We start from the raw sequence: 144,179 nt of genomic DNA, 5'->3' as shown, positions 1-144,179 counted from the left end.
GGCAATGTTAGATGCGTTACCATCTCATTACAGGTAATTTTGATTAATCTGTCATGTGAGAGAGAGCATAAAGTTCTTTGTACTCGCACGTTAAGAGAGTGCAGAATGGGTGAAAATTTGAAAACGTATGTACGGAAGGTGATGGAGAGGAGTGTGAGACAAATATTGAAACAGTTCCATGTTCACTTACCATCTGAATCTCATGATTATGTAATTTGATATATCAACACTTCAAGTAGCCTTTTGCAAAGACAGCTTGCTATAATTTGAGGACACGCACACAGAGAGCAGTGGAGTCGCACACACGGTGCGCGAGCGGCAAGCTCTGATCCGATCGCTGTGTGCTTGCGAGTCCATTGCGAGCTGCCTTTACAAAAGGCTACACTTCAAGTGACTTTTCATGCACCCGATTTCAACTTTGCACCAATTTTGCACTCTGTAAAGTGTAAAAGTAAAAACAGTTTGCATGGTCTTTGTGTTGTAAGAATTTTAGAAAGAATTTTACTGCTCAGACTGTGCGGTTTAGGATTTCATGTCTTTCCTTCTCACTCCCCACTTCACTTCATATGAACCAATCATCAAACCATTTTAGACACACTTCTTTTCTGCACAGGTGCTATATACTAACCTGATGCATGCATACTGTAAGCATTTCACTTGTCTTTCCCTGTCTGTTTGATCTCTTGAGGTTCAAATCATAAACTGCATGCTTTGCACATGCTACATACATGTATGTGATACATTATACACTTGTATCACTTGACATAACACAACTCGTAATTCTTCTCAGAAACGATGTGGCACAGGGAGCAATTTCACTGAAATGTAAAATCTTCGCCCACAAGGAGACACTGTAAATTTTTGTTTTACCATGTAATTTCGTGAGCAATTGGCATTATGTTATAATGGAGCATATTGTGTTTTTCTTTATAGTACTAGGAAATGACTTCCATGTAACAAGAATTTTGCTAAAACCATGTTCTTTGTGAACAAATTATACACCATAGACTTAACTAATAATTTGGGACCTGAATTTCTACTTATTTATGTCGATGTAGGGCAATTTGTCAATCAGTTGCAATTTCTACTTTGTTATAAACATGTTCATTATTTGTGGTAACTGGAGTGCCCCGTATGTATATATGGGGTGTTAAATGAAACATGCACTTTTGTACTCCTTAGAAGGCAGCAGAAATAAGTACATGTACAAATTGAGAACTAGAGTTAAAAAAAAAAAAATCAATTTTTCAGTAGGCACGTAAGTGCGTTGGATTGTCACTCTGAAAGTTAATATTTTTTTGGAAAATTCTTTCTAAAGTAGCGATGTGTGATACAATTACACAAACCTCTTGGTTGCTTCATTTTATTCCAACAGACTATGCTTTCATGTTATGTGCCTTAAACTGTTAATGCCACCATTGCATCTAATTATTCATTTGATTTAAGCTTGAAAAACTTCAAGCATACTCCAGAAAAATAACGGACGGGGAAAATGTCTTTACTGTTCTGAACTTCATTCGTAACTGCCATTTCATTTCTAAGAGAGAGAAAACTGTGGTGTTAATTATCTACAGGAGTAGTAGAAAAATAAAATATATGTAAGTCTTTCATTGTAGTGATCCATGTGTGTTGATTTGAAATGATAATGCATTGTACCTGGCTTAGCATTCTGTATGGCTACTTTATGTGCACATTCTTTTTTTTTTTTTTTTTTAAAGGTTTGAAAGAAACTTTTGACATGGTATGATTGTTTTAATGGCATTTGCCATTTTGATATGAAATTTCATGAAAATCTCGGAATTGCAATGGCTTACTGTTATGTGCCAGTACACACCCATGTACTCATGTGGAGTAGATGTAGAAAGAAATATAGAAAATGGTTTAAAGTCAATAACAGGGATACCTACATTCATGTGCAATTTTTGTGGTTAAAAATGAACTCATACTTGGGACTGATGTTGCAATGAAACCATTCTCTGTTAAAACTGCTCGATAATGCCTTTGAGAGCGACTTAAAAAAAAAAAAAGAAATCTATCTGGGCTTCTCATTATCCCTTGGTTGTTGCATACAAAGTGGGGTGGGGGAGCAAACCTGTGCTCATGCTGGGTCTTCTTTATGGAACTCACCTCCTCAATTGATTACTACATGTAACCCACTGAAGATTAGTCCCGAGTATACTCAAGTAGGTGTCTGTGGGAAATGTGTGTTATAGCATAATCAGCTTGTCCTCAGTGGGTTAGCAGTTTTGTTGTACGTGTATAATTTCAAGAAGTACTTCTGTTTAACCAGTCTACAATAATTGATTACCATTATATTCATAATATATGTACTGAACTGTTTCCCTTTGTCCTTTCTTTTGTGCATGTAATTCATATTTTGCACAAGTTGCGCCTTCAGCATTTAATGATTATGGATTTGGTGCCTTACTAATTCCATTATTGTTATTATCATTACATGTGTATTAGAATTTCTATCAATGCTGATGGTAGCACTGTGTTTGAATGTGGAGTTATTGTGCTCAAAATCTGTGTATACTTCTTGATACGCTATTCCATGTTTCTGAAAGTTTGCCCTTCGACATTTTCATGCTTTTAAATCACTAAAAAAAAACAAAAACAAAAACAAAAACAAAACAAAAATGAAAGAAAACAAAACTTGCCTGTACCTATTGCTGCCAACATGCCTGTGTACAAATTACCAATAGTTTGTTTTGCATTGAAGCGAATAGTATATTAATAACCCCAAGAAAAATAATAATATGCAACATTTTATGAGGCCAAAACAGTACGTGACATGCTGAAATTACTACTAAGTACTAAATTTTTCAAATAGTTTGCAGCTCCATGTACCCCTGTGCTGGAAAAGTTTCAGTTTATTTTAAGATTCCAATGAACAGTACCATTTCTACACTTTGATAAGACCACCCTGAGAATCATCTGTGATCAATCATTCAAAAATAAAACTAGGCCTTGGATGTGTTGCAAAAATGATATATGGTAGGGGAATGAGTCCCTGAGTATAATGTGAAGACCAATCACCAATTTTATTGTTTTTCAAGCAAAGTTGCCCTCTTTTTGAACATGTTAAACTGGTGTCCTTTCAGGGACACATTGTCATTTACATCTGATACACAAGTGTAGTTAGCTCTTGTTGAAGAGCAATTAATTCTCTCCCCCCCCCCAAGTGCTTCTCTGTTTTCCCTAATCATCTAAAACATGTACTTTTTTTTAGTAATCCTCTTCAGAAAGACTTCCCAGGGCATCACACTTGTAGGTTTTACCTCTATCCAGATGCCCAACTATCTTTGATATATTACACATGAGAGCCCAGGCCAAAGGATATGTTGTAGAGGCAAATGAATACACAACAGTGACAAGAAACAACTTGCCGTTTCATTCACAATTGCCTTTTTATAGGCAGGACTTTTTACATGTATAAAGGTACACATTTCTAGTTTGAATCTAGTCTATGAATTATGTAAATTTTGAGTGCATAAATAGGTGTGACATGTTTGCCCACAGACACCTGATGATAAATGCACCATCGAGAATGTGTAAGCAATGCTTAATTTGCACTTGTTTAATAGTCCATGCACTGAATGATAACAGTGGATTTGATGCTCACTTCCTTTGTGAACTCGGGCCGTCTTATTTATATGAACCATTTATATACATAAATATTTTTGACATGAAATACAACGTATACTTCATATTTAGACGGTAAATGTATATTCACCTCAATATGTATACATTGTACTTACTGAATATTATAAATAATAAACTTTTGATGAATATAAGTAAAAAGAAAAGGCAATGTGTGTTTTGCTCTACCAGATGCCGTCCGAGTAAAAATGCTTGATCTCCCTTTATGTACATGTATAATGTGTACTAAATTTGATTTGATTTTTACTTATGTTTTACATTAGACACTGAAGGACCGAGCAGTTTCTTGCCACGTTAACATCTGTTCACCAAAGGAAGCGTGAAATATCACATGGATGTACATGTTTGAGATTAAACTGTCAAACATGGTACTGCTGGGGATGATAGAGACTAGGCAAAGTAACATAGAAATACTGTAGTTGACAGCTACCATAAGCAGTTAATTTTTTAGAGGGATAGTTTTACACTAAAATGCTAAAGGTTAAATATTTTGGGCATTAGTGCACTCCCGTTATATCATACGGTTACATGTACATTTGTACAATAACATTTTGGATACAACAAAGTAGAATTCAGGGCCCAAAATTACCATCAAGATATCTTTATACATACACTTTATTTGATGGATATACAGCGGACTCCCGTCATAACGAAATCCTCGGAACCAGCAGTTTTTGTTCGTTATATCGAACTTTTGTTCTAAACGAACAAATAAACAACAAAAAACAGAGTGTATAATGATGTGGCCTGAATTTTACTTTGTTGTAACCGGGATTTCATTATAACCGTGTTCGTTATAATGGGAGTGCGCTGCATAACAAAATTTGTTTTAATGAAAGAAAACTGCCGGTCCTGAGGACCTTGTTACTATAACGGGCAACTTTGGACAGAACATCCCTTACAAGATGATGCACAGTTACATTGTGGCAATTGAAGAGGTCACTATTTTATCGAAACCTTGGGGTTTTTTTGCCCCTGTTTTGTTTGTGCACAAAGAGATTGTTTCATTGAAGTACATGTATAACTGACTTTAATAAGGTAAAAAACATGAATGTTTCGAGCACTGAGAGTCTTGCTCATGTATGTTTGTCTTAGGATATGTTTTGTAAATAAGCCGCAATCTTTCATGGACTCCCGATACATGTACATGCATTCTCAACATCCAGACTGAAAATAGCACACAGAACAAAACTAGTCTCTAGCTCTAATGCAATTTTATTGAAGCAAATGGCTGAATCTTATCGAGACCAAGCAAACGATTCTTCAATAAATCATCAATAAGGAATACAGTTTCACAAAACTGGAGTAAGACATAAACACAGACCTTGTCCATTTACTTAATTTTACCTTATTTTATTTCAACCTGTTGAGGATGGGCTAATTTTGCTACAACACACATTTCCCATAGACACTTGCCCGAGTATACACGGGACTCATCCTCAATGGGTTAATTATTATTATTATTATTATTATTCATATCCCAAGTTAGTATCCTATACATTTCTGCTTTAATGGCAAAATATTATCATAATATACTTACGCAAGTTTTCTCTCACACTTTGGTTAGAATATCAGCTACAAGACCAGACTGATTTTAGTAATGAACTCGGTACATTTCCTGATAACAGCATGCCTTACTTGTTCCTGAAGGTGATTCCTCAAGTGTGTTACTTTCGATAAACCAAACATCATAGAAAATGGGTGATGAAACTATCCCTTTTTGGTTTGGCCTAAATGACCTTTAATTGTCAGCGAACAGTACTAACTACGCATACTGTGGCCTGAAGAAGTAGAAGAATGAGAAAAAGACTGAAATGGGTATCTCATTGAGCTGGAGACTAGTTGGGGACACGTTGGCAACTCGAGCTTCCATAGTCGCAGAGATGTCTCGGCAACGTCTCCTGGAATGTAGCCGAGTCCCAGGAGAGTCACAAGAGAATATGACATGTTCAATTTCTTTCAAGTCTCCCGCAGAGACTGGAAAGAGTGTCGCAGAGACATCGCATAGTGATGTATCCTACCAGTAGTGGCCAAGTCACAGAGAGTAATTTAATTCGCGAGGTCTCCGAGACTTCTCCGCGACTTTGCGGGGACCTACTGGCAAACTACCAGAGACATTGCTGAGACATCTCTGTGACTGAGAAGACGTCTTGGAGACGTTGCGGTGACATCTCTGCAACTTCCAGACGGATAAATCATCACCTTATTTGTAGATGTCTCTGAAGTAGCTGTGAAGTTGCCTTCGCAGTGAGAGTGATTTCATTTTTTGTCTTTCAAGTCACAAGAGTCAGGCCGTTGCGACAAAGTTTCCTCCAATGAGATATTCCCTGCATGTGACAACGCAGAGGCAAAGGGGATGCATGGCATGAAAATGACCCCCTTCAACCCCCCTATGCCATTCTTGGTACTACAAATATCTAAGCTGTCACAGAGGTTTTTTGAGAGCTTTCGATGAAGGCGGTCCAAAGACCAGCTGTGCATGATTTTGATCTCGAGGGTGGGCTCTCCTCGCAAAAGATCCAGACATACTCGTGGTGTTTCCTGTCGGATGTACGCTAAGCCTAAAGTCTCATCAGCACTGCCTGCTGTTCAAGTCACATTATCTTTCCTCTGCTATCAGCCACCTTGGCACAAAAGAAGTATGCTTGCAATGTCTGCAAATGTTTTGTAATCCAAGCACTTGAGAGATGATGGTGAGTGAGTATTGCAGGAGAAACGTCATCAGTGCCTGAGAAAACTTTGTACCACTGGTACATGCTTCCACAGCATCTCCCACCATAACTTGCTTGACCAGTCATTTAGCATCTCGGGAGCATGCTCATTTCTTCCGGTTCTTGGAGCTGCCTGACAGAACATCCAAGAATTTTCCTCTTGTCATCTCTCTCGCTGCAAGGTTGACACATACAAAAGAAAGTATCATTATGAACGTTGTTACTTGAATCACACAATGACTGCCTTTGCTTGTGAATAATTCACAACATAAATGAGTACTGGGTGCCAGACCACAGGGCCTTTCACAGATGCAGTTAATGTCAATATATATGTTTACAACCACATCCATCCCTTAATGAAAGAAAGGTACACTAAACTGGGCGGACTTTTCAATTGATTATCTTCTTGAATAATGCCAGAATTGTTCATTCAATAAATAAAAAGATATACATAAAGAGTGATAAATGATGCAATATTTGGTACCCTGGGGTACCAAATAAAAATTCGCCATTTTGTGGAATTAATTTTTTTTTTTTTTTCAGCGCTGTACCCTGGCTTACCAAAAAATGTGTCAAAATATTTTTTAGTATTATTATGCACAAAAATGTTTTCTTATTTGTGATTATGCAACAATTAATGCATGCAACTGATAATTATTTTCTGCTCTGTTATAATCTTAACTGTTCGATATTATTGTACATATTATTGTTAGTACTGGCATTCTCTAGTGTACCTCTTCTATCGAGTTTCTTGTGTTTTTTGCGAGATTTGAGTAGGTCCTTGTATCCGCTGCTAGCACGGCCATCACTGCACGCAGACGCCAGGACTATGGCCGTTGCGCTGGCGTAATGCTAGCATTCGTGCTTATAACGTAGCGCAGTGTACGTGTAATAATCAATTGCAAACGAAGTTGCCAGTCTACTACCCCGTAAATTAATGAATACAAAATGAAATAAGAAAATCATTTAAATGAAATATTTTTAATGATAACATTAGAAATCCACGTAAATATTTTATTAATGTAAGAAATAAATTCCAATTATTTAATTTGAACCTTTTTCTTTCGCATTTCATCTCTTATTATCGACCATTCGCACAAGTGTAGAAGATTATAAAGATGGCAGTCCCCATGATCAAATTTTGAAGAAATACAGTTGATTTTGGGGTGAATTTTCTGGGCTTTCGGTGATTATTTTTTTTCTTCTGAAAATAAAAGTTACGGTAGATGATGTTTACAAAACGGTGTGGTGCTAGAAATTACTTCAAAAAACACCTATGGTGCTAGTTCATTGCGACGACTTTGCCGTATCCGAATTCGGAATCGGCGTATCTGAATTCGGATATGCATTATAAATAATGGGCATGAGATGGCGCTATACAACGCAGTACCCCGGTGTACGGCGTGCCGAATCAAATATTTATTACTTTCAGTTGTCTAAGTACCTGTTTAATATTTAATTCAATTTAACAAACACCAGAGCCAGATACAAATTGTCGAATGCTTTGAATTCTGTAAAAGTTCTGCTACATAGGCTCTGTCAATAACATAAGTGGTATCGCTGACATTGCTCAAGCAATCCTGCAGAACTTCATACCATAATTGTGATTTTGATAAATTTTGTCAGGCCCAGTAATGGCTTGTAGTCTGAATCTCTATCCACTAGTAGTTCCAGTTCAAATTCTGTGCTTCAGTGAAACGAAAACCAAACATGGATTCTGTAATGTCTGTGATCTCAGTAAAAAAAAAATTAAGATTTCGGTCTATGTGAATCTTTGGATTTATTACAATACAAAAATGCAACAAAAAACAATATCAACTCCTGGCAATGCAACATACCTTCATCCAATCCTAGCTGGTATGCTAGATTTTGTAGACCTTTTACTTTCTCCATCAGGTTAGCTGTTGTGAGGCTTCCCAATTCTAGTACAAGATAATAAAATTACACGAGAACGAAATAATCACAAAACCGGATGCGTCAGAGGGATTACTAACAATATAGTACAACACACAATCAACCTTCTTCACATTGCCCTACAACATTACAGATGTACATTTGAATGACAAAAATACATGTATGTACTGGTAGGCCTTGCTGAAGCGTATAAAAAGTATGTAGTATGTCACCGTGGGATTGGTGCTCTCATAATGTAAGGTTAAAAACTTATTGTATCACACAGAATACAGGTAACTCCCCTTTACAACAAATTCCTTGGGACCGGCAGTTTTCTTTCATTATATCCAAATTTTGTTACAGACGAACAATAAAGTACCAGCATATGAAGATATACATTATTATTTTGGAACCCAAATTTTTACTCTGTTGTCACAAACTTTTTGTCATAGCCGTATTTGTCATAACAGGAGTGCACTATATAGTACGCTAACAAACAGCTATGTCCATAATTTCCCACAAGCACTTTCTTTTTCAATTACATTGATGACATATAAGAAATGGCTCTCTTTAGAGTTCCTTCATCTAGGCGATGATGCAAATCTCAACCGTTATCTCAATGGAAGAGGCCAAAATCACTGTATCTGGGAATGTTAACTTGGACACAGTTAGCTGCTGTACATAGCAAAAACAAATTTATTAACACATTCAGCCAGTATTGAAGAGTATGACTTTATCATGCAATTATTCTCTCTTCAGAGTGCTTACCATTTAGCATGTCAATATCATTCTGTTCAAGATCGGCTTCCCATGGTGGAGAATTGGCATTATTAAAGGGCTGAAAGAAGAACAGAAGTTAATCATGATGAATGCCACATTCTTCACTAACCAGCAAATTCATTTCTCACTTTTAACTGCTTTACCTACTTATATGTTTTCGAGCAGCATCCTCCATTTGCAAGACTGTTAGGGGGTTTTGATCAGGATTGGACTGATTTATCGTAGCTTGAAGAGGTGACTCAAATTTGATCACATGTTACATTAAAAAAATTACATTATTGTAAGTAAATAATTGGGTGCAGTTCAATGCAAGATATGTGAGGTAATGACATCGTCAAATCTGCTAATCTGAGTATATGGTTGAGACTAAATATCAGCGATTTGTGAAAAAAAACAAAGCAAAATGGAAAATTGCATAATAACCTTATTTCGGGCTCAGTTTTGAATGAAGCATCTTACACATTTATCGCGACATACAATAAAATGTCTCACAGTAGCAAGAATTCAAAGGAATATATCACTGCACATGCATCACATAATTCCCCATTAAGCAGACATGATTACACAATAGAAAAGCTATACTTACACTCTTGATGTCTGCAAAGTTTGAAACACCGGGAACTGAAAATTAAGATGGAAAAAGTGACAAATTTTTATTTGACTACTAAGTGTCCAAATATAAAATGTTATAACCAGTCAAAAAGACAAAGAAAGAAAAAAGGCAATGTAAAATTCTTGCACATGTTAGTGTTACAGTACTGTTGCAGTTCTATGTCATAATATTGAGCACTCCTAGACTTGAATGATTATACATTGTACCTATAGAATTTTGCACAGAAAGCATAGCATGTATTGAAAAGGAGTGATATATTCCCTGTTTACTTCTTCACAACCTCTTATTCCTTTACCCTCCCCTATTACCCCTACCCGCCCCCCCCCCCCAAAAAAAAAAATCCAAATACACTTACCCATACATTTTGTACACACACAAGGATGAATACTAGTTACTACTGTATACTAGTACATCTGTATTACTACTTGTACTGGTATTTACAGCTATCTTGACTACCTGGATGTGGATAAATTTAACTGCTACAGTGTATCACATAAAACAGGCCAAGAGAATGGCACTGACAATAATAGAAATTGATTTGATAAAAAGATAGTGAAATGACATACATATTAAAAACAGAGAAAACAACACAAAACATGACTAAGACTCAAGTTTTATCACAGTTAGAAGCCAAACAATCACTTGGTGGATCAAGCAACCAGTTTCCACACTTACTCTGCTCTGGCCAAAGCTCTGGAGAAGTTCGGTCTAGCCTTTCAAAGCTCAGCAGCGTAGCCTCAAAGTCTGTTGTAACAGGGAATTAAAATTTTCATATTCATTAGGCCTATATCAATTGGAGTATTTGCCCAACTGAAGAATGGAGAAGTATCAGTAATGTCAATGTCATTACATAAACTAGGGTCGGGCAAATGAAAACTATCAGTATTTTTTTTAAGGTTTTATTTATTTATTTCTTTTAATTGCAGGTGGCAATGGCACAATGCATCATCACCTCACATGCTGCAAGTGTCACATAAAGGATCTGGCCTATAATGCTCCACATTACTGGTTATACCAACACCAATGGGGAAGATTACACTTACAGACTAGTACTAAATTTAGGTAGAAACGGGTTGAAATACATTACAAGTGTCCTCAAAACCGAGTACATAGATATTCAGTTGACCCCCTCTTTAATCCTTTTTATGTTCTAGTCATGTCCCTGTAGATCTATGTGCTAGAATGTCAGTGGTCAGGTCTCTGTTGAAACTGAAAGGTAGACAATGCTCCTGATAAAAACAAAACAAACCTCCCCCCCCCAAAAAAAAAAAAAAAAACAACAACAACAACAACCCAAAACCTTGTTGCGCTTCAGTGGTTCAATATGGATACCCTTCATCATTGACATGCTGGTACTCTTAAGCTTAGCGAGTCTCGACTCTAGTGCCAATAACATGATAATAGTTGTGACTGGTGGTAGTCTGTCTGTTTTCCATCAAGTTTCATGCTCTGTTACCTGTCTGCTGAAACAAGATTTGAGTTTGTATACAACTTACATGTACACAGTGTAGTACAACCAGAACCTGGCTTCTAATTGTTACATAATGACTGTATGATGGGTGCCATTCCCCGATTCCTTTTTGTTCACTCTGTAAATTTACTCTAAAATTTTGCTTACGTGTAGGATATTAGGAATGATTGTGTAGACACTATTGACAGTATTGTATTGACTAGATCTAGCTAGATCCAGATCCAGACTACCAGTACTATAAAAGCAGAGACTCCAACCCCAAGCACCTTCTGATCTGGAGATTTCCCACCCGAAACTCCCAGCAAACGGGAGACTCCAAGTTGATGTATGCGAAGCGCGAAGTTCCTAGGGTTCTATATGTTCTCTGGTGCTATCTAAGGCTTTTTTTTTTCAACATACGATAGCAATAAGTAAGAAATCCTTTCCAACGGGAGACACAGAGCCAGGGCGGGAGAAATCAAATCTCCAGCGGGAGAACGGGAGATTTTGCAAAAATGGGTTTTCGGCGGGAGATCTCCCGTCGAGAAAGGGAGAGTTGGAGTCTCTGTAAAAGTGAATATTTTCGCGCAACTAATTTTTCGCGCTCGGCGAAGTAAGAAGAGTTTCGCATGTTTTTGATTTCGCCGAATCAAGACAACAACAACTGGAACATACGGCAAGCAAAAATATTTGCGTGCTTTTATTTTCGCGCTAGTTTCGGGTTGCGTGAAAATTTCAACACCGTGAAAATTTCCACTTTTACAGTATTGTTTTTTCCCACTTTATATCATATTATCATAAAGTAGGAAAAACACAAAAGTCTATACAACATATAATATATTGTAGCACGGCATTATCGTGATATAGTCCCCACCATAGGCCCCAACACAGAGCGCGTGCACCCGCGGACTAGGGTTAGGGTATAGGGTTAGGTAGGGTTGTACCGTACGGACACGCAGCATGTGGGGACTATATCACGATTATGCCTGTAGCACAGTGTCATTACAAGATTAAACGTTACACGTGAACGTACAGTTTACTCAAAGTCAAACCAGAAGAAAGGAATGCGAATGGCACCCATGAAATAGATCCTACCACAGTAGAGTAAATACTAGATTCTATAGTAATAAATTTGCTGAATATCATGACATGCTGCAGTGCTAGCAGAAGTCACCATCCTTCTGTTCTACATAGATAGGTCTACATGTAATCAGGCAGGTGAGGGATCCAGATCTCACAGTAGTCACACCTCCCTGGCCCTGCTTCCACCATGATACAGTATTTTCACACTAGCAGAGAATAACAACGTTTTCAACAGGCAGAAAAGGGAGCGGAGGTGAAAGCTTTTAATTTTGAGGAAAGTCATCTCCATTTCGGTATACAATCAGCGCCCTCTCTCAGTCTCATCACACGGCCACGGTGCTCGAGTATTGGTCTACACTAGTAAAGTTTACATTTATTCCACTCCCCGTGTAAAATGCCGAAATGGTAACAAGTTAAATGGGTTAATTTACACGATGTTTTACAATGAAACTTCAACTCTGTCTAATCTCTGACATACCAGCAATCACTTAAAATATGACAACTTATAACAAGGGAAATTCGTTAGCTCCTTGCGATACATATATGGTGCGAAATGAAACATGAAAGATCTACTCAAACTCAAATTTACCCGCACTGGGCGACGCCATCGCCATCTTTCTGAAGGATATTTTGTAGGAAGGCTCCCTCTCTTGTCGACTGTCTACACAACTTTACGGTCCAGTGATTACGATGCCGCGCTAGTGAGTACGGCGGTTTTCCAAGCGGCGGAAGTTATGTAGAGTTCTTATGTACCTCTAGCATCGCATACATCACACACTGTACATATACACCACCGACGCAACACGCGAGACGGCAGCGAGCGCAGCGGCTGTAACTGGAGGCTGTTTGAGTGTTTACTGCCTTGACGAGGCTTTCTACGACGACTTGTAGAATGGAGTCGAAGAATGATTGTCACCGATTAATGGCAGGTCGAGTTGAAGATGCCAATGAGGACACCTTCCAATCATTTCATCATAACGTTACAGACGCAGGAAATGAAGAAACTGCACTTCTCTCTGCTTCCGTACAGGTATGACATGCAACAGTCCCACTTGTTCTTATCCGTGTTGCGTCTGGCCTTTCTGTATGTAGCGACTACAAAGAATTCATTCACACGAACAGTAACAGCCCAACCAGACACCGTGCGAAATAAGCGTTGTGTACATGAGCGACAGGGCTGTGTGTATAGTTACCTACAAGTACACCAACAGTAAACTAGACTGGAAAGGCAAGTTGATCTTGAGTTAACATGGTTAATGAGACGCTAAATTAAAGTCACAATCACTCACAAACTGGACTGAACTGTTGATAATGATATTTTTTAAAGCAATTTTTCGCATCGATGTGTCTTCAGATCCTGGCTCTGTCTTCATACATAACAACATATTTTCATCATGGTCATGGCATGGCATGATGATATAAATTTCATGATTTTTGTTGGCCTATGCTGTAACAGTGGCAGTTTATTGGTAAATTAAATTAATGTTTGTGCAATGAGCTTGCGCTTAGCTAAGTTAGGAGTGCAACTCAGTTCGGGAAACCCACTCACAAGGGGGGCCCCTCCTTATAAGTAACCCGTCCCCCTTATAAGTAACCCCGTCCCCCTTATAAGTAACCCCCGGGGCACCCCTTATAAGGAGTCTCCACGCTTTTTTGCAATGCAACGCGAAAATGAAAGGACTGCGGCAATTCGCTTGATTATGTCCATAACGCTTCACAAGTTTCCTAGTTACGAAATTTGAGCAAAATCGGTTTGAGGCATCATATCTAAAATCATGGATTTAAATGCGATGTCAAACGACCCATGCGAATGCTGAAATGCGATTACTGGCGTGAGTGTCGCCAGGCGCGGCGGCGCGGCAATGCTTGAGTGCAGACGTGGCGACTGAGTCTCAGTCGCCACGTCTGCACTCAAGCATTGCCGCGCCGCCGCGCCTGGCGACACTCACGCCAGTAATCGCTCGCATTTCAGCATTCGCATGGGTCGTTTGACATCGCATTTAAATCCATGATTTTAGATATGATGCCTCAAACCGATTTTGCTCAAATTTCGTGAGTAACTAGGAAACTTGTGAAGCTTTATGGACATAATCAAGCGAATTGCCGCAGTCCTTTCATTTTCGCGTTGCATTGCAAAAAAGCATGGAGACTCCTTATAAGGGGTGCCCCGGGGGTTACTTATAAGGGGGACGGGGTTACTTATAAGGGGGACGGGTTACTTATAAGGAGGGGCCCCCCTTGTGAGTGGGTTTCCCGAACTGAACTTGAATACTTGAAATTGAACTTGTGTGAATACTATACTGTCTATGATCATCATCATCATGACATCATCATTCATTGCGAATCATGACATGATGTTGATTTGATATCTACTGTAAAAGTGGATATTTTCACGCAAGTAATATTTTGCGCTCGGCCGGGTAAGATGGATTTTGTGTGTTTTTAATTCCACGGAATCGGGAACATAATATGGCATGCTTTTATTTTCGCGCTAGCGTGTTGGTTACGCGAAATGCATGAAAATTTCCACACCGCAAAAATTTCCACTTTTATCAGTTTTACAGTACACATCAATGGCAATGCTGATTTATTGACTATTAATCAGCATTCAGTGTTACTTTTATTTTCAATAAACCGTCTGAGAGGCTGAACATGAAAGCCAAGTGTAATCCCCTGTAAAACTATCTTGTTGGATAGAGGCTACTGGATTAATTCAAATTTTATGAATTAGACCTATAATACAAATATCTTGCTGGATCAGTAAATCCACTTCTTAAAGGGGCTGTACAGAACTGGTTGAGGTGGGGATTCATGGTTTCTATATTCCTAAATGAGATAATGAGAAACCTCTTATGAAATATGAAAGAGCATGATATTTAATGAAGGATTCAACGTTTATTTGATGAAAATTGGTTTTCAAATGGCTGAGATATCCAAGAAAGTGATAATTATAAAAGACTACATGCCCCAACTTTATTAGGATATCTTTGTTTCACCTTGTTTTTGGATATCTCGGCCACTTCAAAACCGATTGTCATCAAATAAACTTTTGATACCCCTTGGAATTGCATGGCATGCTCTATGACATCTCATAGAGTGGTTTCTGCATATCTCGCAAAATGTTAAAAGCTAAATCCTCACCTCGACCAGAACTGTACCCACCCTTTAAGCAGTAAAATCATTTGATGCTAAACCAAGATTAGTAAACATTATTCCTTATTTTGTGATGTTGATATTTAATGACCATCATGGCAATAATACAGGTTGGTACTTGGATCATAATCATTGTTTTGCTGACACCAAATATAATTTGCATTTATAATCAAATGATGAGCCTATTTGACCCGTTGAGGACAAGTCCCGAGTAAACCTACTCGGGCAGGTGTTGTAGCAAAATCATTCCTTCCTCAACAGGTTAAAAAAACCCCTACAAGTTAGTTTCATTTACCTTTGAAGGTATAAAATTACACTCAAATAAAGTTTGAGAGGGCATACCTACCCAGAAACATTCGTGGCATGAAACTTTCACAAGTTGGAGCTTACGGCCTTTTTGGCGGTATGAAGCTTCCACAAATTGCCACTGGCATTCAGTATATCGTGTAGGAAAAAAACAAACAAACTTTTGCATGCATTTTACAACTGTACTTTTGTGGACCTTGGCTCCTCGCAAAATTTGCAAAAGTTTCATGCTGGCAAAAATGTCTGGTTTTACAGTATGTATTGTCAAGTGCGATTCATCATAATTTCAATGATATGTCTGGCTCCAGACCTTGAATTAGCCCTTAATTTGTGCAATTTCTTCCTGATGACAGGAAATCGGTTTGGAGAGGGTGAAACGTCCTGTTGCAGGCAACACTTCATTTGGCCTCTCTGTCTTCAATCTCATGAATGCCATCCTGGGCAGTGGTATTCTAGGATTGCCCTATGCCATGGCACAATCTGGGATCATTCTCTTCAGGTATGACATTTTTGTTCATAATTCTTTCTTATTTGGAGTCACTATTATGACCATTTAACAATTTCCTTCTTTGATTTGGCCTACATTTTCTATGTGCAAGTAGTAATGCAGGCAGTGCTTTTACAGGGTAGTCATGATTTGCACTTCAGGCTATGTGTACAAATTTCTTTATTTATTTAAAATGATGATCAGCAAAGCTACATTGTATGTTGCAGTGCAGATTCCTTAGAGAATCGGTATGTGACTCACAAGCTTGGAGGCTATTTATGTTTACCTTTGAAACTTTTGCAAACATCAGATAACATTCAAGGTATGAAATGTGTGTGCCAAAAAAGAGGCAAGAAATATGTTGAATATATTTTCTGTTAATGGACTGGGGATAATTTACCTGCAGTTAGATGAAATGTTATATAAAAAAATGTTCCAGATAAAAAGGGTAACTTGAAATGTTCATGAAGCAAAAGTGTCCATGCTTTAATATTCATATACTACAAAATAATTGTTATCATTTTGCCCTAAATATAATCCAAATATAGTCATCCACATTTGATAAACAAACCCAACCTGTAGTGCATCTAACTCAGCTTGTCACTTTTTTCAGGATTTAATATGAGTTAATGTTGTACAGAGGTCTGCTGCAGCTTCCAGGTTCAAACCCTCAAATCAAGGAAACAAATCAGCAAACAAAAGCAGTCTCACACATAGTCTTGTCACGTCTTTGTATTGCATACTGTGAATAATTTTTTTAAAAACATTTTTCCTGACACTGCTGCCTTACCTGATAAAGGTATATTGCCATAAGTCCCAATTGTTGTTGCTGGGTCCATGCTGCTTATAAATCTACATGTAGAGCAGGAACTATCCATGATGCTGCACATGGTCATTTTTACATTGTACATGGTGGTGATAGAGTAGGACTTCATTTTCAAAGCCCAGACCAAAGTCATTCATTGTACGATACACAAAGAGCTCTCATGAAGTGGGATCCAGATCGTCCTTTGACAGGTTTCCACCACAAGTTTGTGTAGTCAATTGCCATAGAAGTCAGAGTTACAATAGGATTTTATTTTTTTATTTTTTATAGTTGTGCAAGAAAGCAGCCATGGAGTAATTGAGGGATTTTGTAGATAAAGGAACACAGAACAAAGGCAGGTTTTAGAGACCAGGCTTTTTGCATTATCTATTCACTGTATTGCCCACCTTTTCTCTAAACCAGGCTATGAAGGTTTGCTCTCCAAGTCCAATGTCTGAATGGCTGCTTGAGTACATTGTATTTGATTATCATGCTGTGTCGTACCAATTCAAGGGTGTTTCATCCCATGAGATGAACAATTTCTTGCACCTGCCTCTGTGCCAATTCAATGTCTTACAAAGTCTGATCTTGGCCGTGCTTATCCTAGATAAATATTGTTGTGTTGTTAATGCCATGTCAAAACACATTGGAATACCTCAGACAAAATTGCGTACAGTGCAAAGTTCATCCTGTGTACCTGCACAAACTGTTCTTTACTCCTGACAGAAAAGAAAGTGCTCTCTGATTACATCTCTAACAGTACAATAACCAGAGAATTCAGTGAACTTAATCAAATTAAAGATACGAAAGTGGAATGACCTTCTCTGTGTCAGAGTATCAGCTGATGTTATGGCTTATGAGCTTCTCAAAACAACCAATCTGAAATCTCTTTCACAGTATGCCCCATTTACTGGTTGCACATAAAATGTATGCAATTTTGCCATTTGAATTTGTATTGTGGTGGCAAGAGGGAAGGAAATGATTTTCTCAGTAAATAGATATCTATGCACAGCTTGTGATCCATGGATGGGAGGAATGCAAGTCCAGCCGCATTTTGTGAGCAAAAAGATTTATCAAATTTGAAAGACTCTGTCATTTTTAACCTGAATGTGATTCCAATGTATCAGCTGGCCAAGGCACATACAGTATGTCATCATTGTTGAAAGGTTTTGTAAACAGATTATTTTGTAGTGCAGATTTGTTCTACCCTCCCCCACCCCCTCCCCATTTCATGGAGTACTGTGAATCGTGAAGAATGTGTTATGTTATAGTCTGAAACAATGTGAAACCAAATGCCAGCTACTTTGCCAACTGCATGCTACATTGTATGGTGCAAACCATTATATAAAAGCAAGGTTTCTGATATCACTTGGTTTGCTGTAATGAAAATACAGATGGACAACTATCAACCCTCTATATTATCCTATAAGTATATGATGTGGATAGTTCAACATTTGTGTACATTGTTCTCTCTCTCTACCTCCCTCCTCTTACAAGTTGTTTTTACCATTCGTACACAGGTAATGCACAACTTGTATTCAATCATGCTGCAAACAGACCTTCAAATTGATTAAACATAAACTGTGATAAGGACTGCTGTTATCGGACCGGAGTTGGGTATGACCAGGGAGGTGACACAGGTGGCTGTGATCTCAGCCTTGCACTCATTCTTGAACTCCCTGGTTGTTTCATGCTATCACTGTGTAACTTTTTGTCACCTCATGCAGCTAAACATCAGCCCTGCCATACATGTAAATGGCATTATAATCTGTACTACTGGTGTTTATGATTCCCATTTTGATAAGTACTGCAGTGTCTATTTAAAAAATGCTCTATACCGGTACTTGAAGGTGGGGCAGATCCAGGAATTCCGTATGGGGGGCGCCTTTACAAAATTAAATAATAATAAAGTGGGGCACACCTTGTGCGTCCCCGCCTGGATCCACCACTGTGTAGGTATGGGGGATATGAAATATGTTATTATGATTATTTAATTTTCATGATGATGTCACTGATAAGAATGACATGATAATCTTGATTGTGGAAATGATTATGATAGATTTGTGATCATCATTGTCATTACAATAACAGCAAAAATTCTGGTGTGTTTAGAGTAATATTTTGCACACATTTTTTCACCATTGATTTATAACAATTTGTTATCAATCAATATACCGCATGAAATTCGCTGCTCTGGAATATAGCAAATTCCACTTCAGCTGAAGCTCTGACGTACATTATACCAGGGAGGTGGGCCCACCTCCCTGATTATACAAAGTTTATTCAAAGGAACCAATGTCTCAATTTTCAAACTCTACTCATGCAAAACAAACATTTACAATACATGTTGAACATCTAATAACTTTAAGATTCAGGCATGATTTTTATTGTGTGTGTGTTAACCTATAGAATAGTACTCACATTAAAAAAATAATAATATCACATTCAATGACTTTGGAAAAATGGCATAAGGATAGAAGCACTTTTTTTTTTGTTACTGTGAAAACAAAATGGATAAGTATGTGAGGTGTGAAGTAAGATAAGTCATCTAGCTTCTTCCTTCACATTAACCATTGTTTTTCAGCTATTTACAGTTTTCTTTCTTTTCTTTTCTTTTCTTTTTTACAGTTTTATGTTGACGTTTGTGGCAGTGACAGCCAACTACTCTATCCACCTCTTGCTCAAGATGTGTGATCTCACAGGTCACAAGTCATATGAAGATATAGGTCACAGAGCTCTTGGTGTTCCAGGCAAGGTTAGCTCTATTTACTTCTCAAGATGCTTTATCACTATTCTCAGTATGATGGAGTCAATGGGGGCCTGAGCTTTTGAGTCTGGCAGAATTTGTCAGAGGCAAAATGACAAACAAGTTGGGAAAGCAATCACACAATAAATTGTGAGGACTGTACACAACAAGTACAGTGAGGGGAGGGCTAGGGACACACAACAAAGAAAACAAAACAATGGGGTGGGTTAGAAGTCAAAGGCAGAGAGCCCAACAGGGTGGGGAGCCCAACAGGTACCGGTAAGGAAGGGGATTAAACGAGGGGATTGGCAGACAAAGTCAGAGATGGACCAATGATGATTCCAAGGATCATACAATGTAGGGGCAATCTTTGACTTCTAACCCACCACTTTTGTTTTCTTTTTTTCTGTGTCCCTAGCCCTCCCCTCATTGTACTTGTTGTGTGTCATCCTTATACATGATTGCTTTCCATACTTGTTCAGTCAGACCGCGGCACGTATGCTAATGAGCCGTTCCAGCAAGATTTATTCAGCACTCTCGTTGACGATCTTTGCGTTCGAAAGGTGTCTCGTACGTGCGAGAGTTTGACATGGCTGTGGTTTTCACAGTGTAGCAACTTGTACATACATTCACCATGGCTACAAGTCATGGTAAATTGTTCTCCAGACTTTGATCTTTATTTTGATACCAAATTTGCGTATAATATCGGTTCTTATCATGACGATATAATGAGTTGAATTTGTGTAAATTTTACCTGCTTTTCACGGAAGATTTTGTTGTCTAAAGTTCATTTTTGGTTCCTGACCGGATTAAGAAACTGTTGTTTCTGATTTTGGCTTTTTCGTGGAGAGGAAACTTTGATGTTCATCATATATTTGAGTCAAAGAGACGCAAGCATGATTTATACTAGTTTTTCCGTTTTGAAATGTCTGTAAAATTCACTCTTAACCCTAACTAGGCCGGGCTATTTAGGTAGTTGATAGAGCCGGGGGGGGGCCTCCCAGGCCCCCCCTCCAGATCTCGGCTGTCTGCTGCGCGATCGCGACGAAAATTGGCACACACATTGCCTATGATGTAATCTAAAATAACTTGAAGTTAATTTTTCAAAAAATTATTATTTATGCTAAATTATGCTAATTTATGCATAATGATGCATGAAATCAGACTATTTGGTATAAATCACAAAATAAAGCTCAAAACAGGCACATTTTTTATGTAAATATTCTTTTTAGTGTCCTTAGCATATGTAATAAAAAAAATTGGAAGTATTTTATTGTTTTTTTTAATTTCTTATGTATTTGATTGTTTTTTCGACTTTATGTTTTTCATTGTTTTTTCGGTGAAATTTGTCCACAACATCGCTCCGAACAAGAAAATATGTTATTCATTGATTTTAATCAATAAAACACCAAAATAATCATGCTTTTATGAAATTTGCCTGTAAGCACAGTTTGCATTGAAATTGTACACGAATTCACGTTTTTGAGCAATTTTTGGTCTGACATGCATGTACACATTTATGCGTAACTTCGGAACCACGCGCCCGGGCGTCGCAAATTTGGTGTCAAAAGATGCGGGAGACTCGAAAGAAAAAAGTCATGAAACATCGCGGCGATAGCTTTTTGCGATTGCGATACATCGCGCGGAACGTTGAGGGGGGGGCCTCGGAGGCCCCCCCCCCCACCCGGCCTAGTTAGGGTTAAGCCGGAAGTATGCTCCACACAAAGTGTACAGTGACGCAAAAGAGCTCTGTCATTGGACATTGCTTGCATTCAGCACTTGAACTTGGTTTGAACTACACGCGTGCCTGTATGTAAGCATGCGCTATGCACGCACGTGGCATGAAACCGTAGCCGCGTAATGACGTAATGCAAGCGCTGAATGCAAGCGCTGTCCAATGAGAGAGCTTACTCTTGAGATTGCAAGGTTTCAAGCTGACCAGCACTGACATCGATGTATATTTTACTGGTTCCTGACCGGATTAAGCAACAAATTGTCAAGATATCTACATAGATACAAAGATTAAGAGATGGACTACCAAATAATGCATTTTCATTGAGACGCAAGGTGAATTTGGTATTCTTTTGACATCTTGAACGTGTATTACACGAATGACTTTTTTCATCATTTTTCAAGTTCAAATTACGCTATGATATTTTTCATTTACAATAATTTGAGTAACATGCGACAATAACTTACATATTTTCCTTGAATTTGATACCAAATTTGTGAATATAAGGTGTATTTTTGTTCCCGAAAGCCCAAGGACAAAATCCCCTTCCGCAGCTCATTACGTATGCAAGCCTCGAGCGGGCTTGCATACGAGTTGAAAAAATACGAGCGAATTATCGGGTGCTGCGGTCTGACTGTGTTTGTCACTTTGCCTCTGACAAAAATTCTGCTAGCATCAAAAGCTCGGGCTGCTTTTGACTCCATTTTACTCCACTTGCTCGCACTATTGGATAAGCAGTTTTCAGCAGCTTTTTTGCTTTGTTTATTTCCAGTATAGTTCAATTAGTCCATGAGCCAAGACCCCAAAAATGGGTTATTGGTACCACCTGAGGTGGCAAAACCTTTTTGGTGTCATTTTGTTTGTCGGACATAGATATGCTTATTAAGCTATGATAGCATTTCCAAATGAGTAGCTTAGTCATAATAAATGAATTTTTAACCGTTTTTGGTCTCGTTTTTATATCCCTATACTTCTGAATGGAAACTAACCGCTATACAAAGAAGAGCACTGCCTTCTTTATGTCCACAGGTGTTCTGTTGTAAACGCAGTGCGCTTAGTCTTTATTCAAGGCAGCGAAGGGAATATCCAAAGGGTTATGATGTCCACAGCTGTCACGCGATGCGCTTAGTCTTTATCTAGAACAATGTATCGTTATCATATCTAAAGTTCCTAATAAAAGGGATTATCTATACTGTTTTTATACTACCCTCTCAACAAATACATCAGTTTTAGACAAAAATCACTCTGTGCATTTACAATTTTATTTATCATAATGGATTGTAGTGTACCGGTACATTGTTTTTGCATTATCTTTCATTGTTGGATGGAGATAAAGCGACATTGGCGTGGTATTAGTGTTTTCACTGTAGCGTTTTCACCGGAAATTGATAAATAATTTAAAAATACGGTAAAATTCACGAGGAATAGCTTTTGTTGTTGTTGCTGTTTTTAGATAAAGGGATATACACTGTATTATAAGCTTTGGATATTCCCTTCGCCGTCTTGAATACAGACAAAGCGCTGTGGACATCATAACCTTTGGATATTCCCTTCGCTGCCTTGAATAAAGACTAAGCACACCGCGTTTACAACAGAACACCTGTGAACATACAGAAGACAGTGCTCTTCTTTGTATAGCGGTTGGTCTCGATTCAGAAGTATAGGGATAAAACAACGAAACTAAATTGGTTAAAAATTCATTTATTATGACTAAGCTACTCATTTGGAAATGCTATCATAGCTTGATAAGCATATCTATGCCCGACAAACAAAATGATACCAAAAAGGTTTTGCCACCTCAGATGGTACCAATATCTGGCCTGGCCCATGGACTAAATCTTGTAGCAGTAAGATGAGTTAACATTCTACATTGGAAGACAGTAGGTGAATTGTTACCATTGTATGTCATACTGACTACTGTACATGAACAGAAGGCAGTGAGGGTTTGTCCAATTAAGGAAAGATTGATTAATATGACAAGTGCTGACATGCCTTGTAATAATTCAGCTACTCACATCAATATTTAGAAAGTTCAATCATGAATGAGCATACTTTGAGATTCCACCTGTAGCATTATTATTTTCATTGGAAAAAGATGTCAACTTCACTGCCATTTCCCCCTCCTTTCTTTTTGTTTTTATTCAATTCAGCTAATGGCAGCCTGCTCGATTCTTCTTCAGAATACTGGAGGTTTGTTTTATTGTCTGTTTGTTCTTGTGTTACTCCATTGTGCAGAACAGTTGCATTCTGATTCCAAACACAAAGACCCACTAAAAGCAGGGGAAATTACATTTGAGAGTTTAACAAGTACTTGAAGCATGTGTCAAACTTGATCTGCCTTACAGTTAATAATTTCTTTTTTGCCATCCCTTATACAAGTTATAAAAGATGACCAGTGGTACATAATGGTAAAGATATTGGAATGCACAATTAGAAATTGCACAAAGATTAATGAAGTCAAAATCAAAATTACACATTGTACTCGCCTTGACACATCCAGATACGAATTTGACATCTTGATTTATATTATAAAAAGAGCTATGCTTCGAAATATTATACCATATTAATATTATTGGCATAAATCAATTGGAAAAGTGATAAAATTGGCTTTCCAGGCAGGTACAGTTTCAAACATTTTCACAACATCACATCTCTGATACACTTTTGTACATATTTCTGGATTGGATTGACTGAAATTGTTTTATGTGTTTCATCAGTAGATGGCATTTCATTTCATTTAAGGAATAAACAAATGAAATATACCAGACATTATGTTCGAGTTCAAAATTAGTCTTCAGATTTCCCCAAAAGATGATGGCATCAAACTCCAATCATCAAAGGCTCAAATTCACCTGTTGAATACTTTTGTGCATCCCTAGAAAAACTGACAGCTATTTGAATTATCATAGCCAATTGAAACCCCGGCTCTTGAATCTCCTTTGTAGTAAAGTGTACCATGCTGACATTGATTTTCAACATGGGGGCATTTTTAAGGTACAATGTATGAATTCTGTGGTCCTAAAGCTGTTAATGTGACTTTGCTACTAAAGTACATTAAGCCCTCAAATTGGCAAGAGCACAGCTTCTTTATAGATTCTAACATTACATGGTCATATTGTTGATATTGTGTCTTTTCTTCTTGTTCATGTCACAGCAATGTCCAGTTATCTCTTCATAGTGAAAAATGAAATGCCGGCGGTCATTGAGGCATTCACACATGAACATTTTGACCGAAGGTGAGTGAAAGTTCAGCGTACATTAGCTTGATAGGCAAGTCAGATTATTAAAATTTAGCAGTGACAGATTGTCCCGTTATCCTACTATTTGTGCATTTTCCTTTGACATATGTGTCTGTAGTCCTTTTGTTTTTACCTTGATGGTGAGCAGTTGTATCAAAGACATAATCAACTCTGCCAGAAGCACAAGTATCAAAAGAAATTCATCATTAATGCATTTTGATTGTCACTATAATAGTATTCATGTCTGTACCTTTATGGTAAGTGCTATCCTTAAGCATTACGTAGAATGTGTGGGATGGATCTTCTATTAAAAGTAATAAGTAAAGGTAATGTTGACTTGACAGAAGCCCACTTCAAAGTGCAGACTAGAGAGCACTCTATTTAAGAGTGAATGATAAATCTTAAATATCTTTGATCATAGTATTTTGTCAGAAATGTTTAAAAAAGCAGATAGTACCAACAGCACTTGTCCAAAACAATCAGTCTCCATGCAGAATGGTAACAGTCACTGCTTTTAAGTTCATTTGTTTTATTTTGTTTTTGTTTTTGTTTTTACTTAAGATTGTTTGTTTGTCTGTGTCTACATGTAGTGCCTGGTATCTGAATGGCACCTACCTGGTCCTCCTCATCGTCGTAGTCGTCATCCTCCCCCTGGCTTGTCTGCCCAAGATTGGTTTCCTCGGCTACACTAGTGCCTTCTCCATCCTCTGTATGGTCTTCTTCACAGCAGTCGTAAGTGTTGTACCCATCATGCAGCTAGCTTCTCCAGAGTTATAAATGATCATGATGAAGACAATTGGGGGGGGGGGGGCACAATGTGCAAACGTAACAGACTGTGATTGCTGTAGATACCCTGTCAGATTTTAAAGCTGTCAAAAAATCTGCCAAGGCATTCTGGGCGCTAATGAGAAACCTGGTGGGCCGTAATAAAATGTTAAAGGCTGTAACAAAACTTGGAGGCTGTCTGTAGTGGAACGTGACAGGAAATATGGCATGGTCTTGCTTGACCAGATGCCTGTCAGGATGGCATCTGGTAGCTACATGTCCACTGGAGCGAGGACTGGAAAGAGCAAGACAGGCATTCAAAGAAGGAAAAACAGGAGAATATCTCTCCTACTGACGGCGCACTACGTTTCAGGCAAACTGGGTTGCAGTGGAACATGGTGTAAAATGTAGTGTTTATTAGCAATTTGCCAGTTGGATGGAGGATCTCAAACATCATTACATGCTGCTATGATACTACAAGTAGGAATGGCTAAGGGTGAGTGGAAAATACTTTGATTCAGGGAAGGATAGCAGGCAAACTAATCTTTATTCAGTGGAATATTCAAACTAGGAAGGGAATGCTGACATAAACTTGTTTTGCAGAGCTAAAATGACTTTGTATGTGTTTGTGAATATCATGTTTGTAACGATAAAATCGATAAAATAGTACGGCCACCATGACAACTGGTAAGATTTCAACTGTATGGGACCTACTTTTTGCCAAGATCCAATGTACACGCTAATATTGTGATCTTCCAGATCATCTTCAAGAAGTTTGGTTTTCCGTGCCCCATCCCGGTGTACCCGGGACACAATTCCACTGGGATGGACTCAGGAGCGATGCGGGAGGGGTACAGTGTGGCCAGAGAATTTGCAGTCCAAGCCTACCAGGATCACGCGAATGCCTCAGAGTGTAGGGCGAAGCTCTTCACAATCACCCTGCAGGTAATACTGCATTGTCATTTAGTTTTGTCTCTTTGGATAGTCATATATAATGGCCATCATGATGATTATGGCTGCATAGTAAGCATCCAGTTTTGATGTCTGACATGCATCATGTGGACAGTCAAATCAGGACTGCCATATTCGAACAAGAACTGTCAAATCTTTAATCACAAATCTGCTGACAAATCTTTATCCTTTCTGAGTTCAGGTTTTTACTTTGATGTCCATATAATTCTGATTTGCCACTCCATAAGATTCTTACTCATGGAAAGAATGCCTCCTACTCTATCTCATTTGATTTGACAACATTCTTGTGTAGCAATACATCTCCAAAGAAGCCTTGTAGTTGTATACCTTGTAATTGATATCCATTATAACTATGGCATCTACTCATAGAATGAGTAGATTTTATGCCTTTGTTGGATCTAACGATTGATCCTGATGATGACAGAGTGACATTCGAAATTTCTTCATGGAAGGTAAAAATAGTTTCCACATGACTGCAGAAACTGTTGATTTCTGCTCAAAAATGGAGACCTACGTCTAAGAAATGTGTGAAGTAATGCTTTGACAACACAATTTCATTTGGGTAAGGACAAAAATGTGAAATATCACCTAAAAAAGATAATAAAAGTAATTGCAATCTCAGAGCATTTCCACTTGTGGTTGCTACATAATGGTTTATAATAAATTACATCGATTTCAATGTATTGGACCATAGCAGTATCCATCGAGCAAGGGTGAATCATATGCAGCTTGTTAATATACTGTATACGCTATATATTTCGCGGGGGTTTTATTTTCGCGAATTTCGCGAGTCGGGAGCTATTCGCGAAATTAACAACACGCGAAAATATTACCTTCCAAAATGAATCCCTTGCCTTGATGATACGAACATTTCAGTACTAGTATACCATGTCATGGCTTACCGAACAGACCATACTGGCTAAGCTTGTTTACGTACATATAGCACGTCCACGTCTACTTACGAATACTGTAGAGAGCCAATCCATTATCGCAAGGGGACCACTCGTCAGAAATCTAGCGCGATGGACTTAACCACTTCAAAGATGTTGAATTCTAACTTACTAGTTCGCAGAGTTTGGTAAGTTTTTTTCGTGCAGTGTATAACTAGTATCATTCTCATTTGCTGGTAAGTTGAAAATTCACACTTTCTTTGCCACTTCATATTTTCTCTGGTCCCCCAATCGCGAATTTAACCACTCACGAAAATGTGTGACAGCGGCAATTCGCGAAAATTTATGTACGCGAAAATTATAGCGTATACAGTAACTGTATGCAATTCAGTACTACTGCTAGGGCACGTTTTGATCATCATGTACTAATATAAGGCTCTACCTACCCACTGCTGAATGAGGATGGCGCTTCAGGAACAGAAGTCGGGTACACCAGCTTTTATTATCTCACACTTTTGATCTCTAAATACTTCACAACAACTCATTGTCCTGGCAAGTGGCTTCAGCCTGACGAGTTTCTTGGTAGAGCCTTTCAATGTACTGCAAGCAAATTCCAAATGGTGGAAGATGAATTTTTATACCTTCTGAGAACTACACTGTATGTTTTGTCAATTAATGAACATAGTTAGGCTGTTCCATCTTCCATCTTCCTGTGGCACATTTGTACACAATTTTTTCCTTTTTGTTTTTGTTTTTGTTTTTGTTTTTTGCAGACGGCATACACCATACCCACAATGGCATTCTCCTTTGTGTGTCACACTGCAGTTCTACCGATCTATGCAGAGCTGTCCAAGTAAGTTTGTATTTCCTTACAGCCAACTTTGTAAGTGGAGCTCTCTCTTGAGAAGCAGTATGGCTAGTTTTGTGCTTGCTATTTGGTTAACAAGCATTGCATTGTCATTTGTAACACAATCAGCTGAAAGTAAAATTTAGTAGGATGTAAAAAAAACCCTGACAGATTGTCCTGTGATGTCCTAGATGAAGCTGAACAGTGAGATTTAGCTTACAGTTGAGTTTAATATAAGACAGATGTTAATTGATAATGGCTGTTTTGACTGACTTCATTGTTTTATTTACACAGGCCAAGCAAACAGAGAATGCAGAATGTAGCCATAACATCCATCGGTATCTGCTTTTCCCTGTACATGATAGCGTCGCTGTTTGGCTATCTAACATTCTACGGTGAGACCTGCTTCCAGTATTTTCTAGTACAGTCGAAGATGTGTAGGGCAACCACTGAATGGAAAGTGTAGGGCAGGCTTATAGACAAAATGCCACTGTACTGTTGAAATGCAGGTTGACAGGCAGACTGATTTTTATCACACAGTGTCAGGGATGATGTCCATGACATGCATGTCTGCTGTATACATATGAATATGAAATTTTCTTTATGTTACTAACTGTCATATCTCGGATGTTCAGTGGATGCTAGGTGCTAGCTAGATGTGTTTTAGTGTCAGTTTCTTATAGTTGTTAGGCTACAGGTTTGACATCCCATGTATGAAAAAAAAAAGGGCGGTAGCATGAGAGTCAGAAATGCCAGCAGATTAAGAAGTAACTCAGTATCTGGCATACTAACACTGAATGTTGAATCTTTGGCTGCTGTACACTGTGACAGTGTAGACCTGAGATAACTGTGTAAGCCATATATTTTGTTTCTAGTGCAAAATTCACACATTGAGTCTTGCGAGACAGTGTCATTAGGGATTGAATTTGCAATACAGTGACAACAGGAGACTGAGATTTCAGCATCATTCCTTTTCAAGAAAAAAGTAGTGATTTCCCCCAGTTATTGTATAGTTATTGTACTTTTCTTGTGGATGATAATATTTTTTATGAGTTGTTAACCTCACTAATATAAGTCGACTTGCAAAATTACAAACAAACAAACAAACAAACAGACCCCCCCCCCCCCACACACACACACGCACACATCGTGAAATACAGGAAGTGTACTGTAATAGGCAATCAAAAATGCAACAAGGTTAATACTGTCCAGGCCCTTTTTAAACTATGTCCCGAACCTGACAGTGAAGGGGGAACTGTTTGTACCTTGACCACTCATGACATTCAAGGGCCAAAGCTCCTGGGAATATTAGTTGCAGATAGGCAGCTGAGGCAAGACCTAACCAGATATCGCAACACTCGCTATCACAGCAAACTGAACTTTTCGTTGCAACTGTGGTCCTTATGATAGAAAAGGTGTATTTTTCCCTGCATGCACAGATGACCCTTAGTACTGGTTGATCATAGCACTTAGAATCCAGCACTCAGAATATACACTGTAGATTTCTGATTTATTACGTACATGTATGTATCTGGACTGTTTCAGCTAATGGTATGCAGTTGAATGCCAGAAGAGACTCTATTGCACAACAATCTTGGCATGACCATAACATGTTCTACATTGTCAAAAGTATACAAACAAACAAACTGCAACTAAGGGTGAAAGCCAAAAAGCTCCTTTAATGCTCCCATATGGACTCAGTGATGATGCTGATATTGTTCATTGTCAAGGATATTCTAGTTAACAAACAAAAAACCAGAAAAACAAAAACCCCAAAGAGCTCATGGAATACTACCTTGAGGAGTCTAATGATGCTCATGTTGGGCATTTTGTGGTGTTTTCAGATGCCATCAACAGTGAGGTCCTCTATGGATACAGCATGTATAATCCAGATGACATGCTCATCCTCATTGTGAGAATAGCTGTCGTCATAGCAATCGTCTTCACTGTGCCCATCATCCATTATCCGGTAAGAGGTCAATCATTTCTCCTCCATGGTTTTGTGAAGCAAGTGTCAGAAGCCTTTTCTTTTGAGAGTTTCTTACCCTGTTTTCATCATAATGGAAGGGAAATAGCTCCCTCTCCTTGTTTACTTTGTGGAAGATTTTTTGTTTAAAAAAAAAGATAATTGGTGTCACAGGGTATTACAAGTGCCATGTCAATTAGTTAGACTTTATCTCTGGTCTGGTGATAACATGATGATGACATTGCTTGGATTCCTTTTTCGATTCTTGAATCCATTTTTGCAGATAGTAATTAGTGTTCATTTCTCAATAATGAGTATAAAACAATGTTATTTCTTGTGCAAATGTGACATTTGTGTGACTAGTACTGACTTTCGAATGTGACAAAAAGTCAATTAGTTAGACTTCACCTCTGGTCTGGCGATACATGATGGTGACAATGCTGAGATTCCTTTTTTGTTATCCTTGGATCCATTCCTGCTGATAGTAAGTGTTAATTTCTCAATAATGAGCATAAAACAATGTCAATTTCTTGTGCAAATGTGACATTCATGTGACCATCATTGACTTTTGAATGCAACAAATTCTCCTAAGATGAATTGCAGCAAGCAATCGTGCAGGTAAGAAATTAAATTGGAATAACTTCACCCACCCCACAGGGAAGGATCGCCCTGCTCATGATCTTCGGTACGGCCTTTCCGTCATACTCAAGGTTCTCATGGATACGTCACTTCCTCTCCACATTCTTTCTCCTGTCGGTTGTCTGCACACTGGCCCTGTGTGTACCAACTATCACGCAAATATTTGGCATTACAGGTAGTTGTTGTCATTTTTCCATACATTACCCGACAGTCAGCTCGAATAACTCCTTTTTTTTTTATACAAAAGAATCTTTCTCTGGTTGGGTGGGTGATCAGTCTGTTGCAGATGTTTTCAAACTGCCTTCTCCAGTTTTTAAGCGAATCAAATGAAATCTGGCACGCATGTTGAGCTCAATGTAAAATTGTACGAGGCACACAAGCAATTCAGAAGAAATTTGGCACGTATGGTGATTTTGATGTTAATTTTTGCAAGACATATTTTTCAGAAGTATTGGAAATTATGATGCCATTGTAGTAGCACATTAGTTGCTGTTTATTATTCATGCTAGCATACCAGTAGAGAGATGTTACTGCATATACAATGTAAGTGGGCTATTAATTACCTTCAGTGACATTTCTATATTTTTCCCCAATAAGCCCTCTGCATGTGTGATTCACAGGGTTTACCTGTTATACCTAGTATGTTTGTAAAGACCACTGTTCAATGTTTGGTGAATAGAAATTGGACATTCAGGTCATGATCAGAATGTTATTGTAAAAATTTGTTATGACAGCAGAGAATGGTCTGCATGCTGTCTTATATTTGTATACCACATGGTAGTCTTCATGTGCAAACGTAATGGGATGTTGACCTAACCCATTGAGGATAGTCTGATTTTGCTATAACATCCATTTCCCATGGATAACTGAATGAGGTTCAAGTGATCATTTATTCCATACTGTCCGTATTTCCCTTCTGTGTGTGTGTGTGTGTGTGTGTGTGTGTGTGTGTGTGTGTGTGTGTGTGTGTGTGTGTGTATGTGTATGTGTGTGTGTGCGTGTGTGTCTGTATGTCACTACAGAATAGCTGTCTCATCTGGAGTGAATTCTCTCCTATAAAACCTAGTTCATGATGAAAATCTGATTTTTGTGGCTAATGTGTTAACCTGTGTTCTAGAACTGCCTTCCTTGTGCATTTCATTGTCTATCATCAATAACTATGACAAGAAGCTCCGCCTCTTTGTAATGGTCACAGCGTTGTAGCACCACTCAGATAATATCAAATGAGGAGTCATTGGTATGTAGTGTGCCTACCAAAAGATTCAAAGCGTATTTCTTGTGATACATAATATGTACAAATTTGGACTTTTCCCATGATGCAGGATATTGGACAGCAATAGATAAAAGATATTACAAGCAGAATCAATAGGATTTTTTTTTTTCAGATGTGTCACCTGATCAAGGTGTCAATTTCAAAGTGCTCATGGGATTTCATTTTGATATAGGTTGACTATCAATAAGTCATGATTTGCCTTTAGGAATTCACTCAAAATGGCACAAAGCTGCTGCTGTACCAGGTCCTTGCTTTTCTGCATTCACTCACGGTTTCCTTAACCCGTTGAGGACGAGTCCCGAGTATACTCGGGCAGTTTTCTATGGGAAATATGTGTTGTAGCAAAATCAGTCCGTCCTCAACGGCTTAATTTAATGTTGTATGTGCACCTATTGCCATGCCACTAGATCTCATCTTTCAATCAACAAATCATTAGTTTTGTCATCACTTGTTTTATTTTGCTGTAGGTGCCACTGCCTCAACAAGCTTGGTGTTCTTCCTGCCATCCCTATTCTACCTCAAACTGGGACGTGAACCTTTCAACTCCAGACCAAAGATCCTGGTGAGAGAGGCTAGCAACGCCTAATGCCTGTTTACAGAATTCGTATGAATAGGCTTAAGCACTTATCTAGCTTCAAAGAGGTTCCAACTTTCTTTTTAAAAATTTGTAATGCATTTACATGTGTACACACTTTGTTGTTTGTTGTTTTATTTTTTGTGTTCTGTGTACTTCCTATTAATGGTGTGTATAATGTAGTTTTTTGTTAATTTTATTTCATTTTCATTCATTTTTGTTTTTTATGCTGAATAAATTAAACTGAATTGAAATTGAATGAAAATGTGTCATGTACTTCAAGAATGCATCTTAAATGCAGTCAGTGTTCAAGTAACGTGTGTACACATTTACATTCCCCTAAATGTTTTAGGAATGGTAAATGTTGCCAACTTCAGCACTTTGCCTGCATGGGTTCAGGGGCGGATCCAGGAATTCCGTAAAGGGGAGACGCCTTTACAATATTAAAGAGGGGGGGGGGGGGTGGGTTTAATTTATTTTGTTTTGACGGAAAAAAAAAGAGGGGGCACGCACCCGATGCACCCCCCCCCCCCCTTTACTGTGGGTTCCTTGCACACTGAGACCTTGTGCTTCTATTAAATGAGACAGGTATTATGTCATGAACTGAAGGGCTGAAAAGGCACACACAAATGTGATAATCTCTTCAAAGGAACATAATGTGCTCTGGCAGTGGCACAGATGTTAAGGAATTGTTGTAGCTTAGAGAGGATGGGGGGGGGGGTGGAGTGGATGGCTGATGATGAATGATGTGTCAAATATCAAATTCTGTTCCAATAAACTGCAATCAAAACTGTCCTCTATCACCTCTGACCACAGATTGAGATTGAAGTATTGGATGAAATGAATGATTGAAGATGTACATAATTCTCTTGTCGAAGTATTCTGACAACTAGCTCTTATTGTTATCTTTCGATCTTCTGTCTTTCAGTCCTAGCAATTTATCCATTAGATTATATGTGGAGTAATATATGTACCCATCTCTCTACTCACATCTGTGTTTCACATTACATCTATGATTATATCTAAGTCTGTCTATCAACCTATTCATCTGTTCATCTGTATATCTTTTCATCCATTTGCCTATCTATCCACAATCTATTTTTCTGTCTATCTATCTATCTATCTATCTATCTATCTATCTATCTATCTATCTATCTAAGACTATCTATTTATCTATCTATATATCTATCTGTCCGTCTATATATTTATCTATCTATCTATCTATCTATCTAGTAGCCTTTCTATCTGTCTATCTATCTATATGTTTCCTGGGAATTACAAATCACTCTCTCTCTAAAAGAAGAAATAAAAAGAAGTGGAAAGATTTCATTTTAAACATTTCATCTTAGAATATGCAGTGTCAGATGATTATAGGTATTTGGTCAGATTAGTTTAATGTCTTTTTCTGTCTTTCTCGTTGCCAGGCAACATGTCTCCTTGTGGCAAGCATCATCTTCCTCGTCCTCAGCCTGTCTACCATCATCTATGGGATGGTCTCCGCTGATACCTCAACATGAACTCCACCCACCCTCTTCTCTGGGAATCAGCGGTTGCCATGGTGCTGTGAGATGCAAAGTGGTTTTGGTGATCGCTACATTCAAAGCTCGTCTTTTTGTCATATGTAGAACAAGTTACAGATACCATGAATTATATATGGTTTCCATGGATACCACAGAAGAAACTTGTCTTTTGGCACAATTTCTGTGGATGATTTAATGTTGGCCCCTCTCCTAACATCTGCAGAGTATTAACCAGTGTATGTCAGACACCTGTGCCTGGTTTCATTATCCTAGCAGCCAGTGTATTTTTTTTTCTTTTTTGGTGGTCACATTGCAATGTGCCGTGTTCTGCAGGGTCCTCTTGTGCATTTGAACAGCAATTTGTAATATTCTATTCACCTGTTGTTTGAATCAAAGAGTATCAGGGTATGTCTTGGTTCTGCTCTGTATAAATCATATTTTGGGTGTTATTCTTTGTGGTAATATAATCTAAACTTCATCACTGAATTTCATCAATTTGAATGTAATCAAAACTAATATCTGCCATTATCATCAGGGTGCCTTAAGTACTGAATAAATTGAGTAGCCTGTTATACAGCATCATAGTAACCTACGGGAATTCAACACCTCTTGCAATAGTACAACTGATATTTCTCATGTATTTGAGGTATTGACGTAATTTCCTCTCTAATATAAACTACTGAAATATTTGCATAAGGTTATGTATTGCTCAAGGATTTTGCTATTTCATATTGTATTCTACATTGTGTGCTTGTGTCTCCTTTACCTGAAAAAAAAAACTACCTTTGGTTTGTAAATTCTTGAGACTTTTAGTAGATTAATATTTGTGGATAAGCTAAATATATACTTGGTTTCATGAATATGCAGGCTTTATTCTTTTCCTTGTCATTTCTGTTGCAGTAGTTGCCAAGTGTATGAATATGCACGTACTGACACTTTTGTGCCAGAGTCTATGACAAATCTATAATTATCATTGATTGTTTGTTTGTTTGTTTGTTTTTTTTTTCCTGGCAAGAAAGTGTGTTAGAATCTTTTATTTAGAAATTGCATTGTTCATGTGATGCCAGACATTAACTATGCATGTCTGTAAATGCAATAATCTGCCTTTGCATATTGCCTTCTTTATCCTGATTGAATCTTGTACCATGACAATTTCATTTAGCATCTTTAATGTCAAGTAAGGTATATGTAATGCACACTGTATCAAAGTATGTACTCCTCCCACACATAGGCAGTTACTCATTAAGGCACCTGTTTTCGTAAATGTAGAGCCACAATGCATCCAGAACACTTCCTTGCCTAACTTTTAGGTAACCTGTTTTCATGATAGATGTAGACCCACAATGCATCCAGAACATTTCCTTGCCTAACTTTTAGGTAAACTTTTTTTTTTTTTTTCCATAATAACTGTAGACCCACAATGCATCCAGAACATGTCCTTGCCGAACTTTTAGGTAACCTGTTTTCATAATAAATGTAGACCCACAATGCATCCGGAACATTTCCTTGCCTAACTTTCAGACTATCAAATGTCATCCACAAACCAGTTAGAATATGATCATAAGTTCCCATTATCTTTCATCCTATAAATGCAAATGAGCTATGTTTTGTTTAACTTGCCACTAGAAAAAGCTTGCACTTCACAAGTTTTCTTTTGCGTCACTTTCGGTCTGTTGAATGTAGAGAGTTTATCCATGGCATATTTCACAATTGACAAAATTCACACTGAATGTGCCCTACACAAGTGTGACATTTAAAGGTGCATGGTCCCGGTGTTTTAGTCAAATGCGTACACGGGCGCACGGTGCAAGTTTCCTATAGAGACCTACGCTATCGACTCCTCTTTGGCGCTTACGCTTTGGCCCACTTTCCCCGAGTCCGAAGAAGTCCGATTCACTGTAGTCAGTGGTCCGATCACAGTTTGGCTCATGATTCGGCTGAGGGGGATGACAGCTTTAGCAAACTTCTTTTGTGATGTCATAATAAGAAGCACATATGCACGCACCCTGGCATTACTACAAGACTGCGCGATGCGCAGAGGAGACAACGAAGACAATGTTACTTAGCAACACCTACGCACTTTACTCTTGATGACAGCTCAACTTTGGTAATCTTCGTATCAATGCTAACGGTGATCGGCAGTATCATCAACAGTGCCCTCTACACAACCGGGACTATGCCCCTTTAAGATGTAATCACGAATTATTATTTTTTTCTGGAAACTTATATACATTGTATTTTGATGTTATTTAGATAACCTCACTTTAAGCAGTTGGGCATATTTTTTGGTAAGTCAGACTCATGTGGTGTATACATTACCAATTTTTTTTTTTTCTGCCACATATTGTGACGATTCACTTGTGACTAGATATGGCTTAAAGGAGAGGTTTGTTCATGTACTACAAAGACTGTAGATTTGGAAGAACCTCAAGAACATGTGACCAACTTGCTGCAGTTATAGTGAAGAATGTATAAATCATGTTTAGTACAGCAAAAGTCAAGCAAAGAGAGAGAAAGAGGGGGGGGGGGGACAGAGGGATATTGGAACAGTGGGAATGAAATCATATTCTGTCAAATTGCTATCAGAGGGTTATTCAAATCTGAGTCACAAAAAGTGCTAGTTTAGAACAGTAAGCTTATGATAGAACTGAGATACAATGTAATTATGGTATAGTTGATACTGTACTTGTATATGTAGTACCTTGTGCATTGATTTATTTACAGAACAGTACTTTTGCAAATATTAATACTACTACTAATCCTATGAAGTCTATTTTTTCATGTTTAAGTGCCCAATTATGCATGTTCTATTCTATTTCATCTCCATAAATGTATTCTTCAGATGTTTTTGGATTCATCAGAGATATTCCTTGGATTGAGATTATTGAATAAAAGTTGCTTTTATATTTGTACCCGTGTCATAATTATGAATCCTAGCCATTTGTATCAGGTAATGAAGGTGAAAATGTGCATTGAAGCATGTGCTCATCAGTAATGACCCAATCCGGTTTAAGATTCTTCCTCTTTGTGTGTAGATACATAGAGATCAGCGATACAGCTCTGCACAATTCGTCAAGAAGATTCTCGAATATAAGTGAGCTGCACCATGGTATCCCCATGGTACTGGAGTTTTTAAGCTTTTACACTATCGTGAAACTGCATTTGCAGGACAAGTTCACCTTCACAGACATGTGTATTAAGTAAATGGAGCAATATTAGTTGAGCACATCAGTGAAAGTTTGAGGAAAATCGGACAATCCGTTCAAGAATTATGAATTTTTGAGATTTCTGCTCAGTGGCTGCTGGATGAGAAGAATACTACAGCCTGTAATGTCACATGTGCAGAATGATATAAAGAAAATATAAAGAAAATTCAACATATTTTCACTTTTCTCACATAATAAAAGAATACTTGACTTGCCTCTTTCAGAAGGCAGAGGGAATAATACATGTATTACCCTTAACATAAGTGACAAGTCGAGGAAATTTGCACTTCTTTCAAGAAATAAAATTTTGTGAAATTCTATTAATATATTCCTTGTATCGTTCTACACATCTGACATCATACACTGTAGTAGTCTTCTCATCCAGCGGTGACTGCTCAGATACTTAATAAAAATTTTGAACGGATTGTCCGATTTTCCCCAAACTTTCACTGACATGTTCTACTAATATTACTGCATTCACTCAATCCATATGTATATGAAGGTGGACTTGTCCTTTAACTTACTCACACCTATCATCCCTCTTGGGATATAGGCCACCTACAAGATTTCTCTCACCACGCCAGGCCTAAGCCAGTCTCTCTACTCCACTCCAGGTATGGCCCAACCTCCTGATATCAAGGCCGCCCTCCTTGCTTTTACCAATTCTTACTCTTATTCTGTGCCTGTTGTTACTTGGGTTGTGTTTGTTGCATTCATTTGGGGTACCTTTGTCTTTGTTCTTTGCAAGTTAAGGCTAAATCATGTTGTGTTGTAGATTACCATATGTAGCTTAGGCCAAAAAAAAAAAAAAATCGTTGTATTGGCGTAACTCGCCGACACTAAAAAAACCCCCGACCCTGAACTTATCAACAAAAAAAAGAGGAAATACATTGTTTTTACCGAGAGAGGGTGCAATACGGGTTTGCGAATTATAAAAAAAAACCAACAACAACAACAGCTGATGTCGGAAAATGGCTGCGCAGTACAGCGTGTCGGCGACCGGCAAGTCCGGTTCGAAGATTTTATTTAATATTATTCGGAGAATCGATTTGTCTGTGGCGCTGGGTGATTTAGCCCAGGAATTTGTTCGTTCGTATTCTGACCGGTATGTCGTGACGGCTTTTAAACCGGTGATATAACAAACTTTGGATGCAACAGACCCTCTCTATCGAATGGGGTTTTGTTAAATATGAGTTTTACACGTAAAATACAAGTAGCAAAAAAAAAAAAAAAAAAAAAAATCCGCCCGCCCGACCCTATTTGAAAATCTCATGTTAGGCCAATACAACATTTTTTTTTTTTTGCCTTACCGTACCCCTTTCATACACATTTTCACCACTCCACCTAGATTAATGTTGCAGGCAATGTTGATATGTTAGATGCAGTTTCTTTGTTCTTTGGTTAAAAAAGTTGACTCTCCTCAGTTAGAGTGTAAAGTCACATTCAGAAAAAAAAAATCAGCGTACTTCACACTGTGTTTTTCTTCAAAATGTTAATTGCCAGAACAAGATTGGCCGAAGTGTAGATATAGTGAAGTTTTCTGCTGGATAAACTAGAAATTGATGAGTAGTGTACAAAACAATAGGCCGACGTAGCTTCGCACACACAGCTGCTATAAATCTCAGACACATAGTCACCATTAATAAGAGGGGCACAAGGTTATTAATCTAAAATGTCATTTTTATTTACAATATATAAATTTTCTACAAGTTTCCTGCTATCTGTAGTTGGTCCTGTGCCGCTGCAGAGTGATGGCACCCATATATTTTCCTACAGGGTATTGATGGCTATGTAGGAAGTGTTAAATTGAGCTTAAAAGCCTGGGCATTCACTCAAGAATACTGACAGCCATTTGACAGAAAAATTTTGAAAAATGTATGATATAGCCAGTCAATTACAATACACAAGAAAATGAGGTTGGAAATTATACTGTAAATATTTATATGCATTAGTTCGTGCTTTGAGGAACAAGTACAGGTGTACTGCGAAGTGAAAAAAAAAATTCCACACTAGCAATCATACACTACAATAATCAGCTGAGTATTAGAAAGGTGTTAATGCAGCTTCAACACCATTCTTGAATCGAATTAGCATCTTTTTAGTTCCCAGTTGATTACATGATCATAAACTACACACAGTTTGGGGTCTCACTTGTACAGTACACTTCCCCTCCCACTCCCAAAAAGAAGAAGAAAAAAACATAACCAAATCGAGAAAAGAACGTAGGTAAGGATTTTCCTCTAGCTCAGGATCACCAGTCTAAATCTGCTTTCCAAGATATGGCTGAATATTGCCTGCCAAAGGTCAACCTGAGCCACAATAATCTCGGTCATCCAGGATAACCACATCCGACGCAATCTCATTGCTTTTACAACATCAGTATGGCATACAATGTAGCACAAGAAAACCCCATTATAAGAAGGTTGCCGAGACCACTAACTTTACCGTGTTATATCCAGTACTTCATTGTAAACATACTAAAAGAGAGATCAGCTAAATGCAGTTAACAGAAAGTAAGGACCACCAAAGTCACCTTGTTAAAAGCAATACCTCATTGTAAGCTAGCTTGTTATCGACAGGGTTTTTCAGTATTAAGTTGTTATTTACACCATATTTTTTTCCTATGAGGTATGCTGTTTTACAAATATTCTGTATGGCATACAATGTAGCAATGCGCGATAAGTTGACATCAGGTTGGCTAGTTAATGATCCTCTCATAAACTTCAGTGACTGTTACTGATTTTCACCAGGGGGAAAACTTCTGAAAGCATTTGTACATCAAAACATTGCAAATCAGAAAGAAACCATTTTTGACATGTCTCAGCAACAAGAAACACAGATTCTCTCATGAATTCACAGTAAAATGAACTCAAACACACATGTGAATTTAAAAATACGGCCGCATTAGATATAAAAAACTACTCATTCAAGTAAACTATCAAATCATAATAAAATCATGTTGCTGTAATGCACATCAGCAAACATTCATACAGTCAAACTCCTGAGTAATCCACCATATTTCACGCTGGTCCCTGAAAATTCCACGATAAATGGCTACAGCCAGAATCGTCAGAAACGGTTGAAAATCACCGCTCTAAGGCAAACTGGCTAATGATATGTCAGTGGAAATCTGAATAGCAACAGCCAGAATTGTCAGACATGGTTGAAAATGACTGTTCTTAGGCAAACTGGCTCAAGATATGTCAGGGATAATCTGAAGTCCATCAGAAGTGTCGAAACACGCTATTCTGAGTAAACTGGCTTTGACTTCTCTCTATCCGTGGTCTCTTGGCATCTGGGCCAGTGTGCTTGCTTGATGGACCAGAAACGCTAGCTGACCGCTTCACCTGCAGCAGGGTCAGTGAAAAAAAGGGATTCGTAGATAGAGGTCATTTCATTTGTAAATCATCAACACATCACAGTCACCACTGTACTGTCAATTCACTGCTCCTGAAGAGAGGTACTGTCTTTTAAAAAAGAAAAAAAAAAAGAATGTCTGCTACAGTTTGGTTAAATACTGTACCAGATTACGGCATACCTTTTAACCCGTCGAGGATGGGCTGATTTTGCTACGACACGCATTTCCCATAGACCCCTGCCCGAGTATACTCGGGACTCGTCCTCGTCCTCAACGGGTTAATAGGTACCTTCTATATACATGCAAATGGTAATTATATGCATATGGGCCAACCGTTTACTTCTTTGAATGCTAGGAAGAATGATTCCAGAACACACAGACAATGAATGTGTTTCTAACAAGTCAAAGATTGCCAAAAAGGTGTATCTCTATTAACTGCTTGTGAGAAAGAAGTAAAAAAAAAAATACAAATAATAAAAAAAAAAGAAGATACACACTGGCTCACACAGTTGACTTGGGTCCAGACAACATCAGAAACTGAACTCAAATCTAGCATTATCAAAAAAAAAAAAAATCAATCTTTGATTGCTTATCCGGGTGCAATGGCGCCAACCTAGCGAATACCTGTAATGTTACTGGTGTATAAACCATTTTTTTTTCTTTACTGTGCTTCTATAAAATGATCCCACTGTGTTGTATTCCACTCACCTTGGGTGGCTCACTAGCTGTGTTGCTGTCCTCGTTCATGACTGCCTCTGCTGACTGGAATACAAAATTGCGGTTGTTCCTGGGCCCCTTGGGGTTTGCGAGAGGTTTCAGCATGGATGCCATCTTCTCCAGGTCATTCTTGCTCCTATTGAGGAAAGAGCCCCTCTTGGTCTGCAACACAGAAAGAAAAAATACTGTAAACACGATATTTTCGCGGCATGAAATTTTTGCGAATCGGAGCCGACGGCCTTTTTTTCGGCATGAAATTTTTGCGAGTTGCTTTTTACATTCAATGCATATAGTGTGGACAAGAACTTTCGCGTGCATTTTAATTTCACGAATCTTGGCTCTCGCAAAATTCGCGAAATTAAAGTGCACACGAATATTCCTCGTTTTACAGTATACACATACATATATGTATATACATTCTCAAGAATTCACCGTGATGTGTCCTTGTTTAGATCTCAAGGCACACTTCTATTATGAAACGTATGAAATCTCAGAATGGCAGTTAGAACACGCAAGGAATTCATACTGAATTCACAATTTTGGACACACAAAAAAAAAACCCACAACCTGACATATTACTTTGTACTTGGACTGTACCACTGTTTTATGCTTATAAAATGATGTAACAAAGGATAGATCAAGCAATTTTTACCTTTTTTTCGCGCTAGTGATTACTGCCTGCTTCTAGTCAATCATTTCAATATTGCATCACATGTCAACATATTTATCATTCTTCATCACTCTGTTGTAAGTAATAGGTCTGAAACAAAATTTCAAGACAGTGTTCACAGACGTAGAAGTTTGATCTTTCAACTATATACTGAGAGTATTCATCATTATCACTACCTTTTTTAGCATTAAATATTTCTACACAATAATTATATCAGACAAAATAATATCAATAGCATCTCTTGGGGCTGAGGAATAAAACTAGCATAAGGAAACTAGAAATGTCGCTATGGCGACTGGTATGCCTCCGCCATAATGCATGATTCTCCTAATAGGTCTATAGTACATGTGGACAATGTGTGATTACATTTTCACAAAATTGGCAAAATATTAAAATGACATGTTTGTCACAAATGTATTGAATGTTTACCTTCCTTGACCTATGTTTAATTGGATGAATAGGAGAGCATGTATTTTGGGGATTTAAGAACTTTAACTTGACATTGACCATTTCATAAGTTTATGCACTGAGTAATTTTCAAGGTATGGAGAAAAAGCGCAATTTCTGTATTGAACAGTAAATTGTTATCATTTTCATCTGGCCTTTGATTTATAAGAGAATCACTGTCAGGCAGAACATACATAAATTCAGCATGTACTAGGTTTCAAGATAACTTGAGCCACTTCCGAGATATGGAGAAAGAAGTAAGTTCAGCACTTTCACTTGATCTTTGACCTTTTGACCTTTGACGTTCTTGGCAAAAAAAAAAAATCCCAGAGAATCTCTATTGGGTTATACATGCATACATCGAGTTAAAAAAAAAAATCCTGCTGGCATTGCATAAATATAAGGAAAATAGTAAAATTTTGAAGTATTGCCCTTGACCTTTGACCCCTGACCTTTGACCCCATGAACCCTAAATTCCCTAGATAACCACTGCCAGTCAGTAGATGCATATATACTATGTTCCATGGAAAAAAGTGAAATTTTAACATTTTGCTTGACCTTTTGACCTTTGACCTTTTGACCTCATGACCCCAAACTTTCACCAGAGAATCTTAATTGGGTAGTACATGTATACACTAAGTTTCAAGAAAATATCTTCAGGCATTGCATAGATATGGGGTAAATAGTAAAATTTTAAGCATTTGACCTTGACCTTTTGACCTTTGACCTTGAGCATGTGCACCCAAAAGTTGATAGGCACAACTTCACCCCCTAATACACATACATGCCAAGTTTCATTAGGATACCTCAAAAGGTTTTGGTAGTTACCCTGTCCACAAAATTCATTACGGACGGACGGAAGGACGGACGGACGGACGGAAGGACGGACGGACGGACGGAAAGACGGACGGACGGACGGACGGACGGACGGACGGACAACCCGAAAACATAATGCCTCCGGCACCACTTCGTGGCGGAGGCATAAAAATTATAATTTGTGGCATAGAAAGAATAAAATAGCAGGACAGTACAACAATCACTGAGTAATCACACATACCATTATCTTTAGTGGCTTAGGAGTACCAACTTTCTTTTCTTTCTCCTTTTCCTTTTCCTGGACTTCCTGTGTGGGCGTCTCAGCTGCAAAACAAAAGCAATATGCCACTTCACCCATGAATTCTCAGAAACCACATTCCCGTAATTTGGCCCTGTACCTCTCTATTAGAATCCTTTCTTATTTGTACTCTGAAGTTTTTCATGAAAAGTATAGTAAAATAACAAAAAATCATTGCACATTCTATTGTTGATACGTAATTGTATATGCTATAGAATTGTAATGGCTCTTGATTGCTACATTTTAAGGTAGCTGACTCTTATACTAGCTACACATACAGTTAACTCTTCATAAGTCAAACTTTGCCCAAGTCGAATCAATCATATCTGACCAGACTATGCAAAACATGTACTATTTACATTTCCTACGTCAAATTGTGCATAATTATGTCAAACTATTTTTCATGGTCCCTACAGATTTGACTTACGCAGATCAAATTACCTAGACTAGAAGAGCAATGCTCTAAAATTCTTTTGCAAATTTTTCTGCTTTTGAGCACATTTTATTTATCAACTTTAACCTGTTCCCATTAACTTTCTCCAATTTAAGACAGGCAGTAGAATTCAGAAGACCCAATATGGTGATGACAAGGGCTTCATTTCTATCCGGTAGAATTCCTGCCAAGACTTGAAGGCTTAGTCAAAGTTACATATATGTTACTAATGTGATACTAACATCAGGTCAAATCATTCGGGTTACTCAATGAAATGACTGCAGAATTTACACTGAAAAAAAATATAATGAGGGTTGACACATTCACTAAAGTGACTTTACTGACATTTTGTTTGACATGCCAGGTGATCATGCTGGATGCATCAGAAAAATTTGAGCAATTCTGCACAAAATCTTTCCCATCCATCATCCCTGGTGGACTTCAATATTATTTCTGTTTTTCCTGTTGGGCCACTGGCTGGAGCTCTCAGAGGTTCTATCAAATCCAAATGCAAAGTTTGACCTCTGTACTCACCTCTTGGTTTCCTGCAGGTGGCTGTCCGCAGACATTTGGCAAACTGACTGTGCTCATCAACGGTCAAGATGTCATTAGGGGTCACTTCTGTCGGCTTCTCTGTACCCTGCATCAAACAGCAATGACAACATTGTTTGCTGTAACGCTAACGTTTTGAACAATGCATGTCATGTCATATCATGTACATATATATATATATATATATTTTTTTTTTTTTTTTTGGGGGGGGGGGGAAGAGCATACAAGCTAACACAAAGACTGAGTTGTAGTGAATTCAGTGGTCATAACAATATCTATTCATGTCTTAATATCTTACAGTCAACCTTGCCCAAGTCGAATCTATTTGGACTGAAGAAATAGCTTCGACTTAGAGAAAATTCGACTTATGAGGGATTAAAATCAATAGAATATAAAGAGAAAAGGACTTGAAAAGACCTTCAACTTTAGCAATTATTCGAATTATGTAAGGTCGACCTAAGCAAGGTCGACTGTATTTAAACTATCAATATCAAAGTGGATAAGTAGCATGAATCTTTGACATAAAGGAGAAAAGGTATGGCAGATTTATTGAAAAAAAGATGAACACTTGTTTTCATTTATCATAGTTCAAACTGAAATACAGAGTAGCAATTGTTTCCTAAGCTTAGTAGGTGAAAGCAATGCTCAAAAGAAGTGGAGGGGGTGGATGTGTGTTTAATCCTGTGGAATCAAAATAGAAATAGTATTACATATAACTGCCTTCTTTGTTCAAGTGCCAGTTTCATGTCGAGCGAAATGAGTGAACTTTCAAAACATAAAGGAGTTGCACAGCGAGAATTTATATGAACCAGCGAATGTGATTCTGAGTGGCTTGGCACAAAAATGTTAACCGTGCAAAAATAATAATGTCAGCATTACCTCCTTCTCCTTGAGCCACTGTTCCCGCTGGTATCTCTGCAGTCTCCACTGTGAATCCTGGTCCTGTTGGACGTCCTCCTCCTCCTCCTCCCCATCCGAGGCTGGCTGGAACATGTCCATCTGGGAGTCTGGGGAGCCACAATCAGAGCAACATCTCATTGAGAAGGGAGAGGCACCATTGCACACTGTGCACTACTTGCTTACTCGCCGCATGCATGACAAGATATCTTCTCGACCATTATTCTGAATTACTTTTTAATCGCTACTTTGTGAATTCGACTTTATATTCCTATAGCAGCACTGTAGGGGGTCATATGGCATATTGACAATGATTTTGTGGAATTAAGACCTACTTCTATGACTGCAAACACAAAGTGAATGTTCTGAAGATGTTCTCTTGAGAAAAAATAAAACAACAAACATACAAACTCTTTGTGCATCATATTCGCACATGCCCAACAGCTTGCCTTGCAGCTCATGCATTTTGTAACCACAAACAGAACCATTGAGTAATTGTAATAATATGCCACCATAACATATATTAAAAGCTTGTTAGATAAAATTGACATCACAGCAAAGCTTGCAATTATCTCTACAACTTTGCTGTACTGCACATCTAGCATGACGGCTTTGATAAAAAGCCACAGGCTTTGAGAAACAGAATGTTTTCAAAAGCGCTAGCCTCATGCGTTGCAGTCTCAGAATAATGTGACACACAGGGGCATCTCCACTGTGGAACGCTTAGAGCTAAACAAGGAAAAATTATCATACATTTCCCTAAAACAGATATTCAATAGCAGTATTTGACACTGCTACATTTTACATTTCTCAATTTGACATAATTGACTTGACACCTATTGATAAAATATGATGTACATACATGGGAATAGTTTGACTTTTGGCTAAGTTTATGACATCATTCCCACATACAGTGTAGTTTGGTTTCCGCTCTTGAATGATACCAAACAAAACATTGCTCTGTGTAATACCTCACACGTATTTCACATGCCCAGTAATATGAACTTTCATAATGCACAATCTCCTGCAGCAATATGAAGAGTTTTCCATAACAATCGGAAGATTAGATCCTCAATAGAGATAAAATTATTTCACTTTGCAGGCATGTGACATGGATGGATATAAGAAGGAAATATCTGAAGAGTTTCCATACCTAGATGTTTCCACCTGAATCGTCTGGTCCTCCCTTTGTTTTCTGAATACAGGTCTCCATCGGGAAGGTACATCTCCTTATAGATCCTCAACCGCCGTGCATCGTCGTCGTCCATCGTTTTCCTGCCGCAATAAAACATAGGAGCTTGGTATGATTGGGAAAAGGAAATGGGGACACTCTCGCCCCCAGGGGCGGAGATGACAGGGGGAATACACAGGATTAAGTCTTGAGTAGAGGCCAAAGCCTTTTGTCAAGTAATTATTTCACATTTGACTCTTAATTGAGATCACTGTGTACTGTGCACGATTCACAGTGCTGCGTATCATCATCATCATCATCATCATTATCATCATCATCATCATCATCGTCGTCATCACTCTTCAGGGCCTATCTATTTCTTGCAAACTCTCATGAGTTAGGTTACAATCACTCGTCATTATGATTAAGCTTCCACATAATGGATAGATGAGACCTGCTCAAAGATACATATATAGCTGATACAGAATTTCTAGCAATTCCTCCCCCCCCCCCCTTGTGAAAGATGTTCTCCCTCTTGCCACTACATACTGCCACACATGCATAATTCATTTTTTGTACTATCTTGTGAACAAGTTAATGAAACTGCCAACAGTGTCAACCATATCTAGTCATTTACAGTGTCTACTTCGCTCACTTGTGAATGCATAGACACAACATAATATGTCACACTGAAGTTTCAGTAGATGCTTGTGAACAAGGTAGCATAATATATGCTTATCCCACCCTCTTTCCCACTTCTCTCAAAATATAAAAAGAGCAGTGAGGATAAATGATCACATCATGAATGCTCAATCTGCTGGCACATTCCCGCATACTGAGGAATCTGAACTCACATGTGAACTTTGTTGACCTGGTTCCTGAGTTCGTCCTCGTCGCCCATCTCCTCATTGATGATGCCTTCCAGTTCTTCATCGTCGGGTTCGTCCTCGGCATCATAGTCCTCGTCGCTCCCCATCTCACTGCCAGATAATTCTGCCTCCTCATCTACGAAGTTGGCCAGCTTGAGCGGTCTGTTTTAAACAACAGTAATGTAACACACAATGCAAATCCTTGAGTATCAATCACACATTGGCATATTCATACACATAATATAGATCTATCTACACACATGATTACATGAACACACGCACACATACACAGCTAGTATCATGTGCATACTTACACACTCGTGTACCTAACCATGTGCAGGGCTCCACACTGACTTTTATTTTCGGTGGCCCAAAGGCAAACATCCGACCTTTTTTTGGTGGCCTGATCAGGCAACCACATTCTTCATTTCTGAAATTTTGGTGGCCCGACGTGTGTTTTTGATGGCCCCGGGCCACCGCACCACCGTTAGTGTCGAGCCCTGCCATGTGTATGAAGTTTTGGCAGACCAAACACTTTTCAGATCATGTGCAGCATGATTTATACATCAACTCCTTTATACAGGACAAGATGATTAGTAGGAGATAATTTCATTTTCGTAAGTCATGAATAAACAATATGTATGACAAGTCAGGAAAAGTCTTGACATATCATGGCTATTGGATCACACAGCTCTGTGAGGAATGTGGTCAATGTAAACTTCTCACATTGACCGCCTGAACTCTTGACGAGTGGCACAAAGAAATAATAATATCCATACAAAGATCTATCGCTAGCTGCAGACGAGCAGCAAAAGCATGGCTGTGTGCAATTTCTCTCATACCTTCACACTATTCTATGTTCTTCTCTTCTTCTTTTTTTTTGTTCTTCTGAGAAGTCTGTGTATTTGACATCATGTGTAACATGATTACTCACTTGCCATAGGTGTGCCCTTTGAATCGCCCGCTCTTGGCCTCAAAAGCAAACTCGCTGTCGACATCAGAATTCTCTCCATCTTCATCATCCTTGGCGTCAGCTTCTTTCTCTCCCCCCTTCTCCACTTCGCCATCATCATCGTCCTCCTCCTCCTCACTATCATCATCATCATCATCGCCACATTTGCTCTTCCTTGGAGAGTCTTCATCACTGCTGAATCCCCTCTCATTCTCGTCATCATCGTCGCTGTCGCTGCCTTCCGGGTCGGATGCGATATGGAAAGAGACGGTGCTAGAAGCCTCATCTGCATCAGCCTCATCATCGTCTTCCTTTTTCAATGCAGGATCTTTGACGTGCAGGGATGGTATATTCTGTGACCGGGATTCCACTCTATTACATAAAGAAAGAAAAGAGAAGAAGAAAAAAATGAAGTGAAATGACAGCATATTGGCATAACATCATATTGCATTTTATGACAATTTTGTGTGTTATATTGAGTGAAATGTTATGTTTTATGTTATGCCATTCTGTAATGATACAATATATTACATTGTCATGTTATATATGTAACAACAAAAAGCAGAATAGAATGTCATTAGACTATAGAAACACTGACTGAAATGAGGCAAGCAAACTAAGATCCCAATTAGGAAGAACACAGTGAGGAGAAGCTAAAATGTGGCAAACATAGGCCTACGTGAGGTCTTGAAAAGTGATGAAAACAGCATGTTGAGGTAGACGAAAAGTGTAGTGAATAAAAACATATCCAAATGCTCAACAAATTAATTTGAAATCATTCTTATGACTTCCATGGCTGTGTGAATGCATCTGAAGTCCAGACTATAAATAATAACATAATTTCATAACCCCTTGAAAAGATTTGAAGAAAAGTAGATGTTTTATAGTCTGGTAATAAAACAATACCAGCAAATCTTGACTTATGGAGCATCAAAATTTGTGCTGAAGAACATGATTTAAAAATATACTGCTACACCTAGGTAAGGCATGCTATAACTTAAATCAATAACTTGAGAATCAGGTTAAGCCTCTGAGTTGGTAGCTTATAATTATTCAAAACTTACGAAACACAAAACAAGCACACAAGGGGGTGATGCGCACTGATGGACACACTAGAATAAGACAAAGCAGAACAATGCCTCCGAATCCCATGCTACTGCGCAATACAGCAATATCAAATTTAAATCTAAACAAATCACCTAACATATGGTTTTCTGCATCTGTGCTGATCATTGGGAAGAATTTATCTATCAGAGTTAGCACTGGTGATGTTCTTACCCCGTGAAAGTCCCTGAACAAAGGTCTAAGAGCTCGTCCATGTTGGCCTGGGTTCCCTTTCCCTGGGACACCTGAGAGAAGGGGCCGGGTTTGTCATCATCCGACTCATCCTTGGCTGCTCCATGGAGATACAGAAATCATCATATTTATTTTTTGCATAAAACTTTACAGTGAGATTGCATGGGGCGAGAAAACAAGAGCAACTATGTGAGGTCCATCCCTGATAGTTTTCTAGATAGGCTTCTAAAGAAGACGGAATTACTCAATACTGAAGTCCCATGAAATTGATTGAAAACAAGCGTAACAAAATATACTGACACAATTTTCCAAGAATTGAATCATTAAACAAACTTCAAAGATCTTGAAAAGATTAAAGCTGTCACAGAAACCAAATGCCTCACAAAATCATGTTTCTAAAATTTTGCAAAAACACTTTTATTCCACTGAAATCCAGAGAACGTGAGTACGGAGGATTCTTTAAAATATTTCAATATGATGTCAATCTAGGCAAACTATGAAAATGAATCATTAACACAAAATCAACAATATACAGGTAATGAAAATCTGGTTTATTCCAAGCTTTGCTTCCAAATGGTAACCAAGTGTTAAAGTCACTCTGTAGGCACTCTTGTGATTTGAAGGTGCAAAATAAAGTAGTTCTGTGGATGTACATGCATCCACTAACACCAAGCATCACAGAGTGGTGAGTGTGAAAAAGGAAGAAAATTTCCTAATTAGAGGCTGACCTTGTGTCTCTGTGAACTGTCCAGAGCAGAGGCCCAAGAGTTCCTCCATGCCAGGCTGGCTCTCACTGGAGTGGGCCTGGGTACTGCTGAACAGGGTCGCTGGCTTGGAGGATTGGCTCTTCCTACTGGACGGCTTCAGGTTCAGCAGACTGTGACGAATAAAAGATGCATGGTGCCCCATTATTACGACGGAGGAGGGCAACAAAAACCATCCCCTGAGCACTTTAGATTCACACAGTGATTAAATCACATTAAAACTTCACTTCAGATTCGATCAACTAAGCTAGCCCTACTAACTGTCAATGAAACATGACAAGACATTTTTAGAGATGATAATTGAGGGCATTTACATTGCTTTGGCAATGACTGTAACCTGATGTGTATGATCTAAAAATACTAACTAGCCATCCCTGTCATGATTGCCTACCCGACCATAAAAAGGAATTTGGAATGCATTTGAAGATAATCACATAGAGTGGAGGAAAAGACATCACATGCAGTTAACTCTGATTGCTGGCAAAGGCCGCACTTGCATCAAAACTACCTTTGTGATCAAGGCTTGCTCAAGGCAACTGGGGGTGAATATTCCTGGAAAAGTATCAGGCAGCAATGACTTCCTGAAACTTTCTCACTCTTAGAGAGTGAGAAAGACAAGATGTAAGCCTGCAGGATGCCATCAAACAGCATGAGGAATTCAAAATGCAACACTAAAAGGACCACAGATGTGCACATCTATCAAACACAGTAACACAGTATGTGCGTGTTTGTGTGCATGGACTTGGCGAGAATTGCATAAAGCCTGTTATGCAACTACACTACAATGGAACACACAAAATCATAATAAAATGGTCATGACTCACTTGTTTGTTTAAAGGAGAATTATTTGAACATTCAACGTATGCATAGTCTTAATCCCATCCTATTATCAAACTGTCTGGATTGCAACGAAATATGTATACATTGTATATGTACATTCTAAATGCAGTGTGATGGAAGATGCACACAGAATGAGCCCTCACCCATTTTCATCAAGGAATTGAGTCTGTGTCTCGTCCTCGAAGGAAAAGTGGAAGCTCTGCGACTCGCCCACTTGCTGAGAATCGGTGATGGTTGGAAGGCGGGGCGAGTCTTCGCGGAATAGATCCTGGGAGTCTTCCACCGGCAGACTGAGATCGGTCCTCGTCATGCTCTGTAGGGAGAGATGTGGAAGCATTGGGTAGCAACAATTCATGGCAATCTTTGGTGGCATTGTGGTCTAGAGCCATGCTTCTCAACCTTTTTTCAATGCAAGGCCCACTTTGGCTTTTTTAAATGTTTTTGAGGTCCATGCACAGTGAGATGAAATATGAATCCTTTTATTTCATTTTTGGCCGACATCGTGGCCCAACTGCAAGAGCTTCGCAGCCCACTGGTTGACAAGCACGGGGGATTGTGCATTGTGCTTTAAGAAAGGAGGTGTAGGGTTCAAGCTCTGCTAAGACATTTGTATCTTTGAGGAAGACATTCTATCTGTAAGCTAAATCCTCTTTGTCCAGGCACATAGATGGGTGTACTTCATAGCCAGTGGAAAGTTATGAATGTTGGATTTAGCATGTACTGCTGTGTGCCGTAAAATGGCAGGCACGTAGCTCCTGGCAAGCATGTTCCAAAAGGATTGGCATGAATGTACCATATGAGCTAATTTGATGTCCGCGACTGTATAATCACGACGTTGTCAAATTCAACTTCTGTATTGCGATATAAACCCTTTTGCCTATAGTCAATCAGAAAATGCTCTCGAACAGAACTGCAAAGCAAATGGAACAAAGTTCAATAAATGGACTCCTTGATTTTGACTGAAATCACTCCTGGGTATTTTGAACAATCACAGACCACCAACTTTCCCTATACAGTGCACTCCCGTTATAACGAAATGCTCCGGACCAGCAGTTTTCTTTCGTTATAACGAAATTTCGTTATAACCGAACAGATACAATATATAACGATAAACAAGGAAACAAATATATTTTACATATATATATATATATATATATATATATATATATATATTATGTTTGCTGAATACTCATCATACACTGAAAAGCTATGTGAAGTGGAATGGAATTATTACAATATTAAACGTAAGTTCCCCTCAGAAACTGTGCGTGACAAAAGGAGGGAACACACAGTGATGTGAAGCGTTCGCCCGTGCAGAGACGCTATCATGCTTGTTCCGCTACGTATTTTCGAAAGCAATTCGCATTTCGTTATAACGGAGCACATTTCTTTTGTTTTTCTTTGTCAGTGGCGCCCGGAAAAGACTTCGTTATAACGAGAATTTCGCTATAACCGTGTTCGTTATAAGCGAATTTTGTACCATAGACTTTAATGGTGTTAATTTTGGGACCAGAAGTTTTACTTCGTTATAACGAAATTTCGTTATAACCGTGTTCGTTGTAACGGGAGTGCACTGTATCAATTGATGGACACTTCAGTGGCTAGTGAAAGACAGCTTCACCTAGCATCACCTTCTTATTGTTAGGGTAACTATAGCACTGGAAAACTAACCTGAGGAAAAAAAAAATCCAATCAATTGCATGTGACTACACATAATTTGGTAGTATTTGGTGAGGTACTACTAAAAGTCTAGAAGTTAGTTTGGAAGTTGTTAGTGTAACTTCCATTGGAAAACTAACCAGAAAAAAAAAAAGAAAAAAAAATATAGTCAATTGGCTGTGCCTACACATAATCTGGTAGTAATTGGTAATGCATCACTAAAAATTTGTAACTTAGAATATAGACCCTCTAGTCATGAGTAATGAAGAGCTACAAGATTTTGACATAACAAATATAGACACCCAAGGGATATGAATGATTGCCTTGGAGACACCATACCTTGGACAGGTCCCCGAGGAAGGATTGATGCTTGGAGAAAGGGATGAAGCCCTCTTTGGTGGAGTCCACGCTGGCTCTTCCAGACTTCCTCATCCCTCCCTCAGGCTGGTGGGCTGGGATGAGGGAGGTGATGGCCTCAAAGCTGGTGTCCATGCTGTTTGAGCTGCTGTCCTGGCGGACGGGGATGGGCAGGGCGAATCCAGTGCTGTCCTTGCTGGAGTCTGGTACAAACCATCGTTGGGGAGCAAAGAGAATGTGATACACCTGTCCAGTCATGTGTACTTTATTTACCCAATGCCAAAAGCATGATTTGCATTCAATGTAGCATAAGATTGTTGTTCAGGGGAATGAAGACAAAATTTCAACTAAAGTATGATTCCCCATGTAAGTAAAAGCTTAGTCGGGATGATGAATAGAGCCTTGACTGTACCATGCATCCCACTGATGTGAGGCTGATTATGTTTTGATCTGATTTCATGAAGTAAACATTCTTCCTCCCCCACTCATATACAACATACATATTTGAATCCTTGTCATTTCTCTGCCAATCAAATTAATTGGCAGATTGCGTCATTGATCATTTGCTGCATAAAGGGAACTAACACCCAAAGAATAAAATTTTTGTAAGTGTCTAATTTCATGACCAATAAGAAGATTCGCTAATTAGAAAATGAAACACCTCTTTCTTGTTTGCCTGCCCATTCAATATACAAGAAAGGGGCGCTTTCAGAACTGGCCAGTTTAGTTCTGTAAGCACTAGCAATAAGTATTTTTGTTTCTAGTTTCGAGTGGTGGAGTTATAATATGGAAGGAATATATGACTGGCAGTTTCGAAAACACTGAGAGTATATGTTATTCATTGGGTATTGGATGGATCCATTTGAGGACCTTGTGGCTGCCTGTTCAATAACAGATTCAATATTACTTAACCTAATTGTGTCAACAGCCAGAAATGCGAGGGGTGTAAGTGCAACTGTTATGGGTGGAAAACTGTCTTGTCCTTGAGTACACGCTGCAGGTTAAGGAAAACTTGTGTCTGTGAAGAGGACACTGCATCTTCATTTTCATCAGCAGGGGAGGTTAGAACAAAACCAGAACAATGTGGAAAGGAGGAAATGCTCACTGAAAAGGCCCTAACACTGATTTTAAACCCAACCCCATACTCTCTTCCAAGTTGAGTCTGACTTGTGGATGCGTTTTATTAGTATTGTTTTTTTCTTTACGAGCTATGTCAAAAATCAAATCAAAGCAACGTCTTACATACCTGTGTCTTTGCCAGCATTCCAGGAGACTCTCTTTGAGCTGGAGTCCACCTTTCTCGGCACCTGGAAGTCGCTGGTCACTGTAGAGTTGGTGCCACTATCAAACATTTCCATCGTCTTACTGCTGTGATCGAGGGCAGTACCAGGGGTGCGCACAAGACTCCCAGACATAAATTTTCCTGAATCTGCGAGCAAAATCAGTACGGAGAGATTAATAATTGTTTCCCTCTTGTCACAGGTTCACTGTAATCTTAAGAGTTGAAGATAAAGTTAATTCAACTGATAGGAACTTGAATATTAGTATTAAACAAGCAAGACCTAATGATGGACCTTTTATCATAGACTCAACATTATGACTGATTGTACACTCCCTTTGAAACAAAATTGTAAGCTGATTTCTGTTCTACAATGTGTCATCAAACAGGGCACATCTACACATTCCTTATCAGCTTCCTCTCAATGCAGCTGTATGTGCACAGGAACTTGAACATGTTTGCTTGATTAATTCTCACCTTGCAAGCAGTCTGTGAGTTCAGCATCAGTATCATCTGTATCAATGGACTCCAGACGCAGTGTCATCGGCTTGTCCTCAGGTACATTTCCATCGCAATTATCGTCTTCATCCTCATCTTCCACCACCATTGCCCTCTTCTTGGTCCTCCCCTTTCTACTTGGTGATATCTCCTCATCACTCTCGAATGCCGAATCCTTCTCAGATTTCCTTGCTTTCTGCTTGGATTTCGTACGAGGCAAATTGTCGTCTTCTTCGCCTTCTTCATCTTCATTCCCTTCCTCCTCCTCATCGTCGTCATCATCACTCTCTGCTTCATCATCAACAAACTCATTCTCGACCTGTGAGAAAGTGAAGATTGACAAAGACCATTGGAGGAAAAAAAAATATTGCATAGGTTCAACTGGTTTTGCAATCATCCAAATGAATTGTGTTGGGTGTTTCGGAAAATGTGTTTCAATAATTGTTAAATGGAACAACAGAATTTAGTGCTCAGACTTTACATTTTTCCTTTCAACCCTGAAAGTGTGATGGCACATCATTTGGCAGCATATACCGTAACCTATTATTTGTCCTGCACTTATGCCAACAAGAAACTGAAAAACTGGACAATCTCCTTTCTCAAAGGCTATTGTTCTCTTGTTTAAGCCTTTCCAACAGCTATTACTGCCAAATCATGTGCAGATGGTATGAAGCATAGAGAGCGCGCTTAATCACAGCTTGCACTTTCAACACGTTTGACAAGAAAGTCAAACTGGATAATTTACATGCCATGGTCAATTCTTTAAATCTTCAACGGTCTTGATCAAATTGTTTTTTTATTACTGCTCTCTTTGATTAAATATGTTTTGTAGACACCTTGTAATCCTCATCTTCCTCGTCATCATCGACATTTCCCATGTTCATCACACCGTCATCCTCGTCCGCTTCCTCCTCCTCTGTATCGCTTCCCTCCGTAAGTTCGGCATCATCCTCGTCGTCTCCGGCGAACCCTTCCTCGTTGTCCAGCTGGAACATCTCTTGCCGCTTCTGCCTCTCCGATTCTCTCCTAACTTTCATCTGAGCCTGCAGGTTTTCCTTGAGGTGGACCAGCTTCGCACCTGCCAGTGGGGCAATAAAAAAAATCCCACACCATTTATGGGTTTGATCTTCATCCTATCATCAATGACCCTCTTGACAGGCAAACTCTGAGTGCAGCTTGCATATTGAACGCAGATTGCTACCAAGCGGTATGCACAGTACAACAATTACTATTGCATGCATGGAATTACCAGTCCTGTGTGTGTAATCATCTCACTCTACAAATGTCACTCCAGTCAATTATATATTGACATAAATACTTCCAGTTTGTTTCCTACACTAGTTGTCACTTTTCTGTGCACATACATGTATATAATGTGATCCATTTCTTAGATTCAATGTTCCTTGCCCACAGTAGCCCTATGCATGCCCTTAAATGTCACACTCGCAATTGGCTATAAGACTTTCCCTACATAAGGACACAGCTTTTCCAGGCAAATGAAAACATGTTGAAAAATATTTGTTTCACAAAAACTAACAAAAGAGCAGACCAAAACTTATTTGTATATGTTTGAATATATAAATATTTGGTACCTACAGATTTGAATAAATTTAAAGCCTGTGATTTATCACTCAGGTATACATGTACCCTCACTGTATTGAAGGAAAAAACTACAATGAACAGATTGCTATTACAAGTCGGGGTACTAGGGAGGATAAATAGTTGTGTATATGCACTCTGTCACATACCATGAGACATAATTATTTTCTGCTTTGAGAAAAATTCACAGTTGGTATGTGGATATTTCAGTAGTGTGCTCTGCCGTCACAACAATTGTGCTAGAAAGCTAGTCTGCAGATGTGCTGATTGGCAGACATGCACAGGAGGGTCAGACTCAAAAGCTCTTTCGTAGGCATACGTATGCACTGGGGACACACCTGGTATCTTGAGAGCTGGGTCCAACTCCTCCTGTGTGGGGTCCAGGCCGACACAGATGGAGTGATGCTTCAAATCCTCCTTGCCATCCTCACCCTTCTCTTTGGTGACAACACTGGTGGCAGAAATGAAGGGAACCAGAGAAACCATACAGGATACATTGCATATATCAAAAAGAATTTTAATAAAAGTGAAATCAGCTTTTCCTCACTTTGTGTTTTTCAGCGAGCCATTCAGAACAATATCAATGAAACAATACCCAGCCAAAAAAGTTGAAGAATATACAGGTGACTCCTGTTATGATGAAGTCCTCGGGATTGGCAGTTTTCCCTTGTTATATTGAAATATCATTACAGCCAAACAGCCAAAGTATATAAAGATATATAGATGATAAACTTAGGACATGAATTTTGACTTCATTGTAACAAGAATTTAGTTGTCGCCATGTTCACTGTAATGGGAGTGCACTGTATGTTGAAATATCACTTTTACAGTGTAAAAAAAAAAGAAGAACAATGTACATTCTCTTACTTAATTTGGACTTCCTTGACTTGTGTGGGTTTGACGTGTGCTGTGTGCTTCACAAATCTCTTCATCAGCTTGGCCACACCTTTCTCCTCAGCTGTGGGCTCCGCCCCCTCGTCCAGATCGATGGTGGCCTGGGGCCCACCACTCAGCTTGGGCTTCAGCCCCTTCAGCTTCTTCAGGGACTCCTGGAGGAGCTGCATTCTCCGGGACTGGGAGGAGGAGGGGGTTGGTGGTAGGGAAGGGGAGGCGGTGGAGGGCACCTTGAAAGTTGGCGCATCCTCTGCTCCAGCATCATCTCGCGAGAGAGCAGATTCAGCTGGTCTCGGAGGCGGCGGTGTGGTTTTTGGTTTTTCCTGGCTTCCTGGTGAGCTGCAGTCCATCCTGTCATTCTCAACATCAGTCGTAGCAGGGGTGAGCATCTTCTCCTCAGCACACTCCTCTGATTTTTTTGTCCCATCCTCCCTTGCTGGTGAAGATGATGCAGCTGCACACTCTTCACCTGCAACTTTGTCTCCATTTTCACAGCTTGGTTGCTGTGAGTCTTTTGATAGAGTCTCTGCTCCAGAGTCTTTCAGAGTGTCCTTGGTTTCTTCTGCAATCTTTTGAACATGCCCAGAGAGCATATCAGGTAATTCATCATCTGATTCTTGCTTCTTCTGCTCTTTGGTTGGTTTCTCTTGCTGCATTGCAGCCATGGTCTTGGACATTGCCTTTAGTCTGAAGTGTAAAACAGTGACAATGATGTATCAGCCACATGACAAATACTGACTTATAACCTATGACAACTTGTACTACAAAAACCTGCAGCAAGAAATGGAGAACTTCAGTTGGGGACTGTATGGCTAAACAATCAATCTGATATGCACTTGACATGCTCCTCAAAATAATAATGATCACATGTAAATTCATATTAAGGAGCATCAATATCAATTCCTTTCAATTTTGGGGTTTTTTATACTTCAGACATATCAAATACAGTTAAACTCGCATAAGTCGATCTTCTCGGGACTGAGCAAAACACATCGACTTAGGCGAGTTTTGACTTGTGCGTAAGTCGAAAAAAATCGACTTACAGTTACACCTCGCGTACACTAATGTACATGTATGTTGTCTACTCTGGAGCCGAGAGCTGGAGCGGTGTGCCTGATATTTGCCCTTCAGCAAGACACTTTATCCACATTGAATATTACCGTTATTCATTTCCAAAATTAAGAGCAAACATATGACATTTATTCTAGCATCTTATGGAGCCGATTGTTACCGCTGTTCATTTCCAAAACTGAAGGCAAACATCCGGCTTCTTTTTTTGGTGGCCCGGCGTGCGTCTTTGGTGACCCTGGCCGCATATTAACCTTTCGCGAAATCGTGATTCGATTCGCGAAAAGACTCCGCTAAGTACATAAGGCATAGATCGCTACACTCGGCAGGGGCGATACATCGTCCTTTCACTAGGTCTGGGTAACGGAAACCAAAATCTCGCGTGAGTTCTTGCGTTACCTATCGTTAATGTCAACGAAACATCGTTAATTTGCGCTTGGGATCGTTACTCATCGTTACTACAAACGTTAATTTTCCCGATCGTTAGTTTGCGTTAATAACGATTCAGGTGAAACCGCTTGCGTTAATGAAACGTTAATGTTTATTAACGCAAAGTTTCTTTTGGTATATACTGTATATAAACAAAAACTGGCGTCTCGTGATTTTGACGGTGATTTATTACACAATAAAATCTTATTCGACTTAGGCACAGTGAATTCAATGGTTTTTCCGTGAAAGTGTTCTCGGAATTTCATCGACTTAGGCGAGTATTCGACTTAAAAAAATCGACTTGTGAGTGAATTAATACACGTAAGTCAATGGTGAAAAATCGGGACTTTTTAAAATCTTCGACTTGCGCGATTATTCGACATATAATGCGACGTCGACTTAGGCGAGTTTAACTGTACAAACCTGGGCACCCTTCCTCTGATTGGCTTGAGTTTTGATGGGGATGGTTTCTTGTTGAACAGCTCATCAAGACTGAGAGGTTTGGGTTTGTGGTATGGAATGCTGATTGATGACTCTGCAGGAGACAGGAGGAAAGAGATGGCTTTACTAGGCATTTCATTGCAAAATTTGAAAATTTGCAACTTTGCTCCTTTTTTCCTTGATATCACCAGTAATTACATATAAATACAGTATGACTGTCATGTGTTAGAGGATAAGTTATCAACCATTTTCTATGAATGGGGCAAAAAAAAGGTATTGGGATATTGTTCACAATTGAAACACAACAACAAAATCTGGAGATTACACCACCACATTACTCTTACACATAGAGAGAGAAAAAAAGAAGAATGAAGATGCCTCCTGATATTCAAAGAAAAATAATGTTTCAGACAAAGTGTAAGTATGTGAAGAGAACGATCGTCCATAATCTCAGAAAGGTACTCCATTTGGAGCAATACTATCGTCCAACAAGGAAACGTCCCTAGAAGTAAAACTTATGGTATCTGACCATTGAATCTAATTGCTGTGATATCAAACTGGCAAGTCAATGTTGAAATGCACTGGAGACAGATACACTAGTAAAGCAAAAGACAAAGACAAAACAAGCATACCTCTGACAATGCGCTGAGATTCACTGTGTATTTGTTGAAGGTCTGCTTTACGAACTCTTCTCCTTCTCATGGACTGCAAGACATAAATTAGAGCCATATGTACAAATTCATCATTTGTTGGTAAATCTCCTAAACATACAGGGAGACTTTAAAGCTTTGAATCACTCCTATCAAAACCATTGTAATCATATTTGACTTCACTGCAAACAATATTCTTTACAGGGTACAGCCAGGCAAAATTTTTGCCTTTGCCACATAGCATGTACATGTATGTGACAAATGCACCATTCATAAACATAGAGTATTTCACAATTTCTGTCCTGGAAGCAAAAGTTCTCTTGACAGTATGATTTCAGTGGACCCCATAATTTAGAAGCAATAAGCATTGAACATATGCATTTCACGGAAATGCACATCGTGAAATGCATATGCAAAACGAAAGTCATGCACAGATATTCAAAGGTCCCATTTGAATCTGAGATCAGTCCATCAGAAACCACTAATGTTTTCCAGGACTCAAAACGAAGGTAACTTTCACTCTAAGGAAAAGTGTGAAATGAGTGCAATATCATGTATAAAATTTGGAGGCTATACTGAAAAGATATACAGAGATTCTCTGTATAATAAGAGTGATAATGGATTATTCAAAATGCAACTACATTGGGGACCTTCAAAACACTTCTTGATCATGTACTATGAAAATATGCTGTAGTGTAGACACAATATTTGTATTTATTTTGCACGCTAAAAGAAAAATCAAGCTTATTTTTCTTGAAGGTGCGAAGAATTAACTTCCGGCAATCCTTGATACATCTGGAGCCAAGTCTTTTCTGAAAATTGAGACATTCCAAATGAAATGAAAAATCTGGAAACAGCAGGGGGAACCTCACCCTTTCATCACTGTTTCCACCTTCCACTTGCTCAGCTTCTGGAAATGGCGAGAGCTGGAATGCAATTTCCTCCTCTTCATCGATCCCATCGTCGCTGTCACTGCTGTCGCTGTTGTTGTCGTCCTCCTTTCCATCATCGCTGTCAGGAATGCTGTCATCCTCTTCCCCCTCTTCCTCACCACCCCCATGGCCTCTTGGTGGTTCTGTGCGAATTTCTTTCCTCTCGTCACCAGGGGTGGCAGAAGGGGTGGTTCTGGAATCTTCATCATTCCTGGTCTCCTCTGAGCTTTGCTCCACTGTGGAGAAGATTTTTTTTTTCAAATAAAAGCACAATTACCCAAAATTTGAGCAACTAGCTGTCTCTCAATAGTCAGCAAGTGAAATCCTTAGAATTTCACCTGCCCCTCCTAATTTGAGGAGTTGGGTGGTATAGCCTCATGCATTCTGATAAATTACATTAAAAACAGTGAGCATGAGCATATAGCTATATCTGGCCAATGCAGGACATCTCTAGCAACTTGAAGATATTTTGGTCACCTAAAGTAAAACAGTGCTATCATGTCACACTTTACACAGTCAACATGCAGTATGGCAAAAGATTACTTTGGTTTTCATTACTTTTAATCCCGGTGAGGACAAGCTGACTTTGCTAAAACACACGTTTCCTGTAGACATCTGCACAAAAATACTAGGTTGTAGGAACTAGTCTTCAACAGGTTAAGAGAATGAGTTAAGTACCTGCATCAGACAAACTGTGCAATCCATCGCTGTCGCTCTCGTCGTCATCATCACTCATGATTAGTCGAAGTGACTTTGTGGCTTTGGACTGCTTGGGCTTCAGAGTCCTGACTATCTGATCCTCCTCATCACTGTCATCATCGGCATCAAATACGTCACTGTTGAAGAGAGATCCAGTCTCCTGTAGGTTGGATGATAATGAGTAGATAAAAGGACATAAACAAATGTGAAATCAGAGATAGGTGTCCAGATCTATAGGTGTTTTTTCTACCAATTTAATAACCTCTCCTGATACTCCAGTGATAGTTGAGGGATGTTCATCCAAACCTAGCTAAGGACATCTTTTTGTAGAACATTGTCTCAACCCAAACAGAAACGGGATCATGACATACAGCAACTCTGGAGTAACAAGTGATAGATCTACTGATAGTTCTTGAGGTAAATAAACTCGTAGTCGTAGGCCTATCCCCCTATACTGGTAGGCCTAGAGTTACTATAAAAGAATTATGCATGTTGCCATGCATAAATAGAACTAGACGATAGAAAGCTAGGCCTGATGTTACTATTACTAGCAAGACTCTATTCGACAGTCGCATTAGAAATTCTTCTTCATTTTACTGTCAAACACCCCTGTAACATGTGTAGGCATTGGTAGCTGGGCCAACCGGATAAGGGGTGCGCTGATTGATCGATGTTGGCAGCATGGAGAGAGAAGCTAGGAACTATGGGGGAATATTAAATCTTTAGTGATCATAGATCAGATGTGTATGTAATTGTGTATTGTTCGTATTGCACAGCGGCAAGTATACACTCCACAGCAACAGCTACTCACTAATTAAAGTCGAATGTAGAAAAACGAGACATCAGGCACTCCGGGCGTACATTGTAGTTAGAAGGTTTTATTAGAGGCTCTGCTCCGCGGCAAGTTGTCGGAGCAAGTACTGATGATGAAATTGTGACACACTGTCTATCTTCACACAAAGAGCAGTCAGTTTTTATACATGTAGAGTTCTATATCAGCAGAGAGGTGACTCATCTCTCTGGTATCAGTGAAACAAGGGGGTTAAAGAAGGTTCCAAAGTAGTGGTCAGTGTTGACAAGCGATTACCTTGTTTTGAGATTATTTATGGGGGGCCTTATTTATGCACATTTAGATACAGCGGCAACCTAAGTAAGAAGACGAGTGGACGTCGGCATCAGGTGGGAGAGAATATGTTCCGCTTAGAATACTAGGAATTGAGTCCATCATTACATTGTGCCTCTTTGTGGACAGACACACGGGCGAGCAGAGGCTCGCAAATCATCATTAGATAGTTTGTAGGAATAATACATGACTCATGAGAGAAACTGATTAAAACCTATTTGAGAACCAGCGGAGAGGAGCAATGACCCACAGAAACAGAGAGAGGAGGAGAGAGAGTGGGAAAGACGGAGAGATTGGAGCAGAGGCTGAGAGAGAGAGAGATTTCGATTGTGGAGGAGCAGAGAAAAATTGAGCTGCTGTAGTGCTAGACAATTACAGATCTATCAGTATCATCTAACGTTAGTTGCTTTGCTCTCGAGTTTTGGATGTAGGCACTACCCTAGATTTTTATATCCTCATATGAAGCCACATTCAGATATTGGAGGGATGGATGTAACAAATGTTAGAATTTAACAAAGACCGCTCTATGACTATACTATGACTACAACTATGTCTTGTGACCAGGCAGTTGTGCGTTTACGGATGTTTACGGATGTGTTTATGGATGGTTGCAGTTTTGAAAGAATCCTTGTTTAAATTGTGATTAAAATTTTATTTGGGCCCTAATGTTAAATTTATCATTAATTTTATCAAGACTCAACTGTTGTTATTGTTAATATTACAAAAGGAAATAGGGCCTAACCCCTGTTAACGGCTACAAGTACAAAATTATCACAGCTCTTTAAGGCCAAGGCAAGGGTCTTACCTAGCTCTTCTTTGACTCTTTATGAAGTCTAACGTTAGATGTGGTCTATCCTTTAGAACTAGAATAGACTCTGGATTCTAAATAAATTTATTAAGATCTATGAGTATGCAGGGGTGTATCCAGGATTTTTTCTGGGGGGGTCGTAACCAAAATTTTTGGACCTTTACCTTTGCGAGGGAGCGGAGCGACCGAGCGGGGGGAGGGTGTGGGAGGGGGGTGTCCCCCCTTCCACGGTAGGGAGTTTTTGAATTCTATATCTTAAAATGGGGCAATTTGGTGCATACAAAAGTGACTTTTTCGGCATGGCAGTGCAGCTTAGAAATAAGGTAAATTATGGCATACTAAAACTAAGTTACGAAATTTACGAGGTTTTTGACAATTTGCTGGAACACCACCTGGTCACTTTTTTTTCCTGTTGTAGGCCTACCGGTATATAGAGTAAAAAGCCCTCAAAAAAAAAAAGTCTTTTACAAAAAGTGGACCTCTTAAAAATTTGGGGGGGTCGTACGACCCTCCCGCCCCCCCCCCCCCCCCCCCCCCTTTGCATACACCCATGGTATGACCGTCGTTACTCACCATTATGTGAGGGGCTGCTTCGACTCCCAGCATGTCGGGTTTTGCTGACTGCACTGCAGCTAGGTACCAATTCAAGGCCAAGGGCCAAGGTCCAATCCAAGGTCGAGGATGTAATCACAATAAATACGACATTTACCGTTGCTTCAGCTTGGTAAAGACTTGGTTGACGTTGGGACCACTGGCGGGCAGTTAGCTAGGTGTACACTTGGACATTGTATCATGGATTCGTATGCTAAGCAGAGAATTAGAACACAATAACAGCTAGATTAACTAGCTTGATCACGATGGAATACTGCAGAAGGCCAGCCTTCACACACAATGCAATGCCCAATATACCCAATGCTGCAATACAATGCACAGTTCATATTTTCGCGGGTTCAGTACGATCCTACACAGCTTGTTTTAGCACGCATCAGCTCAATACATACAGCGAGCGGTTATCGCAGACAGGAATAGCAACACCCATACATACGGGTACGATCGGCGCGGCACCGGAATCGCGGAGGACATTTATTTTGCGCGCGCACGATCAGCTGGGGCTAGTGCTAGCTAGCTACCTGTGCAGACATAATTATATAGCGCCTCTTACGGCCGCCGCCTAGCACTAAACAAAGCGACCAACGAAGTGAGCAGTTGTATGAACGTGTTTGTTTTTGTGTTTGCTCGATTCTGCTTTTGCAATACATGTACCGTTCTACTTTCTGGCAGTATAGTAAAGTTGTTATAGTTAATCTTTACTGAATGGGAAAATACCGCACGAGCATCGTTTTTCAAACTGTTCAGGGAACTGAACATTGCATAAACGTTGAGATCAAACAGATTCAGAAAATCATAATCTTCCAAGAATCAAATAATATACACATAGGCCCTACACTTAAACATGAGAAAAGGTATTTTGCTGTCGAATATACTACTTTTTTGTTTTGTTCACTTGTTACTTACTTATTTGTAACCTGTTGTATCCCAATCGCAGCTCCCTGGAAGCGATACCAGGATGTAGATCATTCATGTGCCAATGAAAGGGTCAGTTTGTAAAGTTTGTGCTATCTCTCTATAAATGTCACATTTTCTCATGTAAAACAAAAGAGAGGAAAGTGTTTACGCAGTAAGTGTCCCCTTTTCTGCATTCCAATTATCTAATATTATTGTGAAATTAAAGACATAACGAAAGCGTTACACATGTCAGTTGATTAATGAATGAAGAAGATATTACGGATGTATAAGATAGCATTAGGCTGCAAATGAGTCTCTCACATACCTAGACCCCAGAAGAAAGTTTTACTAATAATGTAATCTACTTATGAATGATACACTAAATAACATGGAAATCAGAATGAACATGATCTGTTTAATCATATGTAGAAGACTGACATCACAATATGCTGCAATAATGTTTGACTGCAAGATTTTTTGTTCTACTGTAATTCTCTCTCTCTCTCTTCCATAGGCCCTGAATGGCCTCTATTCATACATAACAAGTTGAAGAAACTATGGTCCATGTACCGTACTTGCTACATTCTTGCAGCTGACAGATATGTTTCACACTTGGGTCTTACAAAGACTGCAAACAATACATGTTGCTGTAGTTTTGAACTGCTTGATGAAATGGAGGCCATGCTAACAAGTCGGATTAAAAATGTTCACATGATGCCAGGTGTTCTGCTTTTACAGTATGTACTTTGATTGTGAGATTGTTGGTCTAACAAAGTGCAGGCAACTGAAACCACTTTCCAACTGTGGCAGTCATTGTTTGTAAGCATAAGATATATTCTTGTGATTATATTGTGTAGTACATTGTACGTGTATCTTTTAATCTAGGGCAGTATCACATTGTAAGGTAGGCATGTTTCTGAACATATGGTACATTCTTGCAATACCATTGATTGTGCAGTACATGCATGTGTATCTTTCAATCTAGGGCAGTGCAATGTATCACTTTGTAAGGTAGACAATAAATCTAACATCTCTCCATAATGGACACAGACTCGGTCATATATTTCTTCTATCAAACATCAATGTAGGTAAAACATGACCTATCTCATCAGCATTACACAACACTCTAATTATAAGTCATTGGGATTAGTTCCTACTTGTAAAGTAAGAGATGTGCTTGGCAGGAACATTATGGTGCTCTTTTGAAGTTGTCTATAACTAAGGGGCACTTTGTAGAAATATATTTTCTCAGATAGTCATCAATTTTAGCCAACACACAGTGTATAAACCATGCAAAGCAATCACGGACATGACAACTCATTCTGTGACAAATTACACAAGATAGGAGTAGATTTATAATCAGTGTTCATTTATTACATGTACAGAAGTTCATATAAAATCAATATTTACATGATTTTACACTAGTTTCTCTACAGTTATCTACAGTCCATGAAGAAATATTCGAGTGGACCATCAATGAAAGGAAGACTCCGGGAAAGAAAATATTTTGTGAAAGAGAGAGAGAGAGAGAGAAAAAAAAAACAGAGCTGTAAAATGACAGTATAATCCACGTTAGTTATATGCTACTTAAATCATTGCATCTGATTGGCTGAGGGAAAATTTGTCAGATAAATTTGTCTGACCGAATGCTTAATGAAATCCCCCCTCCCCCTGGTATAATGATCATTCTAATTTCCATAAGTGTTAACAATTTGGAAATCAATCTCTCTTTGACATTTTCACAATTTTAATGTGCCTTTCCCCCTCTAAATTGCATAATATGATGACTGTGCTCTGAGTGAAGAAGGTTAATAGTAAATATTTCTGAGATAACATGTGTGCAATTATTAAAACAGCTTTCATTATGGGATTGATTAAAACAAATCATTGATCTTGTTTATACTTACAGAAGAATGACACATCATAGAGGGTTTTTTTTTTCCATGTAACATTTGTTTTTTGTTTGAATTCTTAATAAAAAAAGCATATTGTGAAAACAATGGGGTAATTGAGATGCAAGTTTGCTTCTCAAAACTAAACAGATCTATTAGGTAGATGAGGATTGACTTACTCTTCAGAGCAAAGTTGTTGGAGATGTAAAAAAAAAATCAAATCTACTTCTCTATAAAAGGAAATAGGGACAATGACACAAGTTTTCTTAAAACAGGATATTAGTCTGAAACCATTATACGTGTACAGTCAACCTTGTTTAATTCGACCTTTCATAAGTCAAATAATCACTCAAGTCGAAGGTCTTTCCAAGTCATTTTCTCTTTATATTCTATTAATTTTAATCCCTCATATGTCAAATTTTCTTTAAATCGAAGCTTTTTTTTTCAAGTCCAAATAGATTCGACTTATGAAAAGCTGACTGTATATGTATTTACAGTATACAGATGCTAGACTCAGAAGAGAATTCTTTGACTCTGGAATTTCATTAGCACTATGCCACCAACTTTCAAGAATATACATTGAAGATGGAAAGATTTAGAAAAATTTCAATTGCACATGATTTGTTGAGATATAAACCTGACTTTGTTTGGCTGTATGTCAGTGGTGCAGCATATTTGACAGATGACTCTGCAACAAATCTTGATTACTTTAAACTTCATGGGATTGAAGAAGAAAATTCAGGTGTTATTACGTTAGGCACGAACAACCTTTTCACCAGTAATTAATTCAGCTATGAGGTAAATCATTCCTACTATGCCCACATCATATCGTAAGGCTAAAACATAGAGCCATTTAAATCACTGACACACCTGCCTCTTTGTCTTTGTACAAATTATTTTGATATTTGGAATTCTAAATATATATACCACAAGTCTTCAATGCAGACATACTTGTGAGATTGAAAACTATGAAAGAATAAGATACTGCATGTGCATTTTCAGCACAGCACGTACAGTATACAGGTACAATGTACAACAATTTGATTGGTTATGGATTTCTACATGGAAAGATTGTGCCCAAAATATTTGAGACTTGTGTTTACACAAAAGTTATGGCAAAGTCAAGCTGTCTATAACATATATTTTGCTCTTGTAATAACTGTATAAACTGAAGTCTTGATTAATATTCTTATACAAATAACTCCACTCTGTCTTCCTTTTGCACTGTGCCTAAAGAATGCATGCCAGTTCTCTCAATAAAAGTACATTGTACTTTATCCCCTTACTTTGTGGCTGCCTTTTTGGAATCTGTATATACTTACATGTACTTACAAGAAAGTTACTCCCTACACACTACAAAAAACTTGATAAACAGAATAACTTCCTCTATAAAAAAAAGGTATATTGTATGTGTGTAGACTTTAATATCTATGGTGTACATGATAATTTATACACATATACATATATGTGTATCCTTTTTGTTTGTCAATTCACCGAGGAAAAACCAACTGTAAAGCCTTCTCAACAAGCAGGCAAAATGCACTGTTGACCAGCTTCTATAAAGATTCACTCATTAAACGTGAGTAACACAGATTTGACAAGTACTAGCAATATCACAGCAATCTAAACTATTCTGTCATGGCAAATTGCACTGTTTCAATAAAGATACATACCAAATAACTTAAGTTGTGCTTCAAACTGTTGGTACATAGTACCCATGAAAAAGGAAATCATAGTTAGATTTTTCAGATACAAACATGAAAGGACAAAACTTGATTTTGTTAGAGGAGGTCTTTGGATAATTTCCATGTCATGCCAATGGGGTGTAAGATAAATAACTTAATTTGTCTATATCTAATGGAACAAGGTTAGCCAAAGTCAATGTCAAAGTTTGGCAAACTAGTCCACCATACAGAAATTGTATAGCTTCAGTTTAGTTTAACTTCAGCTTAGTTTAACTTTATTTCCGGGAATCTGTTGGTAGCCCTACTAGCCCATGAAATACCATGGGAAGTTTGTTTTATATGACAATTACAATTATGGACTGTTATTACGGCCTGGAATTGGTCTTTGGAAGCAAAATATGTAAAGCTGTGGGAACTCGTTAAAAATAGCAACAAAAATCAGACCAAACATGAGCAACCCATAAAATGAAGGACCATAGATCATTACATTGTTATGGGAACAGAAATTACAACTTCAATCAACCAGTACATATTAAATTATCTATAGTCCTGCAGTAAGTCTTGAAGAAGAAAAAATATGAGAAACTAGAAAATGTGGCTATGAATAACCCATTGAAGACATAATGACCATAACAAATTGACCACTGCCGCAGTGGACATGTAAGGAACTTTAAACTGGAAGTGGTAAGATCTATGCAAGGGGAAAATTCTTGTAGTAACAAGCAAAATAACTTACATATTTACACTCATCAAAAAAAACAAACAAACAAACAAAAAGGCATGTGACATGCTTGATATTTGATAATAGAGACCAAAATATCACAACTATGGTCTGCAGTTATGGAAATTACTGACCGTACTGATGAAAAACATAGCTCTCACAGTGTACAAAAAAAAAAAAAAAAAAATCTATTGATCAATGACAGCACTCATATAGGTAGAGGTAGACACTGACATGGAACTGCAAACCCCTGACAAAAGTAATGTGGGGTGAAGACTGCCACCAAGTTGTGACAATCCCACGGAAAAAAGAAAAACACTAAACCCCTCCGGTTTAGATCTCAGTAAAAGTACATATAATCAAGATACGTGAGAGCATCCTCCGGTGCTGTTGGGCATATTCAGTGATTCAAATAACCGGTTGCTGCACGTCTGCATGTGGTCGCATCCGTCACACCTTGGTGTTAAATTACAGAATGGTGAAGCATCCGCAAAGCTAGAGCTCCTGTGCAAGTGGATGTGCCACACGGTGTTCTTGAGATCAGCTTTCCCATTGCTCTGGATTACAATCGCATTTCTTTTGTCAGAGGAGGAGGGATCGAGGAATGTCCGTAGGTGGCTCAATCTAACGGAAAAAGGCCAGCTTCTCCTTCAGCCATTCTTCTGTGAAATCCTCTTTGTCTCGCAGTTCCATCACCTAGGTGGATTGGAAACAACGCACATGGTGCAAATATGTTTTCATGAAATAAAAATAAAGTTAATCAAAAGTAGGTAGATATATAAGCATTGTTCCAAATATTGGGTAAAGTAGCACATTTATGGTTTGATTTTAAAAATTGCACTTAAAATAAAAAATAATTTGAAATCAACACCATGATGAAGAGGAGATCAAGCTTTACAACATGATACCAATAACTCAATACCCCCCCCCCCTCCAAAAAAAAAAAAAAAATGCAATAACGCACTTCTGGTTCTCAACTGATGATATATACACATGATATATCAGGGCTTGACTCTCATTTGTTTTTCTTTTGCTGGCCCTACATCTATTTTTAGTGACTTGTTGAGCCCTGTATATTAGCATAATATATTGTTTACCACACAAGAAAAACATATCATGCACTAACGGCAGGTACATATATGTACATAACATCAGCACATTCATCTAAACAAAAACCCAACACCAACCAAAACTGCATTTTATGATATTCCTAGCAGTCAATTGCCCTTCAACAATTACTTTTACCTTGTGGCATTTTGACTCCAAATTCACACTAAGTTAGGTTTCAAAATAAAATCATGGGAATGCTCCTCCTCTTTCATTCCAATTTACACTGACTTTTTCTTCATCATCTCATTGCTCACGAAAGTAGATACAGAAGATACATGCCATTCTTGTAATGCAGGTTCTAAACAATGCAGGCAACTAAAAATTGCATAAAAGTTTACTTACAAAACAGGGAATTTATGCCAATATCTTTTTTTTTTCCCTATACCACTCTTAAATTGGACAAAATTGATATTAAGGCCGTGTCACACCTTTCCGGGCAAGCCTCGCGTGCGACTTGCAAAGAACAATTTTTACTACCCGGAGGTCCCTGTAGATGATATGCACATGACAGTACTTGTACCTAGCACGTATCTCAACCGTAGTTGCCCGGAGGTGCGCACGCATATCTTTTTACCCGCAACCGTGTTTAGGCCTGTCACACCTTTCCGGGCAAGCTACTCGGGCTTGTTACGTGTAGGATTTTCTAGCATACCGGACATTCCTGAGGGCGGAAAAGGATTTGAGCGAGTCAGCGCATGTGTCTTACCTGCTGGACGCGTTCTACTTAAATTATACTTGTGAGTATACTGTGTGACCTTTGTACCAGTCGCGTGGGGGCTGACAACTCAGTGAAGGAATTCCTCTGATGGAATGGCTGAAATCCCACAGAATTTCATTATCTTGGCTGCATACGGGACTGCGAAGTACCTGCGTGGGAGTTGCCTGGGAAGTGCTGCCGCTGAGGGCCTCCTACTGGCGTTCTGCGTGTACCTCTCCGGGCATTCCCGCGACCCACCCGGAAAAAGTTTTGGTCATGCTCAAAACTTGGCTGCGGTTAAATCGGACTTGTGTGAGCACCTCCGGGCAACTACAGGCGAGATACGCGCTAGATACTGTCAGGTGCGGACCAACTGCGGAGAGCTCCGGAGTGTAAATTTGTTTAACCGCAAGTCAAGCCACAAAACTTCCCCAGGTACAGTATGACAAGGCATTAATGAAAATTGCAACAATATTTGTTCGCCCGCTGAAAATCTTCTACGTGCTGGAAACTACCTCCTCGCCACAAGCCCTCGTAGCTTGCCCGGAACGGTGTGACACGGCCTTTAAGTTTGAGGTTCTTTCTGGGAGAACTTGTGCAATGTTTTTACAGTTTGTCTTAATCAGATTTTGTCATGTTTGAATTTTAGTTGATCTGGAGATGTTCTGCTAGACAATTACACAAGTATACAAACGTACCTTTGTCACTTGTGTTTCCTTGACCAGTAGGTTTGCACTTCCACTGTACATGATAGCCATTTCAGGTTTGCATCCTGGAAAAAGACCAGAAACCATTAGAGGAAGATGTGAAAAAACAGAAACTGTAATCATAAAAATACAGAATCATTTTTTTTACTTTTCAAACTTAACTAGAAAAGCAGTTGGAGAGCACAGACCTCTCTGCCAACCAGCTCATTTCCACCCATGCATGCATGTTGAAATTTCATCCCATTTTCCAATGATAAAGGAGCCTTGTGTTTACCTCATAAACTTCATGGACAGCTGTGCGGTGTGCACCTTGAGCAGAGTAAGCGCCCCAGTGTGCGTATGCAAACCGCAAATATGCGCAGCTTGAACTCCCAAGTTCATTGACCCTATTTGCCAAAAGATTTTTTAAAAATCCATAAAAAATTCACACAAATTTCTGAATCACTACACAAATTCAATCACCTGTTCCTTGTGTCATTATCAATTATTTATTATTCTTCATTTTTGTAAGTTTCATCCATATCCATTCATAACTTTCTCAGTTATTTTCCAAACAAACAAACAGGCAAACAGACAAACCAATAACATAACAACACTACCTCTTTGGCAGAGGTAATAAGTAAGTGAGCACCACTAAAATTCCAAGTCAATTTTGATAACTGGAGAAACCTCAGACAAGCAGGACAATAATTCTTTGGTTGCAATCAATCCTAAAATTCCTTTAAAAATTTGCACAGTGTCAAACATTTGACAAATTACATGAAATATGACTTCAGTCCTCTGATTTGCATATGTGTAACACCACTTGGTAAAAATGTATGAAACTCAAAATTTCCAGTTGTAACTATCTCGGGTTTGGCTTGATTTTCACACAACTTCCTCCATTCTGAACGTCTGATTATATCATATAGTATGAAATTCCATGTGAACACGGTTGGGAATTGCACTTTCAGCTTAATAGTGCTAAATTGAGAATCGTCCTGTTTTCCTTTTTTTGTTTTTTGTTTTTGTTTAACAGGTTAATTGTTCATCTTCACGTCATGATGTCAATCTATCATTGTTTGCATGCAACTTCCTGTGCAAACAGTGATTTATATATTGAAATGTTGTGCATTCATTTCAGCAAGCACAAAACGTTTAATCAAATCTGCATCAAATCACATGCAAAAGAGTTCTCCTCACCTTGAGGTATGATGCGAATGAGGCAGAGTGGGTAGGATACCCTGCCATCGTCATGCTTTAGTACATAGCTGTACAATACGAATCTTGGCTGGTGACCTGGAAGTTCCTCCTGCAATTCGTCGGGCGTCATATCCTATATAATGACAACACATAACGGCAGAGCATTGAACTCTTTGACATTGTACACATATGAGTTACCAAACAAACAAATCTACACCTTAGAATTCAGCGCTAACATCGCAACTGGATAAGAGACTGGATGTAATTGTACTATAACTCATTGCAGCCACCATAAAAACATCTTGAAATCTTCCCTGCTGTTTAGCTGCTGCTGTGGTGGTTAAAGATGCATTGTAGTTATAACTGGGCCCTGCCATAAATCAATCTGATAAAAACAACTTCAGCAGCACATCCTCCACCCCCCCCCCCCCCCTCATCATAATGCACAATGTACTTCATTGCATGTGTGACCCCCCCCCCCCCCCCAGTTACAACTGGGCCCTGCCATATGCGTCTGTACAAATTAATCTAATAATATACAATGTAGTTGCATTGATGCGATATTTGGCAACAATACAGTCAAATCTTGCCTATCTGTGAGTTAAACTAATAGCAGATGCAACCACTGCTACATGTACACTATACTTTCATTAGACCAAGGAGGTTCGAGAAATGGAGTCACAACAGTCTTATTTGCTTTGATCTCATGCTCGAAGCCGCCACTCAAAAATATTTGAAGTATGTGTCAAACTGGATCTGCCCCTCAGGTAGGAAGACAATAAATTCATGTATTCAAGACAAAGTTCACTGCATTTGAGTCGATATCTGAGAAACATTGGGGAACAACAAGAACAAACTAATTTAAAAGACAGACATGATTGCTAAACACTTTGCAAGTAATGGGTATATGTTATGACATGTGAGCATGACAGCTCAAACTTTCAATAACTGTCATTCCTTGGTCATTTACCCTCCTTCATCAAATGCCATAAATCAATCTGATAAAAACAACTTCAGCAGCACATCCTCCACTCCCCATCATAATGCACAATGTACTTCATTGCATGTGTGACCCCCCCCCCCCCCCCCCCCCCCCCCCCCCCCCCCCCCCCCCCCCCGGTAAGGTTAAGGGTTAAAGTTTGGGTTAGGGTTAGGATTAGGTTCAAAATTAGGATTAGGGTTAGGGGAAGGGGAAGGGGAAGGGGAAGGAGTAATTGTCCAGAAGGTAATTGCCCTAGACCCTAAGTGTGTGCTTGGTTTAAGACTACATATTTGAGCATACTTGTACATCACTTTGAGAAAATGGTTACTAATGGTAGTGACATGGACAGTCACTACTTCATAGTATATAAAAAATATATACTTGAGAGAAATGACATACTAATCCAGCTCCCTCATCCCCCCCATCATTCTCACTGCATCTCCTTTCTTTTAAACCAGGGAGGTGGAAGACTCTTAACAGAATTTTAACAGACTCTGACGGAGGAATGCAAGCCATACCATTTCATCAGGTCTTGCAATTTGACCACCATGTCATTCCTGCATGAATTTTGGAAATTAGCACACTGCATTCAAGACAGAAAGCTTCCAGGTGCACAGTGCCATGCCCAAGCAGAGCACACCCTTTAGAGCACATATAACTTTATGCGCAGCTTCAACTCCCAAGTTTATTGACCTATCTGCCAAATATAAAAACTCCTTCAAAAATTAAAAATCCCAATCTGCCAAAATATAAATAATCCTTCCACAATCCAAAACCATAAAAATTAAACAAATTTCATCATCTGCTCCTTTTGTCAATATCAACTTTTCCTGCAAATTCCATTCAAATCCGTTCACAACTTTTTGAGTAATTTTGCAAACACACAAACCCATGCCAATGAAAACATTACCTCCTTGGCGGAGGTTACAATGTTGACATTCAACCCGTTGAGGACGGACTGATTTTGCTACCACACGCATATCCCATAGACACCTGCCCGAGTATACTTGGGGCTCGTCCTCAATGGGTTTTCATGTCCCTAAGAACATATGATGCCTGTCTGAGAAAATAAACTTTGCCAAAAAGTGCCTGGTGAGAAAACCTAGCAAAATACCAAGGTAGTGGCACCCTCCATAATGCTTCTAACGATTTCAGTGCATTTACGCTGTATATAGGTGGCAGGCATGTGCAACACAGCAAAAAACACAAAAACAGTCTGCATTACCTCATACTCCTCATCAATAACAATCAAGAGCTTGGCTGCGTCGATCTTTACTGTCGGACAAAAGCAAAGAAATGGAAAAGAAATTGCAAGCAAGTAATGCACTATGAATGTCAGTGTGAAATTTTAAGCATATGACAGAAAAACTGGAAAACATGTACTGTAAAAGTGGTTTCTTTCGTGTACAGAAACTTTCGCGGTTTCCATCGGTGCTGACTTTTTCGCGTGTGTTTAAATTCGCGGTCAGTAATGATAGCATTGTAACAAGCGATGAGTTCAAAACATTTTCGCGTGATGTTAAATTCGCGGTTCAACCTCTAAGCACGAAAATAAAACCACCGCAAAAGAAACCACTTTTACAGTATACACACAGATTGTATTTCTCTTTGGACTAATGTGACTTGACATTAAAAAAAAGAGACACAAGTATACAAATGCCAGGTTCATGCAAGGACATGATTTCGTCTATTTCCTTTAATTATTCCCCATTCATCGATTCATTAATTTTCTAAAAAGTGTTTCTTAGAATAGACTGTTCATCACATGTGTCCATTGCATCATGGTATAGATGATATGCTGAGTACATGTACTACACTGTTAGGAAAAATACTGTTCATAAAAATGTGGTAGATTGTGAATCCATCAAGAAACTTACACACGACTGCTGCATTGTTTTTCTCCTTCCTGAAGCGAAACTTCTTTGCAATATCTTTCACAGACTGGTCCAACTCACATATTTTCATCTCGCTCGACTGTAAGGGGAAAATGGAGCAAAATTAGACATACAATGTAGGTAGCTAGACCCTGCCTAGGTCATGCTAAAGATCTTGATGTTCAAATGTAGATTCTACATGTGTAATAATTTACAAGGAATAATTTTCCAACTCAAGTTCGATTAGCAATATCAGCTAAAGAACATTATTACCCGCATCTGGCATCTGAGCTGTGGTTCTTCGAAACTGTATTCCCCTCGTCTATACGTGCGGGGTTACATGCCAGCTTGGAGAAGAGGAGCAAATTTTCCATATTCCCCGCTTTGACAAACGCCTATGGGATTTGCGTGTTAAAAATGAGGGAAATACAATGTATAGCATCCGGGCACTTAAGCCCCCAGTGAGGCATCTGAGCTGTGGTTCTTCGAAAATGTATTCCCCTAGTCTTCGACTTGGGCAATACAATTCTAGTTCAGGCAATAAATGTCATATCCCCCTCAAGGCTAGTCCATATTATATTAATATTTCAAATGGTATCCTACAGTATACACTTCGATGGAAGGAAACTACACAACAAAAGATAGTTTGTGTAGCAGTGGTATGAAAAATGCATAGCAAATTCAATTGCCCTGTGATACCAGGAAAATTATTCCCTGAATTACCAATAAATGCTATCACTCAGTTAGGCCTCGTATAATATACTTTCTACATCAGTGTCAAGTCCATAGGTCACCCTTCAACTAACTTCAAGTTCAATATTCTATTGCATATAAAGATATGGAAATTATTTTTAACTTGGTTATACACTGCACTCTATAAATTCACAGTGCCTTGTGTGTCTAAAAAAAATTAAAAAAACATATTTCAGTTAGCACATGTATGCTTCATCAACCAATTCATTTATTTTTCTGTTTCGAAGTCTTAAAATGTCACACACTGACTATACAGCCCAGTCGCTAGCTGTAAGTTTATTCGCACAGCGTATTAACACAATAACAGCATCTGGTCGGGCTACACAATTACATGCACTATAGAGCACTATATAGGGCCTAACGTTCCCATTGGTTTAGCTCTACGTCATCAATGACAAATATATATGGTGTTCCGTCTATCCTGGGTTTTAGGGGTGTAAATTATTTTGGACTTCTAACTTCAGCACAGGCATAGATACGGACTATGGAAAGCCAAATAGGAATAGGGTTAGGGTTAGGGTTAGGGTTATAGGGCAGGGATGCCAAGTTCAAAAAAAATTTATGAGTGAGATTTTCATGACTCGGCATCTCGGCATGCGAATGTGCGCTCGAGCGAGGGTGTAGGAGGGCTTTTTTCCCCCTGTGGCCTCCCGCGGTAGGGAGCTTTTTCAATTTTTAGCTCTTAATGGTGCGATCAGGTGCATACTTAAGTGACTATTTTTTACTTATTTTGGAAGACAAAAGGGAAATATACCTTCATTTGCAACTATCACTTAAATCTTTTGAGCTATGCTCATTATTTATAGGCCCAAGTTGCAGACTTGGCCCGATGCGTGAGAAAAATGGGTGCCATGGGTGCCATGCGTGAGATCGTGAGATGGCCCTTAAATGCTTGAGTCTCACGTGTGAGACTTGGTCGCTCTGATAGGGTTAGGTTAGGGTTAGGGTTAGGGTTAGGGTGAAACCATTTTGGCTTTCCCTAGTCCGTATCTAGACTATGCCTGCAGGCTGTGCTGAAGTGAAGTTAGAAGCCCAAAATAATAGACCCCTAGCAAAGTTAAAACCCAGGATAGCCGGTGTTCCATCATTCAAATCAAATCTATCACAGTTAAGATGATTTCATAATGTTAATGATATACAATAATTAGGCATAACCCTGACTGTTACATAATACATGTAAATTATATTTATTTATTTTATTGTTAAAATCATGACTGCACGATCCGGCCGCTGGCACCCCTACGTACTAGAGTCTAGTAGTAGTACTAACGTTACCTGGAACTAGAAACTGTGCTACCAAATAAAAAAAAATAATAATAAATAAAAAAAATAAATAAATCGACCGACCGGCTTCGCTTAGATTTATAATTATTTATGGGCTATGGCTTACCATGATTGAAATTTACACACTTCCCTGGCTGTTTATACGACTCTTGTGCTGATTTCACAGTCTTCTACCGAGCCTTAGGTTGATAATTCCGTGAGGGCGGAGAAGGTAGTCTACTCGGCTCAGCTCAGTATACAATCGTGTCTGTAGTCGCCGACGACCATGCATATAATGCATAGACGTAGACACACCAAGCCTGCGCTGCGACGCCCACATGCACTGTGTGTACAATGAGCATAGCACCCCGGAAATGCAGGATCGACTCCACACAACAACAGGGAGCATGTATAGCCTAACTTTCAGACTGATATGACTGATAATAATTATCCTCTAAAACAGTTTAGAGCGAACCACAAGATGGTTTCACGGTATACTTTAACCTGTCCTGGCCATGATATTATGTGGAAGTTCCGCATGCATTATTTTTTATTTAAAAAGAGTTCCCTGAACCATTACTTGTAGACATCTTATCTCAAAGATCTGATTTCTCTCCGCTCCTCCACTTCAACCCTTTCACCGGATGGTACAGTATGGGTGGAGATGAGAATTGGGCTTTTTTTATTTATTTATTATTACTTTTTTTTTTGCCAGATACCAAGAAAACACTTATGAAATAGTAGGAAAGAGCATACCATTCTGAAGGCAATTCAAAGTTTGTTTGATGATAATAGGGTGTGGAATGGCTGAAACTTCCAAAAACAAAGTAAAACAAAGCGATCGTATAAATAAAAGTTGGGTCCCACATTTTATTAGGATCGCTCTGTTTTGTATCTCAGCCATTTCAAAACCAATTTTCATCAAATAAACATTGAATTTCTCATGGAATTACATACTTTTTCATATTTCTTAAGAGGTTTCTCATGATCTCACCGAAATTGTTAGAAACTTGAAGTTAGGTATCAACTACTTTGCATGATTGTTCTAATAAACCATGCATTATCAATCAAACAATCAAAAACCAAAAATGTATATTCGATCCCTTTAATCCCCTCACCTTTAAGAGCCTGTACTCCCATTGTGGTGATAGGGCTTTTCCTGTCATTTTCCATCTCTTTGGAGCAAACTCCCTCTTCATATTCGAAATGCTGAAAGTGTAGATAAGTTAAAATTATTGCTTAAAACTTATCTATCTACTCAATCCTCGATTTTGTTGTTGTTGTTGTTGTTATTTATGTTGGGATGTACGTCATGATTAAATTATAACGCTGTATTTTAATTCAATATGTTTCCGTATTAAAATGGATTGCGTTTATTATATACCCAACGTCGGTATTAAGCGCTATAGGTCCTATAAGTGTTATATATTATTATCATTATTATATGCTGATGGAAAGGATAATTATGCTGTATTTATCAAACTAATTATGTATCGCAGATGTTGAATAACTTTGTTCTTAATTTTTTCTGCACCCACTCATAAGTCATATAGTGCTCCCCCCCCAAAAAAAAAAAATATCTTTTTGCCTTTCGTGATGACATTGTCATCAGCAGTGAAGTCAGCTAGAATTATAAAGCTTCAAACAATACACGAATAATGTTATGAGTATACTAATGCATTATAAACCTGCTTGAATGGCAAGAGCGGTCTCACAGAACTACACGCTGCATGATAGGAGTATTTTGTTTTGCTTTTGTTTTGTTTTTAATTGGATTGAGACGTGTATATCATGTAATATTATTGGGTCTATCGAGAAAAGGTGACGAATTGAAAATGTTGTGAAATCTGTCTTTTCATTATGAGCAGATAGTCAGAGCCAACGAGTTTTACTATCCTCGCAGTTTTATGATTATGAGAAAGAAAGATGAGCTGAAGACTTTTTTTTTTTTTTTTTTGCTTGTCAGCTGAAGAAACCCGAAATTGGAAGGGGAGAGATGAGCTGAAGACCTTTTTTTTTTTTTTTGTTAGCTCATGAAATCCGGAAGTGCCCCCCGCCCACTTTTGAAAACGCTCCGCCGGCCCCTATAGTGAACCTGGTTATGATAGGGGACATAATACCAGGTTTAAACCCATCCCAAAAATAAATAAACTTCAAAAGAAAGAGAAAAATATTTCCTACAGAATGCTAAGCATCCCCTTTCATAGATTCAATGTCATGTTTCTCGATAACTGAACGTCCTTTGATACGTGTAACCATTCCTATACAGTTTCAACTCACCTACTGACATACGTTCATCGAGTAGCATGTACATTATGTCCTAGTATTAGATAAGGTCTTCTTTTTCTTTTCTTTTTTTAACCCGAATTCAGTTTGTAAGAACGGTGGCTCAGAACATGCTGAGTGTGTCTGGCGCCCATGCAGTAGTTTCAGGTATTGATATATTCCTATTCGGAACTCAGTAATTAGGCAATAAGTCCTTTATTATTTTCCAGGGTTTACAACTCTTCTTCCAAATTGTGAATACCATCCCATCCTATGGCCAGAGTGTGCTGATTACGCAATGATTCTTCCTTGCACAGCAATAATTCGTATCCTATGGAACACAGGGGCCGCGGGACATTCCTTGAAGGTGGGGGTGGGAGGGGCTGTGGATTGGTTACTATATCTGTCAAGTTTGTAGAAAATTGGACCATGCGTGTTTAACAAAGAAGATCAGAATCTAAAAGCTGCCCCCTCCCCCATTCGATCTCAGCCCCTGATGGCATCAAAGACAAACTGGAAAGTACACACCCATTATCATATTTACTCAAAGCGTTTTATGAAAGGTGTTCCCCCCCTTTTTTTTTTGGGGGGGGGGGGTATTCTCTAAAGGGGAAGGGCATGGTGTTCATTTTGCATAGTTAATACATTCTATCACTGTAGCGAATGTGTATACCTGCGAAGTTTGTTGACAAATTTGACCATGCATCTTCAAGAGTATATACCCCCGATCCCATTTAACGAGGCACCCGTGGATCCGAAATGAACAAACAGTAAAACTGCATTTAGAATCGTATCGTTTAAGCTTTATCATTCTCCTGGTATAGAAACGGATTTATCATTTTTATTTTATTCTTTAGAACATCGCAGATTTTCCAATTTTGGGGTCCTGAGATGGGATCCCTGCGAGGCCCCTAAGTGGGGAATCATGATGCCTTTTTACAACTATGAACATTATTCTATCACCCTATATACAGCAATAATGCCTGACAAGTTTGGTCTAAATTTGACCATGTGAAAATTTTCAGGAAGACGATGAAAATGTGAAATTTTGCTCCCAAGTTGCCCCCTCCCCCACACTTGTTCACTTGCAGTGCTCCGGGTTGAGGGGGTATACTCCCGGACCCGCTGGTGGTGGGGGGGGGGGGGGGGGGGAGGGGGTCGACAACTTAAAACTACAGTCGCCAATGTGCTTCCTCATACTATATGATTGAAATTAGCTGTAATTATCATTTCTGGTTCCAGAGAAGATTTTAAAGACTCCTTATGATGGTGGGGTGGGGTGGGGGCAGGTTGCTCATGGTGCTCATTTGAACAGATTGAGATTCCGTTACCCTAGGGATGCTACTTACAATTATGGGGAAATCCTTATGGTATTTTCAAGGATTATACGGAAAATGTAAGAAAAAAGTTGACGTATGATTGACGAGGCACCGACGCACGACGGACGACATACGACGCATGCCGGACGATGAATGTTCGGCATTACCTCACTTGAGGCTCACTTTGGCTCAGGTGAGCTAAAAAGGACGGATCATTAGCGCCGTGCAAATACCATCCTCTATATAGTTATAATAATTTTATAAAATGGGTTCAAGAATGTAGCTAATTGGAAGCGCTGAAATGAGTCACGTGTGCATGCATTAATTTCTCACTAACATGCACGGCCTGACGTCACAATGTTTACACTAGCGGTGCGCACTCAATCAGTTGTTACAAGTGCGTCGCGCGCTACTATACGCGCTGTCAATCCTGTAAACAACTTCTAGTTCGGGCTGCCGGCCGGCCTTTCTTGTGTGCATAACATGTGTGGCGTACGTATACTCTTATACGTACAGTACTTATATGTGCGGGATTTCCGAGTGCGACGTGCGTAAATGTTTGGGACGAACATCTTCGGACATCTTGACTCTTGAGCGAGTGCTACATGTAGCTGACTGGTATTGACCCACAAAGGTACGTGAAAAATGCTGTTAGTTTTCGACCCATTTTATAAAACAAATGATGCACAGGATTATTTCGTGGCGTTAGTGGAGATGCAGCTCACTCTTGGGTATTTACAATGTAGTGCAACATGCACTCGGCTTCGCCTCGTGCATGTTTCACAATTGTAAATACCCTCGAGTGCGCTTTATACATCTCCACTAACGCACTCTATCCTGTGTATCATTTGTATAATATTGCATGTCGAGATTGGAATTCACCACATCAAGTAAGCTCGTCGGAAAATTGCGATGGCCGTTGGTGAAAGGAAACGAAACTATCCAAGCGGGTTTAAGAATACCAATCTACCACGTGAAACCCATAAGGGAGTTTCTCCCCCATAGTTCTTATGACCTTAATGTGTTTAATGCAGGAAAAGGATGGTCTGCATGTGTGTATTAATGACGGATATACAAGTATATCATAATGTCTGTGTGACCACAAGCATAGTAACAGTTGGTTTTGATCGGGTTCATATCTGATATGTCTTGTGTTGTGCATGTTGTGTATGGATTTTGACCGTTATTTTCTATTACTATTGCTAATTGCTATTGCTATATAGTAAAGAGAGTTTCTCACTTCCTTATGTTACATTCCAGTTGACTGTAACTGTTTTATTTGTTTGATTATATACTATAGGATCTCTGAAAATCGAATATATACAGAAATAAAATCAGGAATAAAATGGTCAGAGTCGAGGGATTTTCGATCTCATGAACACAAGCAGCCCTATTAACAAATAGCTTTAGAAGTTCGTTCAGTCAATAAAAGGACAACAAAAGACGAACGGCCTACTTTACAGAAGTTCCTCGCTAGAGACAGAATGCGAAACACACGTGAGCATTTGAACGATTCTAGACAAACTTAGTCTGCGAACAATCTTTCGAGGTTGTATTTGAATAATTTAATACGGAACCATTGAAAGAAAACAGAGACAATTATCATGAAATTCCAGTATAAAATTCTGAACCACTACCACAATTAATATAATATGCTCTGGCTTTGCTACATGACAATATGTACATATATCTAAAATTCTATTTCCTCTCTTCTCTACAATACAATGTACAAGTTTCGATCATATCGAAATAAAAACAGACAGAATGACACCAAGTGTGATGAGTTTCATCAGACGTACAGTAAATGTAAACATGGTAAAGGCAAGTAAAGCATATAACAACATCAAGATTTGTTTGTGTTTTTTTTAACTGGCGTTTATTTCTCTCGTAGAGAAATAATGAGTGCTTATAGTATCATAGTAACGATACAGAGTAAAACCTCTTTCCCAACAATCAAACGCTAAACGAACAAATTGAACAGCCTCGTTTCACAATCCATATTGTGTTACAAAATGCATTATGATTAGGCATACCGTTTGTATTGATGAGGATGATTACGGCAATGAATTGAATTGAATTGAATTGAATGGAATTGAATCGAATCGAATTGAAATGAATTAAATTCAACTGAATTGATTTGCATTGAATTGAATATAATGAATTGATTTGAATTGCATTCGAGTTTTGCGAGGAGTTTCTTTCTCTGCAGATCTAGTGCCAGCATCATATTGCTGTACACTGTTAAATGCCTATCCCAAGAGATGAACACCATCGAATAATAATGATGATAATAATAATAAAATGCATATCAACGACAAAACAAGTTGTATTATCATCACGTACCTTTTCTTCATCTGGGCTTACATCACATAGAAATGCAATTACCCGCCTCCCATGCCACGTACTTTAAACATAGAGAGTGGAGGTTCCGCGTATTTAAAGAGGACAGGTAATATACCGACTATACATCCAAGGCTATCTTTGAATGGAAAACTGACAGCAGCACGTCACAATAGTGTGAACTATGACAATGATCAGTGAACTCAGTTTACCTAGATGACGTCGGAAGACGTCATCTTGTTGCCATTGCGTGCAGGCCTATAAAGACCATTTTATTCGAGATGGTCGTGGATATGAAAACGTGTAGTAGCCTTGTTTCATTTAAAAAGCAAATCTTAAAACGCATAATAGATTGGGTAGCGATTATCTTGCGATCTCGGCTTTGCTGTAGTTACCTTATATCTAATGCACACAATTCCGACTGACGCACTCAGACCTGTGCGTCATATGTATACTGTACAATGTACTTTTTTGTCTCTTCCAAATGTCATTATATCCAATTATCACAAACAGCTGAACAGTATATTAACCGAGGTACTGATCAAACACACATAAGACATCATAACAACACAGCTGTCTCGTTCAGTCTTATGCGACTTGTGATAAGTGGTTCCTTGCAGAGAGACAGTTGACTCCACATTGACATTGCAATTTGCAAATCATCGCGAATGCAAATACGGGGGGGGGGGGCGGAGGATAAGAAATAACAGATCTACTGTTGATTTCACATAGTCACTAATGATAATGACAACAATAACAACAACAGTAACGATAAATAACATTTATATAGCGCTTAATACAGATGTTTCATAAGCGCATTAATACAGAATAGAAAATAATGAATAAATAAATGAGATATCATGACAAGGTCAAAGAAAGAAATAGCACTTAGGTCACAAATCAATCTCTTTAATGCCAAGGCAACTTTATCAGGTGATAAACATTAAAAAGAAAAGAACAGTGAATACTTTGACTTTCTGTATACCCGCAAATGATGTGAACGAAAACGGAAGAAATAGAGGCATTAGCTATATATCCCTTTGGTTTCTTTCTCATGGGCGAAGGCAGATGCTTTCTGCGACGTTCCAGAGGAACGGAGGTACTCATTTTCCTGTATGCCGCCTATAACACAGACAAACGAACAGATAAAAAACAAAACAAAAACAAACAACAAACCGGCAACAAAGTCTGGCCCTTTCCCCGTCGGAAGGCACGCTATCTATGTCGTCGCTTTCACTCCAAACCTCCTTTTATTAGAATTAGATAGGTATCTATTGACAAGGGAGGGTCAATGTAGATGAAATGGTCATTTCAATTGGGGAACTACACTGAACACCCACACACACCCACACACACACAAACACGCACACAAAACCAAACAAACACATAAACAACAGTAAAACAAATGTAAGTCATCAGAATGAAGACATCACGCTCATTACACTGGAACAGCTAAGGTTGGACATGGACTATTACAGACATGACAGCGACCAATCACATGACGCTGTATAAGGATTTTTTTTTCGTTTTTTCTTACTTAGACAAGGTGACGATAAAACTTGCTCTAGTAACAAATGTAAAGAATGTAAAGCTGCATTTGCAGAACGCCTGAAAAGTGATAAAAAGCACATCTGAAATGTCATCTATGATGTCACTGCAGAAATCTACTTGCGAAACGATTCAGAGGGCATAAAATGAACATTACCAAAGAAGATAAGCTGAAACATCAGAACATCAGTTTTACTAGAGTTATACATGTCAGAAATGCAGCATATTTGTACAGCGGATAAATGGGACGATTTATCAAGAATGATATCCACTTATATTGAATAATCTATCTTGATAATAAGATAACAGTATTCATTTCACAGGTACAGGACTGTGTAAACAAAATTCGTTTCTACAAGCGTTTCATTCGCTGTTCTGAATCTAAAAAATGTTATCTGCAAAAAAAGAACTAATCAGTATGATTTGATCAATACTGCAAACTATTTACACGCTTAAAAGGGAAGGACGCAATATCGTTCTAACTAACTAATCAAGACTACAAGTCCTACGAAAGTCCAATCAGGCGCACAATACACACACATGGTGGTGAACACGCATAACTTGCTCTAACAACTGAATAACGCTTTCTTAAAATGAAGCGGAGAAAAAGACCTAGTTAGTATAGCATGCTGCCAAGTAACAAGACATTATATTTATAACTGTTATCTGTATAACTGTATCTGTTAGAGCAAATCTGATCGTGCGACATGTTTGCTTTAAAAGAAACCTGTTAGAGCAAATCTGATCGCGCGACATGTTTGCTTTAAAAGAAACGATTTGGTCACTTCAAACGCCACGATCGCCGTTCGGTGATCAGATGTCGTGCTACAGCCAGCTGATGCCTGCCTTCTGATAATCCCTTGCAATTTGTATCATACTCGCACGAGCTGAGATACAAAAATGATTAAATCTGAGTAATCTAAAAGCTACTGTCGAGTGTTTGATAAGCACCATCGTTTACTCTGTCGGCTGTCGCGGCAAGGGCAGAAGAAACTTGACGACCTCGACCTCAGACGCTTGCCCGCCGCTGTAGCGACTCGCGGCGTCCGTGGACCTGGCCAACCACGCACCTTCCTGGTTCTTGAGTGTGTCGCCGGACGGGTCGGCCCAGGATTCCCAACTCTGCTGCGCCCATCGCTTCTCCATGAGGTTGCCGGTTCTGTCGCAGACCTTGATGCATTTGGTCAGCAGCTTTCTGGCCTGGCGGCTGTTCCCCTGCAGGACGTGGTAGTAGGCTCTCAGGTGCAGGAGCCTCGGCAGGAAGACTGGGAACCGCTGGACCTCCACTTTGAGGCGATCCAGGACCTGAACGCAGGACAAGAGTATCGCTGTCAGTGATCACTTGCAGGGGAATGATAGCCACATAAATATGCGAATTGAGTGAATGCATCAATATTAGTAGAATACCTCTAGATAGAAAGTACAGCAGTTCGTGACGTCACAGTAGGACGACACGAATGTAAGGAAATTCCTCAAAAGTTTATTTGTTATGAAAAATACACACGCCCTCGACATGTTGCTAACACGTGTTAAGGGTAACATTATTCCCCCTGCTTTTTGAAAGAGGTAAGTCAAGAGCTCTTTCGTTATACTAGAAAAATGAAAATATGTTGAGTTCACTTCACATTTTCTCCATATTACTGTTGTACATTTAATTAATTCATAACTTTTGAATGGATTGTCCAATTTTCTTCAAAGTTCACTATTGCAGTATCTTGATTTTGCTGCATTCACTCAATCTACAAATATTTATAATTGGGTATCATACCCCTTTGAACCCATGTCCTCATCAAACACAAGTTGACCCCGAATCAGGTCCTATTCTCAAAATTACACCCCTGATTGCAATTATTATGATTTTGAACAGTTTCGTGATTCAATATCTATTAATGCGTCGATGAACAAGCTTAGCTTGATTCATTATAATGCTAGAAGTTTGAATAAGAATTTTGATAAACTTTGTGAAGATTTACAGGTTCTTAAGTTCCCCTTTTCTGTTATAGGAGTAACTGAGACATGGATGAGCAATACATCAAATCATTTTTCTTTACAGGGTTATAATATGTTCCAAGCTAATCGTATTGAAGGCCGAGGCGGAGGAGTAGCATTATATGTGAGAGAAAATCTGTCTGTTCAAACTTTACAAGATGTAGAATTGTCTATTGATGGCGTAGAATCTCTTTTCATTGAAACCACGGATGCAATTAAGAACAAGAAAATAATTGGAATAGTATATCGTAAACCTTCTTCAAATGTCGGTGATTTCATAAAATCCTTTGACCTAGTTTTGAATACATTGAATGCAATGTCGAAAGTGTGTTTTATTATGGGAGATTTGAATCTTGATTTGATACAGTATGACCAAAACAGTGTCATTCAGAATTACGTTGATATGCTTTTTTCAATGGGGTATTCCCCCCTGATATGTAAACCGACCCGTGTATGTTCTAATTCAGCTACTCTTATAGACAATATTTTTACCAATTCTTCTGACCATCATTTCATTTCTGGTATTTTACTCTCTGATTTGAGCGACCATTATCCAGTTTTTTCTGTTTCTTCTTTAGCTACGTTGAGTCCAAATAGTAAAAAGCATAGTGTATTATCACGGAAAATAACACCTTTGTCATTATCATCACTGATGGGCGATTTATCGAAAGCTGACTGGTCAGATATCCTTGAGCTGACCGACGCCAATCTTGCCTATGAGTTATTTTTGGACCGTTTTCTGTTTATATTGAATGAACATATGCCGCTTAGAAAAAGGGGTTCTGTTGATAAAAGGATTAAAAAGCCCTGGATCACACGTGCAATATTGAAATCAATCAAGAAGAAAAACAGATTATTTAAATTGTACAAACTGAACCCAAACAACAGTAATGAATCATTTTATAAGCAATATCGTAATAGACTGAACTCTGTTATTCGACATGCTAAAAGAAAATATTATTATGATGAGTTTCATAAGACTAAATTTGATTCAAAACGTATGTGGAAATTTATTAACCGGACTCTGGGAAAAACTGATAGTAATCTGCCTGAAATTTTAGTACAAGGAAATGATGTTATATGTGATCAAGTTTTAATAGCAAATATTTTTAATGAACATTTTGTGGATGTTGGTCCAAATTTGTCTCGTTCGATTGATACATCAGATACGTCTATGAGTTTTTCTGATTTTCTCTCTGGTAATTTTGAACGTTCTTTCTTTTTTAAACCGGTTTCTGAATCAGAAATATATGATATTGTTCACAAAATTGATGGTAACAAGAGTGCTGGCTTTGATAACATACCCGCTTCCATTGTAAAATCAGTTATCACATTTATCATTAAACCAATTGTACATATATGTAATTTATCTCTTGAAACCGGCGTATTTCCATCCAGTATGAAAACTGCCAAAGTTATCCCTGTGTTTAAGAAAGGGGACAAGAATGATTGTAATAACTACAGACCTATATCAGTACTACCGGTTTTTGCAAAAATATTGGAGAGAATAGCATTTGATAGGCTTTACACTTTTCTTAATCAGAATGATATTCTTTGTTCTAATCAATATGGTTTCCGTTCTCATTATTCTACTGAGTTTGCTATAATTGATTTATATGATCGGGTATTGAATCTTATCAATAAAAATAAGCATGCAATTGCAATATTTATGGATTTATCGAAGGCCTTCGACACCCTTTCCCATTCAGTTTTATTATCCAAATTGCAATACTACGGGGTTCGTGGTATACCATACCAGTGGTTTCATAGTTATTTAACTGGGCGAAAACATTATACTTTATACAATACTTACTGTTCTAATAGCAACTCATTATTGTGCGGTGTTCCCCAGGGGTCCATATTAGGACCCCTTCTGTTTTTGATATATATTAATGATATTGTAAAATGTGCACCGTTTTTTCAGTTCTTATTATTTGCAGATGACACTACTTTAGTAGCATCCCATTCTGATTTTTCAGTTTTGATTGATTCCATAAATGAAAATTTGAATTTAGTTTATATTTGGCTTCTCTGTAATAAGTTATCATTGAATGTTCTCAAAACAAAATATGTCGTATTTCGTTATTCGCAAAATTTGAGTGAAAATTATGACAACATATCATTGTATATAAATGACACTGCAATTGAACACTGTTCGGTAGTAACATACTTGGGAGTGACATTAGATCAACATTTTGCCTGGGATTTTCATATTAATCATGTCAGTTCGAAGGTATCCAGGATCATTGGTATACTTCAACATATAAGGCATTTGTCCCCCTTCGTATTTTGTTTATGATGTACAATGCATTTATTCTTCCATATATTATGTATTGCAACACTGTGTGGGCCACTGCATACCCGTCCAAACTCTGCAAACTGCACCGTCTTCAAAAACGGGCTCTACGTATCTGTTCAAATGCCGAATTTTATGCTCCATCTATGCCTTTATTTTATAGTTTGAACACTCTAAATATTTATGATATTAATAGATTAAGTATTTGTATGATTATGCATCGTTATTTTTCCAATACATTACCTGAGTATCTGATGGAAACGTTTTCTTTGAATCTGGATGTACACAATTATGATGCTAGAAATAGACAACTTTTCCACAAATCTAGAGTAACTTCCCATTCCCTGTATAAATCGATTCGGTATACTGGACCAAATATGTGGAATTCTCTGCCTCCATCGCTACGCAATATTCAATTTCTGAACTCATTTAAAATTAAGTATAAGTTTCATCTTTTGTCGTTTTATGTTTAACGCAAGAACTTATATTCACTCACATTCACACACTCGCTCACGCGCGAACACATTGAGTTATTCTGTGCTGTACTGTAGCTATATATTTCTATGTCATACGTTATGGGTGTATCTACCTGTCAAGCCTCCTAGGCTTTTACTGATACATCCTATTTCATTTTTCTTTATTACAATGCACTCCGTTTGTTCTATTGTATTTGTTCGCTGATAGTATTTTTACCATTTTAACCTGTACATATTGTGTATATATGCATGATTGTTATTTTTCCAATCTTTTTATCCGAAGAATGAAATAAACGAATGAATGAATGAAATATTCGACGATATTTCCCCGGGATACCTTCCCAGGATTATGAATTAATGAATAAATAGAAAAGTGAATTGATAAATGAATAAAAGAATGAATACGGTGGTACATCTACTTTAGTTTATCAATGAGCCTGAGGAAATGGCGACATCGGGGTTGAGACATAGCACACTATGTTGCGATGCCAGTTTTTATGTCAAATGAGTGGAAATAGGGAGAGTTTAGATTGCAAAAAAACTCGAAATAATTAAGGCACACTGAATTTGAAGCAAGTTGATTGTCACAGCCATCATTGGATTCCCTTTTTATCGCACCCAACATAGTAACCTATGTGCAACACATAATGACAGTGAAAATTATTGGGCAGACTGATAATTACATCATGTGCAAGCATAGCCGTACTGAGGAGTACATAGATTATAGACTCCTGTAACTCCAGTTATTGTCATCAGCACTGACCAACTGACAATCATTCTCACTTCTTTCGCCTGTGACCGCGACCGCTCCCTCGTGTTCTGGTAGGCGTTCTTGAGGCAGTTGAAGTAGTTGACCAGGTGGCACTCTGCCAGCTTGGTCAGACCCTGGATGGAGTAGAAGCATGACTTGTTGACCGGCATGACTACTTCCAGTGAGGACAGCCACTCGCAGGACGACTCAAAGCGACCGAGACGCGCGTACCTGGGAGATTATAACAGGTGTTTTGGGGTTGAACACACATGTATACCTTTTAGCTGATATGTGACAAAATATGTAAGCATGTTTTATCCGTGAGACCAAATGAGGAATTTTCTTTCCTATTCTTTGTATCGCTGAGATTTTTTTCCCCCAAAAATTCTTACCATGATGGGCAGGCCTTGTGCAAACACCCTGCAGATGCTCAAGACATGCTATTATGGTAAAACAAAACCTTGATCGAACGTCCTGACTAGTCAATCATAGTATCATGTACTGTATGTATCATCTATCTTTTCTTTGTGTTCAAGTTCCATCTTTTCACTATCCCAGACAAATTCTCTGCGAATCATGTAAAGAAGTTATACAGGTGGGACTCACCACAAGGCCAGTGCTGCAATGAGATGGAACCTCGGCATGTTGTTGATCGAGAAGGCTGGCTCTCCGGCCGCTTGGCGGCAGAACTGGATCAAGGTATCGTGGCGTTCCAGAGAGATACCTGCACGCACATGAGTTCAAAGTTGCTTTAAACTTTGTGATCTTTAAAAGTGGTCTCAACATAATTTAACAGTCTTTACTTCATGGGTTTGGTTTGACGTATTTTTGTCTACGAATAAATGAGAACTGCACGCCATGTTCAGATTGGATTCGATAGATAAGAGTAAATCTATACAATAATTGAACAAAGGCAGATAACAAGAAACGTGTGGAAATTAAAATTTGATATTGTTTTGTGGAATATCAATATCGCTCACAAAATTACTTATGTATGTCAAAACAGCTTATCGGTACACTGGTTTACATTCAAATCTTTGCAAGACTTCCCTTACTAGAATAAGCTTCAATAGAAGTCATGAAATTCTTTCGCATCAAACCATTCAACAGCTGGAATGATTTTGAGGGAGAAGTGTCTTGTGTTATCATGACAGATACTAAGTAGTGTCCGTTGTGAAAAACAGGGAAAAAAATCTTGTTTTTATTCTCATTTGAAAGGATATTCCTTCTTTTCCACTGATTACAATATCTCAAACAGTAAGAGGACTTTCCCTTTAAGCTATTCAGCTAGCCTGGCACACAAACAACTTTACAACGAAAATGCATTCTATATCTTCCTTTCCTCATCAAATGTATCTTGATTGAACAAAGTGAGCTAAGTCATCGTTGCCTTTCCCTCCATCATCACGATTCGTCGTCGGCTTTCATTCGACCTACCGGTTTCCATGACAAGGTCGATGCAGCCGTTGATGTAGAGCCCCTTGCCCATCACGTCTTCCTCCTCCGTGGCTGCGTATTCCAATTTCTGAAGCTTTTCGATGGCTGATGCAAATCTGGAGAAACAATAATCCAAGGAGGGGGAGGCCGAGGGTATGGAGAAATAATGGTTGGTTTTATCATCGAAAACTTGAGTCATTGGAGGTTTGGACGTGTATTTTCTGGTCTGTTCTTGTAAATGAACTGATATTTGTGTTTTCATTGAATGACATGCTGAAGCATGGTTAGAAAAATATATACTGTATATACTGTACAAACTACGTACATGCATATGCCCAAAATGCTGGTTTCTGATAGGGGGCTAAAGCCTGTTTGGACATATGTCATGATTTTCACTATAGGGCCAGCGGTAAGATGGTAGGTCGAGGGGCAGATAACATTCAGCATACTGAGAAATAAGTTACAACACTTCACATTACCAAAGTGTAAGGACTATAACGTCGATGGATATCCACAGCCGAGCTGGTGTTGAGCGGCTGCTGTCGTGGTAGTTTCGAGACTCGGCAGGTTGAATTTCTTGCATTTCTATATAAAGCGAGGCAACCATGCCGTGCGTTTCTGTTGGTGACTATACTGCTATTGAGAATTTCACGACACATGTATGGAATGAGAAATAACGTGTAGTAGTGTTTTACCTGCCAGCAACCATGAGCGCTCTAACGAGCATGGGGAGTACTTGGATTGCCATTTCGTTGTCATGAAGTTTTTCGGCGATCTTCAGCGCGCTGTAACCTACCAAAAACAGAAAATGATCATAAAAACAGATGATTTGAGGGCAAACACAAACTTGTAACTGCACCACGCACTCGAATTGCGCAGTGAAGAATGTACATATGTACCTTCTATACCTTATTACATTAATGGTGTTGATGACGTTGATGATGATAATGATTATGATAGTTTAAATTTAAGTAGTAGAAATTGTAAGTACTATAATCTATAATTCTTGGCATAGTGCCACTACTTCTACTACCATTACATGTACTACTTCTAGCACTACTACCATTACAAGTTCCACCACCATAGGCCCCACATTCCATTAAAAAAAGTTGATATGACAGCAACTCTTGATGCAATGGCAAGCGTCATGGCAAAGACAGGTACATGTATCCCACTGATTTGATTGGCTGTTGCTACGGGAAGTTGCCATTTCAACGATAATTGCAATCCCGATATCTTCCACGAAATGGGGCCCTGGTCGTGGTACTCTAAATGCTTTTCAACATAATCGGAATCATATCCACACACACAGTGTTCTCACTCCACTACACAAACGAAGTAACTGTAAGACGGAAGATCAGTTAAAAGTGGATGATAATCACGTATGTCCCCCACACAAACAGGAGACATTTGGTGCTCTAGGTATAGCAACCCTGGCGCCAAGGACTGAGATACTGTAAGTTGGACAGAAGGATGAAAAAAAAAAAGAGGTGGTGGAGGAGGACGACGATGATGACGAAGAAGAAGAAGTTGGAGATACAAACATACAATAGAAAATGAAGTAGAAAAGAAGAGAAAAAGAACAGAAATAGAAGACGAAGAAGAAAAGAAAAGGCGAGGAGCGAAAAAAATAAGAAAAAGAAAGAAGTAAGAAAAAAAAAAGGCAGGAGAATAGGGAGGGGCACGAACAAGTGGTGGGAATAAAAGGTGATCAAGAAAAAACGCAAAAGAGCAAGAAGAAGATGAAAAGTAAAAGGTTTTTCCCTTCGCGCAATCTGTCCTCTGCAAACTTTCTTAGTCTATTACACTCTAGCTTGAGATGTTTTCTCCGCTTTCCCTTGTCGTTCGTGAAAGAGACTGTCTGCTAGAGAGGAGGAGCTCCCGAAACAACATGACCGACGCATTACCTGTGTCTATGGCTCCTTGAACGTTTCCATTGGCGAGTCTCGTCTTCGTGCTGACGTTGTAGAGATGACTGATGACGCCGAGCTCTCGGGCGCCCACCTCCGTCGGCGTGGAGACACATCTGTATTTAGGTATCGTTCGATTTGATTTGATTCCTTTAATTCTTTGTACGACATTGTTTTACAATAATATTGTGATCTATTTCATTATTCAGCAATCATACCGGTGTACAGAGTATTCATAACAGGACATTTAGTGTTGTTCACACTAAAAAATTCATAGCTTCATCTCATCAATTAAGGTCACCCAAACTTGAAGTAAACTAAAGATTTATACCGTATTTTGCTATAAGTCAAGACTTGCTTTACTCAGAAATTATATCGATCATCCTGCTTTGAGAAACAATATAAAACTTGGATGTTTCCGCTGGCTTGGTCGACATAATTCATCCACAAGATGTGTGTTACCATGCGATGTTTTGATGAAGCGTTAAACAGAGGTTACTTGAATTATAACGAACTGGAAATGAAGCACGAGTCAGAGCTGATTAGCCTCTAGATGTTTCAGTTGTCTGCGATGCCCCTCCCCATTTTCAATCAGTTCAAAATATGTCTCATCACAAGGTCATTAAAGAATCAATCAAGCTCAACAAATATTGAATAGGTAAATGTCAGTCCTAGAGTTAATACGAAATCACTAGAGGCTACGATGTTACATACATAATTATGTTGTCCTGAAACTAAAACTTAGGAAGAGCGCTTACCTCTGCATGGCCATCTTTTCGTAGCGACGTCCAAGTTTCCGCCACCTGTACGCCTGGCACGTTTCCATCATGTTGCTGTAGGATCGTATGACCTGTCACGGCATAGTTTTCAAATAATTATAGATGTATGTCGTTTTAGAAACAATGGGTAGACAATCAACCCTTTGGTTATATTGCAAAGAATTGAACATGTGAGCTAACCGGTCTTATGGAGAGTATTTCCTGGCGGAAGTGAGGATTTGGTGAGACAAGTGGCAGGGAACCAAAATCTGTTCTTTCTCGGTCCTCATGGGACTTGTTTGGAATGACAGAGTTGCTTCCCACTGCCATAACCATGTGGCGTGCAATCACAAAATCTCACTTTAAAATCTCAAATTTAGATTTCAAGTTTTCATGGATTTGCTGCTTTTGTGAAAATCGACTGCTCATTTCCAAGAGAGTTCCTACAATACTGAGAGTTCCTTAATATAATACTAATTCTGAAAGAGGTACATGTATTTTAGTCAAGTGCTCCTTCACTTTGCTAGAAATAAGAAAATATGTTGAATTCTGTTTATATTGTCTTTATATCACTGTCCTGCAGTGACGTCACAGACTGTTTTAGTGTTGTATTTGTGTTCTACTAACATTGCTGCATTCGTTCAATCCACACCTTTATTTGGCGGAACTTGTCCTTTAAATTGCAAGGTCTCTGCATGCTCACCTCACAAATGTCGTCGTTGGCAGCCTCGGCTCGGTTCACCTGCTGCACGGCGGCCAGCAGCGCCCTCGTGTAGTCGCGGTTGTTTTCGTGGAAGTGCCAGATGTGCGAGAGGCAGCGCGCCTGCTCGTTGTACCGAGTCCAGTCGTCACAACTTCCGCAACGGAAAACAAGCACGAGATGGAAAAATTTGAGTGTGTGCCTCCTCGGAAAACTGCAGTTTAAAGGCAGTCCAACGAAATGCTGACGAGATATTGCGCATTTTGAATACACTAGATCTATAGCAGATTGTGGTTTTCTTATCCTGTTTCTTCATCTGGACAAAGCTGCTATAAGATCTCAATTTGCATCATGTGTTTACTTATGAATTTTCTGATTGAGTACATAATCATTTGTAGTATCTCTACTGTTATTTGACCTCCTGCTTTGCAGGAAATTCTTAGACACGATGTTGACAAACAACATGCAAACTATCCGATGACACAAGTGCTTTCGCCAAACTATTTGAAGAATGATAACCGCTTATAGTCAGGTTCGTCATCAATTCCCGACAAAATTCACAAAACAAACGATCACCGTTGTCATGATTATTTGGGTTTATTGCTGGGCTCAAAATACATGCTACTTTGCATGAGGATGATATTTGCTGCCATTTGTAATGATCAAGTACAATATGATCTAAAACGGAAAAAACGCAATGCAGTGTGCTCTCTGGCCATGCTGGCTGAAGCTTCTTTATTGTACAACTCTTGCGCTTTCATATATACATACCTGGTATTACCGCGGCATCGTCGAGGGAAAGCAACATGGAAGAACTGACAGAAGGCCTCCGCCATGAGTTTGAACACGGTGCTGCTCCGCGAGGCCGGCTGGACGTTGCCGAGGATGATCAGAGCACGGTGAAAGTGCGGCATCGACTCGTCCACACGCCCCATGCGGAACATGGCCTGGATGGCAAAGCGTACGTTGGGTAAGACTGTCATTCTGTTCGTGTGTATCCGTCCCCCCCCCCCCCTTTCTCTTTCTCCCCGTCTCTCACACTTTACAATCTTTCTTCCCCATCATTACACATGTATGATGGCATTAAGGTGTAAAGTTTGTCTTTTTCATTTGAAATCGTCCATACAATGTATCATGATATCTATTGAACATTGAGTAATGAATATTCATTGAACGCAGTATCATCGAACGGATATCAAACCATGAAATCTGCTAGAACTGCGCTTCTATTTTTTTTAACCCGACTGTGGCTCTTTTAGAGTTTTTCGAGGTCCAGATACATGTGTAGGCCAAATACAAATCTTTTTCATCTTCATTTTGGGAAGACATCGCGGCCCAGTGGTTGAGAAGCACTGTGAGAGAATACGGATAAATAATTCTATGACTGTGTTTTTGTTTGTTTTTTCTTGGATGAAATTATGAAGAAATCGACTATAGCGAAACAACCTATGTTCAACGTTGTGTGTGTTTTCTGTGTTTAACGAGACGATTTTCGTTTGTTGTTTTGTTTTGGTTTGATCGCATATCACTGAATTGAAACACATTCTCAAATTCGAGGCAGTATCAAATCTAATCATCATCTTAAGAATGAAGCTGAGAATCATGTAGCTATAGGTCCTTTAAGGCAAACAAAAACATCAAGAAAATGCAAATAAGGCACTTTTGTGATGAATAAAACATCCAAACATCATTGATAATACCATTTCTACCATGATTACCACTAACGTCGCCACCATCACCACCTCCACCACCATCACCATTACCACCACCACTACCACGATTTCCACCACCACAACCATCACCACCATTACTACCGTTACCACCACCACACCACAACCACACCACCATTACTACCGTTACCACCACCACCACCGCAACCATCACCACCATTACTACTGTTACCACCACCACCACAACCATCACCACCATTACTACCGTTACCACCATCACTACAACTATTACTATCAACACTACCACCACCACCACCATCACCACCATTAACACCATTACCACCACCACCACCGCAACCATCACCACCATTACTACTGTTACCACCACCACCACAACCATCACCACCATTACTACCGTTACCACCATCACTACAACTATTACTATCAACACTACCACCACCACCACCACCACCATCACAAACAAAAGCACCAGCAGCGGCAACGAGGAACTGTGCCTCACCTGCCCTATCATCCTCTCAATGAGGGCTCGCTCGTGGTCCCTGATTGTGATGTCTTTGGGCTCCTTGGGGTCCTCCGAGAGGGGTTTGTTGCCCTCGTCCAGCTCCCGAATGAAGCTCAGGGCCTCGTTCAGGTAAGACAACGCCTGCAAGGGTGACCAATGAGGTGAGCGTGTTATCTCTCGATGAGAAATTGGTTACCGTCTGGTTTTACTTGGCCTCGCTTTTCTTGTCTTTTTTCATGTATATCATATTTGAAATTTCTTCACCTCTCGTATTGATCAGCTCATGATAGTAGGAAAGTCTACTTGAATTTTCAATTCGTTCCTTGTAATTTAGTAAGATTTTACGGTGATGCTGTATGCTACACTTACATTATGTATCCAGGGATAACTTGGAGACCTAGAATTGGCCGATGAAATGAGAATTATTATGTATTGTTGCCATGGATAATCTAGTTTCTGAAATGCAGAAATCATTTATTTATATAGACATGGAATGGGACAAGTGTTGCAGGCAGTTGAAATTTAAGTGTGAACGCACATCGAGAACTTAACGCGTCTTCAATTTCATTTGCCGAGTTTAAAATCGTTTTATAATGAGAGCAAAGTTTTAGCTACTGTTGTTGCTGTTGCTGCTGTGAACTCGAACGTCGCAGCACAACGTACCTGCATGTTATTGCCCGTAGCCACGGCTGCCGCGCCGGCTTCCAGCATGAAGTAGATCGTCTTCGCCGTGTTTCCCGCCGCTCTCCAGTGGCGCACGATTTGCGACAGGACTGAGTTGAGGATGTCGGCACAGACGCACTCCCTGAGATCCAAGCTCTCGCGTTCGTTGGATGCTTCGTGCTGGCTGGACTCCACCTCCTTGTCGTTCTGTTCAGACTTCCCATCGATGCTATGATAGAAAACATGCAGTTTGAGAAGAGAAAAGAAAGCATACTTTGGGCAGATGAATAACTGACTTAAAGTATGTCACTCTAGCCATTTTTAAAATGCATGCGTGATGGGCAATATGAACATTGCCTAATCCTTGTGTTTCGCTTTTATTTTGACCACGTTGATTATGAGAGCGATACCATGTAAGTTTGCCCGTGTTTAACACTGTGTACATCTCAATCACTGTGTTTTCCAATCTCGTAACGTAAGTCTTCTTCCTTCAGATACAATATACTACAAAAACATCGGTCACGTGAGCTGAAAAAACACGAGAGAAGGTTAGAGGGGGAGATGGGAAGAGAGAAGAAGAGGAAAAGGGGGTTGGGAGGAAGGTGGAAGAAGGGGCCTTGTTCGCTCCAGTTAGAACTCCAGTAATACTTCACGGTCTATTCAGGGATACCGATTAGAATAAAAGCAAGGGCATGAAATACATCTACATGAAGCTGCTTTGTACACGAAAAGGCTTGAACTTTCACACTACCATAATGGCTGAGTCTGAATTCAGGTTTTTGCCTAAAAACTGACATCCTTGGGTCCATTACAGGGCAGGTTATTATTCAACCCATCACACATACCAATATGCATGCGCACACTGAACAAACACGTACACAAGTCTATAGCACCATCAACAACAACTACAAAACCAAGAGGGAAATCTGAATTTAAACTAGAAATATCACTTAAGGTGATTAATACCCCCGCCCCGTGACGGCAGTCTTACCCAAGGAATGATCTTTCCTTGATCTTCTGCCATTTAAATGCCGTTACCATGGCAACGCAGCTTCCGACACTTCCGAAAAATATGTCTTGCACTTCTTCCCACCAAGACTATTGTGTGTGCCACATTTCATAAGCTTTTGTCAAAAACTGAGGAAGTAGTTCAATCCACAAGATCTTTCCTTGATCTTCCGCCAATAATATGCCGTTACCATGGCAACGCAGCTTCCGACACGTCCGAAAAATATGTCTTGCACATCTTCCCACCAAGACCAATGTGTGTGCCACATTTCATGAGCTTCAGTCGAATACAGAGGAAGTAGTTCAATCCGCAAGATCTTTCCTTGATCTTCTGCCATTTATATGCCGTTACCATGGCAACGCAGCTTCCGACACGTCCGAAAAATATGTCTTCCACATCTTCCCACCAAGATCAAGGTGTGTGCCACATTTCATAAGCTTTGGTCAAAAAACTGAGGAAGTAGTTAAATCCGCAAGATCTTTCCTTGATCTTCTGCCATTAATATGCCATTACCATGGCAACGTACTTTCGGGTACTGTCAAAAAATGCGTCTTGCACATCTACAACCAAAGGCACACATCTGTACCAAGTTTCATGGAAATTGGGCAAAAACTGAGGAAGTAGTTTGCAACACAAAATTTTCCATCATTTTGGCTCATAATATGTGAGCTGTTACCATGGCAACATACTTTTTGTCACTGTCAAGAAATGTGTCATGCTGACCTATATCCTAAGACAAACATTCAATATGAATTCCATGAGAATTGGAAGAACACTGATGAAGCAGTTTTGCCATGAAGCATTTTGCCCTATATTCTACCAATAACATGCCGTTACCATGGCAACGCACTTTTTGCCACTGCGGAAATATGTGTCTTGCACATTAACATATTCAGATGAACGTCTGTACCTAATTTCATAAAAATTGATCAAAAACTGTGGGAGGAGTTCGCGACGCAAGATTTGTACCCATTTTTGCCCATAATATGCCGTTACCATGGCAACGTACTTTTGGGTACTGTCAAAAAATACGTCTTGCACATCTACAACCCAAGGCACACATCTGTGCCAAGTTTTATGGGAATCGGTTGAAAACTGAGGAAGTAGTTCGCGACGCAAGATTTGCAACGGACCGACCGCCCGACCGACCGCCCGACCGACCGACCGCCCGACCGACCGCCCGACCGCCCGACCGCCCGACCGACCGTCCGCTGATTCCTATATACCCCCTTCAAACTTCGTTTGGCGGGGGTATAAAAAAAAATTAAAAACATCAGCTAACCTGATGATGCTAAGAGTACTGTCAACCGAGCCCTTGCGAAGACTGATGGTGTTGCGGCGCCCCATCCGGCATTCCACGGGCGCGACATCGCTGTTCATATCTTCACCGTCGGACGCGTCTTCCTCGGGAGTTCCCTTTTTCTCCCCTCCCTCCTCCGCCACCTCCTCCTCGTCCACCTCCTTCTCCCCGTTCTCCTCGCTCTCGAGCAGCGGTCGCACGATAGACTGATTGCGTGACCGGAAGCCCTGGAGTACGCCACTTGCGCGATTGCCCGACTTTGAAGGCTCGTTTTCTGCAGGAATGGACGTGATCACAACAGCAAATGATTATGGAATTATTTCTCTTATATCTGCAAATAGCTCCTGAGTACTAATGGACAGTCACAACAATTTACTTTACAATTTACAATTCATGAACCCCGATAAACAGATATATTATGCTTAATTTTGTGTTTTCCTTTTCGAACGTGAGTTAGCTATAAATTCGACAAATTATACACTGTACCATGAAATAGGCAAAATTGATTTGCACGAGATGAAATTGTGTGTACGTTGGTAATGTGTCAACATAAGACAATTTTCAGAGGTAATCAAGTTACCAGTACTGGTCTTTGTGGTTCCTGCGTTTGTGGTGCCGCCGGTCGATCCTGAGTCTCCCGCGACATTGAGAGCGGTCTGCGACGTCGAATTCTCTTCCTCGCCGGTCTTCTTCTCTCCGGCCTCGCTGCCTTCGTCCCCGTCCGTCACCAGCTCCTGATCGACGTGTCCGGGCAGGAAGTCTCCCCCGCCGCAGGAATCGCACCTGTGCGCGAAGGACTCGAGGTAGAGGGCGGAGAGCCGGTGCAGCTTTTTGCGCTGGTCCATCAGCAGCATCTCATAGAGGGTTTCCTGCAGCAAGGCGCTGACGAACCGTAGGTTTCTAAACACGAATGGACAGATATTTTCCTGTTAGTTTGTTTATTGACAGTTATTGTAGGAGTTTGAGTAGATGAAGAAAAGGTAAACACCACTCTCATCTTCAAGTTGACCGAACTCAACCGCATACAATATGACTTTGCCACAATTCAGCGGTCGTGTGACCGAGCGACCAGGAGTGTGACGTCATCAGCCTCGCCAGTTTTCAGTCGTGCGACTGGGCGACTTGGTCGCAGTGTAGTGTACTTTCAGCCAATCACGCAGGAGTTATGTGCTGATGTCAGTACAGTCGTAAGTCTAGTTGTGTACGGATTACTCTGATCGCATAGTGTGCAGCGTCGAGTGGCGCGACAGGTCGTGCGACCTGGCTTGCCTCCTGAGTGTGCGACCAGTCGGATTGTGTAGTGCGCGGGTTTTACTTTATGGAGATTTACACGTACATACCTGACAGTAAAGGTTCATCAAAATCAGAATAAAAGAAGCATGCAACTCATGATAAGCTAAAGTTCATTTTATTCCGTGAAAGTTTGTTTGTTTGCTTTATTTTTGTATTTTCTACATACTGTATATGACAGTGAAATAACATACAAACTGAGGCGAATAAACATAGTTGCAAATGAGATGGCGGGCCCATCATGTCTCCCATTGGTTTGTACCCAACCCAAATTACATTTTATATCTCTTCTTTTTTTTCTTTTTTTTTGGGGGGGGGGGGGGGCAGTGTATTAGAAAGTGCTCGTATAACCTGTTCCATCTTAAAAAGGCTATCATTGCTATGGGATTGCAATCTAAGACTGATTTGATGACAAGGATATCATTTCAACTGTTACACTGATGCAAAGAAGTATTTCTTTTGAAGTTTTGTGCCCACGTTCATGGGAGACTTGTAAGGCGATAACATCATCCCCTATAACTAATACTAGGTCACATAATGATTTCTGTTGAAAGTAAATACGATGCCACAGACAAACCATAAACAGCATCGGCCGAATGTGATGAGAATGCTAGCGCTTCATAATAAAGACATGCGTTTCATTCAGTCATCTTTCTCATTTCTAATATGCACACACAATATAATACAACAAGCGATAGTGCAAAAACACCTTGTACATGCATGTTCCGAATTTCAGTATCTTCTTGATGATCAGTACATTGTGCTGATTTTACCGAAACCCTAGCTAGCTTGTGCTATGTTTATACACATTGCATTGATTAGTCTGTGCATGGAGCTTATACAACGCACATTGTATTGTAGCTCCATACATGATCTGTGGTAATTACCTGCAGTTTGTGATGACAGACTGGACATTTAGCTCGGTGTCTTGACCATCGCAATAACACTCGGCCCTCGTTGTGATGCGGTAGCCGTGTCCATGTCTGACCAATGCCAAAGAGACAAAAAAAAGAAGAAGATGAATAAATAAAAGAAGAGCAAAGACGTGACATTCTGATGCAAATCAATTCTCTCTGTATAGCATGCCAACAGAAAAACGATTCCAGGGGAGAAGAAAGTGACCTTAGGCCATTCTTTGGTTATACATTCTGTGAACAGTAACCACTTTCCACCCGCAGACATCCAATTTTAGGCTAAGGGAAATAGCATTCTGCGTGATATCCTCCCCGCCCCCCCCCCCCCCCTCTCTCTCTCTCTCACTGCAGAATTGAAAAATCTAATATCTCTGCCATTATATCTTTCTACTTCTTTGATTCACAGTACATTGGTTGAATTGTAGCATACTTTTCTGACATGCTATCGACCGGCAGATTACACTTATACAAACAGACACATAACGTACCGAAATCACGTGGGCCTAAAGCGAAATAAGAAACAAAGAAGTAGGCCTACAAAGGAAAAACAGTCAATTACTGACGGTTTTTCAAATTCATGAAATCCTTCCGTAGAGTTTTTACTGCAACTGATAAACAACGACGTTGAGAAGTACTGAATTGATCAGTGTTTTAGTAGTAGCCATGACAAAACAAATCATGGTCATACGTACTCGGGCAGGATTCGAACCTACGACCTCCTGATCAGTTGCTATAAGTCAATGAGTCAATGAGGGATGACAACTTACGAGGCAACAGCGTGTGTGCTTCTGATCTTGGAGTGAAAGTTGCCCTGGAAGGAGGAGGCACACTCGAAGATTCCTGCCAGCATCAGCTCGTGGACCGCGCGCCGGAGCAAGGCTTTCCGCCACACCGTGTTGTTGGGCAAAATGGCTTCTAGCATGCGGCGGGTGAACGTCATTCCGAGCACGGAGCCGCACTTGACGATGAGCTGCTGGGTGGGCTTCATGCGGTCGATGCGAGACACAATGATGCCTAGTAACACAGTCGTAAATTGCAAAGAGTCAAATTCAAGTTCAGAGAGAATACAGAAAAGAGTGTGTTAAATAATTCTTGGTAGAAATTATGTCGATTATGAAAATGATCTTATGCAAGCGTTAATAAGAACGGTTAGAAACTAGATTAAATATTTATCAAATGAATCACAATGTAATGATAGGTTAACAAAATTTCTTTTTAAGTAACATATGCCCAATTTTACACAGTTTAAATGCAAAACGGGTCGACTTACAGAGAGGAAAAAAAAACCCGTGCTGTAAAAGTATTGTATTGATTTACTGAATTCGCAGTAATTTCATGATTATACAAAATTGTATCATTGTTTTATTCCCCATTTCTGTTAAGTTCGGTTCATTGTTTTCATATTCCCTTGGTACCTTTGTCTTGTATTTACTTATTTTGATGTATTATATTCTCACAGTAATTTCATACACATGTATCACTTTATTAACAATGATTCATTTCTGTGTATTTCTACACTTGTAAACATGATAAGTTCAGCCTTTGCGCTGCTAATCATGTGTTGTTCTTCGTATATGAAATAAACCATTACATGAACTTGAGCCTTAACAATTCACTTTCATTTATAATTTCGACTTTCATACCACTGAAAAGAATGACATCCCATGAGCGTAAAAAAACATGTCGCAATAATGCGTCATTATGCATTAGGGGAAAGCAAGTACTTATTCATTCACGTTCAATACGTTTCCTATAGAGACATAGATGTATGCTTGTATAATTTCATGACCTCGCGGTGGAGTACCTTTCATAGAATTGGGAATTTCCATGTCCTGCAGCTGTACTCCGGGAGCCACGATGCACACGACGCTGGCCCCACGCTCGCCCTGCTCGTCGTCATCGATGCCTTGTTCAAGCTGCTGCAATCGTCTCAACGTCTCCGCCGGAACACTAATCGTCGGTCCAGACTGCTCATATTTTATTTTTTTTTTTCAAATCAAGATCATCAATCATGGAGAAAACTTTAGATTAGAAAGCAGGTGAAATATGAGTGGTCGACTCAAAACCACAAAACTAAAGTAATAATGGTGATCATGCTGAAGAACGATAACCATAATTATCATCACTGTCCTTATTGATCATTTCATTATGATCATTATCATAGCTATGATGATGATGATGATGATGATGATGATGATGATAATGATGATGAAAAAAACAGTACTAATACTATACTAATACTAAAACCACTCCTCCTCCAAATGAAAGGATAACGAGAAATTACACTGGCGTTGTGGTGGTGAGTGGTATCACATCAATAATATGGAGCTAAAGCCTTGGCTCAATCATTCGTTTGTCAAATTGTCAAGTTGAAGAAAAAAAATCACAATGGCCATTAGATCTGGGCTTTTAGGTCACAGAGACTGCTACACATATGTAGGTCTAGTTTAGTAAATGACTTTTACTGCCCGTGTAGACGGGATGACATTTTTTTTCTCTCCTTTACATCAACATTTCTGGCTTTTGATAAACAAAACAACAATGGCGTCTGAATTGCGTCATTGATGACGTAGGGGCACCTCACCTCATCGACGCTCGCCCTCCGACTTCTCGGTAGCCTTCCGGAGTAGCCGCTGCTGCTGCTCTCCCGCCGCTTCTGCAAGGCCGTTTGGTCGGGCGTGATCTGGCCGGTCAGCCGGGTGGCCTCCGGACTGCGGTGCGGAACTAGCTGCAGCTTGTCGCTGGAGAACATCTCCCGGATCAGCTGCTCACACCAGGACGCGATACCGTGGCTCTTCTCTTGGAGGATTCTAACATAGCAAAATTGTATTCCCCCCCGAAAAAAAAAAACACGGAGAAAGAAAAAAAATCAGATATTGGTCAATACATAATGACCTTAATATTTGTTAGTTATGGGAACAGAATGGATGGCAAGATCGTATCCCAAATCATTTACCACAGAAATATCGAATATAACTAGAAATATCACTTAAGGTGATTAATACCCCCGCCCCATGACGACAGTCTTACCCAAGGAATGCTCTTTCCTTGATCTTCTGCCATTTAAATGCCGTTACCATGGCAACGCAGCTTCCGACACGTCCGAAAAATATGTCTTGCACATCTTCCCACCAAGACTATTGTGTGTGCCACATTTCATAAGCTTTTGTCAAAAACTGAGGAAGTAGTTCAATCCACAAGATCTTTCCTGGATCTTCCACCATTAATATGCCGTTACCATGGCAACGCAGCTTCCAACATGTCCAAAAAATATGTCTTGCACATCTTCCCACCAAGACCAATGTGTGTGCCACATTTCATGAGCTTCAGTCGAATACAGAGGAAGTAGTTCAATCTGCAAGATCTTTCCTTGATCTTCTGCCATTTATATGCCGTTACCATGGCAACTTCCGACACGTCCGAAAAATATGTCTTCCACATCTTCCCACCAAGATCAAGGTGTGTGCCACATTTCATAAGCTTTGGTCAAAAAACTGAGGAAGTAGTTAAATCCGCAAGATCTTTCCTTGATCTTCTGCCATTAATATGCCGTTACCATGGCAACGTACTTTCGGGTACTGTCAAAAAATGCGTCTTGCACATCTACAACCAAAGGCACACATCTGTACCAAGTTTCATGGAAATTGGGCAAAAACTGAGGAAGTAGTTTGCAACACAAAATTTTCCATCATTTTGGCTCATAATATGTGAGCTGTTACCATGGCAACATACTTTTTGTCACTGTCAAGAAATGTGTCATGCTGACCTATATCCTAAGACAAACATTCAATATGAATTCCATGAGAATTGGAAGAACACTGATGAAGCAGTTTTGCCATGAAGCATTTTGCCCTATATTTTACCAATAACATGCCGTTACCATGGCAACGCTCTTTTTGCCACTGCGGAAATATGTGTCTTGCACATTAACATATTCAGATGAACATCTGTACCTAATTTCATAAAAATTGATCAAAAACTGTGGGAGGAGTTCGCGACGCAAGATTTGTACCCATTTTTGCCCATAATATGCCGTTACCATGGCAACGTACTTTTGGGTACTGTCAAAAAATATGTCTTGCACATCTACAACCCAAGGCACACATCTGTGCCAAGTTTTATGGGAATCGGTTGAAAACTGAGGAAGTAGTTCGCGACGCAAGATTTGCAACGGACCGACCGCCCGACCGACCGCCCGACCGACCGCCCGACCGACCGCCCGACCGCCCGACCGCCCGACCGCCCGACCGTCCGCTGATTCCTATATACCCCCTTCAAACTTCGTTTGGCAGGGGTATAATAAATGACAATGTTGTTAAACGAAATCATTTGGGTCACGTGTAAAGCTACGCAGGGAAGAGATTGATTTTGTATTATCTTACACTGGCAACATCACAGTTACATACCTATCCTGAGGCTAACCATGTGACAACAATGAAACACATCGAAACAATACTTTCAGAATTCTCCAGAAATGATAGTCATCACACAACTCATTATGACACAAGTAACAGAAAACTCAGTTTTGAGCCAAGTGAGTGAAACTGACATGAAAGAGCAAACATTCAAACTGAACCGCAGTCCTTCAATTGTAGAATGTGAAGTCGATCATCCCCTCAAAACAATGCACATAAAACAGCAACAAGAAAATAAGAAACCAAAATTAGATTCTTCTTCTAAGACGAGCTTCACACCTCACGAGTTCCTGCGGCACCTGAACCACGTCCATCATCTGGCACGCCAGAGCCGCCATGCAATCCTTGGCCAGCGGTCCCAGCTTGATGTGGTAGCAGTTACGGTTGCTAAGGACACCCATCGCCGTCTGGCACGGCTGGATGTCGGAGAAGGGCCGCATGGTGAGGAGAAGCACTGCCGACGAGTTCGCGGCTAGATGGGCCAGGAAGTGCCACGAGTCGTTGTCGATAAAGTGTGCGTCGTCGATTGCGAAGATCACGCACTGCTCCGACGTAGACTACGGGATGACACACACGGGGGAATGAAAGAGTAGCGCTTATAAACGTTTCCCGAGATGCATGGAGAGTACTACATCATTAATCTATATATTTCGTCATTGCTGGATTTCATGGGGACCTCGATTCACAGGGAGCCCGCCGAGATAGAAAGATAGACAGACAAATGATAGATATAGTAATAGTAGCAGTAGGTGAAGATTCATCGTTATTTCACTGGTAATTTTCATGGTTATGTTCTGAGGTATTAGTTTAAACTGTGAGTCTCTCTCGAACTGACGCATCAAAGAACAGTAAATATACAGTGTATTCAAATCCCGAAGTCTGATTGGTTAAAGATCTCTAAGATTTGCATAGAATGTTAGAAATTTAAGTTACATTTCAATGGTGACAAAGGAGTATATAAGATCCCACATTTGTAAGGAAATACATGTATAATAGGATTTAAATTGAGAAGTCACTGATATTGATCTGAGAGGTGTCGAGAAATATGTACTAGTTCTTTGGGCTGACAAGAGAAATGATTGTACTGAGAATGTTGATTGTTACAAAAAACACACATAAAATTACCAAGAATATGCCGAAAGATTCAAAAGAAGTTAGCAGCTATTATGAGAGAGTTATAATACTGGGCACACAAATGCGCAAATGGTAAACAGAGAGACAAGCAGTATACCTGATTTACAATCTTCACCAGCAGATTGTGAAGTGCATTGGTTTGCTGCTCGCTGTTCATATGGAGACATCTCGGATTGATGGGAAACTGAAATGATGGTCGAAGAAAGAAATGATTAAATGACAAATCTAAAACTTACTAATGTTACGAGGCCTTAAGGAAAGATTTTATTACCAACAGAATCGTGGAAGTTGGGCTGAGTCAAAGCTTCCATGAACGAAGAATTCAATACACACTTAAAGTCGAGTCTGTTTCCACGGGTGGCAGTGCATAGATATTACCAACCCATCCCACGTAGGATGGATTCACATGATACATTACGTTAATCACCAACTATCTTAACTTTCCTTCATGAGCAAATTTTCACTAATTTAAAATGAAAGTTATACCCACCATCTTCCAATAAAAATGGACGATATCCCAAAACACATAAAGTATGCGGATGCAGCAAGTGCCCATAAATCTGCGAAATTCTCTCGATGTTTGAGGAAAATCGGACAATACGTTTAAGATTTATTAATATTGGTGTAGTCATCGTGCGCTATTCCTTGGATGAAAACTCTCGACAGCAATCCGTAATGTCAAGGCAGTAGATAGAGATGAGTGGAATATAAAGGTGACCCTCAAGAAAATTCAGTTTTCAAGGATATCGAAAAGGCATCTGATTTACCTCCTCCAAAGGACATCGAAATTAATTTTTGATCTTGCCATTTTAACAAACGTTAATGGTACATGTAGGTTTAGGGAATACACATTTTTCGTTTAAAGAAGGAAGATTGGTAACATTAATTTGTGAAATCCATTGATTTGATGTTGGCACAGTTTAAGACTTTTTATATGACTATGACTTCCACAAACCTTGAGCACGAGTAGGTCATTGAGGAGGCATAGATCCTCTCGCAACTTCTCGTCCTTGACATGCTCGATGAGGGCGTGCTCCCTCTCCACGTGGCTGGCGCAGTCCTCCATCTCCAGTAGCATGGCGATGAGGAGTTTGACAACGTAGTACGGCGTGCCGGAGTCATTCAGCGTAAGGGCAAGGGGGATCACCCTGAGAAAGAAGGCAGGGGGACGAACGGGCGATTGGCGTCAACACCGGTGTCCAACGTAGGGGCATTGATATGTGAAAGACTGGATTGCCATGAGTTCATAATAGCAATGTTAACGATGGTGATGATGAATATGTTTCCATGATCATAAGACAGTGACAAAATGATGATGCTTTTGACAATGAGGATATAATGATAATGACAACAATCATTACAACGGCATGACGATTGCTATTTAAAATGCATTTTATTATTACCACTAAGGTTATAATCAGCAGCGAGCTTTAAGTCTGCGACGCGAACGCCATGACGACGCAATATCTACAATAGGGTTGAACAATGGAAACAACTCTCTTGCTCAGGGTGCAGAACATTGTGTCATCTCTAGCGTTCGCGTTGCAGATCTAAAGCTTGGTATTATTGTCATCATGAGGATGATTACTGGCCCATAACACGCAAAATTTCCATCCTCTTTTAAGGTCGGGAAATGAAAGAACGGTCTTGCATATTAACCAGTAACGACTAGTTCCGGTGACTTTGCACAGTGATAAGAGCCAGGTATACAAAGTCTGAAGGGACTGTAATATGAAATAAATTCGCCTTTTTCCCTCCATCCGCTCGACGTGAATCGAAGTTCCTCTCTTATCTATCAAGGACTACTGATTGAAAACAAAGATAAAGGTTGGAATACTGCCCATCCAATTATGCTTTCCCCGACGTTATGGATTATCATTGGCGTTGAAGTGGCAGGCTAATTATATTACGTCATGAACGACTTGGCAAAGTTGGCGGCACGAATACGTGCTGTTCCACGTGTGAGGTTGTGCCTTACGTGTAATCGTCCTTCAAGGCAGCCGTGATGGCCGCATCCAGCATGCGACTCTTCCCAATACCGGGGTCTCCCTGGAAGACGATGATGCGGCGATGCTCGCCTCGTTCCCGGTGCTGGCTGATGAGATCCAACTCACGGAGGAATATTTCCATCTCTTTGGCGCGTCCTGCTCAGGGCGTGGTTAGAAAATAGAAAACATCGGAATTGAGATGCCACTCTGCACGACCCCACATTTTCTATCCTCACACCGTTTTATACAGTTAACCCTTTCTGTGCCAGGGATTTTGAACAGTGTGTACAACGCTATGGTGTTTTCTGTGCAAACTGACACTCAAAAACACACAGAGGGTTAAAGGAGACTATCAAGCCGTCTTTCAGCTTTCTCAATGGCGTACGGGAGAGAGCAGTTAATGTCCTCTGTGTATGACCTAACGACGCACACTGCAATATGTAATCTGCGTGGCTGCACATGTAACTTTCCATACAAAGATGCACATGCTCGACACTCACGCTTTTACATGCACATTTACCTGTATACATTAATTTGTGGGGAAACTGTATTGTTTTCTCCTATTGTATTTCACACCTCAGAAGTTTTCTCCTATTGTATTTTATACCCCACAAGCCTGACCAAACTTTTTCCTGTTTGTTCCAAAAGTTACCCAAAATATTTAAAAGAGAATGTACAATATTTACCAAGTAGAGGGTACTCGTATTCCGGAACAGTAAGGGCATTGAATCCAGATGACAACCGGCGACTAAATGACAACATAACAAAGCGGGCACATATATATCACGAAAACGCACTATTTCAACATTAGCTGTGATATCAAACTTAAATGTTTAAATAACTTTCTCTAACGTTGACTGCCATTGTCGTTAGGAAACTGATTGAAATATCATGGTGAACATCCGTTTACAACGTCAGGGGCAACGGGAATTTCTATATTTGCATAAGCAATTTGCATGCGGTTGGTTTAAAGTTTCACTTGTCCAGGTACAAAAGCTGAGAAAACATATTACCATCGATCAGTTTCACTGAATGCCTCATATGAGCAACTTGGCTAAAACGACGACGTATGCAGAAAATATGTTTCATCATTTTTGACATTGACATATTGTACTAAAAGCCTATATCTTTGGAACCTACATTACACAAGCTTTGCTTTTTAGTAGGTTCCTCATATTACACGTCACTTATATGTCCTTATACATTTGTGCAATTTTTTTTCAAATCGACTGTTGCGTTAAAAACATTGTTTTCTGAAATTAAATGGAATATAAAACTTGTATGAATATGGAATATGGAACATGAATAAAAAAATACCACTCCGTATTTACGCTGACTTCATAAATAATGCGAAATTTATTAAACAGAAAGTTATACAATTTACAGTTTCATGTTTTCATGAAACAGTGCTTTCTGTATTTTCAGCTTTTTTTGTGTGTTTAGCATTAGTTACATAAGCAAAAATTGAACATCTCTATCCTTATTGAAACGTCACGTGTCAAGATTTCTTTTTGAAAACAAGACTTTTTTAAACAAACAAGTCGGAAAAGGGAACCAGTGGGATTCGAACCTGTCATCTACTGTAGATGACAGTTTCGGATCCCCCTTTTTTAATGACATGTTCCGCCATATTTCTCACTTCTATTCTTTATGGATTTAAAGCTTTATTTACGTCATTTTTAGAACGAATTTAACATTGTACTATTTACCTATTCTAGCATAATTTCATGTACTTTCTTTTGTAATAACTTCTTATGTTTGGAACTGTTTGATGATTGAAATTTTGTTTTCTCTAGTGATATGTGTTGTATTTTTTGGGGGAGATATGAGATCATAAATTCAATTAAATTAAATTCAACCAAATTTGCAAATAGGATGAGGCAGTGAGATGATATGATGTCTAAACCAATACCTAATTGGTTTGCTCAATTTCATTCTGAATATTTAATTGGGTTCAATGGCAACTACAAACTTCTTCTCATTTAAAGTTACGACTGCTAAGTCATTTCAACCTTACAGTGACATGATACGAGTAATCCTTCGTGATTTTATTCAAAGGAAAAAGAAATTTAATGAAGATGATATGAGCTGAAGTCAACGGGAGACTTGTGATGAAAAATCGAATTCGATGAAAAACCAAGTTTTCTTACTCTTCCCTTTCGATGTACTCGTGTAGGACCCCGGCATCGCTCACCCCCTTCATCTCCCGAAGCGGAAGTTCGTTGAAGAAGGCGCGAGGTTGCTTCGAATGGTGAAACGTTTCCGAGTCGCAGGACACCTTGTTCGGGTAGTGCATCATCAGCCGGGCCGCCATGTTCACTTTCCGTCCAATCACTGACGGATCAATGAAGAGCACAGAAGGAACCCTTGAATTTGAGGTCACTAACAAAATCAGTAGCAGTGTCTTACCCTCGCTGCTTGCACGTGCTTTTGGCCTTTGATATACTTCAAAATAAATGAGTCCATGGCAGTGTATCTTCCTCACCAACAAGTCTTCCCTTTTTTTTTTCAATCAAAGGGGTGCCGAATTACACCCATGTGACAAATATGCCCCCCCAAAAAAAAAAAAAATAAAATTGAATTCCAAAGGACGTTCACACACAAGCACAAACACAGTCACATAAACAATCGCAAAGTAGATGCTAATAAAAACCTTTAGACGAAAAAGATTGAGAGAGAGAAAAACAAGGAAAAGTAGAAATTACGCAGTGCGTAACATATGTCCCCGCCGGAAGTAGCATTTTGTAACAAAATGTGCAATATAGGTAAAAAATCAAGGTCAAAGGTCAAAGAAGTCAAAGGTCAAAATTCTGTGTAGAAGTTTTGAAGCCCTCACCTAGTGCCATCACATAAAGCAAATGGAATCGAAATTGGGTTAGAAATGGCGAAGGAGTAGCATTTTGTAGCCAATGTACAATATAGGTCAAAAATCAAGGTCAAAGGTCAAAGAAGACAAAGGTCAAAATTCTGTGTAGAAGTTTTGAAGCCCTCACCTAGTGCTATCACATAAAGCAAACGGAATCGAAATCGGGTTAGAAATGGCGAAGGAGTAGCATTCTGTAGCAAAATGCACAATATAGGTCAAAAATCAAGGTCAAAGGTCAAAGAAGTCAAAGGTCAAAATTCTGTGTAGAAGTTTTGAAGCCCTCAACTAGTGCCATCATATAAAGCAAACGGAATCGAAATCGGGTTAAAAATGGCGAAGGAGTAGCATTTCGTAGCAAAATGTACAATATAGGTCAAAAATCAAGGTCAAAGGTCAAAGAAGTGAAAGGTCAAAATTCTGTGTAGAAGTTTTGAAGCCCTCACCTAGTGCCATCACATAAAGCAAACGGAATCGAAATCGGGTTAGAAATGGCGAAGGAGTAGCATTTTGTAGCAAAATGTACAATATAGGTCAAAAAATCAAGGTCAAAGGTCAAAGAAGTCAAAGGTCAAAATTCTGTGTAGAAGTTTTGAAGCCCTCACCTAGCGCCATCACATAAAGCAAACGGAATCGAAATCGGGTTAGAAATGGCGAAGGAGTAGCATTTTGTAGCAAAATGTACAATATAGGTCAAAGGTCAAGGTCAAAGGTCACGACTGAAATTCTGTGTAGAAGTTTCAAAGCTCCCATGTAGTGCTATCATATAAAGCAAACAGAATCAAAATTGGCTCATAAATGACAGAGAAGTAGCAAATTGAAGATTTTGATCACACACGGACGCACACACGGACACACGGACACACGGACACACGGACGGACGGACGGACAGACGGACGGACACACGGACACACACACGTACGGAGCCCGTTTCATAGTCCCCTGCTCGAACTCGTTCGGCGGGGACAAAAAACACAGACAAGAATAGATACTATTAATATTTTTGAGCATGCATACATTTACGTAGTGGTGTGTTACATAGAAATGACATAAGATGAAGACATGTCACAACAAACTACCCGATTATCATTCCACATAGCAACATTTACTGCCAACGTACTTCTTATAAAGCACGACTAAGATATATATATATATTGGAAAAGACTGAAAATATCACACCTGTGTATTCATGACGGTGAACATGCCCCACAACGCCACAGAAAGACGATCCAGTGGTAACACCGATTGAAGCTTGGCTGCAAATCACACACATCCCCCCAAAATAGAAATAATAATGATAAATACATGTTCATAATAATGAATAGAAAAACAGATAAAAAAGGACCTCAAAAAAATCATGTCTTGTTTGGCATTCATAAATTGACGTACGTCGTCAAATAATCACCTTGCTAGTTTGTTTGTGTTCATTTTTGAAACGTTATAAGACAAACAGAGGTAGGAAATACTGGATTTGAAAAAGTATATAACGTGATACAATGAATATTAATCGCAGTAATACAATATTAGCATATGGCGTAGAAGCTTACAAGTGGTTAGCAGACTTCCTATCTATTGACCGAATAGATTTGTGCCTCTTTTTGGTCCAAAGGTTTAACATGTTTTCAGTTTCAGTTTCAGTAAGTTTTATTTCTCCACTTGTACATAACAGAAAATAAGTGTAACAATATCGAACATATTATTCACAAGTCATGAAAATATAAACAAAATTTCACATTATGAATATATAATCATGTGAAATAATACATAAAAATCATTACAGATCTTTAAGTGTACAGGTGGAGGAGACCGTTATCAATAAGCAAAACGCTTGACTTGGACAACGGCCTCTGGACATATGCCTTGTAACAATTTTTTCATATAACTAAAGGAAGGAACGGAACATTATACACAAGTAGAACAAATAACCTAAATCTTTAAAGTATTTTAAATGTCATTGGACCAAAAAGGACAACACAAGGTGCAATGTATAAAGACGAAAGAAAAACAAAACAAAACAAAACCCGAGAATAAGGGACCCGAATAGGAAGAGTAGAGGGAAGAGAGAAGAGAAGAAAAGCGATGAGATACAGTGTTCAGGAGTTGGGAACTATAACAAAAGCGTAATTTCTAATTCGAGTGGAACATTGCGAGAAGAACGTTTTTATAGGATGCTTTAAAACATTAAAGAGAAGAACTGCGTGTAAGGTCATTATTCAACGAGTTCCATACCTCTGGACCATGATTTTTTATGGAATTTTCAGCAATAATGATTTTAGGATTTTCCAAATGATAATCTGTTGCATGACGGGTAGGATATGAATGAATACTATAATTTGAAATATACATATCTTTAAACAATTCAGGGAGCTGATTGTTAGTATATTTATACATAAATATTGCTCTTTGCCGTGTATGTATATCAGAAATTCTAAGTCTTTAAATCATAAAACAAAGATTCAGTGTGTGCTAAGTAGTGTGAACCGGTAATAGGTCTTACAGAACGTTTTTTGTAGTAATAACATCGACTTTATTTTGTTAACACCGCAATTCCCCCACACAATATTACAGTAGGTGAGATGGGGTAATATGAGTGCATTATAAAGAATTTGAAGGGTATGTTTGGTAAGATATTCTCTTACTTTCTAGACGATCCCGATATTTTTTGATATTGTTGAATAAACTCGGTGTATTATGATCGGAGTGAGTGAGAAATACCATTGATATCATAGAGTGGGAATACCAATGATTATTACATGACATTACAAACACATCTTACAAAACTGTTCAATACTCGTGACGTCACGTGCTTGAAGTTGCTCCTGAGTCTGGTAGGCCTATATAATCTTCCACTCCCTTCCCGCCCTCCCTCCTATCTGATATCAATGCTCCGTGTAACATAAACATCCCTGACGGCTCGTGGTGGGTACAGAGTCAGTTTATACTTGTTTGAGTCTACCTAGAAATTAACATATCAGAATGTCGCCTAAGTTTATAACGAAATGGTGTAGCTGATGTCACTGCCTGCTGGATTTGACAAAATGGCAGTTACACTCCTCTGTACACGAAGGCTCATCTCCTCTAGCTATTTCCGGATGCTTTATTGAGTCTGACAGGCAACGACCTGATTGCCACAGCTGACAGTGCATCTCGAGTTCAAAGCGTACCTTGGCATCTAGTACATAACGATAATCATTGGTAGTCACCTGTAAAGCCAAATGCCCACTGTGCGACCTGAGCCTGCGAACTGGTGCGAGCTGTATGGGGCACCAAGTGTCGCATGGCCTGTTTCGTTACGAAATCAGTCATTTCGTAACGAAATAGGTTATGCGACACTTGGCGCCCAATACAGCTCGCACCAGCTACCAGGCTCAGGTCACACAGTGGGCATTCGGCTTAAGATTCATTGTCGTCACTGCAACGGTTACTCTAATCATGGAGGTACAGTCTTTTGTACCTCCATGCTCTAATTGATACAAACACACGTACACAGACACAACTTATGGATTGCGTTTTGTTTGCTTGTTTGTGTGTGGGTGTCTGCAGGTATCAAGTACTGTATGTAGGATACCTACACATACACACAAACAAACACACACATTACGCACACACACACACACGCGCGCGCGCACGCAATCCATGAGATACGGAAGAAAACAATGGATAAAGCTGACCTTTTCGTTTCCTTTGACTTACATTACATTTTTCGTGGCTTTCAGGAGTTCAATCATGCGATAGGAGCATTTCAGTGCGCGCGCGCAGTCGTCTTCGTGCTTGTAACCCGGCAGGCCAAAGATTGCCAGGAACGTGCATCCCTTGAGAATGAATATGAAATGATAAAAACGATGATAATCAAATGATGATGAAAGCAATATTGTGGAACAGCAACATTAATGATAACAATGATAGAATGATAACTTGATCTTGTTTATGCAAAGTAGCCTCTTTGGTGATAACACCACTTTTGTAGGGAGCCGGCCCTGCCAATAAGGCCCTTATCATACACCTAGGAATCGGGTATCGACTTATCCAAGTGGCTTAAGAAGGATCATAAGCGTCTTTGATTAATGATGTGCTCGTAGGGAGATGATCAAACGTACGCTACATGTACTTAACAGTCACATTTAATTGCAAGAACTCAACACAGAGGTACTCTTACGGTTACATATTACATGAAAAGCATTATTAAGATGCTTTTCCCTCCTATATCATTCCGAAATGATGATGACCGCCTTGCTGCACACTGCAAACAGGTAGTACAAGGGATATGGATTAAATGCCTAACTTTGTCAACACGTAGTTTTGGTTTTGGCAGATCGTAGCATCAAATAAGAATGCTGAAAATATTTGACATAGGCCTAAATCATGCAGTTGTAAGATGGGCATTTCAGATTCTCGTTCAGTTAGATAGGGTTCAATGAGAAGGTTTCGAGATGTGTCAAAATCTATGCCCAAACTAAGAAAGACCACATTCTTCCTTGGCAACCAGAAAGCGTCTCTGGCCTTGTCCCCCGCCATAGCAACATCTACTGAATGGAAATTGGGTCAGATTCTGATATCTTAGGCATTATTGTCCAAAGCCAAATGGCAGATGACGGGATCGCAAATCCTTCAAATCACTTCATTGAAGCATTATGATAAAAGAATACCATATGAAATTATGTTTTGTTTGTTTGACTGTTTGTTTGTGTTTAATTTTGTTTATGGTATTGGAAAAAGGGGAGGAGTCCTACCTTGTCAAACATGAAGACCTTGTTCAGGCAACCTGTATATGTAGACAGGGATTTGGTTACGTGAAATCGTGTTCTACTAGTCTTGCAATCAACTCTCAGGAGTGTGAATTTAATGAGAAAACAATCGTGCACACTTACAGTGGATGAAATGAACAGGCCGGTAAGCTTACGTTAAGCAATGAAAGTCCAAACTAAAGAAAGACTTATTTAGCCTTTCCGGAAAATAAGGAGTCAACTACATGTGGTAAACATGTGAGATATGTCTAAGGAAAGCAACAACAAAGACAAAGAATAAAAGCTAAGGTTTGGATCTTGACAGTTCACCATCTACCTGACAATGATTTAGGCATATTAACAAAGTTTTATACGCCTGTACACAAAAATGCATAAGGATCATACACGTGTATTTCACAGAACAAGTTCGCATATAGTTTTTACAAGCACTTGACGAAAAAAAAAAAAAAACAAGCAAAAAACCAGCCACATGGGTGATATGATAATCAAGCCATAAAACTGCATTGTACCTCATTCACGTAGTTCCATCTCTGAGACATATTTTTTGTAAATAATAATTTCCCCCTCCCTTTTCTTTTAGACTGCTCTAGTGCAAATTTTAGATCTACCCCTGATGAGGGGCGCATTTCCTTTCAATGTCATCGTGTAGCAGCGATGTTGATTTAGGCACGGGCGTATTCAAGGAAATTACCTTCAAAGGCAAGCATGCTCTCATGGATGATATTGAAAGTTTCCTGGAGGCTGTCACTCTCATCAATGTCCGCACCGCTCGCAAAGACCAGGTTAATGAAGACCACGGACACCTGTCTCATCTCGGACAGGTATTCCAGAGGCATGTTGTCGTCGATCTAGACGGATTTAAGGTAAGACAATTTCAGGAAACTGGATTTTTTTTTTCTTTCGGTAAGCTAGCTCGCCGTTTACTTGAAAGACATACATGTACTGCAAATCTAAGCCGATAAAACCACGCTCTCGTGCGCACGCACTTTCTACTAATTGCCTGTAGCCATCATCCTGTAGCCATTAGCCTGTAGGGCCTTATCCACGTCAAGTTCTGCGTATGATGACGGTCCCCTGTATTGATTTCTCCTTTGTTCATAAATACATTATGCCTTAATATGCTGTTTTGATTCATATGTCATTACAGACTAATGTTATGAAATTGACATTTCTTGTATTGGTTTGTATGTGAAACTCTCCTTTTTTTTTGCATATTCTGTATCACTTTGTTTTCATTTGTTATTGTATTTGGAGAAAGAAAATCCAGAAATAAACCAAACCAAGCCAAACCATATGTTCAATCAGAAAAATCGCTCGAATCCTTTTCGGGAAAGGAAGACAGACAGACAGAAGACTGTGTTGCACAAGGAGATGCACACATACATATGTACAGATACACACATACACACACCCATACAGACGCACACAAATAATCCATTTACCAACTCTATTCCTTTTAATAATCATCTTTAAATTCCAGCAATTGGCGCAGCACACTTTCTCGTTTCCCAAAGCCATTTACATTCGTTCATAACACGTCGAGTTTGTTTTCTTCTCTTTGTTCTGAGACTTCCGAGTTTCATAAAGTTTGAAATAATGATAAAAGAAGGCAATATTTCAGCGCATATCCTACTCTTCGTGATAAGTGATAACGCTTGATAATGAGGTGAGGGAAAACATTGTGAAGTGCATTAATGTAGCGACTTACAGCTTGACAATGTCGTATCTTGTACCTCATAATTGTCTTCCCCCTTCGCACGATAATCTGGCCCGTGGTACCACACCTGTTACTGCCAATGGCATTCGTGCTTGAACGTCAGCATAATTCTCTAGATCGTCAGCTGACATTTTCTGCTCTCCTTTGTTCTTTGATCTGGCTGTGCTGAGCGCACTTTTGACATACCCAACCCTGCCCCCCTCCCACCTTAAAATTAAGTACTTGCTTGCCCGGGCGATGTTGCAATACCTTCTGAAGAACAGGTTTAATGATGTACTTCCGCAGACGTGCCTTCTCGTCGTCGGTCGGGGAGACAAAGACCGCGGCTCGTTCTGTAAAAACGGTGCACGACGAACACTGTAGATTAACACACTTTTTGCATGGAGGTAAGCGAGTGACGTTGCCTTTGCTAATGAAATAATTCGCAGCACAATACAGGGAAAAGTGAGCTATTTTGAGAATGGCTGACATTATCATTACGGGAAGGGAATTGCAGCTCTTTTATCGACTATGGTTTTGCGGGTGTGAACACAGGAAAAGGAGTCTAAATGACGTAATTGGCTGTGAGTAATCAGAGAGAGGGAAAGATGACAACTAATGATACTATGTAATGATGATGACGATGAATATAATGGTCATCAAAATGAAAGCAATGTAAATATTTCATATTATTTCTATGATCAATGTGATATGCATATATCACTACTCTTGTACCGTCTTCCAATGTGAGAGACCATAATGGCATACCTCTCCTTTGCCAAAAGCAATATTATACAAACATAATAAGTTTGGACCTTCTTGAATCGATGGCTTGCTTTAAAAAAAAAAAAAAAAAAGGCCTACACAGAAGTGTGCAGGAAGCAATCATGTGTCAATCAATGCAAAGAGCAATTTATGGTATGTGGAACACCCAAAAACCCAAAATAAGAGGTTGAAAGCTTGGAAATGGTGCAGAATTCGCTCTGATCTAATCGTTTTAGACAAATGAGAGGGTTGACCCCATCATAACCAGAGACTATAATAGACAATCATGTGCAGCATGCATTGGAGATGGAATTTGGGGACTGTCATCCTAAAAGGGTTTGAAGGAAGGCATCGATTTCTCACGTCTCCCTCTCGCATCCTGTTCCACAGCTGTCTCGGTGATTGACGAGCTTCGGTACAGCGGGTCGGTCAATGTGCTCTTCTTGCCGGCGAGCCGGGCCGACGTGGCCTGACTCTGAAGGAGGTACGCCCCGGTAGACAGCCTCCGCCATCCGGTGAATCTCTCTTCGGCTGTAAGAAGAATATCATTAGTCTCTTCATGAGTTTTTGCTTTTCTGTTTGCAATAATTGTTGTTGAACCTTGAAATATAAATCCTCATAATATCAAGTCTGCGACTTTATTTATTTTTTTTTTGATGAATTTCTTCGTTGTGTCACAGTTGCGTCTATCTCTCTATATGTGTGTGCTTCTTTTTTGAAGGGTAACACCCTACAAGAAACAAATTTCCGTACACTGGAACAAAAAAATGGTAATTAGTAGCAGTATTAGCACACACATTTGTACATAATGAGGTAGGGTGGTTGGGCTCATATGAGCAGCAATTCAAAAGGATCGGATTAAGAACAGGATTTCAATGCTTGAAACAGAATGTGAAGCGGAACAACATCAGTATAAGCCTGTTCGCAGTTCCACTTTGCGCATGAGCAGAAAAAAGGTCATTCGTACCAACAGGCATGTGGGTTTTTTAATTCACTGGGATAATCATCTGTGATGTAATGATTATTCACGTAATCCTCATAAATGTTGCTTGCCAGCACATCCACCTGACAGCAAAAGTGGTATTTGGCACTATCAATAGAAAGAGAGTGTTTATACATTCAATGCCAAATAATTAAAAGGATGCTTTCACAGGTGTTAATTGACGGATCATTCGCCTGGTCATCTGGTCGCTACGCAAGTTCATTCTTTGTTTGAACAGGATTGATGAATCCCATAAATTTTTACGTAAACCTTATGCATTATGTCTCTCTGAAAACGAATGAAGTGCCCTAACCGTCTGAGAAAAAGAAAGGTCAATCGTACCAATGTGTCATGAGCTATAACTCCGAACTAGCTTATTCATTCAAATCAAGCAATAGCTTACTCAACGCGCTCTTGGTTGTTCCGGCCCGCTGTCTCTGGCTCCCCGGCAAGCTCGACGAAGCCTTGGATCCTTTACCCGGTGATTTCGGTTTGCGACGATGATATGCGGTCACCTGAGGCATTTGGGCATTTCCAAAATATCAAGGAGCAAATTTAGGACCATGTGAAATCTTCTCACCAACACATACTCAAAATATCTAGACATTGTTGTGTGAACAAGTGGCAGAAGGCAATGACATAGTTACGGCAAAGACTTATTTGTTATTCCAAACAGAAGAACCAGACTTTGTGGCGAACGAGCATTTGCATATAATTCCTCTAATAAATGAAATAATCCACCTCAGAATCTTAGACAATATTACCAAATCAACGAAAACTTATGCGTGAGAATTCCTTGCTGATGCTTTTAATCTTTCTTTGGAACGTCAATAACATGAATGATCTTGCTTAGATAATCGTGTATTGGTCTCCTTCTAGCCCATACATAACTTCGACGACATAAATGAAGAAATCGACCTTTTAAGGCAAGGTACCGATCTGTATGGTTCTCTCTTCGTGTATAATGACTTCTTCTTCTTCTTTTTTTCAAACGTACGCAACCAACTTTATCATCGACGCCAACATTGTATGATAATTCAGTTGCATTCTCCAAAACGGGCGACATATATTGTATCAGAAGGAGAGACGAAAATCGGCAATGATAGCTGAATCCGGGATTTACCTCGGACTGTCGGAAAGACTGAGCAGATAAGAAACGGGACGTCATCAGCCAAGAAGCGGTTTGAAGTAATTCCCAACCGCTGGATTAAAGGCGCTTATCTAGCTAGACGGTGGAATCTGACTTCAACCATTCATGTGACGCTTACTTAACATGCTGAATCCGCGGCGCACTTACCGCCAAGTGTTTGTCATCCGCCTTGAAAGTATGCTCGATGAGTTCGTGATCGGGGCAGTAGGCCCACACCTTGGGCGACAGGATGACGTCGCCAGACAGGGCGAACTTCTCCGCGATGTTCACCTCGAGCACCGCGGGGCCGCTAAGCACAAAATGCGAGCAGCTCTCGTTCCCCACAGTGGTCACACGCACGGGCCCGATCGACAAGGCTTCACAGAAGAGAGGGAAATAATGGGAGGGAGGAGGATTACCGTTGGCAAGGAATAGTAAAGCAAGTCCTAATAGATGAAAAAAAAAACACTCTTTTTCAAGTTGACTGAACTAATGAGAGCAAAGCTATTGAACAACTTAGTAACATCCGTTTCGTACATGTAATTTCGTAAATCTCACATGATATCTCATCAATAGAAAATAAAGGTCATTGAAATTGGTTCACTCGTTGTCAACGATGTCCTTTCGTTCAGTCAAGGTCAGCTACTGAAAAAAAATTCATCTCTCCTCCCGCCCCTCCCATTCCAAATCCTACTTTTTGTTTAAGCATGTCACCGAATATGCGGCATGAGAAAACTCTGCTTAAAGTAAACTTTAAACCGTTAGACATTTTCAGTTGTAGAGACAACCGTAGACACGACCTTTATTATATTTTTTTTTCTCACTGAGAGAAATTGCTGTGCAAGAGCCCATAGATTTTTTTAAAATTGTTTTATTTTTGTTCGGAATGAACAACGATATGAATTCGCAATTATCATATTCGTTTATCATTTTGGGGTGCTGCTTTGGTATTGATGTTGTTGGGTTTTGTTTTTGTTCCTTTTTTGGGGTGGGGGTGGGGGAGGGGTTCTTTTGACATTTTACCTATTTTAACTCTGAGCTTGACTCCGACCTCCGTGTCCCAGTTGTCGCACCGCTCCTGGATACGGAGCCCGCATTTGATCACCCGGGTGAGGATGTGATCCATGTTCGCCCTCGTCACCTTCCACAGTGCTAAGAAGGCATCGCCTGCCGGGGTACAATCGGACCATTTTTCTCTGCGTATATGCAAATCAACTGCACACCTTTATTACAACGGTTGCTTCTTGATAGCCAGATAACTGGTCCGACGATTCTCCCACACAGCAATAACCAATTATGCATACAAACTGGATTCAATCAATGCATTGTAATTTGACTATAGCTCACTGACACGTTCAAATCTCGTAGTAAGTTTCAGTCAGGCACAAACTTAATACAACTGTATAAATCTTTTCGCAGATCATTCCTACCCCTTGTCCTGTATTGTGAGAAATTTGATAAGTTCACATTTCTTGTATTCTCTTTCTCTTTTACCCTCTTTGCCAAATCGACATCATTTATTTTCTCATTACAAGAGTGTGCAGTGATTTTCTGTTGGGCACCCCATCCATCATGCAATGGTATAGTGACTCAAATGGTAAACGACAATTTGAAATTCAGCTGGCTACATGTAGACGTATACAAATATATTTGCAACAAGACTCAAAACTATGTAGCCTGAATATCTAATTATTACTTGCACTGCTCCCTGCTGGCTTTAAATTTTGAATTCACTTCATTACTGCACTTCGATTCGTTTTTTGTTTTGTTTCTAAATTTGATCTACTTCGAATTTCGAAGCTGTGCACAGGATATCTCAAGCTCGTTTATAATGATTGAAAATGCCATGATTTAAACAACTTATTCAGGTCTGAGTTCATATCAGAGCTATGCACATATTCATTGTTCAGAGTGACCGATGTGGAAGATGTCTATTTAGTATAATAGGCCTTCTGATAAAGAACACAGTAATAAGTCTGGGCTCAATAGACCGAACAAGTACTGACATTGGCAAAACGGAACAGATGGCAGAGGATGTTACATACATAAAGTGGAAAAAAAGTATTTTATTCGACTTGTCAACAATTTGGAACATTTTGTGTTCTTCGTCCGTCTTCGTCCTGTGGAAATCCATTTCCACTTCTATGGTTGCAAATATTACGTAATGGTCGGTGTGCACCACGCTCTGGGGAGGCGAGGGGACAGTTATGATGTTTTCTTGTCACCAAGTAACCTGAATAACGCCGCTTTTTCCCCCTCCTTTTTTTAAATGAGCTAAATTGCCTCACAAGATATTACTTACTTAATTGCGGGATATGAGCCGTCTTCCGATAAAGCTTGGCAAGCGCATTGCCCATTGTTACAATTAAGAGTTTTCACAGTTGTACGAATTCAGGGCAGTTACATGTGAAAGGATACGGTTCGCTCCATGAATGCAAAATTCGTAGAATGGGAAAAAAAAAAAGGATTCTTTCTAAAAGAACAGAAGAGAAGAAACCAAAGTGACTTACGCATCAGTCGGGCTGTCGGTGGGAACAATCATGCACTTTATATTTCAATATAATCATACGAACTTGTTGAAATCATATAGTTTTCGTATAATGTGAAATGAATTTGCTCCGTGAATGAATGAAGTCCAAGGAAGAATCTTTTAACAAAAAAAAAAAGAGGAAAGAAACTTATCTGACTGACGCATCAGTCGTTTGTTTGTTTGTTTATTATCCGTTTCACATTAAAAATACACAGAATAATACATAAATCATACATGAATCAAAGAGAGACTACAAAATGGATGGATTGCCCATTTCAGATTCATTATTGTAATGATTCTATTCTTCCATGTGGTCGGATGTCGGTGCATGGGAAGAATCATTCACATTATGTGTCAAGAATCATAAAAAACGTTTCTTGAACATATTGTTTAACGTGTATGATGTCACATATATTTGCTCCGTGAACACAGATTTCTGGAAAGAATCCTTCCAAAAGGAAAAAGAAAAGAAAGTTACTGTACGTGGTTTACCCAACAGTCGGATGTCGATGGGAACAATCCTTAACTTTTTTTGTTTCAGTATAATCAATTAACATCTTTTTTTAAATATTGTTTTGCGTATAATTATGATGTGATATGAATCTACTGATATAATGCGCCTAGAATTAACACAAGGTTTATTTCTCGGACTTCACATAGGTTTACAACATTTGCTTATCTTGTCCGTACCGGCAAAATTTCAGGACATCGCCTTCCGTCCCGAGAATGTTTTCAACAATCTCGCCCAGGTAGTCGTTGAGTGCGCGGGAAAGACGATCCGTGCCGCAGCCCGACCGGGAGCTCATGCTGTAGCGCTCACATAGAGCTGTAAAGCCTGCAAGAGTTTGGAAGAAATGAACCATATAGAGTATCGAGAAATCGGTAAAAAGGCCCTGCACAATTGAGGAGAAACTGACACTAGTACATGCAAATAACCTTCTGGTCAATTTGTTTGACCCTTGCGGTCCTATTATCTCAAATGGCAATGTTATCATACATGTTAATCATAACCATTGGCAACAGTATTGCGGTTGATGATTATCATCGGTCATAACTTCATGCCTTGTCGTGCATTGAACGAGGTACGTATCAGTTTCAACGATTCATGCAGGGCCCATTCCAGTGATGTAGTAGGCCTACAGTGTAGAATCACATCCGTCTCGGCTGCTTAGTTAAGTCCCTAGGTGCCACATACGATCATAAGTGTATGCATGGTTGATGCTTTTTGTTCTTTACTTATATCTATACCGGGTTATCAATATTTGTCATGTCTATTGATACTTTCTGGCATACCAAATTGCCTGGATATTTCATTAAAAAAAATCTGCTCTGCACACTCGTTCTTCATTTTGAAAAGTTTTACAAAACATAGAATTTCATTCATTTCATTCATTTATTGTTCCTGCGTGATGGTACAATTAGATCAGCAAATCACTTGAGAAAAGATTGTATTGATTTATCATTCATCATAGCTAACTATGCGCATGAAGAAAGAATAATATGTACAATTATCTTGACAACATACACAGAAATACAAAGAAAATCAAATTACTATACGTGATGGTCCCCAGTAAGCAAAACTTTATGTTTTGGGCCTAATTGAATACACAAAAACAAAACAAAAAGTTATAATAAACTAGCGATATTACTTAACTACAACAAAGCAAACTATTTTTACAGTAGAAAAAAAATAGAAGGCCGACTGGCCTTTTGCAATAATGAATCCGTGTACCATGACTGAATTGACATTCTGAAAATAATTTTTTAAATTTCAGTCTGTTCATTTTATCAATGTAGTATTATTTTTCGCTTTCTTTCTTTCGGTCATTGAACATTTTTATGCCTGAAACATCGCCGGACATTCATGCTTTCAAAAGAAAGCTGACGACATTGCATGGAAAATTCGTTTACACAGACAAGACAGAACGTTTTAGCTTTTGTGCAGAGTGATGAATGATCACTATGATTTAATGATAAAAAAAAAAATCAGGAAGTGATAAAGATAAAAACGAGTAACTTAAAAAAGTGTATTGCATGATGAGAGAAAGCGAGTATCTGAAGATCATTTTCAGGCATGAATATTACGTGAATTTATGAGACTCCTCCGCGTGTCTGTGTGGGAAAATGTTGCTATTCATAAACATGTGTCTTAATTTCTGTTGTCAAGACTGAGTACTCCATGACTGCATCTGCATTAAAATACTTCTGACGTATTCTCCTAATCTGTCTATCAGATCCTTCGGTGTGATCTGATTGTCTGCAAGAGAATTTCTCTATGTTCTTTTCACTGTCTTCCTCAAAGACAATGTGGGCGTGTCGTGGCCGGGATGTAGACAGAGATCCTGACAAAATATCGATCTGGAATAATTTCTCTGGTATTTCACTTCAAGGCTTCAGAATGAAAGAATTAAACAAAAAAGAAATAGTTAGAAAGTTACGAAAAAAAAATCACTTATGGCAAATCTTTTGAATGAGCTGATGCAGGCAACATGTGCATCGCCCTTTGCCTAACACAGCAGCTATTTTAAGCCGTACCAAGCTATATTTAGCAGGGTATGATCATCAAAATATCTAAGGAGCACCAGTCTGGTGTTATCCACCCGGATTGCCACAGGCTGTGACTAACGGCTCGCGCCAATGAATTTTCCACTTTGCCTTTTTGATATCATGGATTACATTTTATTAATAGCTACGCTGCTGTGGAACAAGGTTTTCAGGCCTAATGCAATGTGACATGTGAACTGTTACAGAGAACACGGACTTTGCTCCAAATCGTTGTCCTGTCTCCGCCGTTTCATGCATGCACTCATGTATAGCCTGACAACCTTCATGGACATTCAATATGGCTCATTAAGGATGTTCATGCCATATTGGTCTTTAGATCCCTAAATCAAGGCCACACTCACTATCAGTATTTAAAAAAAAAAATCATCGCAAAATAACCCCCGAAAATCAACTATCCCACAATCTCATTTTCTATAAGTTTATCCATACTACACTTCTTCGAATACGAATTATGCACGTGAAACATCGTCCATGTTTGATAGTTGCTTTCATAGTTATCAATTCTATACAATGAAGGGAATAATTGAAAAATGTCAATTATACAGCTACATACAATATAAGCATGCTGTTGACTGTAATGAAAATTGTAGCTCACTTTTTGCTAACTTAGCAGTCCGAAGAATTTGGCCCCTATTGAGTGCATTATTTCAACCACCATTGCATTCAATACTGTACTGATTATCTATGAAATCAACATTATATACATATGTATTATCACATATTCATATTATACTATATCATATTGCAATGCTTATAAAACACCTTGAGCTTATACACAAGATACAATAACACTTAGTATAATCTCACAAAGTCAGGCTTACAGAATGGCAAAAGTAATGAGGGATCAAGATGAGAAAAGCTGTTCAGTGCTAAAAAACTTTACGGGGGAAAGTGAACATTATAAGCAAGTGTTAATTCACCAGAACTTGAAGTTTATCATTGCGTCAAGCTTCAGAGTAGAAATATTTGCTTTCATTTACTTTGAGAACTCGATCCGCCGTAATAAACCAATATGTTATATTATTCATAAATCCCTTTTCAGCAAAGGCTGTTCCTGACAACCAGAAAGCTTCCCCTAATGAAGGATTCCAAATGCATATTACGTATGTATTGAAATACATTGAAAAAGTATGCACATAGGTGAACAGAATGACTTGTAACAGTGTTCTCAAATATGCAAAATATCCAAAAACTTGAATGTAAGCTACCAGCCCACTGACATTGACGTCCAGACCTCTGGCTGAGATCAATAGCAAAACATGCTGTAGTCATGGTAGTTACCGAGGCAGGATTTTGTTTGTGTGTTTGTTTGTTTGTTTGTGTGTTTGTTTGTTTGTCTTTTGTTTGTTTGTTTGGGTGTTTATTATCAATCTGTACGGATGTTCATCACATCTTGCCAAAATTATGAACTTACTATACCTGTAACATCACACTGAGATCCTATATGTTGCTCTATTCTTGCCCTACCAAAGCTTAGAAGCACATCTTGACACGGTTATATTCCGAAATATTGTGATTGTCGACACTTTCAACATAATTCTATTATCTTCAAATTTTCTCAATGAACAGAATGTAACATGAGGTCTTCCTAATGTAGCTGTAGACCGTGTGGCTGACCAAGGAGGTACACCATCATACCTCCTTGGGCTTAACGCGTTTTATATTGAGCTTAATAAGGATTAGCACTCGCGTCTTATCGTCTGTGCCCTTATCACCTGCTGTGATTTCAAATGGCTCATTCCTACCACACTGCTTGAGAATGACTGGGCAAAAGTGACTTGAAACATTTTTTTTTGTGTGTCCTTATAGGTGCTATCGTCACTGAATATCCTCAAGTAGGCTCATGGGTCAGATGAATTCTTCCAGTGTAATTGAGGTTCACATGTAGCAAAAGGTTTTCGTTATTAATGTTCTTACAGGTGTGTGTGTGTGTGTACACGTCGATGTGGATGCATTAACCACTTTATTAACCAGTGTATTTGGATTTGCATTAACCAGTGTATTTGGATATTGATTCGCATTGAGTTGGTCTGCACGTAAGACAAAAAAAAATTCCCCAAAGTCCTTGCCATTTACATTGGTGAGCAATGTTTAATTACTTCAATTCAATTCAATTCAAATTAGATTTTATTTCTAACAGCACATTTTTTTTTTCTCGATACAAGTTCAAGAAAAAAAAAGTACAACGTATACAACATACTATATTGCAATAGCGTATCGGACAGAGCATTCTGCTACTGTTTTGGTATAACGCGTTGTAAAAACATTTACTGTTGAAAAAGAAATGTTACACGTCAATGTTACAACGCATCTTAGATTTGCCTCACATGAAAACAGATCAGTGAAAAAAAAAACAACTTGAAAACAATTAAGATTTTCTTGTTACGGGAGAACCTCCTGAAGTTGCGAGGCTTTTTCGTTTCCGAACTTGGATGAAACTAACTGAACTTGATAATGATAATGAACTTGAAAATGATAATGTTAGACTCTGCCGATGCAATGTGATGCAGGTACCTATGTACGAAAGCGTGACTGAATTATCATTTTTTCCTACATTGTTTATCTTCTCTATTGTACACCGCGGATGAAATGACGTGCATCCTTTTGATTTGTCGTGTTTTCCATTGCCAAAGTCTCCTTGTAAGGTATTCACAAGTTCATGTAGCCAATGTCACACTCAGCCTCGAAAAACTTGCAAAAATCATTACATGATACTGACACTAGAGAGAACACAGAAGAAAGAAAATTAAATGATAAAACATGATTTTGATGAATTTAAACTTCTTTTCGGAACTAGTATCTGGAGCCTGAAGCCAAATTTGTACTCATCTACATGTATCATATGAAAAGTATGTAATCCACAACGTAATTGGTAATAAAATTATGTTTTGCTTCGATTATTTCGCCCTTTTTAAATTTTACAGCTACCAAGGTGTAAGACAATGTTAAAGAGAAACATTTATATTTGTTTGTTTGTTTCTTTGTTCATTTCCATCTGAGAAGATGGCTGGATAGCCCATATTCAGTTATACGCTTAGCTGATCTTCCATGGGGTCCAGTTGGATGTGATGAGGTGGGACCACTTCACCGGGTTAAACACCCTGCTCTTTGCGATGTATGAATGAAGCGGGATTTTTTACGTGCATGAGTTGTGACTCTCTCATACACGGGACCTCCATTTTATGTCCTATCCGAGGGATAGAGTGTTTTTGCCTCTTGCTATAGGGGACGGTATGATTACACACAACATTGCTCAGTCTAGACTCGGGTTCGAATCCGGGTCCTTAGGGTGGTGAGATAGACGCGCTACCGACTGAGCCAACTCACCGCCCAAATGCGATTTTTATCTGGATTGACATCATTTTTTTTTTTAGAACACAAAATACTTTACATTTCCAAACGAAAGAAAACTGACGAAATTCATTGTAAGAAATTGTCCCTTCTAGAAGATTTATTTTGATCCTTACCCTTCATGAATACCATAACCCACTATGTGTATCTCTATTATGCTGTTTGATGTAATTCCTTACATTTTTTGTTGTTTCATATTTGTTGTTGTTGCATTTTGTTCCTACTGTATGAATTCATATGATCAGCTTTGTTTTAATAGACATGCCAATTATCTGATTAATAAAAAGGTTCAAAAGAAAAAAAAAACATGCCAAGTAACAAAAGCAACAGAAAAAAGAAGACAAAGGTGGCATGTTCATGTGTCCTTAAAACGTAACAAAAGCATAGAAACAAACTCACTAACCAACTAACAAACTAACTAACTAACTAACTAACTAACTAACTAATTAATTAAGAAACAAAAACAAAGATCGATGCCCATTTTATCCACAATGTGCACTAAAAGCTTACCCGAGATGTCGGCGAACATCAAGACTCCTTCAAACTTTTGGCTATGCGGCAGGCGCGTCGTGTTGGATCTGGTAAGGACCAGATCGGGAACGTGGGTCGCGAGCTTGTTAATGACCATGGCCTTGTGTGCCAGTCGGGCCTTAGGCGGATCATCCTTTTGTTTTTTGACCTGCGGTTTTGCTGGAAATGGAGGGGGGTGAAGTATGGAGAGAACAGTAAAGACAATGATTACTTATTATATTTCCTGATAAGTCAAATTACCGCTGCATGCGAAGATGTACTTATTCTTCACGTTGGCTGCCAACTTTGAAACCACAGAAGTTTGTTAGTATTTGTTTGTTTGGTGGTTTTTTTTTTTTTTTTGGGGGGGGGGGGGTTGCCAATGATAGAAAGATACCAAACAACACATAACAAAAAGTAAGAGCACCTGCAGAATAAATCGGTGAGTATAATGACCTAAATCGGATAAGAAAGCCATAATCAATGTTATGCGTCAGACCAAACACACTAACATTGGTTTGGAGTGCCATTTAACGCCTTGTTTGTTTGATAGATACTTTATTTTCTGCAAATCAATATACATTGTACATAAACTGAATAATCGTGAACATGGGAAATATACAAAGTATATTTGAAACAGAGTCGTTTGACTTGCATAAACAATGATATAAAAGGAAATTAATGATATTACAGTATGCATGTCTATGCAGCTGGGATTACAATAACAATATTATATTTAGGAAATGATAATGCAGAGGGCCGCCATTGTAAGCATTGCTTGAAAAGATGGCCGGCCCGAGGAAAAGGTAGGTATAGGTAAATTGGTAAACAATACAAATTCTGCTGCGAGGATAGCAGGGGAATATAAACTCTGATGTGTGAAGGTGGTGAATGTGCGTGCGAGTGCTTGAGAGTGCACAGGGGCAGATAGGCTGGGATTTGGAATGATAAAATTGGTTTGCTGGAAGAGGGAATGACTTACGATGTTGCTACTATCGGGAGACCAACATAAGTCATATAAATTATTCGGGCTTAATTCGTATTTGAAGTATACTGTGATAAAATATGCTTCTTTAAGTTTGCTTTGAATGAAAACAAGGAGGCACACTGTTTCAACTCTTCGGGAAGAGTGTTCCATGTATCCGGACCGTGATGTCTAATCGACTTTTGAGCAAGTAAAAGCTTTGGATTACTTAAATGAAAATCATGGGAACGACGGGTAGGGTATGAGTGAATATGATCATTAGTAACTAGGGCATTATGGAAAAATGGTAATAAATTTCGAATGTGTTTGTACATAAATATAGCAGTTAAATATGAATGTATATCATGGGCCTTTAGGGTTTTTAGGCGATAAAATATGGGATCAGTGTGAGCCAAAAAATTTGAATGTGTGCATATACGAAGAGCCTTTTTCTGAAGAAGAAAAATTGTGTTCAATTTGGTTTTGCTACAGTTGCCCCATACAATATTACAGTACATTACATATGGTAGAAATAAAGTGTTGTATAACATCATTAAAGTTTGATCATTAATTAAGTATTTTATTCTCCTTAACACACCAGTTGCCTTAGATATTGCTGTTATAATATTCTGAACATGAGTATTCCAAGTTAGATTGTTATCTAGGGTCACTCCTAGGAACTTGGTTGAATGTTTCTCAGCAATGTTTATATCATCAATAGAAATACTTTGAGGAAGGGTGGGTTGAGATTGAAGCGTATGAAAATGTATAAAACATGTTTTATCAATATTCAATGAAAGCTTATTACTTCTAAACCATTTCGAAATATTACTTAATTCCATGTTAACTGTATCCACCAATGTTACAATATCCTTGTGGGAATAAAAAACATTGGTGTCGTCTGCAAATAAAATGAAGTTTAAACGAGGAGAGGAATTAATGATATCATTAATATAAATCAAAAAAAGTAGAGGCCCGACGATAGATCCCTGAGGGACACCACATGACACGTTCAAATGGAACGAATGACTGGATTTAAATGCAACATATTGTTTTCGATGACTTAGATAACTTCTAAACCATGACAAAGTAATCCCTCTCACACCATAATTATGTAATTTTTCAAATAAAATGTCATGATCAATAGTGTCGAATGCTTTACTAAGATCCATAAAAACTCCAATTATGTGCTCCTTTTTAATAAGCGCATCAATAATATTATCAACAGATTTAATTATAGCATAATCGGTAGAAAATCCTTTCCTAAAGCCAAACTGATTCACATTTAATATTTCATTTTCAATCATAAACGAGGAGAGACGCTTATAAACTAATTTTTCTAAAATTTTCGATATTGCAGGTAACAATGAGATGGGTCTATAATTTTTCACCAGTGATGGATCTTCTCTTTTATAAATGGGGATAACTTTGGCGATTTTAAAAGAGTCTGGAAACTCACCGTTAAGTAAGGATAAATTAAATATATGGGTGAGAGGGGCTGCTAAGGGGTAGATTATTTTTTTCAAAAAATTCACCCTTAATTTGTCAGGCCCACAGGAATTACTACATTTCAGAGATCGAACAATATCAATAATTTCTGATTCATTTATTGGAGTAAAAAACAATGAGTTTTGATTACTTTCAGGTAAGTAATCTTTATAATTTTTGATATCATTTATGGGAATAGATGCAGCTAAAGAAGGACCAACATTAACAAAAAAATTGTTAAAAATATTTGCAATTTGATCAGAATTAGTAATAACTTTATCATTATGGGTAATGCTATCAGGACATTCCGTAGGTTTCTTTTTGAGTATTTCATTAACAATCCGCCAAAGAGCATTTTTATCATCCTTATTAGATTCGAGTTTATTTGAAATATATGATTTACGTGAAACTCGAATCAAAGAAGTTAATCTATTTCTATATGTTTTATACCTTTTCACGTTTTCAGGAGTAGGTTTCCTCAGAGATATTTTATAAAGACGGTTTCGAGTAAGAATGGAATGTATAAGACCTTGAGTAATCCACGGTTGCCGGGCTCTTTTCCTTCCATTTACTTTGGGAGTTAAAGGAATATGTTTATCATAATAATCTAATAGTTTTTGTAAAAAAATTTCGTAGGAAGAATTAACATCTTGGAGTTCAAAGACGTCATTCCATTGTTCTTCGAATAAATCTTGATTCAATGACTCAATATTTTGTGGCGTTTCATTTCGATACATTTTCAAATATTGTTTGGGTTGGCGACGTATTGGAGTTATTACAGATTTATCATTAATCATAAAAATCGGTAAATGATCAGATATATCTGAATAAAGGATACCGTTGATACAGGTTTCAGTTATAACATTAGACAGTATATTATCTATTAATGTTTTACTGTTGGTGGTGTTATTTATTCTGGTAGGTTTATTGATGTGGGGATGCAGTGAGTTGGAAAGTAATATGTCATGGAAATGGGTAGGTTGTAATAAATCTATATTGTAATCTCCCATCAAAAAAATGGATTTTCTTTCTCCAAAAATTTCGTTAGCACATTGGTCGAAGTTGTCAATAAAAGATTGAACGTCATTTTGTGGAGGACGGTAAATAGTACCAACTATAATATTTTTCTCATTATCATTTAAGATTTCAATAAATAAACTTTCTGCTCCCTGAATACCCAAATCAGTTCGAATTTTAAATCTAATATGATTATTAACGTACATGGCAACCCCACCTCCTATGCCATGTTTTCTGTCATTACGAATAAAATTATAATTTTCAATGCCAAATAGGTCCGGGGAATTGGTGTGCAACCATGTTTCGGTGACTCCTATAACGGAGAATGGAAAATCATTGAGGGAACTTAAAAATAATTCAAACGTATCGAAATTTTTAGTTAAACTTCTTGAATTAAGGTGAATTAAACTGAAATTAGCACAAATCTGATTTGCCTTATTGAAAAAAAACTGACTGTTGAATTCATTGATAGTGAAATACTGGCTTGTGTGGTTGACTAGCTGTTGGTCATCTATTCCAAAATCAAAATCCATTTACAATGAGTGACATTACGCAGTAATGGCCTATCATGAAGTATGGTGCAACGGGAAGTGCAGTGCACACCGTATACACGGGATGTATACGATGAGGTGCATCGGTGCGTGACGTGCTGTAACTGACCATTAGGAGGAGTGACTGAAACAAAATTACTGACATGATCTGCAGGACTGCAGAGCATAGACACACAAAAACACAAGAAAGAAAAAAAAAGTGTTGAAGAGTAATAATCGACCGTAACTATCTGCCTTACGCAGAGCAACATAGAATCAAAACGGCAATAAACCAGCTCTGAATTTATCGGTTCTAACATTAACTTTAGAAAATAAACGTAAACTTTATAACTGAACTGAGAACAATATCACGATTTCGGTAATGAGAGTGACATGAACAGCAGAGTTTCTCGTAAATTTTACCACTGAATACCGGCAAAACCCGCGGTTGGTAAAGAGAGAGGGAGAGAGAGAGAGAGAGAGAGAGAGGAAGAGAGAGAATCTTTAGAGATTTTAAGAATAAAGTTTGAATCATGGATCACCATGTTAATACGGCATCCCCTGTCTCTTTAATGGAATTAACAGTAAGAAAACATATCTCCTGTCCTCGCATATGCAGAGTCAAATACAACAGACTGATCCATTGTCTTTCATTCAAAAGCCTTTACACTAATTAGAAATATACAGTAATGAAAATAATGTGCATTACCTATAGGCAGGGAGGTGGCACCTTCCTGCCTATAGTCAGTTGGCATGTGGAAAAGTCGAAGGTCAGTCACATCTGTAAGTAGTGTCAAGAGAGACTCAAATTATATTCTTCATTTCGACTGTAAAAAGGATATCAAAAAAATATCAATGACACCATTTCTATTGCATGCGAACTTTATACAAAGGATTTCTTTATGCACGCTGTATACTCGCTACACAAGCCGCTGGATTCAATGAATCTAGATGATGTGAGATATCATGAGACGTTCAGTGGCATATCCATCTTTTCTGTGTCATTAGTACTGTTTGTCCATCAAACTGATTTCAGTCACTTGGTGAAATACTGTATACTGAATAATTCCGTTTTGATGAAATACAGCAATAAAAGATTACAATTTTAATAGACAGCAGTTCCTATATACGCGCTAATACGTTTCTACGTAAACCAATGTCATTAGTGTCAAGAAGTGTTGAAGCGTTTTTGTTTTTTGTTTTAAGTGTAAAAGTCAAAAATAATGATGGTTTAAATTACGCTACATATTACTTTTCATGTACAAGTACTTGCGTGCACTCACTTTGTGGCCGAATTAACAGTATAGGAACTACATTCATAAATCGTTATAGCCATATGCCTTGATTGTGTTTTCCTCTTGCGCAACGCCGTCTTCCTTATTTCCTCCAATAATGTCTGAGTTCTTGGAATTTCGCACTGGACAGTCACGTTGACAGTATATAATCTGTGGGCCCCTGTGTCCCACGCAGGATTGTACATAGAACTCGTTGCGAGCTATTCAACGTCTTTAAAAATTGTCTCATCACTACAGCTCTGATGAACTGATCGCTAACAAAATAAATGTATATGCCATATAGCTTTCTTCTATCTTTATCACTTGTAATCAGTATATTATTGTACTGTCGAAGAAATCACTTTAAATGCTACCGTGAGGAAACGACTCTCTCTATTATACACATGGTCCGATATTAAAACAATTCCATTCATACAATATAATTGCATGTGCCCGTGAACGTACTGACATTTTTAACAATAAAAATATTGTAAATGTGTTTATGCGTGTGTGTTGTCACGTCAACGTGCGCGCACTGGGAGTCTTTCGATTAGTTTCTGATTTATTATTTTTTTCTTTTACCAATCGCTGAAACAAAGCGTTATTGCAGTTTTAACACGATTGCTCGCAAAATACAGCAAGTCATAGTAAAGATAAAAGAGCAAATTACAAGACTGAATGTTAAATATCTGCTTTTAAGTCGTAGAAAAAAAAGTCAGTCTGTGCAAAAAATGCTAAATCTGTTATTGTTTCAAATCGCTGTCTTCTAAAAAATAGGATCTCCTGCGAGAACGGACTGAAGAAACGAACAGAAAACTCACCGTGGTAACATGACGAGTCAGTATCATCCAGCCGTGACCTAAAGAGACAGCAACCCAACATAAATGTTGACGATATTCCGAAATGATCCAAACTTTGCCAGAGAAAATCGAATGAGCAACGCGTCTGTTCGCCGGTCGCACAATTAGTTCACAAAGTGAGCCACATTTGATTGTCGAAGGCATATCAAGAACACACAGATGCACACGAACACATGCACAACCTGCGTTACTGTAAGCCGATAGCGAAGGCAACGTGTCCGTTGTATGCATTTACTGTTATTCAAGTCATGCCCGGTCACTGCGTTGGGGGCTCCGGCTAATAGTGCTGCTAAAATGATCACTTCCGACGAGAAACTTACGCTGTCTATGACTAATGATTACCATCAGCGGAGAAAAACTTGAAATGGGTGCACAAGAACACGCATCGGCTCTCAAATTAGCTTCGTTACACTTGTCCCGACACACCCATCCTCAGGTCTTCATTCTGAAAATTCCCGAGAACATAAGGAAAAGCAGATATATATATAGAGAGAGAGAGCGAGTGAGCCAGCCAGACAGGCAGACAAAGAAGGGGAAGGAAGGTGGAATGTACATGAATGTAATTTTGCAGTCAGCTAAGTCGAATTATTTTTTTTTTTCGGGGCTTCACTATTGAGACTGACAGAAGGGGTGTGAGAGGGAGACAAAGAGAAAGGAAAGTACCTACGGGATATATGTTGGTGAATGACTGAATGAGCAACCAGTATAAATTGATCGTTATTCTCCGAATATTCTATGAATACTCCTGTGTCATATCAGTTCCTATCTTCTTCTTTTTTTTTCTTATTATTTTGCTCTTGATTTTTTTTTTTTTTTAGCTTTTAAGAGCCACTCATTCTGGAAAGATAAAATAATTTCATATCTTCAGCAGGTCAGTCAAAAGTAAAAGTCTGCTTTCCTTAATGCAATCCTTGCTTGCACTTATACAATCTTTATACTTCACCTAATATTTTATTTAAAAATGTCTCGTAATTGTCGTTTGAGAAGGAAGAAACGCCTCTCGAATCCATGTAGTTCCACAGAATAAGCTATGTACCGCCCTCTATATCTTGTAGCACAATCGGCCTTATTTCACCTACTATAAATTGTTAGTTGGTTACTGTATTACTAATTCGTTTATCAACTTCTCAGATGTCGAATGTAGGCCTACGTCTCGTGGTTGAATTTAGGGAATGGGTTGGCTCATTGCGTTGAAAGGGCTGTCACGGCGAAATTAATCACCAAGAGGAAATACAAAACAAAGTCACCTCAAGATAATGGTATCACTCGATATTATGCTATAAAATTCCCCGATTCAACTCCACAAACCGGAGACCGTTGAGCAACCAATGAAAGACCAAACACTGGCAAGATACCTCGGGCCGTCTCAAAGACCAGGGACAAATCTTGAAATACTCCGTAGTTCCTTGAAAGGTCTTTGAGGGATCTGATAGTCAATTTTTAGCAAATTTTGACAATGACCTATAAACAACCTTGGCAATCCCTGAGCGTTCGTTGAGAGAACAACATTGTTGAGAGACTCTTGAAAGATCACTGAACGACTTACAAGACCTTTGAGAGTTCACTTTATAGAGATCAAGACCGCCCGAACACCGCTAAAAGACTTCAGAAGAAGCGATTTCTTGAAGGACCGCAGAGAGACATTCATTATGGCCCAGTTCAAATTTGAATTGATGGAGACTATGTAGACCAGACAGTACAACAATCGATGGATGATCCTGTGAGACCTAATTGGAAGATAGATGATCGTTCACTGAAAGCAGGGAATAATTTTCCTTCTCGAAATTGAATAGCAATTTTAGTTAATGGAGATACATTTTGAACAAAAGTGTGTACAAGTCTATGTAACAAAGTTCCTATATGCAAATGACATTTTGCAGAGCAGTAATGATACCAAAATGTTATAGCAAATTGCTATGCGACACCAGGAAAATAATTCCGCGCTTGAAAGATCATTGAGAGATCTGTCAATTCTATGGGGGGGGGGGGGGGGGAACCCTATTTGTTGTTCAATATAAATGCTCTTGAATTCAAAACATACATTTTTTGGCTGATGACTTCCAAATTATATTTTCCATTTATCTACTGAGTTGTGTGAAATGATTGAGAATGCGGATGGGGATATGGACTTCATACTATATATGATCCATTTACTGCATCCTTCCCGAAGTTCTCATTTCATACCATCATGTTCCCCTCTTATAACACATTCCAAAGCCATACTGTCTATAGCGAGATCGATATACCTATAGAAATACTTTGAAGATATATTTGCAAACAGATTTAGTTATTTCAGTATATCGCCCCATTGATCAAGGACTAAAACAACTCTTCCTCGAATTTATATATTTGTATTGCTCCCAAAATCTCTCCCTCTCTCACTCTCTAAACGGGTTTCAGCCATTATCATAGTTGGCACAAATATGCGCTGTCGGTAAACTGTGACACTGATGAACTCACACCACTCTCTCTCATCTGTTGCCCGCGGATTGGAATGCAGCCAAGCATTTAAGTCCTTAGTTATTTCTAAGTGTTTTCAGTTGTCGGGAAGCGTTGATAATTATAGACTTGACTTTCATGTCGTAACTCGAAACAACTCACTCTTCGTGAGTAATCGCGGCGTACCGCTGCCTGCAAATTGTGAAACTGAAGTTAGCCATCTTATAGGTTTTCCTATTTTGCGGTTCTTTCAGTCCAATTTCTTGTTGCTGCATTCAGTTAAGCAAAATTTAGCTTAGATGACATATTCAGTATTTCAATTTTATGATCTCTTCATCCAATTTCATTTTGAGCATTCGATGACATTGGACCTCATTCGAATCAACACCTTTTCCACTGAAATTCATAAGACAAGCACCATTTCGCTATTCGTTCATTCAATTTAGAATGATATAGTCACGTGATCACAACATAATGACCAGGGGCAGATGTATACCCTTGTGTGTATGTCTGCTTCAGAAACGGATTTTAATCTAACATCTCATCGCATCCTGGTCGCTGATGAAGAATGCGATGACTAACCTGTTTGGTGTCTTGTTTCTCAAACATGCGCTTTCCTCGCCAGGATAAAGTGTTTGATATATGCCATTTTAGGTTTTTATGACATATGCATGCGTTCGTTCATTCGAATTCATTTTTGAGGCACCCAATTTAACATGTTAATACTGCAGTCAATTTAGCAGGCATATTTATGCTTTGGATATTTCTTCATTTTCTTTCATAGTCATTGTTTTGTAAGCATCATAACATTTCATATTTTCGTATTCATTTATTATTTTATTATCTTGGCGACAGTTCTTTCATAAGTTTGTTGCGTCTCCCAGTCAGAAGATACAGTTATGTGGCCACAACTGATCTGGTCGTTGAGCGCTTTATTCCGAGTATGTCGGCTAGTTCTATTGTAGGTAGTCAAGGTTATGATCTTCAAATGCTTCTTAACTCTTTGTCTGTCTTCTTGAGATGTACGTTTGTATCTATAACAACTTGTGCTGCCACGAGTGTAAGATGAAGTGAATCTGTATAATGTATAGTATACCGGTAGGCGCTACATGTAGGCCTATAATGTCATGTAATAAAAGCAGTGTGTGGATGAAACAAAAAGTCACATCGAAATACACATGTCTAAATGTTCTCACCTTTTCAAAATAGAAATGACATATCGGAAATTCGAATATGAAATTTGACTGCCAATCCGCGAAATTGACTGCCCATCCGCGAAATTGACTGACTGAAATATCCTTATCAGCCAGTGCTGATGGCGAATTTGAATGAACCTAGAGTACCTGCCAATTTGAATATCTTTATTTACGAATTCGAAAGGCACATAGTGCAAATTTCATAGATCGAAATGTTAAATTGAAAGTTGACAAGTTGCAATTTTGATTTTGAAAGACAGATTGTGCGATAACGAAGATTTTTTTTTTCGCTAATTTGAATGAACCCGTTATCAAATGGACCGACAAAAGTGCGAAATTGGCCAGGAAAACCTATGCGACGTATTACGCTGCACTATAGGTGCCCTTACTGCGAGTAATCAATGTTCAATCAATAAGTCTGGCAACTTGGAAAAAAAATAGTCCCAAAGCCACTTTTTGGGCCTAACCTTGTTTTACCGTCCACCCGATTTTTTTGATGGTTTTACCCTATTTCGGGGGTGCTGAATCCGAATCTGGATGATGCAACTCTTGCATCCTTGAGGGTTTTGAGATATTCAAGATGGCCACCAAAATGGCCGCCAAAACCGAAAATTCTCACGTATTTCCTTCTAAATGGTGAGATATTGAAAACAATTGATGGATTTACCCTATTTCGAGGGTGCTGAATCCGAATCTGGATGATGCAACTCTTGCATCCTTGAGGGTTTTGAGATATTCAAGATGGCCACCAAAATGGCCGCCAAAACCGAAAATTCTCACGTATTTCCTTCTAAATGGTGAGATATTGAAAACAATTGATGGATTTACCCTATTCGAGGGTGCTGAATCCGAATCTGGCTGATGCAATTCTTGCATCCTTGAGGATTTTGATATATTCAAGATGGCCGCCAAAATGGCCGCCAAAACCGGAAATTCCCACGTATTTCCTTGTAAAAGGTGAGATATTGATAACAATTGATGGTTTCACCCTATTTCGAGGGTGCTGAATCCGAATCTGGATGATGCAACTCTTGCATCCTTGAGGATTTTGATATATTCAAGATGGCCGCCATAATGGCCACCAAAACCGAAAATTCCCACGTATTTCCTTCTAAATGGTGTGAAATTGGAAATAATTGATGATTCTCCCTATTTGGAAGGTGCTGAATCCGAATCTGGATGATGCAACTCATGCATCCATGAAGTTTTTGAGATATTCAAGATGGCTGCCAAAATGGCTGTCAAAATGGCCGCCAATTAAAACCGGAAATTCCCATGTATTTCCTTCTGAATGGTGAGAAATTGAAAACAATTGATGGATCTACCCTATTTCTATGGTGTTGAATCCGAGTCTGGATGATGCAAACCTTGCATCCTTGAGGGTATTGAGATATTCAAGATGGCCGCCAAGATGGCCGCCAAAATGGCCGCCAATCAAAACCGGAAATTTCTATGTATTAGCTTTTAAATGGTGAGAAATAGAAAACAGTTGATGGTTTTACCCTATTTCGAGGGTGCTGAATCCGAATCTGGATGATGCACCTCGAGATAGTCAAGATGGCCGCCAAAATGGCCGCCGAAGCGGAAACTCCAATGTATTTCCTTCTTATAAATGATGAGAAATTGATAACAATTGATGGTTTTCGTCAATGGCACAGTTTGAACTTGCTGTATATATACAGTGAAACCAGCTCTACTGGATATCTTTGAGTTGGTACGATACAAGTGTGCCAGCAATTAACCCTTCAAGACTACAGATGCGGTTGAATAATTGCAAGATTACACTGTTTCCTCTACATATAATGGATAAGTTTTGAACACTAACAATTAATGGACAAGACATGTTCATCTAAATCATATTGTGATAGTGATGTAGAGAAGTGTACTGAATTTACCCAACATTACCTGCCTTAATCCATGAGCAGTTTTAATCTCTTTATCCATGAACACTCAAATTGGTTATTTGGTTTATATTGGTTGTCTTGATGACATTGTTGAAGAAACGAGTGGGACATTTTTATTGTTATGCTTCATTTTTTTCTTTAATATGATGTAACATTATGTATGTGTATATGTATATATGTATATATAATCTATTACAAACACACACGAGGGGACGGACAAATCACAGGTAACGTGCCGTGAAAAAAAAAACTAAATAAAAATCAAACGACAACATGGAAGGTAATAGTTGATAATCCAGTACTTACGAATATCATAGTCGCGCAGAGTGCTTTTGAAATTACCCTTATTGATATCTACTATAGTGGTCATGGATGCAATCATTTCCAATGACCTAATCAGAATATGCGACAAGTTTCACAAGAATACGAGGCGAGACTCGTCAGAATACAAGACAAAATTCAACACCAAATACCA

At 39.0% G+C, this 144,179-nt stretch overlaps 5 protein-coding genes across 5 annotated transcripts; 1 reads left to right on the top strand and 4 right to left on the bottom strand.

Moving 5' to 3' along the window:
* Positions 1–5,220: 5,220 nt before the first annotated feature.
* Positions 5,221–12,837, bottom strand: LOC139718188 (protein lin-52 homolog). The gene is made up of 6 exons (XM_071629668.1): positions 12,783–12,837; positions 10,336–10,404; positions 9,634–9,668; positions 9,036–9,105; positions 8,213–8,296; positions 5,221–6,549 (listed from the first exon to the last, which is right to left on the bottom strand). The coding sequence occupies exons 1-6, from the start codon at positions 12,805–12,807 to the stop codon at positions 6,482–6,484; spliced, it is 351 nt and encodes a 116-aa protein (XP_071485769.1). The 5' UTR covers positions 12,808–12,837; the 3' UTR covers positions 5,221–6,481.
* A 248-nt stretch (positions 12,838–13,085) lies between these two features.
* Positions 13,086–34,104, top strand: LOC139718187 (probable sodium-coupled neutral amino acid transporter 6). Its single transcript, XM_071629667.1, has 13 exons — positions 13,086–13,223; positions 16,006–16,151; positions 19,573–19,699; positions 23,573–23,612; positions 24,577–24,658; positions 25,252–25,393; positions 26,186–26,371; positions 28,062–28,141; positions 28,430–28,530; positions 29,980–30,104; positions 30,759–30,915; positions 32,481–32,575; positions 34,012–34,104. Exons 1-13 carry the CDS (start codon positions 13,086–13,088, stop codon positions 34,102–34,104), a joined length of 1,512 nt encoding a protein of 503 aa, XP_071485768.1.
* A 6,433-nt stretch (positions 34,105–40,537) lies between these two features.
* On the bottom strand, positions 40,538–64,527 carry LOC139718193 (claspin-like). The gene is made up of 22 exons (XM_071629673.1): positions 64,403–64,527; positions 61,878–62,058; positions 61,140–61,435; positions 60,250–60,322; positions 59,600–59,711; positions 57,653–58,366; positions 57,124–57,236; positions 56,023–56,264; positions 55,166–55,505; positions 54,656–54,838; positions 53,392–53,612; positions 51,537–51,706; positions 50,518–50,666; positions 49,772–49,886; positions 48,476–48,865; positions 47,527–47,703; positions 46,655–46,776; positions 45,484–45,611; positions 44,587–44,683; positions 43,563–43,645; positions 41,380–41,550; positions 40,538–40,660 (listed from the first exon to the last, which is right to left on the bottom strand). Exons 1-22 carry the CDS (start codon positions 64,433–64,435, stop codon positions 40,538–40,540), a joined length of 4,233 nt encoding a protein of 1,410 aa, XP_071485774.1. The 5' UTR covers positions 64,436–64,527.
* A 2,392-nt stretch (positions 64,528–66,919) lies between these two features.
* On the bottom strand, positions 66,920–78,476 carry LOC139718252 (glia maturation factor beta-like). Its single transcript, XM_071629734.1, has 6 exons — positions 78,329–78,476; positions 76,189–76,285; positions 75,537–75,586; positions 73,330–73,462; positions 72,139–72,212; positions 66,920–70,329 (listed from the first exon to the last, which is right to left on the bottom strand). The coding sequence occupies exons 1-6, from the start codon at positions 78,329–78,331 to the stop codon at positions 70,258–70,260; spliced, it is 429 nt and encodes a 142-aa protein (XP_071485835.1). The 5' UTR covers positions 78,332–78,476; the 3' UTR covers positions 66,920–70,257.
* An 8,154-nt stretch (positions 78,477–86,630) lies between these two features.
* Positions 86,631–138,187, bottom strand: LOC139718227 (adenylate cyclase type 10-like). Its single transcript, XM_071629706.1, has 35 exons — positions 138,127–138,187; positions 132,033–132,212; positions 126,302–126,441; positions 124,100–124,247; positions 123,245–123,453; positions 122,351–122,462; positions 121,329–121,496; positions 120,471–120,553; positions 119,196–119,352; positions 118,490–118,521; positions 117,453–117,571; positions 114,939–115,015; positions 113,047–113,230; positions 111,583–111,644; positions 110,887–111,052; positions 109,864–110,056; positions 109,006–109,092; positions 108,054–108,331; positions 105,944–106,169; positions 105,164–105,326; positions 104,127–104,373; positions 103,333–103,428; positions 101,736–102,055; positions 101,138–101,429; positions 98,847–99,075; positions 98,181–98,324; positions 96,762–96,937; positions 95,994–96,144; positions 95,291–95,382; positions 94,530–94,648; positions 93,318–93,414; positions 92,623–92,738; positions 91,792–91,909; positions 91,218–91,416; positions 86,631–86,978 (listed from the first exon to the last, which is right to left on the bottom strand). The coding sequence occupies exons 1-35, from the start codon at positions 138,185–138,187 to the stop codon at positions 86,631–86,633; spliced, it is 5,589 nt and encodes a 1,862-aa protein (XP_071485807.1).
* Positions 138,188–144,179: the final 5,992 nt, after the last annotated feature.

This window comes from Diadema antillarum, unplaced genomic scaffold (genome assembly GCF_040938485.1).
Source record: "Diadema antillarum isolate AM-2024a unplaced genomic scaffold, OU_Dant_1.0 scf00000091, whole genome shotgun sequence".
NCBI lineage: Eukaryota > Metazoa > Echinodermata > Echinoidea > Diadematoida > Diadematidae > Diadema > Diadema antillarum.
This window is presented reverse-complemented; position numbering and strand designations above follow the sequence as displayed.

What these genes read in the sequence shown, in the direction of transcription:
- LOC139718188 (XM_071629668.1), bottom strand. Translation starts at nt 12,807, where the DNA reads ATGGCGATGGCGTCGCCCAGTGCGG. An exon ending in AGAGCTTTGGCCAGAGCAGA is followed by an intron (nt 9,669 to 10,335) that starts GTAAGTGTGGAA and finishes CTTAATTTTCAG; the next exon opens with TTCCCGGTGTTTCAAACTTT. An exon ending in ACTTTGCAGACATCAAGAGT is followed by an intron (nt 9,106 to 9,633) that starts GTAAGTATAGCT and finishes TTCTTCTTTCAG; the next exon opens with CCCTTTAATAATGCCAATTC.
- LOC139718187 (XM_071629667.1), top strand. Translation starts at nt 13,086, where the DNA reads ATGGAGTCGAAGAATGATTGTCACCGATTAATGGCAGGTCGAGTTGAA. An exon ending in TGGTCTTCTTCACAGCAGTC is followed by an intron (nt 25,394 to 26,185) that starts GTAAGTGTTGTA and finishes GTGATCTTCCAG; the next exon opens with ATCATCTTCAAGAAGTTTGG. An exon ending in TGGCTATCTAACATTCTACG is followed by an intron (nt 28,531 to 29,979) that starts GTGAGACCTGCT and finishes TGGTGTTTTCAG; the next exon opens with ATGCCATCAACAGTGAGGTC.
- LOC139718193 (XM_071629673.1), bottom strand. Translation starts at nt 64,435, where the DNA reads ATGCTGGGAGTCGAAGCAGCCCCTCACATAATG. An exon ending in GCACAGTTTGTCTGATGCAG is followed by an intron (nt 61,436 to 61,877) that starts GTACTTAACTCA and finishes TCTTCTCCACAG; the next exon opens with TGGAGCAAAGCTCAGAGGAG. An exon ending in ACAGTTCACAGAGACACAAG is followed by an intron (nt 49,887 to 50,517) that starts GTCAGCCTCTAA and finishes TCCATGGAGCAG; the next exon opens with CCAAGGATGAGTCGGATGAT.
- LOC139718252 (XM_071629734.1), bottom strand. An exon ending in TTATTGATGAGGAGTATGAG is followed by an intron (nt 73,463 to 75,536) that starts GTAATGCAGACT and finishes GTCATTATATAG; the next exon opens with GATATGACGCCCGACGAATT. An exon ending in CATTCGCATCATACCTCAAG is followed by an intron (nt 72,213 to 73,329) that starts GTGAGGAGAACT and finishes GTCTTTTTCCAG; the next exon opens with GATGCAAACCTGAAATGGCT.
- LOC139718227 (XM_071629706.1), bottom strand. Translation starts at nt 138,187, where the DNA reads ATGTTGGGTTGCTGTCTCTTTAGGTCACGGCTGGATGATACTGACTCG. An exon ending in AGCACACACGCTGTTGCCTC is followed by an intron (nt 103,429 to 104,126) that starts GTAAGTTGTCAT and finishes GGCATTGGTCAG; the next exon opens with ACATGGACACGGCTACCGCA. An exon ending in CGATGCCGCGGTAATACCAG is followed by an intron (nt 96,145 to 96,761) that starts GTATGTATATAT and finishes CCGTTGCGGAAG; the next exon opens with TTGTGACGACTGGACTCGGT.